At 39.1% G+C, this 125,319-nt stretch overlaps 1 protein-coding gene across 3 annotated transcripts; it reads right to left on the bottom strand.

The window, feature by feature from the left end:
• Positions 1 to 19,547: 19,547 nt before the first annotated feature.
• ANO5 (anoctamin 5) lies at positions 19,548 to 93,053 on the bottom strand. 3 transcript variants are annotated; one of them, XM_037040390.1, is made up of 23 exons: positions 92,609 to 93,053; positions 80,863 to 80,909; positions 72,668 to 72,718; positions 68,611 to 68,652; positions 65,963 to 66,076; positions 62,959 to 63,027; positions 61,307 to 61,591; positions 55,652 to 55,765; positions 53,145 to 53,260; positions 48,589 to 48,723; positions 48,110 to 48,215; positions 47,960 to 48,020; positions 44,581 to 44,732; positions 42,558 to 42,632; positions 40,726 to 40,948; positions 38,667 to 38,836; positions 37,904 to 38,001; positions 31,682 to 31,812; positions 29,003 to 29,208; positions 27,212 to 27,390; positions 25,866 to 25,971; positions 22,257 to 22,490; positions 19,548 to 19,572 (listed from the first exon to the last, which is right to left on the bottom strand). In XM_037040390.1, exons 1-22 carry the CDS (start codon positions 92,646 to 92,648, stop codon positions 22,269 to 22,271), a joined length of 2,742 nt encoding a protein of 913 aa, XP_036896285.1. In that variant the 5' UTR covers positions 92,649 to 93,053; the 3' UTR covers positions 19,548 to 19,572; positions 22,257 to 22,268. The 3 variants fall into 3 exon arrangements, 1 of the variants encoding a protein (XP_036896285.1); XR_005065651.1 differs by lacking the exon at positions 19,548 to 19,572 and adding an exon at positions 20,337 to 21,954 and having other exon boundaries at positions 22,017 to 22,490; XR_005065652.1 differs by lacking the exon at positions 19,548 to 19,572 and adding an exon at positions 20,337 to 21,954 and having other exon boundaries at positions 22,017 to 22,490; positions 72,668 to 72,715.
• Between the last annotated feature and the right edge of the window lie 32,266 nt (positions 93,054 to 125,319).

The following is a 125,319-nucleotide window of genomic DNA, read 5'->3' as shown; positions in this document are numbered from 1 at the left end:
GTGCGCGTCAATAAGTAAACGCTGATGATATTCTCAAGATTTATTTTAAATTACTTATATTTCTTTAAAATATAATTTTTGTAACATTTTCTTCTAAAACATAATTATAGACATTCAGGTAAGACACTTGTTTTCACATGTATAGGTATAGCATCAATAAATTTATTTCATTAAGTAAAGCAAGAAAAATATGTTAGCTTTATGTTAATTATTAATGCATTTGACACGAATCACAGTCCTTTTATGTGCAATCCAGGCAAATGATTACAAAACAGTTTGCCCTTGAACCACATTCTCAAGGTCGAAATATTTGGATTTTATTTAAACCAACAGGGGGAGTAGATTTTTTTCTTAAGAATCCGGGGACCAAATCTCAGAAGTATAGCTTTAAATACAGAATCACATAAGAATGTTCCCTGAATAGGATAAATAACACAATGGATATGGATATAGAGACTAAATAGCTGAAAATTATCAAAAGTAGCTAATGCTATCTACCATTGTTGAATTTGATGGTTGTCATATAAATATGTACTGAATATGTATCTCCTATAAAACAATAAACCCATATTTTTCCAAGGCTCTGGAATGCCTCAGAATGATATTTTTCCCCCAAAGTGATCCAGCATAAGTAGAAAAAAAGGCACAAAACTACCTCCATCCAAACAAAGGATTCAAGGTAGTCAGGACGAGACTTATCTGGGTGCTTTGCAGAACATCTGTTTTTCATGTCTTTAGTAACCAAAACTCATTAAATGTTCTTTGTTTAGGGATACCTATGATTTTAAAACTCTGGAAAGGTATGCAAAAAAAAGAAGTTAAATAAATATCTGTGAAGCTTGGGTGGTGATGTAAAAACGATTCTCCTAAGCAGTCTTGCTTAAGTTTCACCCCAAATGCCTACAGATGTAACCTATGTAATTGCTAAGTCTGCATTTTATATATATAATCTGAGGGAGCACCAAGCAATATGAACCTAGCATGAAAGCATTTTTTCTATAGTAAAATAATTACATTCACCTTAACTGAAATACAGGTCAACTGGATTTCTCCTCCATTCTCTTAGTAACAAAATGAGTGCTTGAATAAAAATTACTTCTAGATTGATTTATTCAGTCTAATAATATTCATTTGTGCCTAGAATTGCATCAGATTCTGGGAATGTGCCCTGAAAATTCTCACAAGCTCCATGGGAAACAGACACATAAATAAAATTACAAATAATTATGGGTGAAATTGGATAAGTAACCCAGGCTAGGAGTGAAAGTATAGAGAAAAGAGTTTAGGAGGTAATGGTCCTTGCCTGTCTTAATATTTTAAGAGAAACTTAGCCCCCTGAAAATGATGGTAGCCTAGTGGAACTGAGTTGGTGTGGGTGGTGGTACTAGGAAAACACCAGGGGTACATATTGAGCAAAATCATAAATAAATGGAAAATGCTATATGTGGAAAATTACAAGAATTGTTACTAGGCCACCTGAGACCAAAGAATGCTATTTGGGCTATTCTTAAATTAATAACTACTCCCAATATAAAAGTTACACATTCAGACATTACTTACTAGTCCAACAAATTGTCTTCCTGTGTGGTTCCAAAACCCAAACACTGACCATGTACTTTTGTGACTTCAAGTTTACCAGATTCATCTTTATGCAAGGAAATATTAGCAGCTATACACATGGTATTAATTTAGTAATATTTAAAAAGTCTTTCCTTCTCCAGATACCCTCCATTACCCCCATATCTTCCATCCAATTTTAACAACGACTAAGATCGAATTATCTAAGATCGACAGCTCTCCCTATAGGACAATTACCCCCTCTTTCCAAGCACTGGCAAAAACAAAAGGAGGAGGTTTCACTGACTCTAACTACTGTGTGTAGTGTATTACAAGTTACATGTGACTTTCACTGACATGATTTTATCCATTTATTACAACTATTCTTTGAAATAAACTTGTCTTATTCCAATTTTATTGAGGAGAAAAATGAGATTTGATGAGTTGCCTGACACCATGTAACCAGTGATGAAGAAGCAGCGTGTGTTTCTCACCATTTAATATTTTGTCAAAGTACAGATCCTGATTCGTCAGGTCTACAGCGAAGCCCAAGATCCAGCAATTCTAATAAGTTTTCAGGATCACCTGCCCATGGACCACACTTAGACTGTCAGTGGTGTTGACTGAGTACGAAATGGGAAATCAGCTGACCTGGGTTGGGGTCCTGAATTTGCTGATTATTATCCCTATAACTTTGAATCCATCACTAAACTTGAATAAACTTCAGTTTCCTAATTTGTACTAATTAATGCTTGTAGTAAGTGATCTCTATCACCCTTTCTACTTATAAAATTCTATTACTTTTTCATTAATTTATTCATTGAGGTAAAGTCCTCAGGGTAGTTTTCTCCTGCCCTAAAATTTTCCTATTGCATATGAACTAAATGGCTAATAATGAACTGAGACAAATGCCAGTGAAATAGAGAAACACTCTCCTTTCTCAAAGGTCTGTCTTCTTATGTATTTAAAGTAGAGTACATTTGTTTCTTTTCCTATTATGAGTAGATGTTAAGTTTCACATGCAATTATTTAAACAGTTGCATCATAGTACTTTGAAATTCACATAAGATAACACGGAATAGCACTGTGATAGGCTTTCATTTGTTTATACCCTTGTGTGAGGAAACACTTCTGAAAAATCATTTAAATGTCTTCAAATGTTGCCCTCTGGTGGAAGGATATGTTATTATTCTAGGAGCAGTGTAATCCTTAATGGTGTATTTAAAACTGTTTTATTGTTTTCTTTTTTTTTTTTTCTTTCTTCTCCTTATCCACCTCCCCTTCTCCCAGTCCTGGGCCCCTTTCCTTTTTTTCTACTCCCTTCCTCTACCTACTTTTTGATACTTGTTAAATTAAAATCTATAGCTAAACATAAATGTCTTTTAGAAATCACTTCTTTTTATGAGAATCCCTCAGTTAGCTAAAGTTCTTATAAGAAACTTCACTCCATTAAAATTTAGCAAGGTAATCATATGGGGAAGTGGCTTGAAGGTTCTAATTGTAATAAAAAGAATTGTGATAATTTTATGAATATTTCAAAATAGTAATGTTTGATAAGTTTCCTTTTCTGTTACTGTGTGTTTATGTGTATATATATATATATATATATATATATATATATATATGGCATCATATTTAATGCTATTTATAACTTATTGCTAAGGCATTCTTAATGAAAATTTATTTCAAAAAATGTTGCAAGGTGTCTAATTCTGAGGATATTTTGAATGCAACAATATTAATTATCATTATTTTTATCATATTTCCCATTACCATTTAGCCCCTTATACCCCCTCCCCCTCTGCAATCCCCACACCGTGGTCCATGCCCATGAGTCTTTTTTCCTTTTTGCTCAATCCCTCCACCCCCTCACCTCTCACCCTCATAGCTGTCAGCCTGCTCTCTGCCTATGAGTCTGTCTCTATTCTGCTTGTTAGTTCAGTTTGTTCATTAGATTCCACACAGAAGTGAAATCATATGGTATTTGTCTTTCTCTCACAGGCTTATTTCACTCAGCATAATGTTCTCCAGGTCCATCCATGCTGTTGCAAAGGGTAAAAATTTCTCCTTTTTAATAGCCAAGTAGTGTTTCATTGTGTGAATGTCCCACAGTTGTTTTATCCCCTCTTCTGCTGAGGGACACTTGGGATGCTTCCATATCTTGGTGATTGTAAGTAACGCTGCAATGAACATAGGGGTGCTTGTGTTCTTTCGGATTAGTGTTTGGGTTTCTTCGAATATATTCCCAGAAGTGGGATTGCTGGGTCAAAAGGCAGATCCATTTTTAATTTTTTGAGGAAATTCCATACTGCGTTCTACAGTGTCTTTGCCAATATGCATTTCTATCAACAGTGCACAGGAGTTCTTTTTTCTCTGCATCCTCACCCCAGCACTTGTTTGTTGATTTGTTGATGGCCATCCTGACAGGTGTGAGGTGAGATCTCATTGGGGTTTAATTTGCACTTCTCTGATAATCAGCAATGATGGTGAGCATCTTTTTATATGTTTATTGGCCATCTGCATGTGCTCTTTGAAGATGTGTTTATTCATGTCCTTCACCCATTTTTTGACTGGATTGTTTGTGGGGTTTTTTTTTTTTTGGTGTGGAGTTTTGTAAGCTCTTTGTACATTTCAGATACTAACCCCTTATCAGATATATTGGTGAACATGTTCTCTCATTTCATGGGTTGTTTTTTTATTTTGTTGATGGTTTCCTTTGCTGTGCAAAACCTTTTTAGTTTGATGTAGTCACATTTGTTTATCTTTTCCTCTACCTGGGGAGACATATCAGATAAAATGTTGCTACATGCAATGTCCGAGATTTTACTACCTATGTTTCCTTCTAGGATTTTTATGGTTTCCGGTTTAACATTAAGTCTTTAATCCATTTTGAGTTTTTTCTTGTGTGTAGTATAACAAGGTGGTCTAGTTTCATTTTTCTGCACATATCTGTTCAATTTTCACAACACCATTTATTGAATAAACTATCTTTAGCCCATTGTATGTGCTTGCTCCCTCTGTTGAACATTAACTTACTATAAAGGTGTGGATTTATTTCTGGGCTCTCTATTCTGTTCCATTGATCTATGTGTCTTTTTTAATGCCAGTACCACGCTGTTTTGATTACTATACACTTAGAGTATAGTTTAATATTAGGTAGCGTGATTCCTCCAACTTTGTTCTTCATTCTCAGGATTGCAGCTGCTATGCGTGGCCTTTTGCAGTTCCCCATAAATGCTTTGAAATATTTGTTCTAGTTCTGTGAAATATTTCATTGGAATCTTGATAGGAGTTACATTGAATGTACAGATTGCTTTGCGTAGTATGGACATTTTAATGATATTATTTCCTCCTATCCATGAATATGTTATGTGCTTCTACTTATTTATACCTTCTTCTATTTCTTTCTCCAGTGTCTTATAATTTTCTGAGTACAGGTCTTTTACCTCCTTGGTTAGATTTATTACTATATATTTTATTCTTTTTAAAGCTATTGTGAATGGGATTGTTTTCTTAATTTCCCTTTCTGTTAGTTTATTATCAGCATAGAAAAATGCAACTGATTTTTAGATATTAATTTTGTATGTTGCACTTTGCCAAATTAATTCATTTATCAGTTCTAGTAATTTCTTGGTGGAATCTTAGATCTTTATTTACAGTATCATGTCATCGGCAAATAAAGAAAGTTTTACTTTTTCTTTTCCAACTTGGAGACTTTTTACATCTTCTTCTTGTCTGATTGTTGTGGCTATTTTAACTATGCAAATATTTACTCAAGAGATATTTGCATCTATTGTGGGTTTGGTCCTTTTCTGGGGTTGGTAAACTAATTAATTCAGCAGAGTTTTATAACTTTTATAATAAACATAGACACTTTTCTTAAAGAGAAAACTGCTTTGAAAAAGCTTTTTTACAATATGGCTTTATTTGACTTTGAATTTCTAAATCAATATACATGCTACTGATCATACATTTTTTCCAGGTTGAGGCATCTGTCTCTTTTTTTCTTACCAATGGTTTTGAAGGGGACAGTTCTTAGTTCAGCTTCTTTTGACTTGACTTTGTAGTGATAGCCTCAGAGATATTTCCAAAAAATTATAGCAATACAATCTCTAGAGAGCCAGAGATGGGAGAAATAATTTAGTTTGTCTTACCCATATCTGTGTACATAACATCTAATCCTCTCCACTGCTATATTTAGTGACCTAGTATAAAATATCTTCTGCCCTGGCTTATGTAGCTCAGTGGATTGAGTGCGAGCTGTGAACCAGAGGGTCCTGGGTTCGATTCCTGGTCAGGGCACATGCCTGGGTTGCAGGCCAGGTCCCCCAGTGGGGGCCATATAAGAGGCAACCACACACTGAAGTTTCTCTCCCTCTCTTTCTCCCTCCCTTCCCCTCTCTCTAAAAGTAAATAAATAAAAATTTAAAAAAATATCCTCTACTTTCTCTGTGATCTGTTTGATTTAAAAAACTGGAAGCAGGAAGTTTTAAATGGATGTACATTGCTGAAGAATATATATCTACTTAGCAAAAACATATGTGCACAATCACTGATGCAAAGTGTCCTGTTTGTGCACATCTTATACTGTATAATTCACCGCTACAAAGATTTATACATTTAATTCCAGTTCTTTAGTTTCATACTCAAGGACAAAAAAGAAAAAAGAAAAAACCTATTCACTACATGCCATTGTACCTTGGAAAAAAATCCAAGGTTTGAAGTGAGTGAAGATCAAACACTGTTTTTCATTGTCAGAGCAGTTTTTCTGTTTTTGAACTCCACACTATATACATAGAGTAATGAAATAAACTGCAGAAGAACTTTGAAAGCATGAGGTCTCAAAAAATATTTTGTAAAATAAAATGATCATTTAAAGAAATATTGGAGAAAATTAAGAATAGAAAAAATGCAACTTGTTAAGTGAATAAAAAGAATATTATATTCTTCAATACGAAAAAGGCCAAGGCAGAAATTACCACAACTAAAAATATTGTAGAGAAAAATAAATAGATTAAATGACAAATAATATGTCATAGTTTGGAGGTCTGATGACATCATGCTTGACTGAAATGTATGTTTATTTCTGGGTCCTAGAAAATCCCAGTTTGCTTTCACCATCCTGGGTTACTGACTGTCTCTCCCTTTGCGTACCACATGTTCGTCATTCCAGGATGTAAAATACCATCTTCCTTGAAGGAAAGCATCTAACATTATTGAAATCCCCCACTTGGCTGAAAACACCTAGAGAATACAAAATATTTTGCTGCTGAAAGCGTACTTTAACTATAATTTTGGAAAAGTAAAAACAGTAACACCACAAAGTAATGAAATACACTGGAGACTATAAATATTTTCTAACCGCTGCCCTCTAGTGGTCATAAAAGGAAAAAAAATTTGTCTTGAAAAGACCAACCTAAGGCAGGTTGGTTTAAATTGTTTAGAAGGTAACCGATAAACGTGTTTGAAATGATTTTCATATTATATGTGCGGTTTCTTTACGTGCATAAAAAATAAAGTGGCAGATAAAATGGTAGTTAAAAGTTGTGTCACAAATTACACAATTTTTCATGCCTGCCGATGGGATTATGATAATGGTAAAGACATCATTACGCTGTGGTGAGAACCACAGTGGGCAGGTGTTACTGTGTAAAATAGGCCGTGGTCATTCACCCAGACTCTTTGGATATTCAGTGCCAATCCTTTCAGTCATATATCGTGGAGAAAGAACATCAGAGAGCTCTCATACCACACATAAAACCTGCTCTGTAACCGAACTGAGTTACCAAATTATTGAGTCGACCAATCCTTTTAAATTAACATTTAAGCCAGTTTGAGCTGGCATTTCCATTACTTGCAACTGAGAGAATCTTGATCTATCACCTTAAGAGCATTTGGATGGATAAATGTATGAGCAAAAGAAAAATGGAGAAACAGAGCCAAGTTTTAGAACATAAATTAAAAACACTGGAAAGGGGGTAGGGTCACATAAGAGGAATTACAGAACAACATATTAGAAAGATGAAAATATTAGCTTCTTTAAAGCCTTCAAAATATTTGCTTATAATATTTAATTTTATAGGCAATTTCCCCCATTCTTCCTGACATCTGTTCATTGGCCAACAACTGTTCTGATGCTACCATTCCAAGTTGATTCCCGCTTCCCCTTACACACACTCCATGAACCAGAACGCGCTGTTACTCACAGAAACCCCATTCCTGGCTCTTCTGCTATTATCTGCAACGTCACTCTCCACCTAATACCATTTCTCTTTCCTTCCATCCACCAGTGCCCACATCGCTCATCATTCAAAACCCAGAGCAGCCCCAGCTGGTGTGGCTCAGTGGATTGAGTGTAGGCCAGCGAACCAAGGGGTCTCCAGTTCGATTCCCAGTCTGGGCACATGCCTGGGTTGTGGGCCAGGTCTTGAGTAGGGGGTGTGCAGGAGGCAACCACACATAGATGTTTCTCACCCTTTCTTTCTCCCTCCCTTCCTCGCTCTCTAAAAATAAATAAATAAGATATTCAAAGAAAAAAAAAAGGAGAGAAACCAAGTGTTAACAGTCCCTTGGCTTCTTAAGACATCAAAAGACCCAGATCAAATGCATTCTCTTTCATGAGGTTCTTTCTTTTATCCCCTCGCTGGAAATGGAGAGATCTAGCCATGTTGACGGAAGAAATGTACAACTGTGGATAATGCCATTAAAATTCATCATGTCTCAGATCCTCATCTGTTGAATAGAATAAGTTGTAGCTACCTTTAGCAGCTAAACTAAACAATGCATGTAAGCCACCTCTCACAGGGCCAGGCACATAAGTGCTTAATATGTGAGAGCAATCATTACACTGATGGTTGTTGTTATTTATCTAAGCTTCTTATAGGACACTTCTCTCTTTCTACCATTCAGTCTTTGAAAGTGGATCCCATATGGGCATCACATGCATTTTCCATAAGTCTTTCCATAATAGCTGACAAACTTTATAAACAGCAAACAGAGCTGAATAAACCAATCCTCCTAATCTTTCCTGACAGGTTCTTCTTGTGGTAAAGGGTATTGTATCAGTTTCCTAGGACCATCAAAACAAATGACAACATTGAAATAACAGAAATTTGTTCTTTTGCAGCTTAGGAAGCTAGAAGTTCAAACCCAAGAAGTGAGCAGGATTGGTTCCTTCTCTGAGGGAGAAATCACCCATGTTTCCCTCCTAGGGTCTAGTGGTGTGTGGCAACCCCGATAGGTCCCTAGTTTAGAGATGAGACACTCAGATCTCTGGCTCTGTGGTCACACTGCTTTCTTCTCTGGGTCTCTGTGTCCTTTCTTCTTACAAGGCCAGTGGTCACTGGACTTGGGGCTCACCCTCACTCAGGAATGATTTTATCTCAAGGCCCAAATTGCAGCTCATGGCCTTTGTAAAGCCACATTCTGAGGTCTAGGTTCACATGAATTTTGGGGAGACACTAATTCAGCCCACAACAAAATGAATAAGGCTCCTTCTCACTTATAACAATATTATGAAGAATGTATGTTTTACAGCTAGATCGCATAGATCCAGGACCTGCCCTCCTCTTATTGGATCTGTGGCATTGGTCATATTACTAATTACACCCAGTTTCAGTTTCTGCATGAGTGATTATAGTAATATTTATCTTAACGAGTTTCTGTGTGAGTTAAAAGAGATCATTCTCGTAAAGGGCTTAGTATAATCTGATTGTTATTAATCAACCACTAAATGTTGGCTTTTGCTTTAATTTTTTTCTTTGAGTAGGGCAGGTGTATCAGTCTGGAAAGCTCAAGATCATCCCACTTTTTACGTAACTCCTTTGAAACATCTTCATCTTGGTTTAGGCGTTGCTTCCTCGGGGAGGCATTCTCCAACGTCCTCAAGGAAAGCTAAAAGTCCTTGACCTCTCATTTCAGTCCTTAACACAATTGTATGAGGTCTGTCCAGAAGGTATCCAGCCATGTAATAAGAAAAAGAGATATTTATTGAAGACGATACAAGGTACAAGAAACATTGTACATAGGACAATGATGGCTCAGTCCCCTTTAAAGTAGGCACCTAGGGACCTCACACAGTTTTCCTAATCACCATCAGCTACCCTGTCATAATTTCCTGAATCTCATTAATGGTCTGAACTCTCTTCCCTTTCAAAGGTGATTTCAATTTTGGGAAATGCCAGAAGTCACAGGGCACCAAATCCGGCCTGTAGTGGGGGCTGAGACATCCGGGTGATTTGATGTTTTCCCAAAACAACCTGTACAAGATGTGATGCATGAGTGGGTGTGTTGTTATCATGAAGCTGCCAATCACGGGTTGCCCATAGCTGAGGCCTCCTAAATTAGCCAAATAGTTTCTGCAGGGAACATTCAAATTTAATGAAAAATTTGATGCAGATTTTGCATTAGAGTGGATACTCTACTCGCTCAGTCATTTTGAACGTGACGGCAACACCTGCTCCCTGAACAGCATCTACCACCCACCATTGACTAGAGCAGTGACGTCATCACCGTTCACACATGCACATTCCAGTCCACTCTCCACGGCTTACATCGATGTCTCTCAAGCCATTCTCATTATATTAACAATAGCTGGACTTTTTCTGGACAGACCTCATATAATGATTATTTCCATCAAATAATAAGTGAATGCATTTTAGGTCATTAATATTTAATATCTGGCTCCCCATGTTGCTGTACATGCCATAGGGATAAGAACTGTCTTTAGTAAGATAAAACGACTCAGATTGCCTGGGACTGAATCCTCCTTGGGTGAGTTTCTTAATCTGCTGAAGGCTCAAGTGTTCTCATACAAAATGGCTGTAAGAACATTACTTACCTCCAGCAAATGCTGTGAGGATTAAATGAGATCCTGTATATAAAATATATAGCTCACAGTACCCGGCACATCCTAGGTGTTTAAACCTCGCTAATTAATATTAGCACATTTTTCAGTCTCTGGCATCTGGTTGGGTAAGTGAAGGAATGAGCCAGGTTATTGGCCAAACCTAGGAATGCAGTCTCTGCCACGGATCAGCGTAACCATCCAACAGGCTCCAGTGACCTTGTTCTCATTGGAGATTTTCTTGAACCAAAGGAGCCACAAAACCCAAGGAAAGAGCTGCCACACCCTGCCCCCAAATAATTTCCTCTATTGTGACCTTCACATCCCCATTTAGAACCAGAATTCAAATAAAACAGTTCAGAGATTTTAGTTTGGTTCTAGCCCGAGGGGGGCCTTTTGGAGCTAGAGAAAGGGCTTCTGGGAAGGCAGGGACAAAGATCATCAGAATAAGCAAGTCTGGCTCCTTCACAGTGAAGTGTGACTTCTGGCATCAGCGCCTTTATGCGAGGAAGGCTCGAAGCTCATCAGGACTTTGTGGCTTTTACAGTGGTTTTCTACAGTCCAGGGCAAAAACCAGCCAAACAAACAAACAATAAAGGCAGCTTTAAAGTTTAAAAAAATGTCATTGACTACCCTAAGAATAGATTGGTGTTCTGGAACAAATATGCCCATGGAAGAACATGCAATATTTATGTCTGCCTCGCCTCTACAGCATAGTGACAATTCAGGGGCACAGCTCCACCACAGACTGACCTGGTTTAAAACTCTGGTGGAAATATCACTTTCTTGTTAAAGGGAGTCATGAATCACACAGCTTTTTAATCTACTTTTGCAGGGACCTGGTGGGAGGGCTGACAGATTCCCCTCAGGCCTCGTCTCCCAGGGAGTATGACTTATATTTCCAGGGTGGGTCAAGGCTTCTAAATTTAAACTGTCAGGAATTCAAATAAAAAAATCAAAGCATTTCTGATGCTGATGCTCCACAGACTTTATCTTGAAGGAAAAAAAAAACCGCAAGAAAATGACTGCTGCAGACAGCACTTAATGTCCACACATAGAAAAGGTGCAGATTTACTTGTGTCCCGTGGTCGACATGGCTGGTTGGCTCCCCCACTGACATTTGTGGTTAACCACAGCCCCTCGGCCTGTGAGGTAGACACTGACTGTACGACTGCCCACCATCTTTCAAACTGCCTGATACAGAAGTGAGAATCTTGTTAACTGGACCGATTGCCTGAGTCCATCTGCCCACCAGCCTCATAAGGACAACTGGAAGTGCCGCACTGTTGAGTTTCCGTTTGGTATGGTAGGTGATGGATGGTTGAGGTGCCCAGATTTGGACATCCTCGGTGGCAATGGTGGCCGTTTCCAAGTGGTAGTTTGCCCAAGGCTTTCACAGTTTGCCACAAAAAGTCTTGTGTCTCCAGGACCCTGCTTAGTACCGGGCAAACCTGGGTTATTTGTGACCCTATGGGCTAGGGTGACATTGTCAATGCAGGCTTGGTGGTTAACTCAAGTTCCAGTAAACCAAGTCTCTGGAATACAGTGCTAAGCAGTGGCAGTGGCTGAAGGTGCAGGGGTATTTTGCAGTTGGATTTTGACATTTTCTCCTAGAAGCTGAACTGAGGGTATTTCTCCCCACCCTTCCAATGGTTCCCTGGGCTGCTGAGTTCACTGCGAATTACTTCTAAGCTTAAACCAGCCCAAGTGAATTTATTGTTTTCAGCTAAGGTTCCTGTCTAATACACCCTCCTGCTGCTTCAAATACCACCATGACAATTAGAGATACAGTAGTGAGGTAATGTGAAATGGTGAAAATGAGGGTAAAAACTAACAGTAAAGGATGACAGAGTGGAAGGAAAAAGGAGTTGGTGGTTTTGCTGGTATAATTAAAACAAGGAGCAAGCCCTGGAACTGCCTACCTGTAAGACTTCTTCTACCTGAGATGGCAAATGTCTAGTGTTAGACCATGATAGCCCAGTTAAGCAGCCATCCTAACTGAAATGGGCTCGTGTTAATCATGCTATTTATGGAACCTGCTTTTCCTCTCTCCATAGTATGTGGCTTCATTTCTCTGCCAATAGAGTGGACTGACATGTCTACGATGAATTAGCCTAAATTTCCTTGGATGTCCTTCCTGTCTCCTTTTCCCACAAAGTTTTATTCTTCTGTTTTCAACTGTTTTCTAATATTTTTGATTCTATCTCATGCTAATTGCTTGTTAAAATTTCAATAAATATGAGCATACATATATTGTTATATTTGAATATATTGATAAACTCTAGGTATAAACTGGTTGGAAATGACTAAAAATCACCTTGTAAAGGCTGGTGGATAATGGCTGCTGCAGCACAGGTTTCTGTACAACAAAGGAATTACGTCATCTTTTTTGTTCCTTCAAAACCTTACATCCTGACTCTGCAGAACTGGCCCTAGAAGAAATACGTCAGAACATCATATGTCTCCTCCGAACAAGGAATGAGACAGTTATCCGTGGTGGGACGTTTCCCTGGTGCTCAGAGCAGATGATTAAAAGAGGAAAAAGAAAGAAAAGGGGGTAGGGAGTTAAAGGAAGGTAAGGAAGAAGGATAGAGTAAGAGAAAAAATGAAGGAACAAAACTAATGTAGGATGTAAGGAAGAAAAGATTAATCTAAAGTGCATGTCCAGTATGAAAAGCGAGTGATTAAGAACACACATTACCTGATTTGTTTTTAAGCAAAATCCCATTTGTCATCTTATTTAAAAACTCTTTCGGCTAACCCTTGCATTTTTTTTCCCCTTCAATATGTTAATGATTCCTCTCTTCCCAAAAAGAACATTTTGCCAGGACAGGAAACTACCAGCAAAGCCACGGTGCTTCCAGCCCACTTCTCCCTTACCCTGCAGTCTCCCTGCTGCAGGGACACGGGGTGAGCCCTGCTCTCTCCGGATCCACGACGCATCAGACTCACGCAAGCCGTTTGCTGCTGACATGCTGCAGGTGGGTCTCATGGTGTGTGGAACCTGCAGACACCTGTACCACAGTCCCTGTTAGCATCTTTGCTTCCCTTTAACCTGCTTTCTCTAGCATCCTGCCTCCTATTTTCACACTGTTTGTGAGAATAAAAATCAATCACTTCTGACCCAGTATGTCAACCCAGTATATCATGAATCTTCCAGGACAGACTTGGTGTTGGAACTGAATCTGCAGCTATGTAAACTATTTTTTTAAAGCAGGCAATTCATTTCACTTCTGAGCAGGTTTAAAAGAAAAAAAAAAAACATTGGCTTTACTGTTACAGATTGGAGAAGTTACTTCATCCCTCTGAGCCCCCATTTCTTTACATATGATATAAAGACAGCAATCCCTATTTAGCAAAATTGTGTTGACAGATAAAAGAAATAGCACATGACATGTGAAGTGCTTAATTTAGCATAGTGCTCAGCACATAAGCAAAGCAGTTTTCTCCCTTCTGATCCCCACAACTTTAGCAATGAAGTTTCTTTTAAAAGAAAATATTTATTTTTTAGAGAAAGGGCAAGGGATGGAGAGAGGCAAACATGGAAACTGACCTTTGGCTTTGTGGGCTGACGTTCCGATCAACTGAGCCACCTCAGCCACGGCCTGAAGTTTCTAAGAAAGGCTGGGTTTTGCCAGACCACTGGAGTGGGTGTGGAAGAGTATTCTTAGAACACGTTGTGACAAATAGAGTAGCAATGAAAGACTCAAAGCGTCTCAGCCTGGAGACAAAGAAAGTGTTCAGGGATGGGAAGTGCCATCAGTTAAAACAACCTGCTCTACCAGAAGAGAATGTTGGAACTTTATCACTGCATTTTGTTTTTCAGAAATTCCTCCAATATGAATACATGAAGTGGGCACACAGTGGAAAGTGTAGCATGGTAATTAGGAACCAGTTTTATTTAGCCCCAAGTCTAAATCCTCTTATACCGAGTGCTGACTGTATGCTTATTGAGAACCATCTATGTAGAAGCAGACCCACACCGTTTCACCCTGTGTTGCTCAAGGGTCAGCTGTAGATTGATTTCCAAGTACTTGTGAGGTTAAGTCGACGATGAAAACACGGTGAACCCACTGTCCATGGTTAAAGATATGAAAATAATGCAGATAACAGAGTGGTTGGCATGATGATAAGTGGCACTGTCACTGTCATCATTAACATTTTGATTTGGGGTTGAATAAAATGTATTTTCATAAAATTAAAAAATCCTCTCTTTGGCATTTATTAGCAATACCCAGATAGGTTAGTTTAATTGACTAAATGTCTTCCCTAGTTCAATGGGATACTAATATTTCAAATACAGGAATAATGTAAGAACGAAACGTGGTGTTTAAGGGTAAGCACACAATATGTAAATGGTCATTCCATCCCATTCATTCGACACGTGTTGATGCATGGAGCTACTGGGTGCAGCCCCATGATTACCTCCTGAACCGCGAGCATCCTGGTTGCCTCAGCGTCACGTGTGGAAGAGCAGACATTGGTCTTTGCAGCGCCAACTGTGTGGCATTGTCATCATCATATTGCTGTTTTATGAGAACCACAGCTTCTACTATAGGGACCCAGACAGATTTAGATACTTTCTGAGCCCACAGAACTTTTCATCCATCTACATTATCCTTAATATTGGTTATTGTTTTGGTTAGGAGTACCAATTTAAGGATCGGAAATACAGATCTGAACCCCAGCTTGGCCAAATACTAGGAGGAGACTTATGACTATACATTTAATGCTCCATGATATCTACTTCAGGATTTTAAAAATTTTTAGTTAGTGCCACTGACATAATTATAGATGCTACTCAATTGAAGTATTGAGATGGATGAGTGTTGACAAATGAATGCCCATGTAACAACTGTGATCGAGAGTAGAACATTCCCTTCATCCTCAATCTTTCCTGGTGCCTTTTGCCGGTCTCTACATCCAGCCCTGTGTCCTGGATCCATTCTGTTTGTTCTAGAACTTCCTATTATTGGTGTATGACTCTGGCATATGACTTCTTTCACTCAGAATAATAGTTTTTATATTTACCCATGTTGTTACAAGTAGAAGTAACTAATTCCCTTTTATTCTACTCCTCTGCATGCATATACCAGTTTGCTTACCCATTTATTGTTGCTGGACCTTGAGGTTTCGTTTTTGGCCATTATGAATAATACTATAAATATTTGAGTCTTGTCAGGTATATGTTCTTACTTTCTTGGGATTGCTAGGTCACATGGCAAGTACCTATTTAACTTTCTAAACAAACTGCCAATCTGTTTCCAAAACAATGGCAATTATATCACTTTATATTCCCACCAACCACATAGGAGTTTCAGTAGCTCCGTCCTTGCCAACTGCGGGTACAGAGCTTTACTTTCCTTTAGCCATTTTAGAAAGTCAGCAAAGGTATCTCATTGTGAATTTAATTTGTATTTCCCTAATTACTAATGATTCTGAGTATTTTTCAAGGGTTTATTTTACAGCCACAAATGCAGGCTTACCTCTATTTTTTCTCTTTTCCTAGATGTTAGTTCTATTGGGTTGACCGAAAAGTCCATTTTTTCCCATAAAATGAAAGGCACATCAATTCATTTTTACCAACAACTATATTGATTTGGATATTTTGAGTATGTCGCCTATGCCCCATGTGTTATGATGTTGACTGTTCTCAGTTAATATCTCAATGTGATCGCTATCAGCTTCAACTAGTCTACCCAAACGTGGAGCACCATCCAGTAAGAAATCTCCAGTACAAACTTCAAAAACCACTTTTGACATGTTTGATCAGTCACAGCACCTTCTCTGTACACTGCACAAGTCCTTTTTTTTTGCATTCAGTGGCATTTTTACCTTTCTTGAAAAAATAAAACATAATATGCTGAAAATGTGTATTTTCCTCCATCTTCAACATTAAAATGGCTACATAAAAACTCACCAATTTTGATGTTTTTTTAATGCACAGATATGACAGCTGTCACAATACACTCTAAGAAAATTGTTTTGAATGAAGTTTAAGACAATTAACCACTATTACAGCGATCTTATAGAAAAAACCAAATGAACTTTTTGGCTAACCCAATATATGGCCACAAGTCTGCCTGTGCCTCTTAATTTTCTGATACTTTCAGTCAATTTTTAAAAAACATTCTAGCCAATTTTCTAGTTTTTTCCCAGGGCTTCAATGGTCTTAACAAAGCTCAGGGTATTATTCCTGAAAGTGTAATTTCTTATTTGTAGTTATGAATGGAGTGAATCTAACATGTTACATTGAGAACAATGTTTTCTGATGCTTTCCATGAATTTCTCCTCCTAAAATTGATTTTCCTCCCTTTTTTATAATTTACATTGCTGTTCTCTAACTTCTTTTGATGTTTGTCCTGTTTCTCTCTTTAAAAACTTAAAGGCCATACATTTCCCCTAAAAACAACCCTCAAGAGGTACTCAGTGCACCCACAAAATTTGAGCTATACAGTATATTTGATACCACGTAATCAACATTTTTGAAATTCCATGTTGATTAACTTTTTGACATGTTATTGCAAAATTTCTTTCCTAGCTATCTTCTTGGTTTTCTAGTTTCATTTGATTGTGGTCAGAGAAAATGATCTGATTTAGTCGTTTGAAATTTGCTGAGGTTTTTTTTTTTTAATGGCCTGGTGTTTGGTCAGATTTTTGTCAATGTTTAGAATATGCCTAAAAAGAAATGTTATTTTTCAGTTATTTAGTAGAACACTCTATGAAAGCAAACCAAGTTGATTTTTAATCATGCTGTTCCAATAGTCAAACATGTTATTTGTGTATCTACATGGTAGGTTGTACTGTGCAACGTGGTTAAGCTGGAGTCACATGACCAGTGGTCTTTTTCTCATATGGTGTCAGGTTAGATGAGCAAGAGGAAGACAGAGTGAAGCTGCAGCTACTTCTCTCTGAAGGTCTTTGAGGCCGGACATGGTGCAGGACACACAGAAAGGGAACCTTCCAGGGGGCTCCAGCTTGTTGTCAGTTTTTCCCACTCAACGTCCAGCTTCTCCTGACCAGCCGTGGCCCCAAGCCCGTAAGTGGAGTGTGGCTGCAGGAGTACTAGCTACGCAGAAGCAACAGCTTTCCATAGACCTCTTCACCAGCTTTCCTCCCGACTCACCAGACTCACGTCCGCACTTGATACCTGTGTCAGCTCAATCTGTCCACGTACGGCAGCGTTTCTCGAAAACTGCGGGGTCTTTTCACTGACTCTTCAAGTCTTACTTCCCAGTTCCTGCCACAGCTTCAAAAGGCCTCATTTCTACGCCAAATCCTTTATTCTACAATATTCATAGTAGCTTTGTTGCCCTGAATAAATCCTAAGCATCTATCTGTTCTTTTTATAAAAGATTTTATTTATTTATTTATTAGACAGGGGAAAGGAGGGAGAAAGAGAGGGAGAGAAACATCAATGTATGGCTGCCTCTCACGTGCCCCCAACTGGGGACCTGGCCCACAACCCAGGCATGTTGCCCTGACTGGAAATCGAACCAGTAACCCTCTGGTTCTCAGGCCTGTGCTCCATCTACTGAACGACACCAGCCAAGGCTATTTGTTCTTTTAAATACTTAGATTGTGATGTATTCACCTTATTTCTGGCCTGTATGCACTTCTCTTTTTGGAACACATTTTACCTTATCCTCTTTCTCTTTGACTAAGTAGAAACTACAGGTGTAGGGTCTTAAGGTGTAAGATTTCCACTACTCTGCACACTGCGGGACTGGCCGACTTCCACAGATGCAGAAGTCTGAGTCTACATGAGTTGGCATACTAACGGGTTGGAATGGCAAATGAATACTTGATTTTACCACAGAAAAGGATTGAGGCTAGGGAACTTGGCATTTTTATGAAATTCTTGCCAGTCTCAAACCCCCCAAAAGGTAATCCTGCAGGTTTTTTAAGGCTCCTCTCCCAGAATGTCGGTCTGTTCCTAGAGACCTGGGATAGGGCCCGGGGACACTTGCTTCTCACAAGCAGACCAGACAAGTCCAATGAAGGCAGCTGTGTATTTCTCACTGGGTAAGACGAGACCAGAAAAAATTCAGAAAACATCTCAACATATTATTTATGTCCTTGGGCCTTTCTATTCACCTCTATTGCCTCACAAAATAGAAAAAGAGGTAAAACAAAACTACCATCTCCAGTTTTTCTGGGCCATCCAACCTCTATTTCAAGGAATTTGCATCTTTAAGTATAACAAACATGTAATTCTGTGAATTAAACGTATTACATAGAATGCATTTTTAATGTCCCTAAATAAAAAAATGATGTAAAAACTCTTAGAACACTGAAATTCAGAAAAAATTTATATTAACATTTTACTATAAGAACAAACTGAGCTCATGTCAAGATGCAGTGAATGTGAATCTCCTAAGATTTATTACTTTGGAGCAACTTTCCGTGTATACCGACTTCTTCGGGCACACACACACACACACACACACACACACACACACACACTGGAAGAAACAAAAAGCAAAACTTTCCTGGTTAATAGCACGGCATATAATCACTTACAGGAAAGACATACCTAGTCAAATATTTTTGGGGGATGAAAGTAGGTATCTCACACACATTAAGCCATGTTATTTTTAATGCATTATCATAAATTTTTACATAATGGTAGAATAACTGACATACTTAACTGATATTACATATAAAGGAGAAGAGTAATAACTGTCTAGAAAAAGTAATATAAAACTTATACTAAACCATGGTAGCAGAACTGTAAGCCCGGTCAATGGTACTTCTTTCAATGCTATTTTCCTTAATAACTTTATTTGATACAATAACAACTACTGCTAATTAAAAACAACTAGTAGAGAGGTCCTTTCAAAAACAGCGGATTCCCCTTCTGCATGAGCAGTACAAACTCCCTTCCCTCAGCTGGAGTCAGAGATCCAGGGCCACACGTCGCCTCTGATGCTACAAAAATCACTTGGAAGCAGTTCTTCCTCTGACACATAATAGTTTCCGACTTGAACTTGGTTGGCCTTTCTTTCCCCCTCAGACACAGCTTAGGAAAGAGACCTCCTTCTTCCCCCCGCAACAGGTGCACTGTGACAACCCCTGTCTCCCCACAGAAACACACACAAGGTCATAAGAACTCTCTCATCTCCTTCTTCCTCTTCTTTATCATCTTCTTTCCTTCTTCACCTTGATTACTGCTTAATGGTTTAGATAAAAAGAGAAAGTTAAGTCCAGTAGTCATGAGATGCAGCAAAACAAAACAGCATTCAATTTAATTAAAATATTCCCTTTTTGATGGATGATTCTAAAACAAGTGTTTTGGAGTGGGTTCTGCTTCTTGTATTCAAAGAGAAACTGATGAAGACAAGGCAAAGAGATGACATTTGAAAAGAGTTATGTATTTTTCAGCTTTTTCACATAAAATTTCAAATAAAATCTCAAATGTTTCCTGGAACATTTCTGACAAAGTAACTATGGGTTTGATTGGATGATAAAAACACCTGCCATGCAGATAAATATCAACTTACACTTAATAGTCAGATGCTCTTAATTCAGTCCTCCCATAATAACGAATGGGTCTAATCAGGTAGGACAAATAATCTGAATCAATCTGGCTTTGGACTTGGGCTAGCGAACTTTTAGAATAGTGAAGGATACTTGTATTTCATTTTAAAATCTCTGAAACTCGGAGAAACTTCTTGGTAGAAAAAACATGAATACAAATATTTATAAATAACATTTTTAAAGAAAAATATCTACCAGTCATAAGTACTATTAATTTATTTTAAAACTGCTACTTCCTCTCTTGTCCTCCATACATCCTAAAAACCCAACACCTGAGTTGGTTTAAGATTGCAATGAACAGACAACTTTGTGAGATAAATGTCTTCATTTTCTTATAATTAAGCTCTATAAATACTGACAGGCCATAACAATTAAAAGCTATAGGAAGCCAACGTCCACATTCTTATTTTTATTAGCACCCAAGAAGGAAGCAGTGCACAATATACAACGTCGGGGCAATGCAGAGGTTCATTTAACAGCCAAACACACTACATATCTACGGCTTCTTCAATAGTAACACCGACTGGTTTTCTCAAGCAAGAAAAGTACCTTCCCCACAAGGGAAATCATGCTTCAAGAATGAGATCATGTCAAATTACACAAAAATGTTCACAAGGTGTGTGAAAATGATGGATACCAAGTCATTACTGCCAATACTGGGATCGCTGTCTCATAGTCTTATAAAATTCCTAATCCTCAGATCTAAACACTTAATATAGATTATTAGGTCATACTGCCTGCCATACACTTAATAAGGACAATTTCATAAAAATATATTGGCATCAAATGATGAAACACTACTTTTAAAAAACCACGATGAAGTTTCTTCTTTCATATACAATTAAAAAACACTATTTTTTGGAACTGAATTGTAATTTAGAACTAGAGATTCAAATAACATATAATTGAAATGTATCTCTCATTCTATAACCTTAAAAATATATACAATACATATAAAGAATTTTCAAGGGAAAGAAGAATAGGAACTAGCATATGTGTGCCATTGGCCTGAGAGAAATAATTCAACAATTTTTTTAAACTTAGCTATCAAATCTATCACCTCATTCTTAATTAGTTCATCCATTTTGGGTGTTAAACTCTGTAATTGATGTTAAGCTGACAACTTCTCTAAAGCAGGCTCACATTTGAGATGTTGCATCCCATCCAATCATCAGTTGCTTGCATGTCAAAGGCACAGGGACAAGGCACAGAGCATTGTACAAAGGGGAGAATCAATACAAAAGACTGTAAACGCATTAAGAGATTTGAGATTGCTTTAAACAAAGAAATACAATTTCATAAACAACTTGCACCTAACTTATACAAATAGCTGATGCTCAAACAAGCTTCATGATGCAAAAAGTCATTGTAGAAGACAAACGATTTTTAAAATAATTCAATAAGTAGTTAGATTAAGGTCGATAAATTATCAGTGTGCCTTGTCTTACATTCCTTAACTACTCAGAAGAGACATTTACTGCTATATAATAGCTTTCATACACTCGAAGACCTGAAGCAATCTAATAACTTCTTAATGCTTTTTTTCCAGATAAGACAATCCGGTCTTGAAATTATTTTTTCCCCAAAATGTTATCTTTAAAGAACTGAGTTGTTAGTCTTTTGTTGAAACCCAATGTTCAGTCTCTTGAAAATCAATTTTGCATTTACCTGGAAGGGCTCTCTGGGATTCTGATGGAAGCTTAACTTACCCAGGACAATTTCAGAAACAAACCCTCACCATGATATTCGCCCAGTGTATTTAATATGTGAGTTTTCTTATGTCATCTGATTTTGTTTTTTCATTTGCATAGTCTAAAACTGCAGGATAAATATGGCTCATTAGGCCCCTTCACTTCTTTTCTTTTTGTCCCAACATTTTTCTTGATGGGAAAGAGGTATAAAACCACCCAGAAGAAGACCATGAAAATGTGCAGATTCTCTGGAAGGTGACGGGACAGCCCAGATCCAGTGTTTAACACAAACTGCAACATTCCATGATTTTCCATATTCTGCTTCACAGGACTGCGCTCAATCCACTGAGCTACACCAGCCAGGGCTGATTTTCCATATTCTGATTCCACATGCACTTTTAACAATCATTTATGGAATCCCAGAAAACACCACCTAGGAAGGGCCCAGCCAACGGAGCAGACAAGTGGGACTCTTCTGACCTCACAAAGTTAGCCTCTATAAAAATGTACCAAACAGATTTTAAAAAAAGAACAAGGAGAAGGGGTAGAGTCAACACATGGCTTCTGGCCTGGGGCCCTAACCCAGGGAAAATGTGACACTAGACAGGCAACCAGCTGCTTACTCATTCTGGTGACTAGATTGTTGACTTAGCCAGCTGTACTTTGTTTTCCTGAATCATGACTTCCTTGGCAAGTTCATTAGAACCATCTCTCAAGTTCTCTTTTAATTTCTTAAGCTCAAAGTCATGGAGGATCTTGATAGTCATTAGCTTTTCTCGTTTGATTCTCTCCAGAACATCTTTTGGAACATCGGGGATCATCCAGGCCAACAAAAACTTAACTAAAAACACAACATGCTAGAGAAAACATAAAAAAATCAAAAACACTGTTAGAATTGTCAAGTGTTCAGCAGGAAGTTCCTACAAATCATTTCATTCATTCAAAAAACTGTGCTTGACACACAAGGTACAAAGAAAATAAAAAAGATATCCCTGTCCTGGAACTTTCCTCTAAAAGCCGATAGTAAACAAATAAATACATTCCTTTTTTAAAGATTTTATTTATTTATCTTTGGAGGGGAAGGGAAGGAGAGAGAAAAAAAGATATCAATGTATGGTTGCCTCTTGTGCATCCCCTGCTGGGAACTGGCCTGCAACCCAGGCATGTGCCCTGACTGGGAATCGAACCACAATACTCTGGTTCACAGGCCCGCGCTCAACCCACGGAGCCACACCAGACAGGGCCAAATAAATATATTCTAAAGTATGTAACACAGAAACTGAAGTTTAACAAGGTTATTGAATGTACTCTTTATGCTCCCTTCTGAAAACTAATAAAACATTTGAAAATGAATTTTTAAAAATGACATAACTCACAAAGACAAAAAGAAAAGGGACGGGACGGTGATAACAGATTCCAGAAAGAAAGCTGGCACTTCCTAAACTTGCACCTGGTGATGTGGTGATGGCAGAAACCAGTAAGACAAAAGCCAGTTTTGTTCTAGATCATGGGAAAAGCTCAGGAAAGAAAGTACTGAGGACTTTGAAGGTATATGTGTGGGTGGAGCTGAAAACAAGAGGATTAGTTAAAAATTTGTATATGGGTGTCCCTGGCTGGAGTGGCTCAGTGGACTGAGCGCAGGCCTGCGAACAAAAGGGTCCTGGGATGGATTCCCAGTCGGGGCACTTGCCTGGGTTGTGGGCCAGGTCCCAGTAAAGGGCACAGGAGAGGCAACCACAACCACACATTGATGTTTCCCCCTCTCTTTCTCCCTCCCCTCCCCTCCCTCTAAAAATAACAAATAAAATCTTTTTAAAAATTTGTATAAGGAGTAGTTGAATTTCCAGAACCTCTCCACCATCTTTAGATGTAGCAACATTCCTTGGGTATGAATATAAAGCTTATAACTGTTTCTCACTGATTCGGTCCCAAATATGAACAGATTGCCAAGAACCACCAAATAAAAATGTAAGCAGGTATCTCACATGAAAGAAAACAACTGAAACACAAAAACAGGAACTAAGAGGAATGACAGTAATGAACAGAGCAAAAGAATAGTAAAATAAAAGACAAAGATATGAATCCATCTATTTATAGGAAAGAAAAAATGATAATTAAAAATTCAAAATAGGAAGTATAATATCTGAATAACAGAAATCCTAGAAAGATAAAATTGGCAAACAAATAAGCCAAGAAATTTTTCTTAACTTCAAGGGTAATTATGTTTTCAGACCTACAGGGTTTGGTCAATATCCACAACAATGAATATGGTCCAATATAAAGAAACTGTCTTGTGAAATGTCATAAGATAAGGACTGCTGAGAGAATTCCTAAAGATTACTGACATATAAAAACATCACAGAGACTGGGGAATCAGAAAGGCATTACATTTTACAACACTGGAAGCTGACAGAAAACAGAGCAATGTCTTAAGACATTTCAGGAATACCTAAATAAAGTTGGCTGAAATTTTTTTAGGAAAAAATGACTTTTAATCCTGAACTGTATGCCAATTAACCATCTATAAGAAAAGAAGTTTTTTTTTAAAATTTTATTTATCTTTAGAGGGGAAGGAGAGAGGGAGAGAGACATCAATGTATGGTTGCCTTTCATGCGTCCCCTGCTGGGAGTTGGCCTGCAGGGAACTGGCCTGCAACCCAGGCATGTGCCCTGACTGGGAATCGAACCGCGATCCTCTGGTTCGCAGGCCTGTGCTCAATCCACTGAGCTACGCCAGCCAGGGCAGAAAAGAAGTTTTTAATATATAAGTTTTCAAAAATTGATGGCCCAGAATTTTCCTCAACAGATTACAGGATGATGTGCTTCATTAAAATAAGTTAGCAATCCAAAAATGGGAGAAACATAGATTGCAGAAAATATAATATAAAGTATTTAACACAAGAGAAGGTGAAGAGAAGTCCCAGAAAGATGCTCAGTCAGAGCCCGGGATGGTTAAAAATTAGTGAGAATAATGAACAAACAAAACAAACAAACAAAAAGATTCCTAGTGCAATTTATCAGACTGAAAGGTAATGAAAAATGTGGGAATGAAAGAGTGATATACAAAGACCTGAGAGAGAGAGGAAGAGAGAGAGGAAGAGGGTGGGAGAGAGAGGAAGAAAGGAAGAGAAAAACATGCAGAGGAATATTACAGAAGACTGATGTCTTCTTTATCATGTAAAATCATATGAATTTTAAAGTTACTTTTATGTATAAAGATGAAGAAAAACCGATAAGACTCTGTGCGCACGCATCAGACTTTTCCATGGTTGGGATTTACTGCAGAGTGACAAAGTGCCACCTACTGATCTACCCTTCCCTTACTGGCTTTCAGGGTTTATGACTTACAACAATTTGTACCTTAGTCAAATATCACCGCTGTATTTGTTCTTTTTTATTGCATGTCTTATGTCTATAATTATACTAGAAATCCCATGAGGCAGAAACATAATATATAGTGGACAGAGCAGACACTTGGGAGTGAGATATCTGTCATTAAAACCCAGGTTTAATATGAGCTGATTATCTCTAAACCAAATACCTAATTTTACCAAGTCTGAGATTTATTTTTCAAGGATTAATAATAAAGTCTACATCATGAGGTTACTATCATAGTCTCTGGAGCCATCATATAATAGGTATTCAGGAAAATCAGTGGGTTCTCTGCCCATTTTCTGGCCCTCAGGGATGTGGCCATATTTCTTTTTTCCTGTCACTTTGATATCGTAACAATAGTAAGTGACTAGTAGGCAACCATTATACTGAAAACATCCCTAGGATGCTTTTTATGACAACAAATATGGGTTAACAATTGACTGAGATAATGCTAATTTTCTGCTGAGCAGATACCTTTAGAAACATACGACCAAAGGGAGCAAAGAACTAAGGGGAATGAACAGTAAGAAGGGCTACTAGAACCTAAACAACAAAACAAACAAACAAGCAAAATATAACCAAAGACACTGAAATAAAGAACCAGGCCGACCAGAGGGGAGAGGGGAGAATTTCAGGGGAAAGGGGTTTACAGGAACAAGTACAAAGGACACATGGACAAAAACTAGGTGGGGTCTAGTGGGGTCTATCATAGTCTCTGGATAGACTATGATAGAAATGGGAGGGAGGTGGGGAGGGCTGGGGGGTTGGCTGGGATGGGAGTAAAAGACAAAAAACTGTACTTGAACAACAATTAAATTTAAAAAAGACAAAATAGTAAAAAAAGGGGGGGGGCTTACCTCCATAACTATGATGAAGGTCATCTTGGCAGCAAGGACGTGCCAGAATTGCATATTATGAAAGTACTTCAGATCATGATCGGGAGGATATCTGTAATCTCTATACCTGAAAAATAGAAATACAAAAATTAGCTAGAGCTTCAGAGAGACCTTAGCATAAATTCCTATTCCTTTTAGTTAACCTCCACAGTCCAATCACAGTAAGGTAACTGCTACCTTAAAACATTTCTGTGTTATAATACACAGAGAAAGTAGAAATGATGGCCAAATGTTGCTGATGTAGAGTATAGAGGCAGCAGGAAACGCAAGTGCAACTTCTCTCTCGCCCTTCAAAGACAAATTTTGCTATCTCCATTTCCTCTCTTCCCACCCTCCTTAACACAGTTAATTGTATCCATCACCACAGTGAAACCAACTGTCTCCTCTATTTAAATGGAAGAAACATTTTAATCCTCATCTTATTTGATCTTTTGAGAATAAAACTTGACATTCTATTTCCTTGAAATTCTATTTTTTCTTGGCTTATCTGACACTGCATTTTTTCTTACTATCCTTCTGCTGGTATCCTTACTATCCTAAGTGTTCTTAGCGCTCAAGAAATATGATACAAGTGACCATACTCTTAAAGACTACGCTATGATTATTCTAGACGCAAACATGAACTACGGCAATGCTTCTGTCTGTCTGCGTTGCACCGTTCTGCGGTTTCTTTGTTGGCATCCGCGATGAAACCATTGGTTCAAGATTTAAGTTAAGGGGCCTTGATGTTCTTTCTTTCTTCATATCTATCTATCTGTCTAAAAATCTAAATATATACATGTTATATACAAATTTTACATGAATATAATTATCTTTAAATCCTAGAATAAAACACTCCTCACAGACATGAGACACCAAGTGGGGAAAGAATACGTTTACAAATTCAATTTCACACTCACTGCATGAAACCCTTTAAGTGGGATGATATTTTTATTTTTTTTTCATTCTTTTTTTCAGGATATACAATTAAGTTCAAGTAGATTAAATGTATATATAATACAATTATGCTGTATGATATATAGATATCACAGTTTGGGGGCATTTGATGCTGAGAAATATTTCCAATAAATAGAAAATAAGAGACAACTCAAAACTGATGTTATCTTTACCCATAATACTCTCTTACTTTGGGACATTCTATGTTTCCAAATCAGAACCTTACAATGTATGAATTCCAGAATCGATTTACTTTATTTATCCAGCATTTGTACTGCCCAAAATAAATCCTTTACATTGTAAGGAATGAAGAAAATAAAGAACAAAAGAAATATACCCAAAGGGCAAAATTAAAGAAAACCAGAGGAAACCTGCAAGTGGTGAAGTCTCCTCTTTCCGAAGGCGCAGTGTGGTTTGGTAAGTCATCTATCAGGAATATCGACAGGCTGTTATTGACATAGCCTTTCAAAGGCTCACTGGAGTTTTTTGAATAGGCATAATAATAAACTAAACGAGGAATGATGTCCGATGTAAATGCCACAATAAAAGCCTAAAAAGGATAAAATAAGAGGCAGATCATTAGCTAATAATGTAGTGTGAAAAATGCCTGATTTGTATTGCTCAGTTCCTTGTGCTACAAGGATGCAAAATGATTAAAATGCTATTATTAATCATGTTAATATATGAGTCTTCAGCTTAAAACATGAAATACCTCATTTACAGTATGTGACTAGTGGTCCAAGATTTCACAGCTAGAAAGTGACTAAGTTGAAATTGGAACCTGAGTGTATCTGTTGCCAAAAACCAAGATCGTCCTACCACACCTCTCTATTTCCACACTTCTCACTGTTTCATTCACAGTTCCACTGTCCTGAACCAGATTTGTTTGCCTGAACCAACTCCATATGCTAGAATGGAGGGTGCAGGCCTGTGTGTGTGTGTATGAGGCTGGTGGGGAGGGAATGGAGAGATAAAAGACCCTGAGCTAGTCAATTTCACACAGGTCAGTGCAATTAATTTCAGTATTTGGTTTCATAAGAAGGGTATTTTCCCATCCTTTCCAAAGCTCCAAATAGTATGAACAATGTGTTTCCTTTAGGTTATTAGGTAAGTCAATTTAAAACCACCTGGCTCTGATACCTACAGGTTAGTGGTAGATTTAAAAAAAAACTTTTAATATTACTTTATAGTTACTGGTCTATTCAGTTTTTCTATCACTGAATAAATTTTGGCAGTTCTTATTTTCTAAAAAAGGAGTCATTTCAAATAGATTTTAGAACTTATTGACCTATATACCAGTCTCTCGATTTTCTCACCTATACCTTGTCACTCTTTTCCTTGTTTGAGATTTTTGGAGTTTTGGTTATTTTATTTCTTTTCAATGAGCCAATCCTTGATTTACTTAGCAATTACATTGTTTTTTGTTTGTTTTCTAATTTGATTATTCCTGTTTATGTCTTTATTAATTCTTACTACTTTCTATTGATTAGCTTATATTTTCCTTAGTTACTTAAGTTAGTTTCTTCTTTTTTAATAATAAAAGCATTTATTGCTATAACTTTTCTGTACCAGTGATTTTAGCTGACCTACAGGTTTTCCTTTTAATAATTTCCTCTTTATATAATGAAACTGACTTAGAAGTGTGAATGTTAAATGTTTATTTATTCTTTTGGGGTACTTTATTATCACCTTTAATTTTCATAATATTACTTTAGGTAAATATGGATTGAAAAATTTATGCTTTGAGGAATCTATTTTTATTTCTATTTTTAGTGGTCCATAGACATAACAAGTAATTGTTGTGTATTGTTGTATATTATGTATACAACTCTATGTATAATCAAGATTTAATTGTACTATTCAAATCTTTACACCATTACTTGTTTCCTTGTCATATGCTATGAAACGGTACTGTGGTATTTTAATGAGAGTGATCCTACAGCTTTCCTTGTGGATGATCTTAAAATTTTCCTTGTTTTTCTGAGTTTCCATGTCAGAAAGTTCTCCATGTTGTTTAGTGCATAAAAGTTTAGGAATGTTTTATCTTATTGACTGCCCACGTGATGAAGTCAACATAAATAAAGATTGAGTTAAGCATCATTCACATCTCCTGATCCCCAGGAAAACAAAATACAGTCACCCACCGAAACAGGTCCACTTACATTACTTGCAACAGAAATCACAGTCATTCCATAGAGAATGTCTTGCCAAACACCTATGCTGTGCGCTTTAGCCGCCACAGGTCTCCTGTACTGAGTAGTGAGTTTCCAGGCATCCACTCGGATCTCTATAACATTATTCAAGAGAGCAAGAAGAGGAGCCAAAGGAAAAGAGGCCACAAATAATGTAACAAATCCGAACTGGATTACTGCAGGGAGAAAAGAAAAATTTGCAACTCATTATCATGGAGGGGAAAAGAGGGAACACTGTGCCCAACCCCCGCCACTTCCTGCATTTTGGGAGGATCTGTACCAGCCAAACACTCCAGGTCTCTTTCCAACTGCCCACTTCTCCCCATAAGCAGTGACTAAAACCTGTTTGCTAAAACAGGAAGGAAAGACAGGCCATGCAGGGCTCAGTTCCATACCTGCTGCTTCTTTTGAGACCTGCTTATCTAAAGAAGCATCTACTCTTGTTAGATAAGATATTCTTCTTAAAACATAGTCTTTTATTTTTTAAATATATTTTATTGATTATGTTATTATAGCTGTCTCATTTTTTCTCCCCTTTATCCCCCTCCAACCTGTATCCTCCCTCCCACCATCATTTCCCCACCTTAGTTCAAGTCCATGGGTCACACGTATAAGTTATTTGGCTTCTCCATTTCAGCGGTAACATGCAGAGTTATCAGCAGGGAGGGGGAAGGAGGAGAATGGGGGAAATGGTACAGGGAACAAGAAGCATAAATGGTAGGTATAAAATAGACAGGTGGAGGTTAAGCATAGTCTTTTATTATAGTGTATGTTTAGGTCTATGATGGTCTAGCCTTGACACTGGCCCTGCCACAGCAGTGGGGTAATCAAGTTTTTCTGTCTTGCTGATCTGTGTACTTCCTGAGATCAGGGATAATGACTGATTTGTTTGTATGCTTCCAACAGCCAGCATGTGCTGGGTATATAAAAGTATTCAACTATAAGCCTTATGAATGAATGCATTACTGAAGATTTGTAGAAGCTAACAGACAAAAAGGCATTGAAAAACAAGATACAGTTGAGAATAAACCAGAAAATGAGTTACTGAAACATCAGAAATATATGTAAATTATACGTGGGCAGAGGAAATACACATTTCCTGGAATAAAGTATTCATTAAGGTCCCAATCCTTTGGGACATCTTGACATCTGTCTAAATTAGTTTTACTCTCCTCATTAAGAAGACCTGTGTCAGCTGTCTTCTGTCACCTTTTTTGTTTTTTTGTCTCCAACAATGTTTGGAATAAAAAAACCCACACACCTGGCAGTCTGGGCTTCCCACACGAGTCCAAAATAATCATGAGAAGCACAGAAAGGAGTTCCCACTGGAGGAGGGAAGGATCTTCCACTTGCCCTCTATTTTTAGGTGGATCATGAGTATTTCTGGATTTTAGCTTTTCTTTTAAAATGTTCTCATAAAAAATCAGCCTTGTCATCTACTAAACCAAGTGAACAAATAGCCTCATTTCCTGTCTTCTCTACTGACTCAAGAAGTAAGAAATTAAGAGGGAGTAGTCTATATAAACAGTTTAAATTTTCCATGTACAAATTCTAGATCTTTACCTAAAATCTCTGTGACCCATGGGAAATAAATGAACCCATCCACATTTCAGAATCCTCTCAAACAAAATGCAGTGAATAATGACTACTCTGTTAAATGTTTCAAGATTAGAGATGATGTATGTGAAATATCCAGAATAAATTAATTTAGTTGTGTCTCAATAAATGGTAGTCAATCTTATGAAGCCTTGTATTTCATCTTTTTAATTTCAGAGATCATTTCTCTGATGCATTTATATACAAATCCACTTAAAACTTATATAATTAAAAATTAGCCTTAACACCCCATAAAGTAAGGACTACCTAATTTTACCGCGAGCTGTATATCAGTAAAACAGATTTCTTACTGTGTGTCCTAAACTTACCTATTTCAACCCCGGCATCACAAGTCTGTACTACAGTGGAGAATCAGTAGCAATTTCAGGCCAGCTCTTTCATTCCACCATAATTTTATGGGCCTTAAGAAAAAGTTAAAAAAGCTGTCCTTAAGTTTACCAGAGAAGCAGAGAAGGGTCACTCAAAGGAGACACTCTGAGGAGACTACACAGGCAGTCTCTGTCATTCTCGCTCCTAAAATTTCACCTCAAGATCTCTTCTCTGTTCAACCCTTGGAATATTTTGTGGATGTACTGTGTTCAATCTGGGTTTCCTTGGAATAACTGCTGTTAGTCTTCTTCCTTTTAGCATTAGATAAAGGAAACACTAAAATGTTTGTGCTGAAATGTTTTTCAACTCCTTCTCTCTCTGAGTAATCACTGAGGCAAACAAAAGGAGAAAGCTATTTAAGCTAATTTCAGCCATTATTAAAAAGTGGTCCTTATTTTGTTTTGTTCAAATTAATACTCAATTGATAGGAAAAAATATATGTGAGATTAGTGTTTTGAAATTAAACTTCATTCTATGTTCTGTTTGGTAAGTAAAGTCAATATTGAACCAATCTTTTATATATTAACCCATTTATCTTCTCATCTCAGTCCAGTGATTTACTGAACACTTGCTAGTTGACGGCAAAAAGAAATATCAAGAGCTGAAAAACACTTATTTTAGTCAGCCTCATTCTATGTTTCAAGACAAGGGGTTAAAAATTACCTGTTTCTAAGTATTCATAGAACAGCCCGAGAGATCCAAAAGTTTCAAGGTCATGGTCCTGCTCCCATCGACTGTACAGCTTCTCAGAGTTGGTCCGAGCTTTTCGGCGTCTCCACCAATTTAGAACCAACCTGTTGGAAGTTATCAAAGTAAACACATAAAATAGTTTTCAAAAAGGGTTACAGAATCAGAGTGGTAAATCTGGAAATTGACAGTAAGAGAGGTAAAGAAACAAGATCACAGAACAAGTAGAGCTAAAGTCCACATCAAAACATAGTGTTCTTCTCACAGTACAAGACAAGGTCAAAGTTCTTTATTGGACTGATTAAGAAAACATAACAACACTGATTCTCCCAATGGAAATATATTTACTCAGAGATGGTTCTGTTAAAGAACAAGTGGAGGCGAGCTTCTATAGAGGATGGTTTTTTTCCTATTTTATTCACTAACCTTTCCGTTGTTAAGATACTAAGAAGGACACTCAAGGAAGTGAAAAATTGGTTACAACAGAAAATGCATGACAACGGAAATGCAGAGGCTTAGCTAACATGAAAATAAATGCAGTAATCCTAAACAAAACATTACCTATTTTATAGTTCCTCCATATCATATGAAAAATAAAACATTATGATAATGTTGGATTACTTTAAGGACCAAAGGGATTTTTTTTCATTGTATTAGAAAACCAAACAATGTGATAAACTATATAAACAGATTTAAGTAGAAAATACAAAATCATGTCAATTACTGCAAAAAAACATACTTACTCAAGTATTTCAAGTACTTATTTATAATAGAAAGATAGAGAAGGAAGGAAATTATCTAAATCTAATCAAAGGCATCTAGCATAATTTGGAGGAAAACATCATTTTTAATGGGGAAAAGTTACAAGCATTCTCTTTAGAACCAAGAACAAAGAAAGGGTGTATAAGATCACATTCAAGACTCTACTAGAGATCTTAACCAGCACAATAAGATGAAAAAGTAAAACAATGGAAGTGAAGGTGTAATCTATAATTATTAACAATAATGTGATTCAACTGTCTGCACAGAAATTCTAGATGGAGTTAAACAAAAAATATTAGAATTAACTAGTAGAGTATATCAATATATTTCATTCCTTTATACTCATAGAACAAAAGTATAGAAACGTAATATTTATTAATTTTAAGTACTTATTTATTTATTTTTAGAGAGAGGGGAGGAAAGGAGAGGGGAAGGGTAACATCGGTGTGAAGAAACATTGCCTCCAGCACGCCCACAACTAGGGGCCTGGCTGGGAAGCCAGGCTGGTGTCCTGAAAGGAACTGAAGCAGAGACCTCTTGCTTTGCAGGTCAGCTCTCAATCCATTAAACCAACCAGCCAGGGCTAAAAACCTAATTTTTTAAAAAGATAACATTTATAACAGCAACTAAAATGAAAAGTACTTAGAATTGCAATTAGATTGATATGACCTATATGTAGAAACTTAAATCTCAAAGTCATTAAAGTCCAAGATAAATCTTCATGAACTAAAAGACTTGGCATTATAAAAATGGTAGCTGTTTTTATTAAAACTATTGTTAATCAATATTTTTGAAACAAATATAATTTTATTCAAAATACAAACTATTTTCATCCCCAGTCTGACAAGATGTTTCTAAAATTTACACAGAAGGACAAGAAACATGGATAACCAAGATATTTCTACAGAGTAACACAGTAAATCTTACCCCACCAGACACCAAGACTTATTACAATGCTGTACTAAGAGAGAGCAGGACTGGTGCTGGGCCTGCCCAGTCATGGGCCAGAGTGAAGACTGAGCGATAGGGCTTGGTGTCCTTGTTATATGGCGTAACTAGTGTATAGATACCAGAAAAGTGGGGCAGAGGAACTTCTCAATAAATGCTAACAATGTTCTTTGTTTTTAAATACCAGTTTTATTTTTTCCTCATTGACGCAGGAAATAGCTCACTATAATATTAAGTCTTGAAAACAAACGAAATAAAGTCAGAGAGTAAAATGAGCCCCCCCAAAATAAAACATGCATGTGAAAATTTTGTCAACAATCTAGGTTCAAAAATGTAAGAAGCTTGCAAGAGGAATAAAATATTCCACTTTTGTTAGTCAATATTTGAACTTCAATCTGCTAGAAAAACTTTTGTTTTAGATTTTTATTTATTTATCTTTAGAGGGGAAGGGAAGGAGAGAAGGAGAGAAATATCAATNATAATATTAAGTCTTGAAAACAAACGAAATAAAGTCAGAGAGTAAAATGAGCCCCCCCAAAATAAAACATGCATGTGAAAATTTTGTCAACAATCTAGGTTCAAAAATGTAAGAAGCTTGCAAGAGGAATAAAATATTCCACTTTTGTTAGTCAAGATTTGAACTTCAATCTGCTAGAAAAACTTTTGTTTTAGATTTTTATTTATTTATCTTTAGAGGGGAAGGGAAGGAGAGAAGGAGAGAAACATCAATGTATGGTTGCCTCTCATGAGTCCCCTGCTGGGGACTGGCCTGCAACCCAAGCACGTGCCCTGACTGGGAATCGAACCTCAATTGTGTGGTTTGCAGGCCCTCGCTCAATCCACTGAGCTACATCAGCCAGGGCAGAAAAACTTTTGTTGTAAGCTGGTGGTAGCATCATTTGAAGGTACAGGGAGACACAGAGAGGAGCCTAGCTCATTAGAGAGGGCGTGTTACTCAAAAAGTGGGGAGATGTGTGTGTGTGTGTGTCAGAAATTAAATTTGAACTTCATAGCAATCACAGACTCTTTTTCATATGCAATAAGAATTTAAAAGAGAAAGATAATGATGCTAAAAATTAAGAAATAAGTATATTAGAACATCTTTCTGACCTTGCAGTAGGGAAGGACTTATTAAACAAGACAAGAATATGCTAACCTATAAGAGAAAGATCAATACACTTTATTATATTAAAAGTATGTATTTTTGTCTTCCTATAGCGGTGGTTCCCAACTGGGAGTGACTTAACCACAAGAGTGCACTGGCAATATCTGGAAAATTTCTTGATTGTCACAACTGGGAAGAAAGTAATCTATGGGCATCTAAGGGGTAGAGACCATTTTGCTAAACATCTTACAATGCAAAAGGTAGCCCCCCCCCAACAACAAGTTATCTGGCCCAAAGTGAGTGCTGAGTTTGAGGAATTGTGATCTAATGATGCTATTAAAACAATAAAAAAGACAAAACTTCTGATGGTATAAAATATTTGCAACACATATAACCAATAAGACAAAAACACAGTAACCACAAATTATAAAGCATTCCTACAAATGAGTTAGAAAGATAAACAAGTGAAAAATGGTTAAAAATGAACAGGCATTTCATTGAAGAGAAAATACACATGGCCATAAAATGCTCATTCATGTTCTTAATCAAGGAAATGCAAAATAAGACTAAAATGAAATACCACATATACCCTCCAAATTGGTAAAAATGAACAAAAGGGACACTTGTATCCCTTTTAAATATACTGCTTATATTGAAACTAAAACACAAAGAGATGCAACTGTTGAAAAGGTAACAGAATACCTGAGAATTCTGATGCACTGCCAAACACATGGGCATGTACAGAATGAGAGTCACCGGGAAAAGGAGACTGCCCCATTCAGGACAGAGAGCTTGGCTGGGACCCCGGAAGGGCTTCTACGTGCTCATTTCCAACTACAAACTCTTTATTTTTATTTTTTTTTATTTTTATTTAATTCTTGCTCAAGTACAGTTTTCTGTCTTATATTCCCAGCCCTGCCCCACCCCCCTCCCACTGTTCCAACTACAAACTCTTAAATCCCCACACAGAGACTGTTATCTTCAATTTCATAATAATCTCTTAGTTGCTTTCTTAAAAAAAGGCTTATCATCATGATTTATTTTGAGTTAACTTTGGAATGAGGTATATAGATTTACTTCAAATTTCAGTATTTTGCATATGGACATCCAGTTGTTACAACCCAGTTAAAAACTGTTCTTCGTTCAACAAATTGTTTTTGCAGCTCTATCCAAATACAATGGCCCTATTTGTGTAGATTTATGTCTGCAGCCTCTACCATGTTCCACTGAGCTATACATCTGTCCATTTGCCAATTCCACTGTCTTGATTAATATGGTCTCATATTCAGTTTTAAAATTGAGTAGTGTAATTTCTCCAATTTTATTCTTCTTTATGTTTTGGCTATTTAGTTCCTTTGACTTCTACATGCATTTTAGAATCTGCTTATCTATATCTACAAAATCTTGCTATTTTGATTGGAATAACAAATCTATATATCAATTTGGGAGATAACTGGCATCTTTATTATGTTGAGTCTTCCAATGTAACTCTTTTCACCAAGCTTTGTAGTTTTCAGCATATCAGTCCTACATATTTTTTACATTTATACCAAAGTACTTCATTTTTCTGGAACTAGCAACTTTACTACTAATGTTTCTTGCATCCCACACTCTAATTTTGTATTCTCTTCTTGCTCAAGTACATCTTTCAGTATTCTCCCAGTGAAGTTCAGGGCTAGGAACATAAACTCTTGGTTCTTTTATCTTTGAAAAATGCCTTACTTTCACTAGTACTTTTTATCATGGTAAACTGGTTCTAGAAATTGAAGGGGAACATTCTTTTCATTAAGAATCTTCAAAATGCTCTACTGTCATTTGTATCTAACACTACTTGGTGAGAAATGTGTCGACAGTAGATACTTCTTCCTCTTCAGAAAGATACTCATGTGGCCTCCTCTCGCTCGGGGTAGTCCTGCCGTCTCCCTGCCACACTGCACAGCGTGGGGATTTCTCGGTGCCACTTTCCAGGTCACCGATTCGCTCTTCAGAGAATTCTGTTCAGTGTGTAACTAATCCCATCTATTGTACTCTTTATTGGAAGTACCCTTTTTCATTTACATGTAATTGATTATTCTTTATATTCATTGTTCTTATGTCGTTTACATCTGCATTCAAATGATTTCCTGATCCTTTTTAATGACATATCACCTCCTTCTATGTTTTCAGGCTTTGCCAGAATCTTCTAGCTAGAGTAAGTTCACTGTCTAAAAATTGATTTTGTTAGCAGCCTTGGTAGCATTAAATCTCAACATAAGTTTCAGAATTTTGCTTGTAGGCTTAATTTTACTCATTTTTTCTTTGATTTCCTTGTCTGTCTCTTTCCCTCTCTGCATATTTATTCTCCCTCTTGTGTTTGGTTTAGGGGATACCTCTATTCTGCCCTCAGGGTCTCAATCTAGAGCCAGGACTTAACATTGAACGGTTTGGAGTTATCTCCCTGTGGCGATATTAGGGATGCGGTGATCAACTGCTATTTGAAAGGATGTCTGTGTTCCTCCGTCGTTACTACATGAGCTAGAACCGCAGGGACACTATGAAACTGCGGGGCGCAGGTGGGAGCGGAGGGGAGGGAAACTTCTTTCATGAACAAGAGAGAATGAACACATGTGCTGGTTTAAAATAGACAGGGCTGGGCAAAAGTAGGGTTACAGCTGTGAGTATGCAAATCAGTTTATTGTGTATTATTACTTATTAATTATTGTATTATTTTCTATATAAACAATTGTAAACCTACTTTTGCCCACACTGCAGTTAAACTGGCCAGTCACCTGTTTAAACGGAGGACTGTTAGCACACTTTATACAGCACGTGCTAAATAAACTCGACACTATCATTTCCTAACTAGGAGTCTCGCACGAGTACAGGCTTATGATTCTTTGTCTTTTTATCCAGGGGAATTTTCATCTTATATTTGACATCAACTGTTATCTTGTTTTTCTCTTTTTATGTCTTCATTATTGCTGTGCTTTTTGAACAGACAGCAAACCTCTCATGTATCAGTATCTCATCCCTGTCCAATTTTTGTGTCTACGTGTGTCCATGAAAAATGGATACTTTTAGAGTTTGATTTTTGTTATCTTGAGAATATGCAACATGCAGAATAATCTACAGAAGATAAAATATTTATATATCCCAGCAAAATCTTCCCAGGACAGGGGGACAATTACCTTTCCCTTAACATCACTCAAGCAGCAGAGATGCATACTTAAAAGCCTGTATGTCCTTAATGCATTCGACTGTTGATTAAATGTGAAGGTGTTTTTTTTTAACTGATTTAAATATGGGCTAACAAAGGCACCGTGATAATCAAAGATTTTATTTTCTTCCAGAGGAAATCTCTCATGGTTACTTAAATCAAGCAAAAACTTCGAAGTCATACATACGGGTAGATGGCTTCTTTGATGTTTCCAAAGATCTGTTTCCCAGTCATTATTATGGTCAGCTGCGTTGTCAATTCTATTAGACAGCCTCCAGGGTCACACTAGTCAGAAGAAGAGAAAAAAAGAAGTGAATGATGGAAGATGGGACTTCTGCAACCAAGGAAATCCCCAACCAGAAGAGCAGAGTCTGCCGATTTGGGCTGAAATGGATACTGACACGACACCCAGGGGTAGTTCGTTCAATAGGCCAAGTGTGATCACAGACCAGTGCCAGGCTAGACACATTAGATTCCAGTGTGGAATGTGTTAAGGAGAGATTTCTAGACCTCATTCTTAGACAATTCTGCATCCTTGTGTCTGGGTGAGGGCTGGAAGTTGTTATTTTCTCCATGTGATTTGGAGGCACAGCCAGGGTTGGGAACCCCTGATCTGGACTTTCACCCACGGTGGAGCCCTTTCTGCTATACTTAGAGAAAGTTACCGTTCTTCCTCTGCCGGAAGCCTTCTGGAACACAGAACTCATGTGTTATATTTCATGGCTCCTAGTTTGCTACGAACAATAAGCACAAAATGACTTCCTGCCCAAAAGGAACTGGAATGTCTCTCGGATGGCAGGGTTCTAAGACCAATATTCTCTGTGGACAGCGTCAGTGTCTTACACACTTGTCTTGCAGTTTGAGTAAATGTGAGTTAGTGCTGGGCACAAAGAAGGTATTAACACCGAGTTACTGAGACCACAAAGCTCACCTCTCAAGAGAGCTCTTACCTCTTCGCTTCTCCACACATTAAACAAATACGTGTACTTTCCAGGATAGCCCACAAACTTCCCTTTGAAGAAAGCCACGTAGAAGCAGGACGAGTAAAAATTTACAAACTGGAACAGGAACATTTTCAAGGTCAGACTGCTCTCATACTCCTGGTAAGTTCGAGGAATTTCTGGTAAGTAAAAAACACCCAGGTTTAATAATGCGCTTTCCTGTTTCTCCTTAAATTGCTTTACTCCCTGGGACAAACGGGTATCTAGTTACATTATTCTGGGAGCCTGTATAAATGCTTCCCACTCTGCTTATAATAGACCAATATTAAATTAACTATGGCTCTGCGCTAGCCTTTCCACTGGAGACTTCATGTTAATCCAATCACTGGAGAAGCCCAGGAAGCAGCATTATCACAGGGCGAAGTGCTTGCCTGGAGTCACACAGTCAGAATATGGAATTCACACCCCTATCAGACTGAAGAGCCCTATGTTCACCCCTACACCCCACTGTACCTGACATCCTGTAAACATATCCGATCTCTCATCTATTTTCAATGAGGTTTAAACAAAGTAAACATATCAAGGGCAGAGGATAACTTCCAAACCAAACTGTTTTTCTCTGGTGAATTCCATGCTTATGTAAATTTTTAAAGCCATGTCACACAAATGGTGGTAGCAACAGTCCACACTTCCCTTCTCCTATCATGATCTACCACCATTTAATGACTTCCAAAGATAAGAAAACATTAGGTATTTTTCACAGCACAGTAAAGCACCATGAGGCATAAGAGAGTAAAAGAGCATGTCTTGCTGACCTGATGACCTCCAATCCAACCGAATCCACAGCAGTTTCAGTGACACAAATACTAACACACATTATTCTAGAGACTCCAGTAACACCTCCATTTTAGTGAAATTTAGTTTCATTATTATAAAATCTCAAAAGTGAATGGTCATACTTCAGTACTTGGCTTCAAACTTATCAAAGCCTATACTTGTTGCATTTTGACCAGAAAAAAATTGTTTCAGCACTCGGCACTTGCTCGGGACTTGTCACGCTCGCTAGAACTTGTATGAGACACGATGCCACCCCACAAGCGAAAATGCTTCATCGTCTGGTACTGGGTATTCATCGCTCCTGGCACTCGTCATGAGTCCTGGAACAATTAACGATGATACTGAGGTACCACCGTACAAGTGATCTTTCTCACCGAAGAAAGCTGCCATTTTGAAAGTATTTCACCCTTGGGTGTTTTCTGCTATGATGTTTTTGTCCTTGCTAGCAGAAAAACAGAAGTAAAGTTGAGAGAAGAACTCCAAATTAGAGGATGACAGTTAAGGAAAGTTGCTTCTGAATGCTCGCTGCTGGGTGGAAAACGTGCTCTTCTGGTCCCAGGGAGCATGCGCAGATTGTTGTAGGCGGGGCTCCCGGAGAGAGAGCTCCCAGAGAAGCTGAGGCCCTGAGCCAAGTTTCTGATCTGTTTCCAACTCGCTGGGGCAAGACTTGAAGCGACTCCACTCTGTGCTGCTCTCCCCAGTTCTTCCTCCCACTCCACCTTGACCTCTTTACCCTCCTTCCTGACTTTAGGACACCTTTTACCCTCTTAAAACGAAATGAATCTAGATTCAAAGACATTGCAACTGAAAAGAAAGGCACTAAATTTTACCTTTATTAAGGAGCTGATCTATTGTTCTCATGATGGTTTTCAAAACCAAATACCTTCTAAACACCACACACATGAAATAAAAATGATCTATGCTGGAGAAAAGTAAGAATTTTACTTCGGATTCAACTAATCCCATCAAGGGATGATTAAGATAAGAATGCTCAAAAAGATCTATAGTGTCCTACTTCTTCTTTTTAGTTCTTTCTCCTGCTTTCACTGTATTGGCCTGAATGTAGTTGTGAGGGCGTTCTGAAGCACCGGGCTATTGGGTCTACCCAGACAGCAAAACTGCCTGGAGATGGACCTTGAAAAAATCGACTCCCTGGCGATGATCCAAAAATGGCTGTGAGCACCGGTAGGAACCTTGTTTCGGAGTCATACTAATAATTGGGCCAGCTTACCCATTTTTGTAATCCAGGCAGATATCTTTTCATAAAAGAAATTCAAGATCAGGATGACAATGAAGTTCAAGCAGGATCCAGTGAGTGATGTGGTTATCTGAGGAGTGAGGAAACTTTTGACATGTTTTAAGGATGCGTCACTCTCCATGAAGCTAGAGAAGGTAGCGAAGACTGACAGGCGGTACACAATCACAGCTACCATGCACGCAATGACAAGAGACATCTGTGGAAGAAGAAGAAGACGGGACTGGTCACTCTGGTCCCTGCAGCTCTGCACTGCGTACACTTCTGAAACATTCTGCTCTCTTCATCTTCATTTATTACGCTTAGCAGCTCTGACATGGCAAGGGAACCGAGCCTGTCTCCCTCACGGCCGACATCGGGAAACAGACATCGGGAAACAGACATCGGGAAACAGACATCGGGAAACAGACGCGCCTAAGGCCCGAGTTAGAGACCAGGGACATGAAGCGTCTGGGTAAGTCTGAACTAGAAGAGCATTCGTGGCCTGTGCTCTCACGAGAGTTTAAAAAACTAGTGATAAGGCCAAATCCTGCCTGTGGTCTTACCAGTTTGGGAATGGCCTTGGAGTTAAGAATGTGTTTTACATTTTTCAAGGTTGTAAAGAAAAATAAAGACAATTACGTGCCAGAGACTGTTTGTGGCCCCCAACGCCTAAAATACATCTGGCCTCTTTATAAAAAAATGTTTGCCAACCTCCGCCCTGATTGTAGTTACACACGAAGTGTGTGAAGATGACTTACTTTCCCAAGAAAAATATATTTAAAGATTGTATTTCCCCTCAGAATATTGCTATTTGGTGGCCCGATAGTTTAGATATTTGTATAGATTTGGTATAAGTTTTATATATTTCCCATAGGCAAAAACACAAAAATCTAGGGACGGCTTTATATCAATGCCTAGAGAATTTTACTCTGAAAGTTGAGGCACTGAATCAAATAGAATAAATACTAGAAATAAAAGATAGAAAAACGTTCTGGGATGACACTCCAGAATATTTCTCAAGGAGAAACTGATTGTTACACCATTTATTCTATCCCCTTTCCTTAATGGTTTTTATATCATTTACGAAGGCACATATTTAAAATAGTAAAATCAATACATTTAACAAGTAATGGTAAAATAAGAAATTACAGGACAGTACAGACTGGTAAGGCTAAGCTGTAGTCTATAATTGCTGATTTTTTATACTTCAACATGTTACACTCTCAGAGGTTAACATACTTCTTTTCCTAAAATTAACGTCCAACTGTAAGAGGCACACGTGTGGACGAGAGAGGGCAGGAAACAGATTACGGCAACCGAGGAATCTATTATCTAAAAGGCACAGAGAAAACCTGCCTCCCCCACATGGGATATGATAATTAAATGCTTCAAGTAGATATTTTCTGTCTATCCACCTCAGCAAGATAATGAAAGTTTAATGGTATTAGGTTTTTTTCCTCTTTGTGAAGATATTTTTAATGGTGATAAAGACAAATAAATTATTTTTAAAAACTAACCAAAGAATGTGCAATGGAAGTGTTTAAGCGGGTCTGGTTTCGAGCTATCCCCTAATCCATGAAGAGCTGGGAGCGGGAGAGGGACAGGCTCTCAGAGAAGGCACCGCCCTCTCACCCCAGCTGTCTTTCCAAGGTTTAATTATGGTCCATTATGGAGAGTACAGTGTCTTTTATCTAAGAGTTCTACTCAAGAGAAACAGAGTGGGGAGGAAAAGGAAGGAGGGGCTCACAAGTCGTTCAGGGGAAGACCGTTGGGATAATGCTCCTGTGACCGCTCGGTGAAGAGAGGGGTTTTTGGAAGATGCTCACCCACAATGTCACTGTGGCTCCTGACAAAAAGTACCACGGCATCCGACTGTACAGAGGCATGTAAGGTTCCAACTCCTATAGTTTTGAAGAAATCACAGCAAATTTCAAAATCTACCCTCAAAGGTGGGACTCCAAGCAGTAGTCAAAATCACGACACCCAGTTAAAGCAGAAACCTCCCAGAGTCCACTACAGCTCAGGGAAAGCTGCCTTCTAGGAGGTTCGTTCCCTTTAGGTAGAAAGCGTCAAGGCTCTCAGATGAGCTATTTTACATGTGATATGAGACATCACAGGTACACGCTATTTCTTGAAAGCTGAATTAGAGTGGTATTTAGGGTCTCGTAGACAGGAGGGCAGCTGCTTAAGTAGATACGCTTCAGTGATGTTATAATTTCATTTTAATTCAACTGAACTGAGTAGAATTGTGCTGCTCTGTAACTGCTCTGCATGATATGAAATAGGATACCTTCTTACATTGATGGGATTGTGTTCTTCCACATAGGTCAGGGGCCCAGGCTTTTCCTTTTTTATGCTTTTTAAGTCATTAATGGAAGATAGTTATTATACCAGCTGACATACTGCAAAATATCTATGAACATAATTCTAAATCATATAATTTTATCTGACATACAAGGTTTTACATCTTGTAAATTGTCAGGGCAGACTGAGTGGACACAGAAGTCAACAGGTCCTACAGCTCCATCGAACTGGGGATGTGCACATGTATGTGATTATGTCCACGTGGACGTGCTTGTAGAATGTGTGTATGTGCACATGGTGTGAGAACACATGTGGGTGTCCACATATGGATGGGTGTGTCCCCAATATGGGCTCAAATGTGAAAGTTCTGGTAATTTTTAAGCACTAATGAAGCACTGCAAATAAGTCAAAAAACTCAAGTCTTGATTTCAAAAGCATTACAGCTAAGTGGGTGATTCACAGTGAATCAATACATAATGTTTCATTAGCTAGTTTCAAAAGTAATCACTCAGTACATGTGGTTTTTATGTCAGTTATTTTTGGCAAAGACAAAAGGCCTGCTTTTATTTTTTATCCCATGAAATATGAATAGATACACATAATGTCATTAGTATGACAACATCTCTTTCAAACAATTTCATAATTTCAAACTGTTAATTCCCCCAAGTTGCTAATGTATTTTCTCAGGTGTTTTCCCCCCTTTATGCATTTACTCAATTTTTAATGTTTCAGTGCAATTTAATAAATGCTGCATGAATGCCTGAACCGTGTGAAGCATTTTGAGCATTACACTGCAAGACCAGTGCCCTGAACACAGCAGGAAATTCTACTGAAGAGACTGAGTTAGAGACATAGTCTACTCCCCCTTTAGTAGCATCCATTAACACGGCGATTACAGATTGTGGAAATGTAGGAACTCTAAGAATATACGATCAAGACTCTGGTGTTTGATGGCAAAGAGTTTACCTTCTGCTTTCACATAAAAAACCCTGAGGCACGAAGAAGTCCAATTACTCAGCCAACATACGGCTGGTTTGCCAGTTCAAGATTCCAAAATAGAGACTTTCACCCCAGATGGTTCAGTGAACTTCCCATTATAATCAATTAAAAAGGGACAAGTGGAATAAATTTGATCTAATAAAACAAACATTCATAAACCCAGTATCTTAATATAAATATAATACTAATTTAATTTTGTATATTAACTTTCCTTTCATGTCTACATATTTACACACTACATTTTGAAGCCCACAGCCTTGGGGTTATTTCAAAACAACCCAGGGGCACAGAGGACTGTGTGTGTATAAATAAACGAAGATCACCCACGAGTTAACATTAACTGAAGCTGGGCGACGGGTCCACCCTGAGGTTCATTATAGTCTTCTATACAGTTTGTATGTGGCTGAAATATATCATAAAAGTAAGTAAAGACATTTACAGGATTTATATGCTAGAGAATATTGTAAAGGCAAATTAAAAGGCACATCATCGTTTGAGAGACAACCCCTATGGAGACATGCTGCCCACTGCTGTGTTCTGATCTACCTTGGTCACCGGGTTCATTTTCTTGTGTTTACACATAGCTTCAAATTCAGGTCTCAACTGAAGTTGCTGCTGTTCCTCTTCAAAGTCCACCAGGTCCCACTCATATTCCAGCCTGGCTTGACGCTGTTTCCAAAACTCCAAAAATAGTGTGACTATAGAGAAATAAACAGATAGAAAGAAATATAATTAAGAGATGGCAAAACAAAGTGAATAAGAAACTAACTGGGTTCTCCTCTAGTTTTATTTATTTATTTATTTTTACCGAACTTATTGGGGTGGCATTGGTTAATAAAGTTAGATAGGGTCCAGGTCTACAATTCTGTAATAATTCTGTTCAGGTGTACAGTCATCATCTGTCTATCTCATTGTGTGTTCACTGACCCAAATCAAGTAAGTTCCCCCTATTTTTAGGTAATTTTTAAAATCCTCACCTGAAGGTATGTTTATTGATTTTAAAGAGAGAGAGAGAAACATGGATGTGAAACAACATCAATCGGCTGCCTCCCACAGGTGCCTGGGGACCGAACCCGTCAGCTGGATATTTGCCCTGACCAGGAATCAACCTGCAAACCTCTGGTGTACGGGATGGCTCTCCACTCAGCTGAGCCATCTGGCCAATATCAGTTTGGTTACATGATGGTTCTTCTGTCATTAGTTTGAGGACAAAATTATAAAATTATTAATATTGGCATAACTATGTAGTCACATTGAAATAACTAATATAAAATTCCAAGTTAATTTCTCAGATAGCAGCCATGCAAGAAAAAAATCAGGTTTATTACTCTCTCTCTTCATTAAGATAATTTGAAGGAATATTTAAACTTAGCTTTTTACTAACACCTAGATTTTGTTTGCAAAATCAGTCTTTTACCGAAATCATTCTCTTAGTGAAATCACGTGAGCATTATACCTTAACAAAATTTAAGAAAGATGTAAGAGCCATTCCAGAGAACAGTCTCTCTCTCTCAAATATATATTCTTTGTTCACAACAACATTATTTACAATAGTCGAGCCATGAAAACAACCTAAGTGTCCGTCTGTGGATGAACAGATAAAGAAAAGGTGGTTTATACACACCATGGAATACTACTCAGACATTAAAAAAGGAAAATCCTGCCATTTGTGACAACACGCACGGACCTTGAGGGTATTGCGCTAATTGAAATAAGTCATGCAGAGCAAGAGAAACACTGTAGAGTCTCAATTACATGTATAATCTTAAAAAAGAAAACTCATAGAAACAGAAACAGAGGACAGTTCTGTGGCTGATGGGGGTGGGGTGGGGTAGGGAATGTCCCCTTGTAAAATTAGTAAGTTCTGGGGATGTAATGTACAGGATGGTGACTACAGTTAAAAATACTGTGTTGTGTATTTGACAGTTATTAAGAATGGATCTTAAATATTCTCATCACAAGAAAAAATTGTAACTATGTTAGGTAATAATGATAACTAAACTCACTGTAATAATCATTTCACAATATATACATATGATAAAATCATTATATTTACACTTCAATAAAATATTATATGACAATTATACCTCAATAAAACTGGGGAGAGGGAGTGGAGGTGACCTAAGTATCTAACAATAAAGAACTGGTTAGATAAAGGGTGACAATACAAGGCAATTCTATTCATTCATAAATACATACACAAACAAATCAAACATATACATATTCACTACTACACAAGGAGTCCCATCAGTCACTGTTTGTTTTATAAAGTAGCTTAAATTATATATAATGTTATACTATTTATGGAAAGTTATATGAACACACAAGCTGACAGAGAAAGAGTAAAAGGTTCTAAAAATCATGGCTGAAACAATAATTCTATTTCTGGTAATTTTAACATTTTTTTCCTGTTTCAATCTTCTGCTTGAACTTCCTAAGATGGGTATGTATTTTCATTACAAACAAGAAATTTTTTAAAAAAAGCATTTTCACCCTTTGGTACAAAGCACAACACACATTATTTCAAGGTCTTAATCCCTTGGACAAGTGTTGTTTCTTCCACCTGCACTGCCAACTCATCCTTTAATTCAACTTAACTATTAGTTGTATTTGTACTAAAACAAACATCCTGGAAGTTCTGTGTTCATGGAATTTGGCCACATTCCTCAAAAACCAAAACTATACCAACTCACTGCTACACTCAGCTTTTCTGAAAGAACCAACTGAGGACAGCACGTCCGCAAAACGGCTGCCCCTCTGCCCGTGAGGGACACAGGCTGGTGCTGGGGAACGGTCTCTGCCAGTGGAAACAAATGGGAAGGACTACCTGTAGTTTAATGTGTGCGCCTGTCAGTCACTTCTGGGTCCACTTAATGACAGAGGCAGGATACGGCCGCCACATCACAAAGAGAGTCCACACATCAACTCACCAAACTTAGGGTTGCTGGGGAATTGTTAGTAAGATTTCTCTATCCACTGTTCTCTTTGAATCGGGGCTGCTTTCTCTTTTTTTAAATTTACTGTTGTCCAGTTAGAGTTGTCCCGCCTCTGCCCCCCTGGCTCACCCAAACCCTGACTCCGACCCTCCCACAGTCGGTGTCCCCAGCGGCTGTTCTCTGTGGACCACGGCAGCCAGGCGGAAGTGACGGAAACCCTGACATGCCTCTGCCTCACACACACCCCAAGTGATTTTGTTGTCTCTTTGCCTGGATCAAGCTACCCTTGTATTTTGCCCAGTTTTTAAATGCACATATTTGTGTTTCCTAAAGATTCTTTCTTAACTGTAAGGAAAAAAAAACTACTTTTTTCCCCTGAATTTTGAGACACATTTTAGAAGTCTGTAGGCCTCTTCTCTCTGTTATTCTTACAGAAAATATTGTCCTCTCTGATAGTGGGAGCAACTTCATAACATTTCTACTTCCTGTGTGAAATGAAAAACATGAGATCCTGGAACATTCCCAAAATTAAGGGCCCTTCCACTTAATGTGGAACATTTTTCTCAAATGGAACTGGAAGCTGGCGCTAGAGTCAGCCACAGGGAACTTAGACTATACACCAACTTACTAGCCTTCTGTAACTTTTTTATTCTTATTCCACTTTGTATCCATGACTCAATATCCTCTAGTCCCCAAATATTTATGTTATTTTGTCCTGAATTAACCACTTATTGACCCTCCATTTTACCACAGCTGGGAGATAGTGTGAGCCAAATACTCATGACATTTCCGAAATTAGGTTTTCTCTTAGAGAAATGTGCAGAGGATTCACAGAGGCATTTTGTGTACCAAGAACTGAGGACCACTGATGTGGACTCTGGCAGCGTACTGATGCTAGCCGCAGGATCCAGTCACTGCTGCTGTTACACAGATGGGCCACATAACCTGGAACATGGAGAAAGTCATTTTTTACATCACTACATACTCACCCCAAATTCCCATGAATATTGCAAAGAACACTGTTGACTCATTATCGAACAAATGGGAGAACTGTAAAAACAAAAAGAACATCACAAAGAGTAGATGGAAATGCAATGTAAAAGGAGAGAAACTCCAAGAAATCCCCAATACATACACACCTTTGAAGCCAAACATGTGGAATTTAGTCTCCAATAATCACATGTCGAATCACAGAGTGGGCACATGATAATCTGGCCTCCAATCTTAGGGTCACAGATCTCCAAGCTGCAGAGGGAACGGCAAAGTGACTTTCAAAGCAATGTGTGTCTGGGTGAGAGCACAAAGCTGTTCTTATCAGAAGAGCTGTTCATACAGCTTCGCTCATGGCAGAAGGGGGAACACAGCAGCAATTTCTGTGCTAGGTCAAGTCCTGCTTTGAGGAACCGAATTTTTGAAACTAATCATTAAAAACAGATTTCCCATAAAGCACCAGGTGAGGGGCAGCTGCTTTTTTGATATTTCTTTTTCAGAAATATCAATGATCTGTGCTGCCATAAAGAGACATTCTGAAACGAATGTCAGGAAAAATAACAACACCAGTTACAAGCAGCATGAGATGGCAACATGTTCTCTAGCTGAACAAGTCAGCGGCACTTACCTGCTTGTGGTGCTATGCATCGATAATAAGCCATAAATAAAACAAGCTAAGCCAACTACAGCTGCAAGGAATAGCATTTCTGTGTAAAATCCGAGAAAGACAAAATACATGCCAATTTTTTCTCCATAATAATTCCTATAAAAGAGAATAAAGATAGAATCAGAGGCTAGAAAACTGATCCAGTCCAGATCACCTTGTTTTGCATTCAGACAACCCCGTATTCTAATTTTGGCTCCACTGCTTTCTAGATGTGTAATTTTGGTAACGTTACTAAACTCTCTACACTCTAATTTCCACACCGTAACATGCTTATGAGCGTAAAAGAGATGACACGCCTAAGTAGGAAGCCAACTGAGTGAAAGTTAACTTCGAATTTTGAAATAAGAGAGTAATTTAAAATGTTTCTAAATCTCAAGAGTTTACATGTTTAAAATAAACTGGAGAGCATTCTGCAGTGTAACTTCTAGCAATCAATCTAACAGATCAAAACGACCCGCACAATCTGCACAGACTCACGCTTTGTCCCTCTTTCTGCAACTGAAGAAGGTACTCTGACCACATTAGACAAGAATGGTTATACGTATCAAGTGCCATCTCCCTGCAAGTCTGGATCTCTGATAAACGCTTCCGGAACTGGGAGGTAGGCAGCACACCAAGGAATTTAAAAAGGGGCTGCTGCCCAGGCTGGTGTGGCTCAGTGGATTGAGTGCCGGCCTGCAAATAAGAGAGCTGCCAGTTCGATTCCCAGTCAGGGCACATGCCTGGGTTGCAGGCCAGGTCCCCAGTTGGAGGCACGTGAGAGGCAACCACACACTGATGTTTCTCTCCCTCTCTTTCCCCCTCCCTTCCCCTCTCTCTAAAAATAAATAAATAAAGTCTTTTTTAAAAAAAGTGACTGCTTAGTAAAAGTTCCACAAAATCCACGGTTCAACTCTTGTTTACAAAAAGGTAAAAAGTAACATCATTAATTGGCATAACAGTTCAAGTCTTAAGCTGTTTACCCCCAGGACCCCTTAAGGAATCCCTCGGGAAACCAGAGAATGTAGATCAGTTCACCAAACCCATAAATTCTTTTCAGTTTCCTAATGGCATGCTATATATAAATCTATTACAGCATACAATACTAAATTGTAATTTCCACAAAGCAACTCTGAACATGAAGGGAATAAGCTTAATTCCACAATAAGATTTAAGAATGTTTTTCATATTCAACATTAATTTTATTTAACCTTCCTTTCTCCAGTTTTCAAAATTTCTGACCATTTCCAATTAAACAGACATCTTACTGCTGCATCTTCCATTCATTTTGTTTTATCATTGAGTTGTAAAAATTCCTTAAATATTTTAGATAAGAGTCCTTTATTGATACGTATGTTGCAAGTATGTTCTTCAGTCTGTGGCTCGTCTTTTTATTTTTGTAACAGTGTCTTTTAAAGTATACATATTTTTAATTTCAATGAAGTCAAACGCATCCATTCCTTAAATTGTGCTTTTTGTGTCTTATTTGAAAAGTCGATACCTAACTCCAGGTGACATATATTTTTGTTCTATATATTTTTCTTTTATAGTTTTAGCCCTTATACTTACTTCTCTGATCCATTTCATGTTAGTTTAAATTTTTGTACAGCAAAAGATCAAAATCCATGTTTTTCATATAGATTTCCATTTGTCGTAGCATTTTTTTAAAAAGACTATCCTTTTCCTAAACAATAACCAGGCACCTTTGTTGAAAACCAACAGGCTACAAATGAATCTGTTTCTGGACTCTCCTTCCATAAAGGTCTTATTTGGAAATACTTTTAAGTACATAAAAATGTTGTAAGAATAATTCAAATAATATCCACACACCGTCTAATTATTTTATTGCAAAAGTACTGTTCTGTTTGCACTTTCTCTTCATATGTGTATTTCTTTATGTAATAAATATGTATATTTCTTTTAAGATATATATATATATACCTTTTTCTCAACCATTTGAAAATACATTGGTTGAACGCATCATGGTCCTTTATCCCTAACTACTTCATTGTCTCTTCCTAAAAATAAGGGACAGATGGCCACCGGAAAGAAACCCTAGAGATAGTGACTATTTTATGCAAAAACTGCCTCTGTGATAACACAGTGTTTTCTTTTTGCTTTTACAGTTCCTTAGTTTAAAACGTTACATTATCAATTTTTACATTAAATGTTGTTAAAAACTTACGTTTATTTAAAAATTATCGCACTACTGAAAGAGAAAAGGAGTATAAACTTGCTATAAATAACAAGTTACTTTACTAGGATTAAAAAACCCTTAAAAAGTCATTAAATTTAAGCTTGACACTATCATCTGATGAAACATCTAAACTACCTTGTTGTAAAAGTAGCAAGTTGGTAAAACATTACCGACACACCTGCAATGACCTGAGATGTACGTGTTTGTGTGTATCTAGGGTTGTGAACACAAACCTTAGAGGAATACCTTAGCAGCGACACCTGCAGACGATTTAAAAATGTTAGACGACTAAATAGTCTCAATACGTTTTGAACAACGTATAACATGAAAACCTTCATTCTCACAACTTCGCTTCTTTGAAAATATACTATGAAAATATTCTCCAAAGAAACAATGTCTGGAGATGTTCTTAGCAGCCTTGATCTTACAGTAAAAAAAAAAATTAAGACAGCCTCATGGTTTTCAGTAGAAAAATAGATAAATTAATTATGCAAAATGTTTAATATGGCCCTCTAAAAAGCATGAAGTGCATCAGCATCTAGTCACAGGGGTGGGTACCAATACTATATTAGTTAGCGAAAAAATGAAATGTCGACAGAAAGCAAATAATGATATTATTACTCTAGGTGAACAAAATGTGTGTGCTTTATTACACATGCACATAAAAATGAGACTGAATGGATATTACCAAATTAAGAGTAGTTAGCTCCACAGAGTTCAGCTGAAGTGAAATTTAATTTAAAACTTTGCACACATCATTGTTAGTTAAACTTTTTTATAAAAATATTTTTATTTATTTACTTTTAAACAGAGGGGAAGGGAAGGAGAGAGGGAGAGAAACATCAATGTGTGTTTACCTCTCATGTGCCCTGCACTGGAGACCTAGCCCGAAACCCAGGAATGTAGCCTGCATGGGAATCTAACTGATGACCCTTCGGTTCCCCAGATGACACTCAAGCCACTGAGCCACACCAGCCAGGGCAATTAGCTAAACTTTTTGATAAATATGCTATTTTATAATTAAGAAAATTAAATGATCACTACTCAAAACAATTAAAATATCCATCCAACAAAGAGTTCATAAGATGATTTAGAGAAAGCATCAGGTTATACACCCAGCTGCCTTTTATTCTTAAAAGTTTCTCCTTACTTGCCTTCAACAAAACTGTTGAGATAACATTTCAAATGATTTGCATTTATGCATCAAAATCAGTCTCCTACAAAGGATGCTGTGATGCTGTGCAACCGTCGCAGTAGAAGCATGAATCACCAAGGGAATTGTTCTAATTGATTGTTACTTTACTGAAATCATAGCAGGAGTCTCCTAACAACCTGTATGTATGTGGTATTATAATGGTTCAAAGCAGAAGCCTATAGCCAGTCTTCTTGCTTAGCTAATAAAACTGTCTAAGAAATTGTCTGACGGCATGGAACTCAGATAGGCTCAGACATCGAGACTGTCAATGTCCTGAGACCAAAGATAAAAGAAAATATAATTAAGGTTACAGAACAGTTGTCTCCATACTTCTCTGAGATCAATACACACACACATGCACACCCACACACAGACTTTCTGCTATCTTCTAAACTCCTGGACTGAGAGGAAAACAAAAGTATTATTATATATTAAGCAGTACATGCTGGCTCCTATGCCAAAAAATGTATATCTCATTTAATAATCAAATAATCCCATAAGTGTTATTGTTATTCCCACTTTAGATGAGCCTCATAAAGGTTAAGTAACTTGAACAAGTGTAGAGAGCTCCTAGGAGGAAGAACTTGGATTTGAATCCAGCCTACCACAGGACCGAAGCCCATCCTTTGAACCACTGAACTATCCGTGCAAGGTGGTTAAGAGCATTCTGAACAGCACTGTGTTCACGAATTAATGACTAAATGATGGTGCAGATATAAAACTGGGAAGGCATAAAATGTAGAGGCTAAGAATAGTTGTAAAAAAAATGGAGAACACTGTGCTAAGTGAAATGAGCCAGTCAGGGAAAGACTAACACCATATCATTTCACTCACATGTAGAATTTAATGAACTAACAAGCAAAACAGTTACAGAGTCACTGTTGGAGATGGATGGAGGGCAGATGACAGCTATGTGGTGGGTGGAGGGGGAGGTGAGGGGGTGGAGGGGTGGAGCAAAAAGGAAAAGGACTCATGGACGTGGACAGCAGTGTGGTGATTGCTAGCAAAAGGGGAGTATAAAGGGACTAAATGGTAATGGAAACAAATACTATAAAGATTAAATTTAAAAAGTGGAATATGATGCCATTGTAAATAAAAATCACATGAAATTTTAATCATTGGTAGGATCCTGTGTAAGAAACTTACCTAATCAAATCCAAAGGTTGCTCCTTGTAAAAATAGGAAAACCGAGCCCAGTTCTGGAACAGTATGTACCTTTCATTGACAGGATTAGGAGGTTCTGATGGCTTCCAATACTGACCCTGCAGATATTCAAGAAGAAAGTATGTGAATGACACAGCAAAAGACAGGAGTGCAAAGTAAACCAACACTGCTTTTACGAGGTTAGTGAACGGGGTGAATGTTCTCTTTCACCCTAGGCTTGGACTTTCATATTCCACTGATGTGAAATTATTTACTGAAATCCATTAATAAACTATAGCAATAACGATTTATTTTTTAACTTCTTAAGCCCAATTATTTTAATATTCACAGCCCAGGGATTCATAAAACTATATAAGTGGCTGAGATTTTAGAAATAACCCAACATTGTTATTGTAGAGATTGAAACATAAGCCCCAGGAGAAGGTGAAGGAGTGACCCAAAGTCCTGTTGCTCTGGCAGGAATCTCCCCCAGGGAACCTATCTTCACTGACATGCATTTCTCAAAGAACTTAAAATATACACAAAAACTTCAGTGCTCAGACGGCTCAGTACTGTTTCTCACACAGGTCCTTTCCCCACTGTCAGGGACTGTTGTTAACACCTCTTCAGGGCCTAGCAGAGCACGGACTATACATCGCTGCTCAATATATTCTTTCCAACTGTTCGCCTAGACAACACTAAATACACATCCGGTGTGAAATGAAGCACGTGCGAAAATCCCTGTGATAAGGTGTAAGATTTGAATCTTCCAGATTCCAAAAGTTTTCTTCTCCTGTGGCTAACCCTCTAAATCTTGAGAATCGAAATAGAAAAAAGAAATGCAGCCTATTTATGTATCAGGAACAATGATTCTTTAAAGTATATTGGTGAAAACCCAGTACCTAAACTTGAATTCAGAGGAAAAGAAAGAAAAAAAAGTAAAATCAACACTAGATTAAAGCTCTCTAACAACATCTCAGTAACACTGACTTTCTAATAAGCATGAAGGATTCTACTGGAACGCGACATGTATGGGTTAAAATTTCTGGTAACTGAGGATATCTGGTCCTTTTAGTTGGGCTTTATGGCCTGGTAATAGGAAAACAAGAATTAATCTCCTAAAAACGAACAATCCTCAAACTCTTCAAAAACTGAATGAGCCCATCTATGGAAAAAGATTGACAAAGAATGTATTGCCAATGTTTATTCACACCATAGAGATCTCTCCTTTAGGCCCATGACATTTTTTAGAATCCATAATGTTTTAGAAATTCTTTTGCCCCAGAGGAAAAAGTATAGGGGATGAGGAAGGAGCAGGGACTGGAGGGGTGGGGAGGATGTTTTCACCTGCACTGATACTCCTGTTGAAAACTGCTATTCACTTTGGAAAATTCTGCTGTGCCCCTATAGGAAACATGTCAAAGACAAGCAACTACCCAGTGTGGAACGGACCACAGTCAATCACCACACTGTTGAACAGGCATTGGCAGAGGAAAGCTGGCACAAAAGTTCAACCCCTGGAAAAGAGAGAATTTGCCTTTGGGCTTTTGGAAACTACTAGAGCAACATTACCTTAAAAAAAAAAACGAGCAATGATTTACAGGCCACTTGTTTAAATGGACATACTTGGTTCTACATTCCTAAGGAATGGGTTTCTCATAAAAGAGAGTATGTCATCAAAAAGTCTAGTATAGGTATGGAAAAATAAAACAGGAATAAAATAAACGAAAGTTCCAAGCAATGACAGATCTCAAAATAGTTCCTACATGTTTAGCCATAGATATCTACTGCCAATGGCTGGTGGTATTTAGACATGTAATATCCAAAAGAAAAAGTTTCCCTAGAAACTAGGCCACCACGCTGTCAGGTCTGACCGAATGGGTGCATCATATAGAATGCCCCTTCTTTGTTACACTGATGAAGCTCAATGATTTTGTACAATGATCTGACAGCCTCCGAGAATCATTCTTCTGAGCCGCAGTTACTGGTCTGACCCTTTCTTACGGACTGACGTAAGGCTCAGACAGGGGCCTGTTTTGACGTGCACATCCTCTAATTTCCCGGAAATCCCTAGTCGGAGAGCGATTCACAGATGTGTTCCAGCAATACCTAACGGAATGCTTCAATATAATCAAAACAAATTATGCCTTTGGTGAATGATACATGAATGCATTTAATTCATGCATGTAATTTAAGTCCTTTACAGCTTTAAAACTTTATCCATGAGAAAAGATCTGAAGAACTCAGAAGTTCCAAATATTATGTCCTAAAATGTCCTTTTACTAAAACCACTATTTTCAATATGGGTCCTAAAGAAAAATCACATGCAAATGTAATAAGTTTCCCAAAATGAACTTCCATGACAACCTCAGTGTAAAGAGGTATTAATTTTGTGTATCAGTATTGCTGATAAAGCTCTCAGATTGCAACTGGGGAGCCTTTGGGGACTTTCCCAACATGTGAGAGGACTAAGCAACCTGTCAAAAAAGGGAAACCAAGCTAATACTCACATCGTGGAGTGGATAGGCAGAGGAGTAAGTGTTAGAATTCAGGAGTCTTTCAATCCCAAACCTTTTCTTCCCATCTTCTGTGCCAAAAGGGCATCGTGACAGAATATAATAAACCTACAAGGTAAGAATAAAGAGACGAGCATTTCATAAATGCATGTTTTCTACATTTTTTTCAATCACAATTTAACGATGCCTGCTTTGAATGTAGGTAGGGACTCTGATTACAGAAGAAATCTTCCCTTTGTTGTTTGGGGGAAGATGTAGAGGGTGGGCTACATGGGGTTGCAGGTATTCTGGCCCCTGGGTATTAGAGCCCATTGTTCCCTTGCAGGGAGTGGAGAATGAATCGAAACTTGTTTTGCTTCTCTGCCAAGTTCCTCTGGGAGTCTCTTGGGCCCAAATTCCTATTACAGTTAGGACTTCAAGATGGAGTCAAATATCACTACAACTAACAATTCAATTAGGGGACTGTGGGACAGATTTGATACCTGGGCAAGCTGTCTGAATAATTCTGTGAATTACTCTGATATTTACACAAGGCATTTTCTTGATATCTACATTTATTAAGTCAGGATTATCATACCTGTGTGACTATTTTGCAATCACTTGTATCTTTACATGAGTTTTCTCCTCCATATAATTTGGGCTTTGGTGTCCTCAGGTCTTATATTTTGGTCAATTCAATCTTACCTGCTTTTTGTGTTCCAGCAACTTTTCAGAATGTCTGCTTTCTTGATTGCTGAATTTGGTCCTTTTAGTACTATTTCAGATGTATTTTCTCCCCCCCCCCACCTGTTTTTATATTTCAGCATTAAAGAAACTGTGATTGGAATGATTATTGCCCTTGAATTACCATTTTCTAATCTGGTTAATTCACATTAAAAGTGAGCATAAGATTCCACCTTGGTCAATCTTAATTTATGTAAGGTAGCTTTAATTTTTATAAACCATATGATAAATATTAAATATTGCACATACTGTGAATTATGTTCTTAGGGAAGATTCACCAAAAGAACTCTGTCTTTTTGGAGTTAACAAAATGAGAAATTTTGTTAACTGCCCCCTGTCTAGCGGAGATAACAAAATGAAAAATTTTACTCTACCAGATATTAAAACTTATTATAAAACAATGATAATACATGTAATATGGTATTGTCAAATAAAAACCAATCCAGATTTAGGAAAGATTTTATTGAAAAAGATTATTGTAAGAGGATGAGGTGGATCATGGCAATGGGGACATCTGTGAGCATTTGCAAAGTTAGGCAGAAAAGTGCTTTTCTTTTACAAGGAGAAGCAAGCCAGGTTCAGGGGGCATCTTTCACTGTGCTAAGGAAACGCTATTCTAGATGCTGGTGTTGGCTCAGCTCGAGGGCGAGTCAAAGTTTAGGGTCCTGAGGGGTAGAAAGAATTTTCATTAAAGTTTGGTCAACGGGGATAAATAATTCAGCTGAACTTACATGAAACAGAATGGGAATGCAGAGGGCTCCAGTCTGACTGACTCTTATTACTACAAATAACAAAGGGAGGTATCTAAGGGTAACTACAGGTGTAGACGACCTGAAATTTCCCTGGTGCCAAAAGGAATTAAGACTTCCTCCAGCTTCCCTTTCTTAGAGCATTTCCAACAGAGTGCTGGTAATTATAAATTCTTTCTCTAGCCTTTGGATTTATGTAAGTCTTTTTAAAAGCTAATTAAGCCTCTTGCCGGTTTTACAACCTAAGAGTGTTTTTTTTTAAATTCCCTAGGAACTGTCCCTTTTAAGTCATTGAGAAAGAAGGCATCCCTATCTTCCTGTTTCTACGGGAGTGTGGCCTGGGCTCCTGGCTCCCGACTGTAACTACCTGCTTGACATAAAGATACGAGAAGTTTATTTTTTGGATCAAGACAACTAACCCAGGTGAACAGTTCAATGACCAGGTGAATTTAGGTTGAACACTGTGGCAAATGGTTCTGCCAAGTCAGACTGGGAATGGGAAGGTTAGCTACGGATATTCTTCAAGTCGCGTGGGGACAGGTGGTTCTCTGTAGCAAGCAGTTTCCCAGAACGAGAAGAGTGGGAGATTCCTTTAAATGTCCCAGTTTTCTAGGACTAGAGAACTCAGATAAAGTTCAACACCATTAGTTTTTTTTTAATCTTCACCCGAGTACTTGCCTACCGATTTTAGAAAGAGGGGAAGGAAGGGAAAAACTGAGAAAGAGAAACATCGAAGTGAGAGATAAGCACAGACTGTTTGCCTCCCCAGGGTTCCCTGCACCCTGCCCAGGGGTTAACCACCCACAACTTAAGCACATGCTCTGACTGGGAATCCTGGGAATTGAGGCTGCCACCTTTGGTTTACAGGGAGCATGGTCCAACCAACTGAGTCACACTGGCCAGGGTCAACATTGTCAGTATTGATACAAAAATAAGAGCTCAGCCCTGGCTGATTAGCTCAGTGGATTGAGCACAGGCCTGCGAACCAGAGGATCTCGGTTCGATTCCCAGTCAGGGCACATGCCTGGGTTGCAGGCAGGTTCCCTGCAGGCCAACTCCCAGCAGGGGACGCACGAAAGGCAACCATACATTGATGTTTCTCTCCCTCTCTCCTTCTCCCCTAAAAATAAATAAATAAAATTAAAAAAAGAAAAAGAGCTCAAAGCCACAAAATCAAGCCCAGCAGGAGACTCAAACTATATAGATACTTGAGTCATAACAAAGGTAGAATTGTAAAATAGTGTAAGAAATATCGAATGTTTCAGTAGTTGGTGCAAGTTAAATTACTACACATATGGGGGAAAATGGACCCCATCTCCCACCGTGCACAGAAGTTCCTTCCAGGGGGACAGTCCTCAATGTGAAAAGCAAAATAACAACTCCTAGAAGGTAGTACAGGAAATTAACTTCATGATTTTGGGAGGAAAGTTTAAGAGCATAATTTTTAAACTAAAAGCCTGAGAAAGTGGGCTGAGTGAAAATTAAAAACATCTGTTTAACAGAAGAAACCATAAAAAGAAAGAAGGGAAGGGCAAAGTAAGAAAAGATCAGTAAAACATATAACAAATAAAGGGCTCATATAAAAATATATACCCGAGTCTTACAAATCAACAAGGGAAGACCTACCTGAAAAACAGACAGGAGACTTTAGCAGGGATTTCGTAAAAGTGCCTATCTAAATGCCCAATAAATATATACGAGGAGATCAGCCTCATTTCTATCAGAGAAACGAAAATTAAGAGAATAATAACACAAGCACAAATAAATTTCCCTAAGAAGCAACACAAATGAACAGAGCTCATACAAAGCTGCATTAGTCATCCAAATAAATGCTGAGCCAAGTGCTGTATGAGTCAATTCTTCTTTAAAATATTTAGTAACAGGCCAACCCGATCTCTGCTGTGAGCGGTTAGAGTTGCCCTTTGCTGAAGAGGAAGCCAATGGCGACTGAGAGAAGGCTCTTGAGCTTCTGGGGCGCCAGAATGGTTTTCTCTTTTGACGTGGGTGGTGGTTACACAGCTGCATAGTTTGCGACAATTCAGTGAGGTACACACGACTTGTGGATCTGTCTGTATTTATGTTACTAGGACTCTAAATTAATACATATTTTTATAAAGTGTGATAGGGCAATACATATAAAATTTTGAATGTGCATGCCTTTATTTTTTATTTTTTAAAGATTTTTAAAAATTTATTTATCTTTAGAGGGGAAGGGAAGAAGAGAGGAAGAGAAATATCAGTGTATGGTTGCCTCTCATACATCCCCTGCTGGGACCTGGCCTGCAACCCAGGCATGTGCCCTGACTGGGAATCAAACTGCGATCCTTTGGTTTGCAGGCCTGCGCTCAATCCACTGAGCTACACCAGCCAGGGCTGTGCATGCCTTTAGATTCAGAAATTTTACAGGTGGTATCGATTTCACAAAAACATTTACATATATGCTGAAATATGCAAATACTAGGTTGTAAACTGTAGAATTGTTAGTAATATCGGAAAAGTTGGAAACTCAATGGCTGCCAGAAGTGGAAATGTTTAATGAAATTGTTACATTTATGTAAGATGTTACAAAATACACATTGAAAGGGATATATGTCATGATGATTGTCAACGTGTTTTGAAAAGTACAAAATTCCACACCAATGTAAAACGTTCTTATAACACTGTTCAATTTGTATACACATAAACTAGAATATAGTTTATGTATAAACTATATAAACTCCATTACAGGAGAGGACAGAAAGGAAGGGACTTTTCTACATTAGCCTCCCAAATAACTTCCTCAGTAGAGCAAGGACAGAACTGGTGTAGGAAGGGAAATTGTTGATCTTTAATGCTAAATGAACCTAAGGTATTCACACTCTTTACAAAGAACAAGAATGATTAATGAAGACTGACATTTCTATTCCTGATCAAGTTCCTAATTTGTTTCTACAGCTTCACTGGCCTTTTGTTACTTTTTAATGTAACATGGGTATCTGAAGTAATTTACAGTGTGCAGAGGGTCTCCTACACAATGCATTCTTTCATGTAGTTCTCCCAATAACCCCAGAGTTATCATTATCTTTATTTCACGAGAGGCCATCTTGTTTAGAAGGTAGCAGAGCTAGGACTTGAAACCAGGTTTTCTGATTCCATGTCGTGCGCTCTTTATTCCTTTACAGGTTGCCTCAATAGGGCTGTTGCTTTTTAATCCTGGTAAGAAAAGGGAGGCGATTTTTAGTTTGTAGATTCACATTTTTATATGTGAATTGTAGGCACTGCATTCTATTTACTATGCCTGTCAGTAAACTTAAAAAACAGATGAAAGAACTAGAGAAAATGATTATTTCAAAATTCCTCTAAGACAGGTAAGAGTACTGAACCTAAAAGGAATGACGTGTCCCACTGCGCCGGGATACGGAGGAAACAAACCAAGGGGAAGGGTCTGTGACTGGTAGAACCCTGGCAGCTCCATTACCAGGTAACGGATAGAAGGGGTGAGAGCAAAACAGAACCTGAATTTTTCCCTCTAAAATCACAGCAACAATAATATCTAACATTTATCGAGCATTTACTTAGTATGTTCCAGAAGCTGTTCAAAGCCTTTCCTATCTCACCTCAATGACCTCTCAGACATCACTCCCACCTCAACACAAAGCAACCGTGGCACAGAAACAACCGTGATTCTTCAGGGGAGAGGTTTTCAACGGTGAACTTAAGATTTAGAACGAAGAGGAAATATTACTCAAAAGACTGAAAATGGTTTTAAATGAAAACAAAAAGTTCTAAGGCTTCTCAAATCTTTTCTGCAATAGAGAAATTAAAACATTCCATTTCCATTTGGAATGACCAATATGCCTCCTACTATACACTGAATTTACAAAACCAAATTCTAAGGTCGTAAAACCATTGCCAGAGTGCTGTCTCCGAAGTAAATTCTTTCCCCAGCAACACATGATGCTTCGTTCTTTACTATGTCCGCAAGAGCAATCATTCATTTTTAAGCGGCTAGGGAGGTTAACACATTTAGGTGGCCCAATCAGACTTTCAAACCCGCCCAGTATCACTAAATAAATGACCGAAGTCAGGCAGAAACACCTTGTAGACGTATATAGGTTTGCGGATGCACGTGTAGTAAAGAAAACGCAGATGCACATCCCTTCTGTGAAGGGAAACACACAGAGGTTTCTCTACCTACAATTCTGTTTCTTGCTGAGGACGGAAAGAAGCTTGACTGGTCGTCAATGAGGAAGAGTTCCTGGCGATGTCGGCTGAACTGGGCAGTGAAATATTCAGGATGAGGATGCTTCACATTCCTTGCCAGCTTCAGAGGCCCGAGCAAAAAGCTAAAGGGGATTTTCTCAGGTCGGGGAATATCACTCTCCTTAATGGGCATTTTGATCCCCAACACTTCCGCATAGGTAACTAACACCTCCCAAGGGGCGTGGATCTTGACAAAGTAAGTTCTTCCGTCTTCGGAGTTCTGTACACAGAGGAGGCAAAATAAAAGAAAGCTTACGTTCTTTGTTACTGACCTACGGAAAAGAAACAAAATTGTATAAAGTTATGAACAAATTAAAGATATCACAGCACAGTCAATTTATTAAATTTTTAGCACAATATTTAGAACAGCAGTTGCTCAAAACAGTTATATTCTGTATATATAATTACATATACATGTATGTACATGTTATGTGTGTGGGTGAGAAAAAGAGAGAGACAAAGAGAATATTTTTAAAAATATATTTCAGGGTCGGTGTATACTGGCCTAAAATAAACAGATACATATGTGTTCTGGGCAATCCCTTAGGTGTTTAGCAACTAGCCATGAGCTCAGTGCTTAGGGTATTCATGAGATACTTGCAAAGTGTAAGGTGCACTCACTCTTTGTACCTAGCTTCTCTGTACAGCCTCCACCTAGAGGAAGAACTTCAGATAATAACAGTTCATTAAACAGGAGAAGAATCTCACTACAGATTGTGTGGTATAATATACATTTATTAGTTCAGTAAAATATGATCAAAGACACTGAAATACAGAACAGGCTGACAGGGACCAGAGTGGGGAGGGGAGGGAATTTCAGGGGAAAAGGGGAAGGATTCACAGGAACGAGTATAAAGGACACATGGACAAAAACTAAGGCGGGGGGGGGGGGGGGGAAATGGGAGGGAGGTGGGGAACACTGGGGGGAGGGTAGGCTGAGATGGGAGTAAAAGACAGAAAACTGTACTTGAAAAAAAAAGATGTACATTTGAAAATAAAAAAATAACAAAAAAAAAATAAAACAAACCACAAAATTTTAAAAAACAGGGATAAATAAGGAGTAAGGACTCTTAATTTAAAACTAGAGAACATTAGAGTTTCATGTGGAGAGTAGAATCTTAAATATATCTTTAAAAACAACTTTGAAGAAAATTCTAGGACACTAGTCAGTGGTATGGGATTTCAAAAAAAGAACCGTCATATTCATGAGTAGATAAAGTTCCTTGGCCTAAAGGTCGGCTGTGCTCCAAGATGGCTGGGGAGCTCCACTGGGTGGCAGACTACAGGCAGCCTTCCAGAGGAGACGGCTCCAAAACGGAGAGCACAGCTGCGCTTTCCCTGTCTCCTCGAACGTGTTCGACTCATGGCCTCGTAGCACAAAGACCGGTTTACCTGAACCACCACAGACACTACCATTCACAGTACACACACGGGGAGCCAAAACTAAAAAATAAAACTAGAAAGTCATTTTATAAAACCCTGCTGAATTACTCCCAAGCACAAAGTGTATCTTATTCAAAGACCAGAGTAGAAGACAATAACACTTAAAATGCCAAGACTCTGGTATAAATTATCAACTATTTTTACCGTTTTGTCTTCAATTTCCAACTCAAGACCTGTTTTTCTGAGATTTTCTTCAAACTCCTTTCTCCTCTCCTATGGAAACACAAGCCAACAGGATTATGTACAACACTTCCATTTACACAGTAACAGACTTGTTCCACAGCAACTAGGCCTCCGATGCTCCAGTCCCCCACATGGTCCCCCATAAAAGTGCTCCAGGTATTACCCCATCTTGCTGCCACGTACTGCTTTTCACCTCGACTGTAATTTCACAGTGTAACTACAAAAATTCAGTGTATGTAGGAATAATCTCCAGGAAATGTACAGGATCACTATCTGAAAAAATGTACAAAACTTGATTGATTATATAACATTTAAAAAACCTGAATATATGGGAATACAGATCATGCTCCCATTTGGGAAGACATGGCATTACAAAGCTCTCAGTACCCTTCAAATAACTGCGAGACTTAGTGCGATTTTAAGCCAAAATATTATCAGGCCTTATTGATCCTGAAGAATAGAATAGCTTCACTTAGTAATGCAAATAATCATTACCTGTGGACTTCCAAAACCCTGTGCTGACTGCTGAAAAAAATATTGGCTCCCCAGAAAGGAAACTGCTATCCTCAGAAAGGCCTGCCTGCAGGGTGGCGCGGGTATCTGGGGGCTTGGTTTTCCGGAGGGTTCCCACAATTCCCGGAAGTGACAGAAGTTGCTCACTTTACCTTAACCGTTTGTACAAACAAGACAGTTTATGCTAAACATCTGCTTCCCTTCTGGGACTGTGACGTGTTGGCACACACACACTCTGCCTGGTATGTGCCAGGCAGAAGGTGAGAAGGCGAGCGATCAGCCCCCAGTAAAATCTCAGGGCACTGAGTCTTTAATGATCTTCCCTAGCAGATGACACTTCACGTGACCAGAGGAATTAAGTGCATTCTGTATGACTTCACTGAAAGAGAAGTCTGGTGAGCCTGTTCTGGTTTTCTCTGAACTTCGCCCCACGCGTCTTTCCCTTTTGCTGATTACTGGGTAGGACTCTATGCAGTGCCCTGTGAGGCCTTCCAGTGCATGGCCAAACCTGGGGGGGGTCTGGGTGTGGGCAAGAAGAAAAGGCATCCAGAGCACAAGCGGAGGTGTTGGCTTCAGGCAGAAGAACAGTTTTTCTACGGGCAGAATGGTGGACTATGCAGGTGAAGATGGTGGCAAATGGATGGAGGTGGTGATGGAAATTTAGACTTTCTCTTCCACTTGTTTTCCCAGTGAAGTGGAAAAGTATGGTCAGCTAAGCCTGAAAATGGGGAGGAGGTATTGAGGGTGTGAGGAGAGAGAAAAACTAATAAAACGGTCGTCCAAAAGAGTGGGAGCAGAGTAATACAAGGAAGGAAAGTAGGTTGCCAGACAGTATTAAGGGCCTGGCTGAGGTCCATGGGTACAAACACAGGGTACAATCAGTAGGTGAACTGTATGCCTTTCTTTCTGCATGCTGCTGGCACAGAATAGGTGGACAGTTAGGTTTAACTAAAGTTGTTGATTTGCCAAGTAAATAGAATTAAGGCAAGGAATTTGATGGCCTAAATAATGATGTAATTACACTTTCTGACATAAGACTTACACCGGATAAGCAAAGGAAAGGGGTGAATATGGAACAGCAGTAGAAAGATGGTTCAGATAACTGTATATTATCTGGTGTAGTTGAAAAACAGAATGGTATTAGTCAGAAAGATCTGAGGGGCTGATCAGACCAGCGAATGTCTGGAATGAGATTATAAAGAGTTGCGGTTATCGCTAGTGAGGTATTCTAGGGGAGTGAATGGCTGAGTTAGAGACTAAGGTCATTAGAAAAGGGAGTTCAAGGAACAGAGAGGTTAGGATGCCCAACTAATCATCTACATATGCATCAAGATTACCAATGATTAAAACAAGAAACCCTGGTGGAGAGTGCCATGGTGAACTGGGGGCTGAAAGCGTTGAGAAATAAAGGGAAGACCCAGGAGGGACAGATAAATGACAGCAACAGTGCATGGTAGTGCCAACTCGGATAAAATTTAAAGCTCGGGAATTCTGGGGAGAATGGATTGTAATCAACAATATCCTACAAGCAGGTAAACATTTACCCACCTCTGGGAAAAGGCTCTGTGAGGACAACACAACCACCACGTAAGAGAGCTGTTGGGGGAGGCAAGCAACCTCAGTGAAGAGGCAGGTGTGGAGGGGACATTGAGAGAAGGGACAAAAACGCTGACAGTGCACCCATGCAGAGGATGGTAGAGAAGTTTCCAGGGAAAGAGCAAAAGAAACGGACAGGAATCGGTATGTACAAGGTCTTATGGGGATGATATCTGTCATTTTCTGTTTTTATTTTATAGAACATTTATTTCTTGTGTATGTTAGTAAATGTGTATATATACTTACACATAAGAAACAATCTATTAATTCATTTTTTGAAATATCTAACCTGTATTGAACATTCATTATGCTCCAATCTCTGTTCTAAGCATTTTGGTATACGGCAACGGACAAGACAAAGTCCTTAGTGTTATAACCTTAATGTATGGTGTTTGATTCAATAAATAAGTAAAAAATAAATAAGTAAGTTCACTAAGGGAAACGGTATAATGGAAATAAGGAGCAGAGCATAACCTAAAGGCTCCTTCATATACAGTGTATTAGTGAACATTTAAATAAAAATCATATACAAAAGAGATATATTTAGACATCCAACTCAAATTTTAGAGATTACATTCAACATTTTAGGTAAACTATATGAAAGCATATCAGAAATTTGGAAGATAAAAAAGAAGTTAGTGTCCAAAATGTCCAAAAAATAGAACTGACTGTACACGTCCACTTTTAGTCTGCCTATTTTGTTGTCTTCTTAATCAGTTTCAGCCTTTGGTAATACCTCAGAGGGCCCTGTCTTTTACGATTAAATTCATTCATTAAATTCAATGGGAACCTGCCTGTCGAATTACAGACTGTGTTTCTTATTCATTATTCCCATTTCTTTCACATGAGTACTTACCGCCTTCAACTCTGCTTCTTTCTTTATGTCATCAACATAAGAGAGCACAAAATCAATTTGCCTAATCCCGTCTCGGAAGAAGATAGAGTCTTTGCTTTGTTTGTCTTTTTGAAACTGTAGGAGACATGAATGACAAACTTAACATTATATTTTTATTTTCAAATGGCAAAAATACGATAGCCTTATTAGCTGAAACCTAATCATCATCTCATTTTTTTTAGTCCTAAATTGGCAGGTGAAGACAACCAGAGTTTTCCACAACAGAAATCTATGCTTGTTTTAGAAAATGAAGCTCCATAAAGGAGATTTATATTAAACAATAAAGACTCAAAATGAAACTAAGTATATTAACAACATGCACACAACAAAATGATAAAATTATACCCAAATATAAAATTAATATATGTATATATTGATCCTGAAATACACATTCAGAAAGAGACCTGTTATCTTCGTTAAACAATATGCCAATTAGTTCAACAGAGAAATAATGGTCACACACTACTGTAGGAGTATTTAATTATAGACCAGTTAATGAAACTCAGTATCAAAAATAAACTTATGATTAATGCTTATACTATGATTTCATAAAATTGCCACTTTCTAATTCAGCTTTTTAAGGGTTAAGAATAAAATCAAGGTGCAGTTAAAAATTAGGAAGCAGGCAGCTTGCCGCTGGTCTCAGTACAAGTAAAGTCTCATGCAAATCTCCTTTCAACATCAATTTTTTAGGCAAGCCAAAAGCAATCCTTGTCTAAATTTGTGTTATCAATTCTCTGTTTGGTAATCAAAGTTTCAAATTTATCTTTCACATTTTGTACAGTTCAATGGTGTCTTCCCTTTCAAAACTGTGAAACACTAGAGAGACTCAGAAAGAAGGGATTTCATGTTTGACTAATTTGGTCTTCTTCACAGTGTATACATATGGTATATAATACTTAATACTTGGAATAGCCCCCATATATCACTTAGAATGATGCACATAGATAACATAGTGGATGTTGGTGATCTCTCCATCCCTGTGATGTGAATGTATAGTACAGACAACTTTCTGATTGCTGTATCTAACCATTGAGTGGAGAATTAAATTTAAAATTTTTCATAACTGGTATTCATATCAGTTTATGAGTTTCTTTTATGGTGTTCTATGCTGTTTTGCACCCAAGTCAGGCCAGACATTAAAAAGTCCTCCCATTAAAAAGAATAACTGCAGATCAGTCACAGACAAACAAGACAAAAATCTCACGTATGACCTGTTGTCTATGAACAGAGTAACTGCATTTTATCTCTATGAAGACAAAGCTGCTGTGTCTGAGAAAGAAGTAGCTTCCAATGTACAGAAGGAAATGGGTGGAAAAACAGAATAAGAAACAAAAAATATTTAGGGTCTGAAGATTAAATATCAAAATACCATTAACCAAATGGTATATCTGAGTTATCTGTACCTCAAAGGATTACATAATCATCTCCCTTCTCCTAAAAGAAAATAAAGGAACCTGAGAAAGCTCAAACTGTCATCTTATACATTGATTACACATCACTGAAAAATGTAAAATTGAACAAAAGGAATTATTTAAGCTCTCTTGTAAATCGTCATAGTATTAACAGGGAATTCACTAAAACTTGTGGAAGCCAACTGGGACAGAAAATAACAATAATAAGACTAAATGTAATCAAAGCAAGTAATAGATGGGGGGGAACAAATATCCTTTTGCTCTAAATATGGGACAGCTATATTTTTCATGGTATTTTATTAAAAAGCAACATATATTTACAAGTGCTCTTACTGTTTGGACAAGCTAAATCTAGGTCCACAGAGAGGTCTGGTAACAGAAGATGCGCACATAGAAGCCAGCAAAAGTCACACGCAGTTTACTCGACTATTAAGGAATAAGCAAAGTAGCTAGAAGAATAGTGATCTCAATTATATTTTCCTGAGGGTTCAGTCAAAATGGGTATACCTATATACTTCCCTTCTGAAAGCCAACAAACTTTTGTTGTTATGTTGTACCCCAACTAAAAACTGTAACTTTTAAAATGCAAACAAAATCACTGGTGGCCTTATAAATCACCATGAGGTACACATCAAGACTGTTAACAAAAACTGGTTGAAGCCACTGGAGCAGAAAAACCTGATAATTTTGTTACATATAACCAAATACTATTAAAACCCATCATTCCTAACTTTTGCCTAAGACATGACATGAGATCATATTTTGCATTGTGTGTAGGAGTCTCTGTTTGTGTTTAAATTTATTTGTTATTAGAAATGCCTATATATGAGCCAAATATTAAGGTACCTTTTTTGAATGAGGTATTTATTCTGAAGTTCATAAACTTAGATTCCTGTTGGAGGTTCATAAACCTCTGAAATTGTATATAAATTGTATCGGTTTATATGTGTGTATATGTATATATGTATGTATAACACACACACATATACCCATTTTTAGGAGAAGGTTCCATAGCTTTAATCAGGTCAAAAAAGTATATCACCATTCTAAAACCTCAATATCTGGGAAACAGCAACCAGTAACAAAGCCCCCCCTTACCCCAATCGATACTAGTCATCAGGTTAAAAATGCCACAGACTATCTATCAGTGCGGCCATCCAGAGCATAAGCAGCATCATTCAGCATTGCTTTTACCATAAGACGTCGCCTCAGGAACAAATTGTATCTCTTTGCAGGCTGTGAAGCAATCAATAGAAAGTTAACAAATCCTGCCCAGAATTACAGAGAAGATTTCTGAAAGCATGAATGAACCTGGAGAGTATTTTATGCTAAGTGAAATAAAACAGTCAGAGAAAGACAAGTACCACATGATCTCACTTACATGTAGAATCTAATGAACAAAATAAACAAACAAAACTGAAACAGACTCATAGTTACAGAGAATGAACTAAAGCTGTCAGAGAGGAGCAGAGAGCAGAGGGAGAGAAGAGGCTAGGTGAAAAAACGGAGGGATTAACCCAAAACAAACACACAAATAAACAACCTCACAGACACAGACAACAGTCCGGTAATCACCGGAGAGAAAGGCGTAGTGAGGGAGGTAGAAGGAATTCTGACTTTGGGTGGTGAACACACAATACAATACGCAGATGATATGTTGCAGAATTATACACTTGAAGCCTATATAATGTTATTAACCAAAGCCACTCCAATAAATCCAATAAATTTTTTAAAAGAAATAAAAAATCTAATAGCGTATTAACACTTTTTCACCCATCTGCCAAACTGACAATACTAATACAAATTTGATCTACAGGACAGACTCTCAAGTAACAACATACAGCCTTTTTTCATACTACACGCTAAGAGATTTAACAGTTTAGGATCAAAGAATATTTTTTAAAAAGAAAGGAAATTTGCAACAAACAGACACACAAATTCAGTATTATCACTCAGGTGAATGTGTACATTGGTGTGATATTTAAATTAGAAGGGTGGGAGAAGTTAGAAACAAGAAAATAACAAAAATAGGAAGAAAAGAGGAAAGAACAAAGAAAAAATACGACTTCAAAGTAAATTTCCCTAAGTCCTTTATACAGTAACGTTAAATAATACGTATTTGTGGAACTGAGTTAAAGAAAGGGGGAGAGACAAAACAGTGAGAAAGGGAGACATTGAAATACTAGCAAAGTAAAATAGGCATTCTGTTAAGCAGCATGCCATATATCAAGCGAAGAAAGTAAAATCACTACAATTATACCTGGACTGTACATGGGATTGAAAGTCTACCCAATAGTGTAAAATATTTCATAGCCTCTCAAAATGCTGAAGGGAGAAAAAAGAAAGTCATTCAACTATTTATTTTATAAAAATATTTTTTAATTTATTTTTAGACAGAGAGGGAGAGAGGGAGAGAAACACCTGCGTGTGGTTGCTTCTTGCGTACCACTTACTGGGGACCTGGTCTGCAACCCAGGCGTGTGCCCTGACTGGGAATCAAACCCAGGACCTTTTGGTTCGCAGGCTGGCGCTCAGTCCACTGAGCCACACCAGCCAGGGCTCAGCTTATTTTTAAAAGGACAGGAAATGAGAAATTGACTGAAGGAAGTGACTGAAAGTGAAGCAAGAACCCAGCAAGTGGCATTGTTCCCTCTCTGACCTGTCCCCCACATATGATGCCACAACAAAGCAAAGCGGCTTGCCCCACCCTAGTAAATACCTAAGGCTTACAATATAGCAGGTGTGCTGAGACAAAGAACTACGACCCAAATGAAAGAACAGATCAAAACTCCAGAAAAATAAATAAGTGACAACAAGATAGCCAACCAATCAGATGCAGAGTTCAAAACACTGGTAATGAGGATGCTCACAGAAACTATTGAGTACAGTCACAAAGTAGAGGAAAAAGTGAAGGTTATGCAAAGTGAAATAAAGAAAAATATACAGGGAATCAACAGTGAAGAAAAGAAAACTAGGGTTCAAATCAATGATTTGGAACCAAAGAAAAAAATAAACATTCAACCAGAGCAGAATGAAGAAACAGGATTCAAAAAAATGAGGAGAGGCTTAGGAACCTCTGGGACAACTTTAAACGTTCCAACACCCAAATCATAGGGGTGCCAGAAGAAGAAGAAGAGCAAGAAATGTAAAACTTACTTGGAAAACTAATGAAGGAGGACTTCCCAGTCTGGCAAAGGAAATAGACACACAAGTCCAGGAAGCTCAGAGAGTCCCAGAGAAGTTGTACCCAAGAAAGCACACACCAAGGCACATCATAATTATATTAGCCAAGATTAAAGATAAGGACCGAATCTTAAAGGCAGCAAGAGAAAAAGATACAGTTACCTACAAAGGAGTTCCCATAGGATTGTCAGTTGATTTCTCAAAAGAAACCTTACAGGTAAGAAGGAGCTGGAAAGAAGTATTCAAAGTGATGAAAAGCAAGAACCTATATCTAAGATTACTTTACCCAGGAAAGCTGTCATTTAGAATGGAAGGGCAGGTAATGTTAAAGGAGTTCATCAACACTAAGCCCTTATTATATGAAGTGGTAAAGGGACTTAACTAAGGAAAACAAGAAGATCCAAACTATGAACAGTAAAGTGACAACAAACTCGCAGCTATCAATAAATGAACCAAAAAGAACAAAAACAAACTAAGTAAGAAAGTAGAACAGCAACAGAATCACAGAAATGAAGACCACATGGAAGGTTATCAGTGGGGAGGGGGTCAGAGGAGAATGGGAGAAAAGGTACAGGTAGTAAGAAGAGTAACTGGCAGGTACAAAATAGAAAGGGGAAAGTTAAGAATAGTATAGGAAACGAAGAAACCAAAGAACTTAATGTACGACCCATGGACATGAATGAAGGGAGGGAATGCTGGAGGAAAAGGGGGTACAGGGCAGGGGGAGATAAAGGGGAGAAAAATTGGACAACTGTAATAGCATAATCAATAAAAAATACTTCAAAAAGAGAAAGCGTGAAGGTAAATTTTAAATGTAAAAAGAAAAAAGAAAAAGAAAACGCTGAGGACCATATGATTTCACNATAGGGGTGCCAGAAGAAGAAGAAGAGCAAGAAATTTAAAACTTACTTGGAAAACTAATGAAGGCGGACTTCCGAGTCTGGCAAAGGAAATAGACACACAAGTCCAGGAAGCTCAGAGAGTCCCAGAGAAGTTGTACCCAAGAAAGCACACACCAAGGCACATCATAATTATATTAGCCAAGATTAAAGATAAGGACCGAATCTTAAAGGCAGCAAGAGAAAAAGATACAGTTACCTACAAAGGAGTTCCCATAGGATTGTCAGTTGATTTCTCAAAAGAAACCTTACAGGTAAGAAGGAGCTGGAAAGAAGTATTCAAAGTGATGAAAAGCAAGAACCTATATCTAAGATTACTTTACCCAGGAAAGCTGTCATTTAGAATGGAAGGGCAGGTAATGTTAAAGGAGATCATCAACACTAAGCCCTTATTATATAAAGTGGTAAAGGGACTTAACTAAGGAAAACAAGAAGATCCAAACTATGAACAGTAAAGTGACAACAAACTCTCAGCTATCAATAAATGAACTAAAAAGAACAAAAACAAACTAAATAAGAAAGTAGAACAGCAACAGAATCACAGAAATGAAGACCACACGGAAGGTTATCAGTGGGGAGGGGGTCAGAGGAGAATGGGAGAAAAGGTACAGGGAGTAAGAAGAGTAATTGGCAGGTACAAAATAGAAAGGGGAAGGTTAAGAACAGTATAGGAAACGAAGAAACCAAAGAACTTAATGTACGACCCATGGACATGAAGGAAGGGAGGGAATGCTGGAGGGAAAGGGGGTACAGGGCAGGGGGAGATAAAGGGGAGAAAAAATGGGACAACTGTAATAGCATAATCAATAAAAAATACTTCAAAAAGAGAAAGCATGAAGGTAAATTTTAAACATAAAGAGAAAAAAGAAAAGAAAAAGAAAATGCTGAGGACCATATTATTTCACTATAACGTGGGACATAAAACTGAAAGTGTCAGACACAGACAACAGTATGGTGGTTACCAGAGGGAAAGGGAGGGGTAGTCAAGGGTAAATGGGCCAAATATATGATGACAGAAGATGATCTAACTTCGGGTGGTGGGCACACAATGCAATATACAAACCATGCATCACAGAAATCTACATTTAAAATATAGGATCTTATTAACCAATGTTACCCCAACAAATCTGATTTAAAAAGAGAAAAAAGTTGTACTAATTGCTGCTCACCGTTGGTTCTTCCTTGATGAGAAAGCTGGTCTCTCGGCTGCTCAGGCTCTGCTAATAGCACCAGGGGAAATACAATGCTGTTAATAATCATAATGCAAGTGGAGAGGATATAACTTTCAACACCAAAGCTCTAGCTTCTCTACACAGAAATACTAATCCAGCAATTCAGGGGAGCTACGAAACACCTGAAACAAAGTGTAAAACTGTGTACGTGTGTGTATACGTGTGCATGTGTATTCATGCAAGTGTAGGAGGGGGAGGTGTGTGTGTGAAGACAGCTTGAGAGAGAATGAGAATTTTAGAAGCAGCTTTTTAAAATATATTTTATTGATTATACCATTACAGTTGTTCTATTCCCCCCCTTCATTCCCCTCCACCCGCACACTCCCTCCCCCACCATTCTCCCCCCTAGTTTATAACCACGTGTCTCATGTTCTTTAGATTCTATATTTCCCCCAATATTCTATATATTGGGGAATATACTTCTAGAATATATTTCTATATTCTCACCCTCCCCCCTATCTATTTTCTACCTACCATCTATGCTATTTTCTGTACCTTCTCCCCACTTCTCCCCCTCCCACTCCCCTGTTGCTAACCCTCCATGTGGTCTTCATTTCTATGGTTCCACTCCTGATCTAGCTGTCCTCTTGGTTTGCTTTTGTTTTAGGTGTGGTTGTTAATAACTGTGTGTTTGCTGTCCTTTCACTGTTAATATTTTTCATCTTCTTTTTCTTAGATAAGTCCCTTTAGCATTTCATATAATAAGGGCTTGGTGATGATGAACTCCTTGAACTTGACCTTATCTGAGAAGCACTTTATCTGTCCTACCATTCTAAATGAAAATTTTGCTGGATAAAGCAATCTTGGCTGTAGGTCTTTGGATTTCATGGCTTGGAATACTTCTTTCCAGCCCCTTCTTGCCTGTAAGGTCTCTTTGGAGAAAACAGCTGACAGTCTGATGGGTAGTCCTTTGTAGGTGACTGTCCCCTTATCCCTTGCTGCTTCTAGGATTCTCTCCTTCATTTTGGTCTATGCTAATGTAATTATGATGTGCCTTGGTGTGTTCCTTCTTGGGTCCAACTTCTTTGGGACTCTCTGAGCTTCCTGGATTTCCTGGAAGTCCATTTCCTTTGCCAGACTGGGGAAGTTCTCCTTTATTATTTGTTCAAATACGTTTTCGACTCGTAGCTGTTTCTTTCCCCCTTCTGGTACCCCTATAATCCGGATGTTGGAACGTTTAAAGATGTCCTGGAGGTTCCTAAGCCTCTCCTCATTTTTTTGAATTCTCATTAGCTTTATTGAACCTTAAGAAAACCCTGAGACACAATAAATGGTTAAGAACTACTATATTACAGAGGAACAGCGAGGATCCCCATTCTTTTAACGATGCTGAATCCTCAACAGGACCACAACAAAGGGCAGAATTAATTGATGATTTAAAGCCTTTTAAACATTTGACGACATTAAAGTTATACTGAAACAGCGGGAAGAGCCGTGGGAAAACTGAGTCTGAGTTATTACACGCTAAAAGTCCCATTTCACTGATCCTGGACTCCAGCTGCCTGTGGACCTTAAAAGAATTCCATTAACTCACCTAAAAAAGTCAGATATCAAATAAAGCTAATGAATATCTTGCTCATTTAATTCTGAAATAGCAGCCTCTGATAATAAATTGTGCATCTGCATTTCTGCATTTAAGACAATGTATGAATTTATTATAGCTTCGTATTACATTGAATCCTTATAATGTAATGTTTTCAATTATGCTAGAAATCAATTAGGCAGTTGACTTATAGAAGGGTACAAAAAACATATACTACACATTTCAAAAGCAATTAGGCTAGGCACTTTACAATTTCTCACTTTAGGAAAAATGAGTTTGTTGTGACTTTCTACTCAAAAGCTGTGGTGTTCTGTTTGCAAAATGTAAGATAAAATAATACAGGTTCCTTCATACCTTTTGCTGAGTATTTCATTGTCTCATTTCTCACTGACCTTAGTCTCGGGAAAAGAAATATCTATGCTGTTCTCAATCCTACATTCCCCTCTTCAGTGGCCTTGTCTCAGGGTCCTCCAACCCTTAAGGAATTGAATGAAATGGTATAAAATGTAATGAAGTGAGTACATGGATGAATGACACAAAGTTCCACTAGCAACAGAACGTGGAAACACAGAAAATCTATGAATCCTCATAGAAACTGAGTGGTCATTGTGAATATTGTAAACATAAGAAGCAATGATTTGGCGATGGGTATTCAGAAAAAAATACTTCTAGACGGGGCTCCTAAAACAGCGTCTCAAAGAAGTACCACTGCGGAGTGACTAAGGGGAGAGCTCTAGACTCGGACCACCTGCGTTCAGAACCCTGCACCAACCCCCGCACCAACCCCCGCACCAACCCCAATGTATAGCCAACACTTGTGGATATAACGATAAGCCAATTAACAGTCTCAGTTTATAGACTCTTCATAACCTGGTTTCTGAGAATTTGTGTAGTTACAGGCATTGAATTTGTTTTTTTCCCTGAAAAAATACATAAAACCATGTGTTTTATTTTTTAGTCTTTTAATATGATTAAGTATCTCAATTGATTTTTGCATAATAAATGAGCATTCCATCACTGAAATGATCTCCACTTGGTTATGGGACTAAATTCTTTTCATATTTTATTAGTTAATATTTAACTCAGGATGTGTGTGTCTAGGACCATGAAGGACCCTGGTTTCCCTTTTTTGTGCCGTCTTTGTTCGGTTTAGTGTCAGGGTAATGGAAGGCTCTAAAATAAATTGCGCTAGTGCTTATTCCTACTGTATTTTCTGGAAGAAACTGTATAAAGCTGGTATTAATTATCCTTTAAATAAACACTTGGTAGAATTCTCCAGTGAAATGATTTGGACCTAAAGATTTCTTTGGGGAGAATTTTAAAATTATACATTTGATTTCCTAATAATTATAGGAATTTCAAATTATTTATCTCATATCGAATGGGTTGTGTATCCTTAGTGTTCCTTTATTAACTTTTTTGTATCTACAGTCTATAGCGACATACCTTGTTTTGTTTCTGGTTATGTCTCCTCCCCTCCCCTCCCCTCCCCTCCCCTCCCCTCCTCTCCCTGTCTTCTCCCTCCTCTACCCTCCCCTCCAGCCCCTCCTTGTCATTCTAGCTAGAAGTTTGTCAATTTTATTACCTTTTCATAGAACCAACTTGCTGTTTCAATAATTTTCTCTAGTGTTTTTCTGTTTTAAATTAATTGATTTCTGTTCTTATCTTGATTTTTCTGTTATTTCCTGAGATGGAAGCTTATCATTGATTTCGACTTTTCCTCTTTACCGCCATAAACATTTATCGGAGTAAATTTCTCTCAGCATTGTTTTGGCTACAACCCCCAAATGTCAGTATGTTGCATTTTCACTTTTACTCAGTTCAACATTTTGCTTTGCTTTTTTCCTTGAGACTTTACTTCACAGACTGTTTAGAAGTATGCTGTTTAGTTTCCAATTGTTGATGTTCCTGTTACCATTCTATTACTGATTAGTTTGATTCCATTGGGATCCAAGAATGCTCTATGATTTCAATTTGTTGAGGTTTGTTCTATGGCCCAGGATATAGTCTGTCTTGGCAGATGTTCCATGTGTACTTGAAATAAATGTGTGCTCTCTTATCATCAGGCTGATTAGTTTATAAGTATCAATTATATCCTGTTGGTTGATGTATATCCTTGCTGGTTTTCTCTTTAGCTGTGTCACCTACCATTGAGAAAGAAGTGAAGTCTATTATCGATTTCTGTATTAGTCCTTTCCATCCTATTATTTTTTCTTCACATGTTATGATGCTATTATTTGTTACAGACAACTCTAGCATTGCTGTATCTTAATGTTAAATGAACACTTTTAATCTTTACATAATGTCCGGCTCTGTCCATGGTAATTTTCTTTGCTACATAGTGTACTTCATATATTAATTTAGTACTCCAGCTTTCTATTAATGTTTGTATATATTTTCAGCCATAATATATATTTTAATCCTTTTACTTTAATGTTTTAACCCACTTTGCAAAACTGTCTTTCAACTAGACTATTTACATTTCACATAATTATTGATACATTAAGAGTTAACTCTGCCATTTTATTTTTGTTTTGATTTGTTTATTCTACTATGTTCCTCTAGCTTATTTTTCATGATTTCCTGTAGGTTATTGGAACTATTATTATGATTCAATTCTGATTTATCAAAATAGTTTCTGAGTGTATCTCTATGCAGATTTTGATATTACATTATATATATACACACATTATTTATCACAACATACAAAGTGTATGTTTCATCTGTCAAGTGAAGTATATAACCCTCCCACTTAAAACCTCAAACCTCTTTGTTTACAATTTTCTTAAATATTTATCTGCACACATTGAGAATATCAAAAATTATTGAATATTTTTACTTCAATTGTCAAATATAACTGAAAACTCAAAAGAGAAAGTCTATTGTATATTCATATTTTTACACTTTTTGTTTTTTCTCTTCCTTCCCCATATTAAAAAATTTCTTGTTTTATCATTTTCTTTCTGTCAAACAACTTCTTTTGGCTAATCTTTCAGTGCAAATGTGCTGTTGAAATTTTTCTCTAATCTTCCTTCATTTGAGAACAGTTTGAGTTTCTGTTTATTCCTGAAGGATATTTTCACTGGTTGTAACATTCTCAATTGGCATTTTTTTTTTGTGAGCACCTGAAACAACTGGACTACTTCCCCTCATTTGTGAGAGAAAACTACTACCATCTAATTATTGTATTTTTCCCCTAGAGTTAAGGCATTGTTCCTCTCACTGCTTTCAGGATATTTTTTTTTGCCTTTAGTTTTCTGAACTAGTTTTAGTTCAATTGATGTGAATTTCTTTGGGTTTATCCTGTCTGTGATTCCTTCAGCTTCTTGAATCTGTAGGCTTGTGTATTGTTGGCCAATTGAGATATTCACCTATTTTTCTTCAAATATTTTTTAGCCCACTCTCTCCCATTCTAGGACTTCAGTAACACAAGCAAGATCTTCAGTAACACAAGCAAGATCTTCAGTAACACAAGGACAAGATCTTCAGTCGCAGAAGGATAAAATCTTCAGTAGCACAAGGACAAGATCTTCAGTAACACAAGGACAAGATCTTCAGTAACACAAGACAAGATCTTCAGTCGCACAAGGATAAGATCTTCAGTAACACAAGGACAAGGTCTCCTCTAGCCCCAGAGGAACCTGAAGCTCTGTTCACTTTTTTTTCTTTTTTCTTCTGTTTAGACTAGGTAATTTCTACTCTATTTCCAAATTCAGTGATTCCTTCCTCTGTTCATCCCACCTTCTGCTGAGTTGTTTTTTTTAAATTGCAGTTAATCTGTTTTTCAATTCTAAAATTTCTAGTATGTTATTCTTTAAAATTTGTTGCCTTTTTTCTGAGACTTCCTATTGTTTTTATGTTTCAAGCATGATCACAATTGCTCACTGAAGCATTTGTATAATAGATGTTTTAAAATCCTAATCAGATATTTTAACATCTGTACCTCAGCACTGGTATGTGCTATCTTTTCTCATTCAAGTTGCTATCCTTCTGGTTCTTGGTATTATGGGTGATTTTCTATAAAAATCTAAACTTGTAAGCTATTGTGTTATAAGACTCTAGATTTTATTTAAATCTTCTGCTTCACTAAAGCAGAAGATTTACTAAGTCTTCTCTGATACCACTCTGGTGGGATAAGTGGAGTGATGCCTCATAACCCGGTGGGGTCAGAATTCCAGACTTCTAGCTCAGCGTCTGTGCAGGTGCAGGGGTGGTGGGGCGTTGGAAGGGTTTCTCCTCACTGCTGGGTGGGGCAGAAGTTCAAGCTTACTGTTAGGCCTTCACTGACCCCAACCTGGCGGGGAAGTGCACAGGCGCCTCCTTTCTGCTCCCTACATGGCCTCCACTGTCACCACGGCAGGGAGTGGAGTTGGGGTGGTTTCTCTATTTCTAGACAGCGGTGAAACCCTGGCTTTCCACCGGGCTACCTCTGACAACGGCCAGCAGAAAAGAATTGAGCGCCTTGTTACTACTGACGAGAGTGAAAAGCCCAGGCTCCCACATGTTCTCTGCGGACTCCATGCAGATGAGTGTGTGGGAGAGACACATTCTCACAGGGCCTACCTTTTCCAGTGCTGAATACATTGCACATCAGCTGAAGAATGATTATTTCAAATCAGAATATTTTTACCATGTCAACCAGTCAACAGTTTAATTTCGGCACAACTAAAAACAAAAACCCCCCAAACTATGACACATGTAGCCCTGGCTGGTGTAGCTCAGTGGATTGAGTGCGGGCCTGCGACTCAGACGATCGCGGTTCGATGCTCAGTCAGGGCACATGCCTGGGTTGCAGACCAGTTCCCTGCAGGCCAGTTCCCAACAGGGGACGCATGAAAGGCAACCATACATTGTTGTTTCTCTCCCTCTCTCCTTCCCTTCCCCTCTAAAGATAAATAAATAAAATCTTTTTTAAAAATAAATAAATAAATAAAAACTATGACACATGATATTACTAAAATACTATGTCTGAATTTCTCTGAGTTTGATGAGCCAAATGTAAAGCCTCAGAAATCTGAACAAAAATGTTCAACCTGAAGGCAAGGAAGTAATATGCACTATTTTTGAAATGTGCAAAGGGATAAGGAACAGCATAAATATGACATGAAAAGATTTTCCTGTTATAGAAGCATAAGTCTAGATCATATATAAATATGACAGATACACACAGAAGCAGAGAATGTGAACTGTAATTGAAGTTAACTTGAGAAAGACATATAAAGATCTGTGAGCCATGTATTACTATGACATCAATGTGGACAAAGTGAAAATGACAGTATGTTATCATTGAAGTTGGTTCAATCTCGTAAGATATATCTTTCCTCAGTCTGCCCTATAGACATGAAAACTTTAACTTTTCATGTTCTTTACTTTCTAGATAATATTCTTGATACATTTACTGTAGTTACATTGCTTTATTTGTTTATGACAGCTGTCATAAACATAAACTGTCTAGTTTATGACAGTGGTTTTCAAACTTTAATGAATGGCAGTTAAGAGTCACTTGGGTGCTTTTTTAAAATCAGGACTTCTTGCCCTTACCCTAAATAGTAATTAGTCATTTCAACAGTAATAGTGATTAATAATCTGAGGTTGGGCCCAAGAGTCTGCATTTTAAAGAAATTTTTCATATAATTCTTATTCAGGCGGTTTACAAATTACACTGTAAAAATCACTGGACTATACAATTTTCATAGTCCCTTCAGTTCTCATAGTCCATTTCTCTCAGCATTGTGGCCATTGAGCTTTTAAAGGAAACCCAGGACTTCTGGGACTCTCAGTCAACCAGCTTATCCAACCAGTTTATCCAGCTAACTAGCACACAGACAATCTACTCGGACAGGCTTTCTTTCCCAAGGTGGGAATTTCAGTCATTCCTAAAAAGCTATTTGTAAAGGATCCTCTGTTTTTTAAATCTTGCTGAATAGCCCTAATCCTATTCAAGGACATGCACCTCTGTAAGTACTGCTTTCAGTCAATTCGAACCTACTGCAAAGATTAATTTACCTGAAATACCTTCAGATGCTTATATTCTGTATATAAAAATCCTATTTGTATATTTTTGCAAGTTTATGTAAATAAAATAAAGCCTTTGGCTAAGAAAATTCTGTGTTTTTATAAGTAGTGTGTTTAGTATTTAGTATTTCATTTAATACGTTTACTCAACTCGGGTGGAATCGCGTGAGCCCCGGCACAGGTACCAATAAGCACTAACCACATCCCAACACCTGTGACATAAAGAGCTGTCACATAGTACACCTGCCTTGTACTTCAGCACAGGGTGAAGGGAAATACTATTATCTTGCATATAAAGTCGTAGCATTCTGAGTTTATTTCACAGGAAGCCTGAAAAGAAATCCAAGCTTATGTTTGCTCCCCTAAAACATCTAGAAAGTCCCAATATTAAATCTGCATGGAACATGGAATTTGCTTTACTTACTAAAAAGTGAATAGGTTAGGAGATGAAATAGAATGTAGTAAGAGTAAATAACTGAAGTACAAAGATCTAAGTAGTCATACGAAGTACATCTCTAACCTAGTCTCAATTTTTTGTTCTGACTCACAGGAAGCTAGTATATATTTAACTTACCTCATTCATTTCAAAAACGTAGTCTGCTTCCCTATTGGTTCTTCTTTCTAAAATTGATAAGAAAAAAATGTTAAAATGTCCAATTGATCAGAATATGTTAAAAGTCTGCATATAGAGAAAATAGCAATTCAACAATCAAACAAAAAAGTTCAAAGAAAAAAAATACTGGAAGAAAATGCCCAAGATCTTCCCAGAGCTAAGTTGTTCAAAGCAGCCTAACAAAAGAAGTTAGTACCAAAAGCTGTCTATAAGCTAGGAGAAAAATGTCATGATGTTCTTCTCACATGTAGGATCTAATTGCACCAACTAAGAAATAAACTTAACTGGGATAAATGCAGTAGACATGAAACTGCTGAGAGGAAAACATCCAGTCAGGATGTTCACTGTTACCTCTTTTCTTACTCTGTGAGATTTAATATTCTATCGGCATTGTTTTCCTAAAGTTGACCCAAAGTGTTTGCTAGTAAAGCAACTTCAGCACACAACATAATTTAAAAGTCATTAATGTGTGACTCCTAAGGTTTGTGCAAGCATTTTATTAGATAACGCAGGCAAAGTGCTTCACGTGGTCGTGAGGTCACTGAACGTTTGTTGTTCTTCTTGACATTGTTATTATCAGAATGTGCTCTGTTCTTTTGTTGATTTTCAAAACTTTTAAATTCTTTGGGATACATTTTAGAGTGTCAGAATAAAGATAAAACAATTTCTTTCATATTCAAATCTTTCTGTTACAGGATGTTATTTTAAAAGTTAACAGGAAAGCAGGAAAACAGACTGTGACTTTAGCTGTATCACTTAACTTTTTTTAGTGCAGGTTTTCTCATCTTTAAGATTTATTATATAAGTAAAAATTATTTGAAAATATAAAACATTATATGGTATCATCATAGTACTCTTTAAATGTACAGTTCAAAACTCCATAATGCCTTAACCATCTCTCACTAGACTTTTTATTTTATTTTTTTTAAAAAATAGATTTCATTTATTTATCTTTAGAGGAGAAGGGAAGGAGAGAGGAAGAGAAATATCAATGTAGGGTTGCCTCTGGTGTGTCCCCCGCCGGGAACTGGCCCGCAACCCAGGCATGTGCCCTGACTGGGAATCAAACCGCGATCGTGTGGTTCGCAGGCCCACGCTCAATCCACTGAGCTACACCAGCCAGGGCTTTCTCACTAGACTTTTTAATGAAAAAGACATCAATCTAGTAAATAACTGGATTCTAAAATATACATACTTTGTCTCTCAATGTATGGTACTTGAGAACTGACTTAGGAAGCCTTTCATTATTTTCCAAGATAAAAACAGTCACTATTACACAGAATAACTGAATAGAGTTCCAAATACAGAGCAAACAAGTTCAAGCCTTAAGCTAGGGGTTACAGATGCTGATATTGAGAAAATGATACCTACAAAGAAAGGCTCCTGGAAGATTAAACAATCAACAAAACTCCCAGCCATTTCCATACTGGAGTCTCGCATGCAATCACACTTCAGGAGAACACTGCACTAAGGTGCCCGCCTTCTGCACCAAACTACCTTCCTGGGCTGTGTTACTGCCATCAGAGCCAGCCCTTATAAAGGAGTTTGGAAATTTATTTCAACCAATAGGACTGAAGTTTCCCCCTCCAAGTGCAACTGTGCAGTTATATACCCATCAGCATCTTCACCACCCAATCAGAGTGCCTCCCTTCTGACCAATTAGAAACAGTGCCTTTTGCACCAAACTGCAAGGATTTGCAGACCTCTTTTGCATGAGGATGGACCAATCAGGGGTCAGGGGCGGGGACTTCTGTCTCTACAAGCCAGCTCCCCTGTGGCTGAGAGAGTGCACTTTCCCTTTCCACTAAAGACTGCATTCCCTGGCTGAAGCTGAATCTCAGTCACCAAAGATGACTCCTGGAGCAGAGCGGAACAGAGTGGAGTGAATGAGATGGGAGCAGATGGAGTAGACCCGAGCAGAGCCAGCTAGCAGGAGAGGGGCCTGGCCCCAGGGTCTCCTGGAGATGGGCCACCCTCCAGCCCTGCTGGTCTACAGCTGTGCTGCTTCATCATTGAGCTGTAACACTACTGAGCTATTCCACAGCCACGCTGTATCACTGAATAAAGTTTCCTCTTCACCGCACTTCAAACTGGATCCTGTTGGCAACGACGGGGCACCAACCACCATCAGCTGACACACAGTATTTTACACCTCCAGCTTTTTAGAAGAGAAAGTGTCTCCAGAACCTCCTTCATCTATTTACTTATTTTGCTGCATTTAACATATAGTTAAAAAGTATTTTCAAACTGCTATTGGAACTTCATACAAGGCATTTATTTGAGAATGTTGAAAAGGGGCATTATTTCTCCAGATTATCTCCTACTCCTACTACCTCTCTTATGTTTTGCTGCTCCCTTTCCCTGGAACTGTTTTTTTCCTAGGCCAACTCTTTCTAATTTTCCATTGTATCAGTTTGACATCCTCCTTCCAAGCCTTGCCTGAAACCCCTTCATCTGCCCCCTGGATTAGCTTCCTACCTGCCCCCAGGGTGCGATGAACCAAGCCCTCTCCCAGCACCTAGCCCAGTTATGACCCCTCCACAAGACTGCAAGCTCCCTGAGAGCCAGGCGGAGTATACTGTGTAAACTGCATCCTTTTTTGGAAAAGCAGAAGACTAAAGAGGAAAGACGTATTACCTCCAACGCTATGTTCCCTCTTACACACAGTGTTCACTGACTATCCTTTTCTCCCAGACACACAAAATCAGATGTTCACGCATGTCACGGATCCAGACACACTTTCACACTCACTTTCAAAGTATAAGGCTGTAATAATTGCATATAGCAACAAACCCGTCAAAATAAAGGATTATCTGAAGAGGCAAGGATTTGAACCCCACAACTCTCAATGAGCTTTTTATTATTCTTCCAACTTCCTCTAACTTCACTGGAAATGACTACACTCTTCCTAATGCGATAGAAACCTGCGGTATGAAGGGCTTAATACCAATCACTGTAGCCAATCGTAAAATATGAACTGAAAGTCAACTCAGCCCGAAGACTGAGCTTTAAGTTTTCACTGAAAGCACATTACTAAGAATACACTCCAGCAAACCCAGAGCCCAAAAATAGCCCCCACATTTACCAAATGATCTTCTCAGTTTACACCCCTCCCAGGAGCATAAAATGAAAGTACACTTGACCCTTTAACAATGCAGGGGTTAAGGGCACTGACACCCATTCACCCAACTCGATCAAAAGTCTTCATATAACTTTTGACTGTCTAAAATCTCCTAATAGCCTATTAACACATATGAACACAGGAAGCCTGTCAACACATTAACATATACTTTGTATGTTATATGTAGTACATACTGTATTCTTATAATAAAGCTAGATATCAAAAATATTAGAAAATTCAGAAGGAAAATACATTGACAGTATTTACTGGAAAAAATCCACATATAAGTAGACCCACACAGTTCAAACCCATGTGCTTCAAGGATCAACTGTATATGTAATCAAATATTCACACTACCAAAGGGGAAGTGGTTTGATTAAATACAATGTTTAACATAGTTGTAAAGATGCAAACAACTTTATATCCCACTTTAAAACTGCCTTTTCCCATTGTTAAGCCCTTAAGCTGTCTTTTCCAATGCTGGATGTACAGTAAATCAGCTAAAGAATAAATATTTCAAATCAGAACATCCTTTCTACGTCAGCCACTCAACAGCTCAGCTTCCGCAACACTGACATTTTAACAGCAGCATTTGTTTACATAACCATTAAAGTGTTCTATTACATTTTGCCCTTGAAATTACATTAAAAATTACTAGATAGTGGGAACACTAACTGGATATCGCTGATTGCTTAATGTGTTCAACTATCAAGAAAATAAACAGAGAATGTAACATATTCAAGAAATGTGAACTAGTATGACAAAAGGCAAAATGTTAATCTCTCTGGGAAGAAAGCTCATCACACATAAATCAATTGGTTACCTTTCTCATATTTACTTTTTGAATGTGATTTAGGAAATACATAATATATAAGACCCAGGCTTTCAGCAAAGCTATGTACAAATATATATAGGATAAATATATAAGATCCTGTTTCAGTAAACTTATTCTAAGAAATGTGTTTATTTTTTAAAACACAGAAATAGAAGTAGCTTCTAAAATCTGATACTACGTAACCCAGTATTTTCCCGCCTTCTTCAACCACTTTTTTGTTTTTCATCCTCATCCTAGGATTTTTTTTCATTGCTGTTAGAAAGGAGGGGAGAGAAACACTGATGAGAGAGAAGCATCCACTGGTTGCCTCCTATGGCCCCTGACCAGGAATCAAACCCCACAACTCAGGTATGTGCCCTGAAAGACTATGAAACCCACAACCTTTCAGTTATCAGACAACTCTCCAACTAACTGAGCCACACTGGCCAGGGCCAGACAATACTCTGGTTTTCTTTCTTATTTTTAAATTATATTTTACTGATTATGCTATTAACAGTTGTCCCAATTGTTCCCCCTTTACCCTCCTCCACTCCTTCCTGTAATCCCCACACCATTGTTCATGTCCATGGGCCACACAGATGAGTTCTTTGGCAACTATATTTCCTATACTGTACTTTACATCCCCAAGGCTATTCTGTAACTACCTATTTGTACTTCTTAATCCCTTTACCGCTTCACCCAGTCCTCCACACTCCCCTCCCATCTGGCAACCATCAACATGATCTTTGTATCCATGATTCTGTCTCTGTTCATCTTGTTTGCTTAGTTTTTTAGTTTCAATTGTTGACAGATATATATATTTATTGCCATTATATTGTTCATAGTTATCTTCTTGTTTTTCTTAAGTAAGTCCCTTCAACATTTCATATAATAATGGTTTGGTGATGATGAACTCCTTCAGTTTTTTCATTTCTGGGAAGCTCTTTATCTACCCTTAAATTTTAAATGAAAATTTTGCTGGGTAGAGCAATCTTGGCTGTAGGTCCCTGCTTTTCAGGTCTTTGAATATTTTTCTTGCCAATCCCATTTAGTCTCCAGTTTCTTTTGAGAAATCAGCTGACAGTCTTATGGGGACTCTCCTGGAGGTAACTAACTTCTTTTCTCTTGCTGCTTTTAGATTCTCTCATTATCATTAGCCTCTGGCATTTTAATTATGTGTCCTCTTGGAGTGGACCTCTTTGTACCCATCTTATTTGGGACACTCTGTGCTTCTTGCACTTGCATGTCTATTTCCTTTATCAAATTAGGGACGTTTTCTTTCATTATTTTTTCAAACAGATTTCCAATTTCTTGCTCTTTCTCTTCTCCTTCTGGTACCCCTATGATTCGAATGTTGGACTTCTTGAAGTTGTCCCAGGAGCTGCTTATACTATCCTCATTTTTTGGATTCTTTTTTCTTCCTGTTGATCTGATTAGTTGCTTTTTTAGTCCTTATGTTCCACATCATTGATTTGATTCTCAGCTTCATCCATTCTACTGCTGTTTCCTTGTAAATTGTTCTTTATTTCAATTAGTGTATCATTTGTTTCTGACTGGATCTTTTTTATGCTGTTAAGGTCCTCACTAAGCTCCTTGAGTATCCTTATAACCAGTGTTTTGAACTCTGCATTTGATAGATTGCATATTGTCATTTTATCTAGCTCTTTATTTGGAGTTTTGATCTGTTCTTTTATTTGGACCATGTTTGTCTCTTCCTTTTGGCAGCCTCCCTCTGTTTGTTCTTATGTATTAGGTAGAACTGCTTTGACTCCATGTCTTGGTAGCATGGCCTAATGTGGTAAGTGTCCTGTAGGGTCCAGTGGCACAGCCTCCCCTTTCACCCAAGCTGGGTACTCAAGGTAGGCCCTTTGTGTGGGCTGAGTACACCCTATTCTTGTAGTTGAGCCTTGGTTGCTCTTGGCAGATCAATGAGAGGAATCTACCCAGGCCAGTCATCCGCAAGGATTGGCTATGACCACTGACCACCAACCTCCACCCTCTGCGGAGGATCAGCTATGCAGGGGCAGGGTGATGGTGCTCCAACGTGGTCTATAGGTGTACTGGGTGTGTTGGCCCTGGGGTTTCCAGGATGGTGTAGGCCAAAGTCAGCCACAATCACCTGTGTTTTTCCCAGGGCCACCCTGCCTGAGTTATAAAGCAATATGAGATGGCTGCTACTTTTGCTGGGTTTGGAGATTCCCAGGAGAATCCGAGCTGTGAATCTAGGAAGTTGTGTAGCATGATCTAAGACCAGCCATTCACATGGAAAAACAGACTGGGTGGGTCCTTATGTTGGGTGGGGCAGAGTCTAGGGATCTCCAAGGTTGGTCAAACAGTGTTAGTCAGCTTGATGGAGTCTCAGATATGGCACCAGCTTGCCAGCTCTGCGAGAGCAAGGGTTCAGAAACGGGACAATGGCTTCTGCTTGGCTTGATGCCAGACACTTCAGTTCCTCCTTTCAAGCTGCTACCTGGTGCTGGAGCTCAGAGGGAGTGAGTCTCAGTAGGAGAGTCCACGTGTGAATTTTTTAAGAGAACTGCCTGGGGCCCAGAAGTTTCCTCCAACCTAATCCCTGATGATTTTTGCAGCCAGCAGTGTGTGAGGACCTATCTCTCTGGCACCGAAATCCTGGGCTGGGAGGCCTAGCGTGGGGCTGCAACTCCTCACTCCCAAGATATCCTTCCCAAACTTTTATCTGCCACATATGGGTGAGGGACCATTCCAGTCCGCCTCTGTGCCCCTCCTACCAGTCTGGATGGAAGTCGTTTCTTTTATTCCGCAGTTGTCAGACTTCCATTCAACTTGATTTCTACAAGTTCTGAGTGATGGCTGTTCTATATTTTAGTTGTGATTTCGATGTGGTTGTGGGAGGAGGTGAGCTACGTCTGCCTATGCCACCATCTTGATCAGGAGTCTCAATACTTTTGTTTTCATAACTGTGTCATTAAGCTCCAGGAACAAACTATGTGTTTAAAACCAGTCTTCCTAAAATTTACTAAATTGTTCATGTTAAAAACGAATCCTCCTATGTTAAATTTATTCCTAGGTTTTTTTTTTTTTGATGCAATTGTAAATGGGATTGTTTTATTAGTTTCCCTTTCTGATAGTTCATTATTGGTGTATAAAATGCAACTGATTTCTAGTTACTTATTTTGTATGCTGCTACTTTACTGAATTTATTTATCAGTTCTAGTAACTTTTGGGGAATAAATTCAAAATGGATTAGACTTACATGTAAGACTTGAAACCATAAAATGCCTAGAAGAAAACATAGGCAGTAAAATCTCAAATAGTGCTTGAAGGAATAATTTTTTCTGATATATCTCCTTAGGAAAGGCAAATAAAAGAAAAAATAAGCAAATGGGACTACATCAAACTAAAAAGTTTTTGCCCAACAAACAAAATGAAAAGGGAACCCACTGAATGGGACAGCATATTTGCCAATGGTACATCTGATAAGAAGGTAACATCCAAAATGTATAAAGAACTCATAGAATTCAACATCAAAAAAATCAAACAATCCAATTTAAAATGGGCAAAGTCCCTGAATAGACACTTTTCCCAAAAGGGCAAACAGTGGCCAATAGACATTGAAAAGATACTCAATGTCTCTAATCATCAGAGAAAAAATTTAAAACCACAATGAGATACTGCTTCACACCTGTCAGAATGGCTATCATCAATAAGTCAGCAAACAACAAGTGTGGCAAGGACGGGGAGAAAGGAAACCCTTGTGCACTGTTGGTGAGAGTGCAGATGGGCGCAGCCACTGTGAAAAACAGTATGAAGTTTCCTCAAAAAATTAAACATGGAACTGCCTTACGATCCAGTGATTCTACTTTTGGGTAAATATCCAAAGAAACCCGAAGCACTAATTCAAAAGAATATATGCAACCCTGTGTTCATTCCAGCATTATTTACAATGGCCATGACACGGAAGAAGCCCAAATGCCCATCAATAGATGAATGCATAAAAACCTGGTGGTGCGTACATACAACAGAACATTACTCGGTCATAAAAAGAATGAAATCTTTCCCTTTGTGAGAGCATGGATGGACTTAGAGGGCATTATACTAAGAGAAATACACAGAGAAAGACAAATATAATATGATTTCACTTATATGTGTAATCTAAAGAAAAACTAAATGAACAAACAAGACAGAAAGAGACTCACAGATACAGAGACAGACTTACGGTTGCCAATGGGGACGGAGGTTAGGGGACCGGGTGAAAAAGGTGAAGGGATTGAGAAGTGCAGATTGCTAGGCACAAAACAGTTATGGGGATATAAAGTACACATAGAAAATATAGACAATAATATTGTAATAATTATGTATGGCACAGGTGGATACAGGAATATATTAGGGGAGACATTTCAGTTAAGCATATGATTAGCTAACCACTATGCTCTACTCCTGAAACTAATACAAAATAAGATTGAATGTAAACTATAATTTAAAACAAAATTACAAAAATACATTCTCATTGCAATGCACTTTTCATACACCCCTAGTGATAGCAAAGGTCTTAATAATGGATAGTAAAATCAACCTGGCAAAATAACTCACACATTGAAAAACATGTAGAAACCTAAGTGTCATCTGCGGGGCCCGGGCCACCCTGCTCTTCAGACCCACTCTCACTAATCCAGACTACCACGCCGTCCTGGATTCTGGGTCTATGCACAGAACGTCGGCGGGAATCTGGGCAGGAGCAGTCATCAGAACCAACCACCAAATATATGTGGTATTCCACACCAATATTCTTTTCTCCTACTTCCACCCAAATTGGAGGCAAAACTTCAAACACAATGAGAGAAAATATAAACAAATTACAGAGGCCTTTCCCAAGAAAAGAAAAACTGAAATTCCTGTGGGAAAACTTCTAAAACCTTCCTGGGACAGATTCAAGCTGCGATATAACTTACGCTGGGGTGATACTGATTTAAGTACACATTCTAGTAAGTAAAATTATCCTGAGGCTAAATTAGATCACACTTCTGACACCTGAAAGAGAATAATGGTCAGTTTCTGCACTGTCATGTTGGTATCTTTTTTCATTATATATAGATACTTACATACTTCACATTTTTCCTCCACTCTTCCTTCAGGGAAGGATCTATTTCTGTACCCTTCAATGGCTTTACTTCAGCAGGACTGATAACAAGGAATTATCAAATTCTTTATATTAAAAAATATCTATTAATGCCTTCAAATTACTGAAATTACAACAAAAAGTAATTCTCAGCAAAGAAGAAAACCACTAAGTAAGTATAGAAAGGGACTTCTAATACATTCAAAAGTCATTTCATTCTTTTGCATCAGTGAATACCAATCATTTCCCTAATAAATAAATTTATTGTGTCATTTACCAAAGCCATTAGTCAAAGCTGAAAGTTTTCAACAGTTTTCCCTCTATCCTTAAATTATTGTTTTATTTGAAAATGGGGCAGTTGCTTCACACAGAATTGGAGAATATACTTGCAAATCATAGATATGGAATATATAAAGAACTTTTACAAAGCAATAATAAAATGACAAATGACTCAATTTTTATATGGGCAAAGGATTTGAACAAACATTTCTCCAAAGAAGATATATGAATGGCTAATAATCATTGGAAAAGATATTTGACATATTAGTTACTGGGCAAATGCAAATCAAATCACAGTGAGGCCCTGGCTGGTGTGGCTCAGTGGATTGAGCACCAGGCTGTGGACCAAAGGGTTGCTGGTTTGATTCCCAGTCAGGGCACATTCCTGGGTTATACGCCAGGTCCTCAGTAGGGGGCATGTGAGAGGCAACCACACATTGATGTTTCTCTCCCTCTCTTTCTCCCTCCCTTTCCCTTTGTCTAAAAATAAGTAAGTAACAGGCTGACAGGGTCCAGAGGGGTGAGGGGAGAGAATCATAGGGGAAAAGGGGATGGACTCACATGAACAAGTATAAAGGACACATGGACAATAACTAAGGTGGGGGGCGGAAATGGGAGGGAGGTGGGGAGCACTGGGGGGGCAGGGCTGGGAATATAAGACAGAAAACTGCACTTGAACAAGAATTAAATAAAAATAAAATTTTTTAAAAAATAAATAAAAGTAAGTAAGTAAAATCTTAAAAAAAAACCCACATTGAACACTTCATAACCACTTCGAAGGTGATAACTAAAACAGATAATAAAAAATGTTAGTAAGGATGTAGAAAAATTAAAACTCTTATGGAGTAGAACTATAAAATGATGCAGATACTTGGAAAACAGCTTGGTAGTTTCTTTCCTTACAGAGTTACTAACTGATCCAGCAATCCCACTCCTAGGCATACACCCAAGAAACAATTTCATCCAAAAGCCCGTACATGAATATTCATAGCATGATAGGAAAAAAAGCAGAAGCAACCTAAATGTCCACCAACTGATGAATGGACAAAGTGTGATGTGTGTATACATATATAATGGGATAATATTCCATTATATATATACATGTTTATATTTATATATGTGTATATATACACATAAATATGTGTGTGTATATAATGGAATATTATTTGGCACTAAAAAGGAATAATGCACTGATACAAATTATAACATGGGTGAACTTCAAAATCATCATGCTAAGCGAAAGCAGCCAGTTAGAAAAGACCACATATTATATGAGTCTGTTTAGAGTACGTGTCCGGAACAGGTCATTTTCCAGAGTAAATAAATGAGTGGCTGCCCGCAGCTGGGAGTAGGACTAGGAGAAAGGGGGATGGGAAGTGACTATTAAGAGGTTTCTATTTGGGGTGATGAAAATGTTCTAAAATTAGATTGTGGTGATGAGTGCAGAACTCTAAATATACCAAAAACCACTGAATTGTACACTTTAAATGGCTGACTTTTATAGCATGTGAATCATAGCAATAAAACTGTTAAGAAAGTGGAGGAAGAGAATGCAATAATGTGTTGCATTTCTTGGTGCCTTTAAAGACTGACTAGTCAGACTACCTAGAACTTTTATCAATTTTTTCCAGTAAAAATGTAATACTAAACAAGCTAAAAAAAACACAAAACGGTGTTATTAAGGGGAACTGAGTCATTGAGGGTCCTGAAGACGGCCCGAGTAAAACAGGTGCATTAAAAAAAAAATGTGTGTACTAAATAAATCCACAGATTATAGGTCTGTGAAAAGGCCTTAACAAAGAATGAGCAAATATTCCTCAACTTAAGATTCAATTAAAACAGGTAGTACCGCAGCGTTCGTTCCCAAGTGCACAAGAATCTGAACCCTTAGGGTCCGGTAATTAACCAGGATCTCAAAGCTTGAGCAGTAATCGGCGAATAAAGCAAGGCAAAAGCACTCAAGGGCCGGCTTCCACACGAGGGTCGACTGCCGTGCACCCTAAGCTGTGGCCCTCAGTCGGAGACTGTTCGAGTGTCTGGGCACTTAAAATTCACACGCCCAGCGCGCTCACCTACAGCCTCCTAGCATTTTTCCTTAGATCCGCCGCGTACCCAGAAGCAAAGGAGGATGGTCTCGGAAGCGCAGGGGATCACTGGACCAAGGCTAGGGGCTGGCCGGAGCAGCAGAGGGCAGCAGAGGACATCAAAGGGGCGCCTACCCCCACCCACTTGGGGAGGGTCTGCTCGTCTTGCAGTCCCAGTGTCCAGCAGGGCACGCCTCCCAGGGAACGTCCCCGGGGTCCAGGCCGCAGGGCCGCCAACGTCCCCCTCGATCCCCGCGCCTGCGGTGCCCGGGTGTGCGCGCGGAGTCCAGCGGCGCCACTCCTCCGGTTCCTACCTTCCTCCTGCACCATTTCCAGGACATTCGGATCACCCATCTTCGCCAGCTCGTTAATGACACTAAATGAGGCGACAGAACCCTGCGACCGGCGGTCAGTTCTCGGACGGAGACTGATTGTGATCGTGGGCCGACGGTCTACGTGCTCTGAAGAGGAGGTGGCTTTCTTCCTCTCCTCTCGGAGGATCTCGTTCCCCTGCCTCTCCGCCCTCCCCGGGATCTCCAGCCAGTTGGGCTTCTTTTCCAAAGGATACTGCCACTTGACCTGCCCCGTGCCCTCAGCCTGCCGCTTCGTCGCCCTCTCACGGAGGCGCTCCTGGGACCCCTCCCAGTACCTCTCCCAAAACCAGGCGGGACGCCGGTCTCCCGGCTTCCTCGCCTCGCCCTGGAGCTCCCCCAGGGCCTCCCCACTCCGGTTCTCCTGCTGCCCTTCTCTCCCGCCCGCTCCGTCCCTCTTTCCCCGCCCTTCTCTCCACCCCTGGACCTCAAGACTCGCCGTCGCCCCGCCCTCCGGGACCGCCATCTCCCTACCCCCCGGCCGCGCCGGTAGGGGGCCGGCCCACTCCTCTTCACTCTGTGGGTCCGTGCTCCTGGGCTCCGCCACTGCTGTCTCCTCGGGGCTGGTCTCTTCCCCTCCCTCGTCGGTGCCCGCCGCCCCCCGGCCTCCCTCCGGGCCCACCGCCTCTTGGCCCGTCAGGTCCAGTCTCAACAGGCGTTGCTCGTCCCATTCCACCGAGTCGGCCCACGTCCAGGACTCCGGGTTCTCTGGAGTTGCCGTCTCCCCTCTCTCCCAGCCGTCCTCCTCGGGTCCCCGCCGACCAGCCAGCGGCTCCCTCAGCCAGTTGTCCTGGTCCGCTTCCATTCGCTTGGCCCTCCGCCTTCAGCAGTGGCCCTCGGAGGGAACCCCCACCCAGCTGGGGAATTCTTTTTGTCGGATGAGAAAAAGCCCCCCTTTCTTAAGGGTACCCTTCCCCTTAAGGCCAACACCCTCCAAGATTCTAGCAGCCCCTCCTTTCTGCGTCCCAAGCGTGACTACTAACTTTACTTCTAGCAGGTGTGACTTTCAGAACAGGGAACCTCCCAGATCTCTTCCGAATAAGGTTGAGGGGGAGGTCAAACATTTTTGTCCTGAATTCGAATTCAGCCTCCGCCCCTAGAAGTTGAGTGGTGTTGACCTGGTTTCTGGCAGCTTCAGTTTCCCCATCTTTAAAATGAGAACGATAACAGTACCCGCCTCTAGGAATGTTGTGAGTACAGTGCAGAGTGTGGGCGTAATGTGTTAAAACTAGCCTCCATCAAAACTAACCCCTATTACTTTGGGACAGCAGTTCAGCTCAAGCAGCGTGAGCCCACTGTTCTCAGGCTCCTGAGTTCATTCTGTTACTGGGACCCCCAACAGCTGCCAGGTACCCAATGATTGGGAGATACGGAGAATTACTGTCTAGTGGGTGAAAAAGACACGAGCACTCAGGGTAAAGCAGAGGTATGAGCTGGAAGGCCTTGAGAGTACTGAGGACTGCATGACTTTGCCTTTGGGGCGGGGATGGGTGGTTTAAGAAAAAGGAGGAGCTAACCAAGGAAGATTTGCCTTTTCTTTTTTTCTTAGGCTATTCTGTTTTTTCCCCTTTCTATGGACTGTTTAGAACTAAGAATTACCATTTATAGATGAGGAAAAAGGCCTAGACATAAGTGTTTTGGTGAAGGTCATGGTTAACTGTGGAACCGGAAATTACCTTCCCCCCCCTCTGTTTTGCTGTCTGTGCTCTTATTAAACCTCTAGGAATACATTAGTTCCTGTCAAATGATTTGAGACAAGCAATTCCCTACTTGATGCATTTTGGAATTGTGTTTGAAATGTGAATCAAGCAATGGACTTACATGTAATTAAAATAAATCTGAAGTTATGATGCAAGTGTTTGGTTTTTACTTCTTGATTACTAACCATTGTTTGATTCTAATGTTTACAACATGATTTGTTTCATGTTCGTCCTGTATCTTGGGTACTCTGGTAGGTGCTGTGCGTATTGTGATTCAACAGATGAGTGCAATCTTTGCTTTATGTAGATTAAAAATAAGCACAACAAAATTATCTCTATGGTTTTATATGAGTATCAGTTTTCTAGTTCTTGATTCTGCACTGTATTTGAAGTGATATATGTGAAGAGACATTTAATGCCCTTGATTCTGCACAGAATTAAATGGACTATTTTGATGCTGAACTGGCTGATATGTTAGCAATTTTCTGTAAACTTTGTTAAAAAGGTGAACGCCCCCTGTGTGCTTTAGTTCTGAATCTTACCCACAACTCTTTAGATCTTGAGAAATTTTCTCAGCAGTCTTTTCTCACTATACTATTTTTTTGATGCTTATCCATTTATAATTTTAGAATCTCTTCATGTTCTTTATCTCTACACCCTGGCTCTTTAGACCCAGTCTTCAACTATACAATTGTGTTCTAAGTAATGCACGCACGCTCTCTTACAGGAATTGAACACACGATTAAGTGCGGCAGTCCCCCTTACCTGCAGTTTTGCTTTCCCCAGTTACTGGGGATCAACCAAGGTTCAAAAATATTAAACAAAAATTTCCCCAAATAAACAATTACTAAGTTTTAAATTACAAGCTGTTCTGAGGAGCATCAAGAAATCTCGCATCTTCCTGTGCCGTGTGAGCTGCCTGCTGCCTGTTACTGGCGTAGCAGCCATCTTCGTTTTCAGGTGGACTCATGGCACGGCAGCGCCTGTGTTGCAGGCACCCTTACTTTACTTAAGAATGTCCCCAAAGCTCAAGATTAGTGGTGCTGGCGAGTTGAATGTGCTAAGCAGAAGTCAGAACATGTGTTCTTTAAGCGTAAAGGTGTAAGTTCTGGGCGCAGTAATAAAGGAAAAAAAGCATATGCTGAGATTAACTAAGACCTGTGGTAAGAACAAATCTTCTATCTGTGAAAGTGTGAAGAAGGAAAAAGAAATTAATGCTGGCTTTACTGTGGTACCTCAAACTGCATACATAGTGCATGACAAGTGCCTCAGTTCAAATGGAAAAGACATTACATTTGTGGGTGGAAGCCACAAACATGAAACGTGTTCTGATTGATGGCAACATGTTGCATTAGGAAGCATTGAGCCTATAGGGACCTCAGCCAGGGACCCCTGGACACAAGCGACACCCAGCCATTTACTCCAAGTAGGGGATGGTCAAAATAAGATATTTTGAGAAAGACGCCACATGCGCATAACTTTATTACAGTATATTATTGTAATTGTTCTATCTTTTAGTTATTGTTAATCTCTTAATGTTCCTAATGTATGCATTAAACTTTATCATAGTTATGTATGTGAAAAAAATCATTTAGGAAACTAAGGTCATATTGGTTAAGTGCCCACATTTGCATAGCTATTTTAAAATTTTTTCAATTTATTTTTAGAGAGAGGGGAAGGGAGGGAGAAAGAGAGGGAAACATCAATGTGTGGTTGCCTGTCACACACCCCCTACCGGGGACCTGGCCCACAACCCAAGCATGTGCCCCAACTGGGAATCGAACTGGAGACCCTTTGCTTCACAGTCCAGTGCTCAATCCACTGAGCCACACCAGTTAGGGCTGCATAGCTATTAAAAGACAGAGCAAGAGCTTGGATTCAGAAGAGCCTGACTCTTCAGTTTATGATCTTAATCACCACACAGGTTTGCAAGATGCAAACTAAAATCAGCTTTGATTTTGTTCAATATTTTTATAAATAGATCTAGATTTCCAGTTTTCTGCCATTCCATCTTTTGAAATGTCTCACTCATCAGCTACTGAATGTGATTTCGTGTCGCTGGAAGCCATAATGGTAATTTCCCACAATTGTCATTTTACCCCCTCCCTCTTCAGTTCCTATAATAGCTGATGAGTGAGGCTGTTCAATATTCAATACTTCAAGGTGGGAGGACTTTCTTCCTTCCCATCAGGCAATACCGTTTTTAGAGAAGTGTGTTGGTTTGGGGTACGATGACACTGACTCCAAATTTGAGCTCTCTCTGTTCTTAACTGTGTGCTATGGTGAGACTCTTACCCTTTCTGAGCCTCGGTTTCCTTACTTACAAAATAAAGAAAATAATTTCTACCTCACAGGGTTGTTTGGTTCCATAAATGTGAGAACCATGTTTTTACTTCTTCAAGGATTAAAGTATGGAATGCCACTTTAATTTTATTGAATTTGTTATTGTTGGTGAATTGAATTTAAGTGGTAGAGTTTCAGAGAGCTTTAGAGAAGCCTGTTGTGGTCAACTATATCCATTCCTTTAATTTTCGTGACAATTTATTTTTATTAGTGTGTAATAATTCAGGGAATCTATAAAGCAAACCCATAGATTTCTGGACTTTGAAATCAAGTATGTGATGCATAAAAACACCAATACAAATATTGCTGGAAGCAATGGGAGGAACTCTTAAGTCCCAGGGGACTCACGTATGGATTAAAGAGCTCCATTAGGTAGCATTCAGATGAGTTTTAGGGCTGTGGCCATGAAATAAAAGCTTCTGAGAAATAGTACGTTCCTGTCCAAAGATGACTTAATGTTTCGATTGAAATATGCTGTCGGCCTACTTGTGTTCCTTAAAATACACCCACTACTGAAATTCTAAAGGAGATCTTAAAACTTGGGTTAAATACAAAACCAAAAGATTGAAATACAGAAGCTTCAAGTTAGTGAAAGCATACAATTATGAACACTAAAATTGGTCAGGCCTTGCATAAAATGTTTATGAAAATACGGTCTATTTTCAAAGTATCTAATTTGGTTATAATTTCAACTGTGAGCACAAAGAAAATGCAATTAGGGAGTTCCATTGCCTCAGTAGTTACATTTGGGGTTTTATCCACCTAATTAAACCCTCTTTCCTCTGCTCCACCCAGTGGCTCCATGGTTTCCACCACAAGCATAAGAAACATGAAGACTATACTTGAATCCCCCAAAATTGTGAGCATTCTTATATCTGAGCCTGCTGTGGTCTGTAATGTCATGTTTGAAGGAGAAAATTGTTAATCACATTCTTTCTTTAGTTCTTCCAAGCTAGAAACTTATTTGTAGTTGCAAACTGTCAGGAAAAGAGAAAAAAGCTCACCCTGTTTTATTTCGTAGTTGCTTTACATTCAGGGATGGCTTTAATCTTGAATTGCCAGAAAAGTCATCTTTAAAGACAAAGAAATGGGAGTCTGTAAAGTAAAAACGGGCTGTTTCAAAAAGGAACTGATCAACAACCACTTCACTGAAGTCAGAGAAGGTCAGAGGGGCCCCAGGGCAGGGTCGGCGAACAAGGACTGTCCCAGTAGGGTGTTTAGCCAGAAGAGAAAGTAGCTGACAGCCACGCAGAATATTTTACTGGGTTGGCCAAAAAGTTCGTTTGTTTTTTTCTGCAAGATGGCTCTAGTACAGCTTAGTTGTCTTTAACTTCATTGGAAACACTTGTGTTAGAGTGTATTGTGACAGCTGTCACATCAGCGTGCATTAAAGAAACCAAAATTGGTGAGTTTTTGTGTAGCCATTTTAATATTGAAGATGGAAGAAAAATAAACATTTTCAGCACATTATGTTTTAATTATTTCCAGAAAGGTAAAAGCGAAACTGAAACACACACACACACACACACACACAGATTTGTACAGTGTATGGAGAAGGTGCTGTGATCACTCAAATGTGTCAAAAGTGGTTTGTGAAGTTTTATGCTGGTGGTTTCTCACTGATGATGCTCCACGGTCCGGTAGAGCCAGTTGAAGTTGACAGTGATCCAATCGAGACATTAACTGAGAAAAGTCATTGTTATACTACAGAGGAGAGAGCCAACATACTCAAAATACCCAAATCAACAAAGTTATCAGTGAAAATGAAAAATGTGTCTTTTATGAAAAAAAAACAAAAACACAGGGACTTTTTTGCCAGCCCAGTACAGCTGTGATTATTTAACTATTTGTTCATCGGTCTCCCTTTGCTGCTCCACGAGGATGTGAACCGTGTCTCATATCGTGTTTCTTACTCATCACTGTATCAGCCAGAAGCAAGCACAGGGCTTGATGTGAATACTCATTGACCGAAGGCCAGGTGAATTTCTCCTTCACTATTTTTGCTTTCGCAGAGCTTCTTTTGTGATTGTCTTATTTTGCCAACCAGATCACAGTCATCTGATAGCACAGACCGTATCTTATATTCCTCCAAAGTCTTTGCCAGCGATGTTCCACTCAAATCAGGGTCAATAGCTGTAGGATAGTTATGGATGAATTTGAGAAAGTAAAGGGAAACATAGGGAAGCAAGAGTGCTCGCAGGGGGTTGTGGTGACTTCTGCAGAACACATCTTTAAGTACACATTGGACTGTATGAGATTTCCAAATTTGACCATATTTGTCTTACAAATTTCACATTAAGTTTATGCAGTTACATCTAACTATTGGAGAGTAATAAAGGTGGAGAAACCAAGAAAAATCCTTGGCATGTTGTGTGGGAGAATCAGTTTAAATCATAGCTCACCTACTCACTAACTTAGTAACTCGCACAAGCTTCTAATTCTTGTTGGATCTCAGTTTCCTCAGTTGTGAAATGGACATCTGCCCATTTTGGAGGGTTGTTGTAGAGACTTGGTGGGCCGAGAATGGAGTCTGTAGCCCGTTACAAATAAAAGTAGCTCCCTATCATCTTGTGCTAGTATATTAACATCTCCTTGTCTCCATCTGCCTATCTGCAAAACAGATAAAGAAGTCAAGTATGGCTCAGAGTTCACGTTCATCATTACTGTACTACACTGTAGTTTTTAAGTGTAGGCTTTAAACTCAACTTGTATAAAAAAATTAATAGGCCTTCAGACACCAAGATGTGGAGTTGGTGGAAGAGACAGAAAAGAATTGTGTGTACACATGTGTGTGTGCGTGTGTGCGTGTGTGTGTGTGTAAAGGGGGTGACTGAAGATGTCAGTGTCTGCTTGGGTTATCTGTTTTTCTTCTTCATGGGTGAGTGAGTGACCAGTATGTGTCACACGTCATAAACCTTTGTGTGCCTAGCCTTCATCTGGTGGAAGCCCGAGGTGTTTATTTCTGAGTCAGAGTTTGCAAGGCTACTCATACTACAAGTTTAGCTGTTTGAATAAAAGATTGTTTACACCACAGAATATGTATCATTTTCTTTATATTTAGGGATCTTCCTTTTAATTATGTTAATCAACTGAATTCAGTTATAACACTGGCACTGGTCTAAGGACTTTACATATATTAATCCATTTGATTACTGTAACAACCTCATACAAGAGATGTTCTTCTTCTTCTTTTTTTTTGATGAGGAAACTGAGGCACAGGGGCAGAGGGTTTTAGTAACGTGCCTGAGCCCGCACAGCAGGTGAGTGGTGGAGCCAGGGTTTTTAAGGAGACAAGTTCTAGAGGTCATGTTCTTACTCTCCATAATATTCTAAATCCTATCAGTGTATGAATTTTATACATTACAGCTGAAAACCTACGATCTAGCAGATGCATTGCAGGCCAGAGCGATTACCGGTTATTGTTATGGAATGCCCCTGGGGGATGCCTTGACCTTGATAACTCTGTAACGCTCTCTAAGTGCACCATTAAACTTTATTTATATCACAGGTTCCCTTCTCTAAGATTCTCTTAGTGGGTGAGCGCATAAGGCTGGGCGTGGGGAAGGGAGGAGGAGAGAAACGCGTCCTGGAGCAGGGAGAAGTGCTGGGGGTGTGGCCAGGATTCGGTGCCTCTGAGAGAGGAAGGTGTTGGGGGGAGAAAGAAGTGTTTCTGTGAAACGGTCACAGCAGTGAGGTTGCTACCAGGAGTCCCAGTTTGTGAGTCAGGAAACTGAACACCAGAGGTTGAGGATTTGCTTGTGGTCACATAGCTGGCAAACAGTAGAGCATGGATCAGAAACTGTGTTTAAATTATCCCAGATTTAAGTGCTATTTCTTCCATTAACTTGGATCCCTTTTAGGGACTGGGAGAAGAACAGAAGGATGTGTACCCCTGGTCCTGAAAAGGGAAATAGGAGAGGATGGAGAAAAAAAAAGTGTCCTCTTTCTAATTTTGCAAGTTTGCCCCGCTACTTGACTTTTTATTTCTATTCGTGTATTATGAATTCACATTAATTTGTTATCCCCTATATTCTGCTTTACTTGAAAAAGAAAATGACTGGTTGTGATGTACAAAGCGCTGTGCTTGCTGCTGTGTAGGTCTGTAGTTGGCTGTGTGCAGTAGGGGTGGGGAGCAAAGATACATGCTTTATCCTTTAAACCTTCAAGGAGCTTGTGACCTAGTTAAAAAAATAATACGCACATTTCTTCTGGATAAAGCTCAAATTTCTGAGCCTGGCACGCTGGACCATAGCCTTTCTTACTGTGCTCACAACTCCATCCTCCTTATCTTGAAAACACACAGCTACTCACCACGTAGGCTCCTGCCTTGGTGTTCTTGCTAAGTACAGTTTTCTGGAATGAGTCTCTCATTTGGGGTATTCCCTTACCTCCTAATACAGCAGCTGACAGAGTAGCAGCTGAGGAGCAGTCACATGACCTAGACTTTGCCAACGGGATACTCATGTTTAATTCTTTGAAATGACAAAAAGGAAGGTCCAAATTCATTTGCTAGGGTGGTAGGGGGACTATAACAGGGACCGTGCTCAGGCTTGCCACCATAGCAGGGACACTACTTGGACGGGCACAGTGTCCTGGCTGTACCATCCCTGCCGTGAGATGATCATTGTCCTTCCTGTCCCTGGGCCCTTGGAGTTACTTTGATTTCTGTCTCTCTCCTAAGCCTGGCCCTCCTGTGAAAGGCTGAATCTCAGAGCCCTGACAGTCGTTCCTGAAGCCCCCACTGTTGCTGCAACCGGAGACAGTTGATGGTCCAGTCTGCCCTCAGACTGTGAGACCTTCTCAGGCATCTTTCTGGTGTCCTTGATGTGAATTAAAACTTCTCTTGTGAAATGTGTCAGTTACTACATGAGATACATTAAAAAATACAAATAAGTAATTCCAAAGAGTGTTAGTCTGTAAGAATATAGTTCAGTACAGTGCAGTGTACTATATATTAGGTCCTTTACTAAAACAAAGAAGAGATGTACTAAGGATGTAGGAAAGTTTATTTTAAGTATACGAGTGATTTTCTTGGGTATTCTACCATTTCTCTCTTTTTCTCCTTTTTCTCCCTCTTTTCTCTCCTCATTCATTCATTTATTCACCACATATCACTAAACATCCTTAGTGTTCATTGGCAGGCATTGTTGAAAGGTCTGGAGATGAAATAGTGACCAAGAAAAACCCAGAGTTTTTTCTTATATTATTATTAACTACTGTATCATTTTCTATACAAAGAACTGTAAATCTACTTTCACCCACCCCATATATCTGCTATTGGCTAACTTGTTTTTGCTTCCAAAGTCAAGTTGGTTCTGCCCCCAGATTTAAGTATGTCACGATGTGACTGTATTTGGAGAGAGGGCCTTTAAAGAAATTAAGTTTAAATGAAGCTGTCAAGTGGTTCCTAATCCAATATGAAGAAAAAATTTGGATACACAAAGAAACACCAGGGGCATGCACATCCAAAGAGAGGACCGTATGAGGACAGAGACGGAAAATGGCCATCTGCAAGCCAAGGAGAGAGCCCTCAGGAGAAACTGAGCTGAGTCGAACTGAAATTGCTGACACCTTGATCTTGGACTTCTAGCCTCCAGAACTGTGAAAAATGAAATCTCTGTTAAGCCACCCAGTCAGTGATGTTTTGTTCCAGAAGCCCTAGCCAACAAGTACACTATCACCTACGTATTAGACACATCACACAGTTTCCCATACCTTCTTGTCCTCTGTTTCTAACCTTGAACTTCTCTCTCCAACCTGATTCACTCTTTATTTCCTCTGTTATTATTCTTGGCTTCTTTCCTCAGCTGTAAATGGCCTCTTTCCTTTTGCATTAGGTCTGCTTTTAGTCTCCACATGTAGGAAACAAACAGATGATGTAAATGGATGCTGGTACTTTTCCCTGAGACCTCTTTTACAGGGCGGATGCAACCACCAAATCCCATTCTTTTCATTCTCAACCGAAATCCTGTGGTCGAATTGAGCCAAATCCCAACAGCTATACCTTTTAAAGTTCTCATTAACTAATATCCCACCAAGACATGGGGACATGAACTTCCTTCCCTATGGCTTGGAAATAAGTAGCAAGTGATGCAAGGGCTGGAATACAGGTTCCAAGTCTTCGATGGCTCGTCAGCACGACAGGATCAGCCTCATCCTCAGGAGAAGGGCTGTTAGTCTGTGACAACTTCACGCTTGCCCCACAACAAAAACCGCTCCTTTACTTTTATTTTTTATTTTTCTTATGCAATTGTTGTGTTACCTGGAGCAAAGCTGTGTGTGGTTAGGAGACATGCCACCTGTGGCCGAGAGTTGTCTTTACATAAATTGTCATACATAGGGCTTTGCTTTAACTAGAGGAACAAAGATTCTCTCTCTCTCTCTCTCTCTCTCCCCTTCCTCTCCCTCCCTCCCTCCCTTCCTTCCTTTCTCTTTTTTTCCTTTTGAAAGAGGTGCCAAGGCCATGGAAAGAGTAGAGGCAATTGATGAGGTTTGCTGCCCACCAAACCCCTTGGTCACATGGGAACCTCTGAACAGGAGGGGAGTTAGGACCTGAGCGTGGTGAAGCCCAGGCAGGAGGGACCTAGTGAGAGTCTAGAAACAGGCATGGCCACTCTAAGTCTCGGTTGCCCTGAAGTTGAGGAGGGGGTCATGCCCATCTCTTTCTAAAAATACCCTGCTTTGACCTCCTGGGGCACCAGTAGCTTCATGGCCACTGGCTGTGTGTATTACCACAGACACGCTGAGGTTCCTCGCTGAGGTTCCACCAAGCAGCTGGAGCAGTTTGGTGGCTGCAGCTGAGCTGAGACACTACATTTTGAGTATGTGTTACAGGTGCTCTTTAACGATCCCTAGAAATGATACAGGGAGATAGTTTGCTGGGTAAGAGAGTGTAGGACACTTTGGAAGTACTTCCTGGGACAATATTAAGGTGGGAATCTAAGTTTCTTCTTGCCTCATACTTCCACGTAGAGGGAACTCTACAGAGACCCTATTTTCAAATAAGGTCACATTCACAGGTCCAGGCTTAGCACTTGGACATGTCTTTGGCAGGTGAAAAGTAGTAGTTAGTAGTTCAACCCACTAACTACCCTACAGAAGTGTTCCTTCACTTGAAAATCTCTATATTTTCTCCTCATCTCAATCAGGCAAGAAGATTGTGTCCAGCTTTATTTTCTGAAGTTGTATTATCAAAACTTTAGTGGTTTTCACTTTTGAAATAAAAATCATATTTTCTTTTTTTAAGAGTTTTTGAATTTTTTTAAAAAATTTATTTAATTATCTTTAGAGGGGAAGGAAAGGAGAAAATATCAATGTGTGGTTGCCTCTCATGGGTACCCCGCTGGGAACTGGCCTGCAACCCAGGCATGTGCCCTGACTGGGAATCGAACTGCGATCCTTTGATTCTTAGGCCCGCACTCAATCTACTGAGCTACACCAGCCAGGGCAAAATTATATTTTCTTGAGTTTTTAAAAATACACTCTTTACTCACTTCCATCCTATTGGGTAGACGGCTCCCAAATGCCTGCCCATTACACTGTGTTCCACTGATGCTGACCAAGAAACTTACCAAGTCATGCAGCCTCGGCAATTCGCTGTACAGGCCGAGAGTGGCTGAACTACACCTCTTTATTCCTGGGCACCAGTAAGACTACATTTTTTCACCCCCCTTCGCAGTTTGGCGAGGTCATACTGCTAAATTCTGCCCAGAGAGATGCGACAGATGTGCTGCTCATCGCTTGCTGTTGTGCCATCAAACCCCCTCATGAGATCACACACCCACTGCTCTTGTCCCACTGCCCAGCCCACCCTGGGGTGCACATCCACGTCCAGGGCAAGCTCGAAAGCCGTGTTTCAATCACGGTGAATCGTCCATCAGTTTGGGCCCCTTAATGACTAAAACAGAGCTCTCCACCACTCACTGGGAACACTATTTTGGAATCTGCTGGAGTAAAAAATAGGCTTCTCTTCCACCCAGAATTAAGTCACTGAGATTCTGAGGACTGAGATTCAGAGGAGTGAACATTCTATTAATCAATACAGGCAACTAAGGTGATATGTAATCTATTCAATTAGATTCTTTCTGATTAGGAAGGTAGACAGACATCCAGAGACACAGAAAGGAGTGGGGGGGGGTGCCTATTTCATGAGAAGCAAAAGAGAAAATTCGAACATTTCCAAGTGACACACTAGACACTAACAAAAGAGCCCCTACTTCCCCCTTACTTCCTGTCCTGTTATTCACACCGTTGTCACTTTGTTCCCTTCCCACGGGTCTCCTTCCTGGACTTGAATGCATCATCACTTCTTTATAGGTAGCTTGTCCTTATCAGTCAGGCCTCAGCTGCAACATCATCTTCCCACAGAAGCCTTCCTAGATGTCTCTATGTAAACCACATGTCAAGTAACCTCTCTCATGTCTCCAACCCAATAATTCTGATCACGACACTCTGTCATTGTTCCTGTAACCCCTTAACATGATCATTTAAATTATTTGACCTGTTTTTTTTAGCTCTTTCCCATACACTAGAAAGTTTATTAGAATAGGGACTTCATTACTACCTGTTTGCTAGCTGATGTTTCTGGCTTCTAGAGGTAAAGAGAGAAGAAAAGAAGTAGAAGTAAGGAAAAGCACTGTCTTAGCTTCGGCTGCTATTAAAAAATACCATAGACAGGTGGCTTAAAAACAGACATTAATTTCTCATAGCTTGGGGACTGGGAAGTCCAGGACTAAGGCACTAGCCACTTCAGTTCCTGGTGAGGGCTCTCCTCCCGAGTGCAGGTACTGTCTCCTCACTGCCCCTCATACAGCCTTTCGTCAATGTGCACAGTGCAGAGAGACGGGGATAAAGGGAGGGAGAGACAGAGAGATCCTCCTCTTCATATAAGGGCACTAATCCCATCTTGAGGGTTCTACCCTCACGACCTAACTAAAACTAATGACCTCCCAAAGGCCTCACCTTCCCATACTGTCATGCTGGGGGTTAGGGCTTCCATACATGAATTTTGGAGGACACGACCAGACCCATAATAGGCTCAGAGGCATTTGATGAGCATTTCTCTACTGAAACTCCCCTGCCATGGGTAGATGCATTCTTATCGCAACCGGTTACTTGTAGTTCATTTCTTTAGCCCCCGGGAATCTATTGGCCAGATCCAGCTTTTTGCATCTAGGGCTCCTCTGCCCTTGTAGACACTTTTGTTAGCCAGAAACTGGTTAACCCGATACTGCCCGTTGAACCTGAATGGTTTACTTTTGATTCATGGGAAATCCTCATCATTTCCCTTGCTTCAGCAAAGTCTGAGAGTCCAAACCTAGCTCAATTTGCTTTGCTTCCAGGCTACAATGGCATTCTCAGATACACAAATCAGTTATTGCTCCTCAAGTCTTATTGCAGAAATGTATTTTAAGTCTTGTTTCTGGTCTTATGAGAGCTCCCTGGCCCTGATAGGCTTCAAGGAAAGGTTTATCTGGGGTGAAGTGAAATGAAAGCTCACATTGCAGGAATAACTTTGTACGTATTCTTCCACGTATCCTCCAATCCTTCTGTATTCTCGATTTGATGGAAACATTTGAGAGTCAGTTAAAATTTCACATCTATTTTATTTTAGAATCCTGGTCAAATCACAAATATACTTACCCAAAGAGAGTTAGTGAATGTGAGAGAGAAAAAAAAGTATGCTAAAAAAAATGGAAGAGATCAAAATGGAAATAGAGGGATAACTAAGGAGGGAGAATAGACAGGAGAGAGGAAAGAGAGGGAGAGAAAAAGACAGATAAAGACAGAGAGAGTGAGAGAGAAAGTAAGAGAGAAATATGCTAAAAATACTAAAGGTATTTTTGTACAAATGCTACAGAAGATTAACTTTTTCTCTTTATATGTCTTGCATTTTCCAACTATTTTATACCAATTTTTGAAATAAACTAAACTTTTTATTTTAGAATAGCTTTAGATTTACAGAAATATTATAAAGATATAGTAGGGAGAGTTCCATATACCCACAAAAACTTCACCTATTATTAATATCTTACATTAGTATATTACATTGTTACATTAATGAACATAAATTGATACATTGTCATTAACTAAAATTCATCCTGCCCTGGCTGGTGTAGCTCAGTGGATTGAGCACAGGCCTGCGAACCAGGGGATCGTGGTTCGATTCCCAGTCAGGGCACATGCCTGGGTTGCAGGCCGGTTCCCAGCAGGGGACTCACAAGAGGCAACCATACATTGATGTTTCTCTCCTTCTCTCCTTCCCTTCCTCTCTAAAGATAAATAAATAAAATCTTTAAAAAAAGAAGAAAAAGAATGTGTTTAAAATTCATCCTTGTTTAAATTTCCCTGCTTTTTACCTAATGTCCTGTTTCTGTTCCAAGATTGCACCCAGAATACCATATCACCTTTAGTAGGTCATGTTCATATAAGCTCTTTCTGGCTGTAGTAGTTTCTCATTCTTTCTTTACATCCAATGATCTTGAGAGTTTTGAGGGGTAGTGGGCAAGTGTTTATCAGAGTGCTACTCAACGGGGATGTGTCTGATGTTCTTCTTAGGATCAGACTGGGGTACTGTGCTTTGAGGAGGAAGACCAGAGAGGTAAAATGTCATTTGCACCCCATCATTTCAAGGGGAAGTACTATTAATATGATTTATCACTTTTGATGTTAACCTTGATAACCTAGATGAGAGTGTTTGATAGACTGATTTCCTGTAAAGTTACTCTTTTTGCTTCTTTTTCACACTGTACTTTTTAGAAAGAGGTCACCATGCACAGCCCACACTGGAAGAGTGGGGAGTCGTGCTCCACAACCTTGAGGACAGACTGCAAAAATTATTTAAAATCCTTCTGCACGGGGGGGTTGCCTCTTGTCCATGTTTATTTACTTAATTGTTACTTGTATCAGTGTGGACGCTGATATTTATTTTATATGTTTGGTTATATGATGTATTTCATTCTCAGAAAAAAGAAACATTGTAAAAAAATAAATAAATCAAAATATGTTGAATTTTGCATTGAATGGAAATGCATTAATAAGTCCAGAGGACTTAAAATTAGCTTATTCACATAACCTTAATTTAATTTAATTTGAAGTTAATTTTTCAAATAATATAACCACACTGAAGAGAATAAAAGAGATAACCAGATATCTCTTTAAAATATTTTTAAAACCAAATAATTCTTAAGCTATGCCCTTATTCTAAAGACAAAAAGAACCATGAACTAATTTTGAACTCTGCTTGGTAGGTTTGCATTTCACAGTAGCGTGCCTAGAGAAATTCCGAAACTCCTTTCTGTGTATCATAGGACTGAGTGAATGAGTAAAGACACCAGTAACATTCAGAGGCAGGATTTTCTCTATTAGAGAAGAGAGACACAAAAATGGAGTAGAGGAAGTCCAGAAAGAACCTCGTCGTGTTAGACTGAAATTTTCCAGAGTTGAGACAGGAAAAGTACAAGATGATCTTTGAACACGTTATGGTGCTACGAAGTAAGGAAGTGCTTAAAATACAACAGAGGCATGTCAGGAGGACCAAGGGGACAGCCCGAAGTGATTTCCCATAACCAAATCTAGTGGCACTGGACTGTCAAAATGAAAAAAATAATGGTGGTGGCTTATAATCCATGAAGTAAAAGACAAATCCTTGTGCCCATGCTGCTAACAAGTAAATTGGGAAGAAAAGAAAATTTAAAAAATAGAAGGCCAACCATTAAAAGTAGAGGGAATGATGGTTAGAGAGTCACCATCTTGTGCTTCAGGCATGAATAATCAAAGATGCCACCACTCTGTTTTAGACTTTGATGAGGTATAGGGTGTGTACATTATCTCAAGGCATGTTCTCAGAAATAACTCATTAGTCACCATCAGTGGGACATCTGATGGGATTTACTGAGTTTCTGACTTTACTTCATTAGTATTCTAGACAAAAATGTATAACCAGAACTGCGTTATAAGGAAAAGCTCCGCAAATTGTTGAGAGACATTCGCAAAATAATTGGCTCATCATTTTTTAAAAAGTGCTGGTAAATACACAGCACAATACATCACTCACATGTGTGTATGCTGATGAACGGATGGATGGATAGAAAAATTGCAATATGTATTTTAACTTGAAAAATATCAGTTCTTTAAACTTACCCTAATAAGAGATATTTTTACTATTCTTGTATATTTTTAGAAACTTTGATTTTTTTCAAAATAAAAGTTAAAAATGTCTTTTCCCTCTAACCATAAGATTGGAATGTTGCGCCCTGGCCAGTGTGGCTCAGTTGGTTGGAGCATCGTCCTGTACACCCAAAGGTTGCAGGTTCGATCCCTGTTTGGGGTGCGTATGGGAGGTGATCAATTGATGTTTCTCTCTTACATTGATGTTTCTCCCTCTCTCTAAAATCAATAAACATATTTTTTTAAAAGATGAATATGTTGTTCATTTAGAAAGTATGGAAAATTTAAAAAGAAAATTTAAAGGATCTGTAATCCTGCTATGTAATCTAACCACCACTGATAAATAAAAGAACTTTTAAAAATATTTTGGGAACATACTGTACATATAATTTTATTTTCTGCTTTCTTAAGACAATTATCAAAATAGCATGATGTTATCAAATGTTATTTAATAGCCTTGGCTGATGTGGCTCAGTGGATTGAGTGCTGGCTCCCAAACCAAAGGGTCGCCGGTTCAGTTCCCAGTCTAGGGCACATGCCTGGGCTGTGGGCCAGGTCCCCAGCTGGGGGCGCATGAGAGGCATCCACACACTGATGTTTCTCTCCCTCTCTTTCTCCCTCTCTTCCCCTCTCTCTAAAATTAATTAATTAATTAATTAATTTTTAACTAACTTAAATGTTATTTAATAATGTTTAAAGATTTAAATTTTAATGTAAGCATAATACTTTTGAAATTATATGAAAGCTATAGTTTACCTTTCCCTTTACATTAAATTTATTTATGCTTTTTTACCATCATATTGCTCTGGCAAATGTTTCTGTACATTTATATTTTATATACCTCTTATGATTTCCTTAAGGTAAATTAAAAGAACTTAAGAGACATCTACCTACTTACCTACCTATAAACATGCATTTCCACACTGCTTTCTGGAAGATATTTTTTAACCAGTTATTACTTCTATGGTGGTGTATGAGTGCCTATTTTGCTACATACGTACCAACATTGAACACTATAATTGGTTTTTGTTTTACATTGCATCGCTAAATTACTATTGTAGATGAATTTTTTCTACTTGACCTTTTCTGTCATGCTACTTTTGTGAATTTTATTTTTATGCTTTTCTGACTTTTCTATTGAAATGTTAGAGTTTTTATCATTTGCTTTATGTAATATATAGCCATATTTAGATTGATATAAAGATTATATGGGACTTCCGCCAAGATGGAGGCATAGGTGGAAACACTGTGCCTTCTCCCACAACCAAGTTTGAATAAAACAAAGGTTTGGAGAAACAAAGACACAACCAAAGGACAGAAAATTGAATTATACGGAAGTCCGACTACATCTAACCGTTCAACGGGGAGGGTAAGAGGGGCAGAGCCAGCAGCGAGCAGGGTCGGGCAGGACAGGGCCCCCGACCCAGGCGCGCAGGCAGACGGGAACCAGTTGGGGTGCGGGGCAGACTGACTGCGGGTGCCTATTCGCGCACAGTGAGATGGACCACACAGGCCCCAGGGGGCGAGGGCTGACGGCGGTGGCACACTCGAGAGCAGTGGGACGAAACGCGTGGGCCAGGTGACGGCAGCAACTGCGGCACCAGTGAGGGCCGTGGCGGCAGGCGGCGGACAGGACGCCATAGTCCCTCTTTGACCCCGCACCCACATACAGCGTCACAACCCAGCAACTTAGTTGCCCTGTTCTAGTGAACATTTTAGGACTCTGATCCTGCTATGGAACAGGCACGAACAACCCGAAAGATGGCACAAGAAGAACTCAAAGTCCAAGAGCCAATAACTCTCAGCGACCAAGAAATTGCCAGCCTCTCAGAAGCACAATTCAGGACACTATTTATCAGGATGCTCACAGAACTGGTAGATTATAGTCACAAATTAGAGGAACAAAGTCACAAATTAGAGGAATATATGAAGGCTAAACTAATTGAAATGAAGGGAGATGCACAGGAAACCAATAGTGATGGAAAGGAAACGGGGACTCAAATCAATGGAATGGACCAGAAGGAAGAACAAAACATCCCACCAGAAAGGAATGAAGAAATGAGAATTCAAAAAAATGAGGAGAGGCTTAGGAACCTCCAGGACATCTTTAAACGTTCCAACATCCGAATTATAGGGGTACCAGAAGGGGGAAAGAAACAGCCACGAGTGGAAAACTTATTTGAACAAATAATAAAGGAGAACTTCCCCAGTCTGGCAAAGGAAATAGACTTCCAGGAAATCCAGGAAGCTCAGAGAGTGCCAAAGAAGTTGGACCCAAGAAGGAACACACCAAGGCACATCATAATTACATTAGCCAAGACCAAAATGAAGGAGAGAATCCTAGAAGCATCAAGGGATAAGGGGACAGTCACCTACAAAGGAGTACCCATCAGACTGTCAGCGGATTTCTCAAAAGAGACCTTATAGGCAAGAAGGGGCTGGAAAGAAGTATTCCAAGTCATGAAATCCAAAGACCTACAGCCAAGATTGCTTTATCCAGCAAAGCTTTCATTTAGAATGGAAGGACAGATAAAGTGCTTCCAGATAAAGTGCTCAGATAAGGTCAAGTTCAAAGAGTTCATCATCACCAAGCCCTTATTATATGAAATGCTAAAGGGACTTATATAAGAAAAAGAAGATGAAAAATATTAACAGTGAAAGGACAGCAAACACACAGCTATTAACAACCACACCTAAAACAAAAGCAAACCAAGAGGAGAGCTAGATCAGGAGTGGAACTATAGAAATGAAGAACACATGGAGGGTTAGAAACAGGGGGGTGAGAGGGGGAGAAGGGGGGAGAAGGTACAGAAAATAGCATAGACAGTAGGTAGAAAATAGATAGGGGGGAGGGCGAGAATAGTGGGGGAAATATAGAATCTAAAGAACTTGAGACACGTGGTTATAAACTAAGAGGGGGAGAATGGTGGGGGAGGGAGGGTGCGGGTGGAGGGGAATGAAGGGAGGGAATAGAACAACTGTAATGGTATAATCAATAAAATATATTTAAAAAAAGATTATATGGCTAAAGGTATAAAGCTAGAGATGAAAATAGAAATAGATAAGCATAGAGGGATGGAAAAAAGGAAGGGAGGAGAAAGAAAGAGGGAAAGAGAAGGCAGCAATGATATATAACATATACAATATAGAAATTATATATATGTTATATGTATTATATAGATATGTGTTTCCCATCACTTTAAGATTCCTGAGAAAGAGATTGTCTTTTCTGGTTGACTTTTATTAAAATCATCCTGCCCTGGCTGGTGTAGCTCAGTGGATTGAGCGCGGGCCTGCAAACCACACGATCACAGTTCGATTCCCAGTCAGGGCACATGCCTGGGTTGCAGGCCAGTTTCCAGCAGGGGACACTTGAGAGGCAACCATACATTGATATTTCTCTCCTTCCCTTCCCCTCTAAAGATAAATAAATAAAATACTTTTTTAAATCGTCCTAATGGTAGTATATTTCTTTAGGTTAAAATAATGTGTTCCTTTCTCTTAAAAAAGTATATATATTTGATCAAGAGAGACTTTCTAGAATGCATGTAGTATGTTATTTCAACTTAACTTTCCCTTTGCTCCCTCTAGGGAGAAAATCTATTTCTGAACATGTAAAATTTCTGCCTTCTATAACAGTAGTTAGTGCCCCCTGGTGTTCGCACAGAAGGGTTGACTTGTGCTTATTAGAATTCCTCGGCACTGAATGAATTGTACCTATACAGACTGGGATAATGTTTGAATATATTCAAATTTCAGAATGTAAAAATAAGTGGCAGTCTTCAGAAATAAAAATAAGTGTATAGTGGCAGTCTTATAAAAATAGTGGCATGTGTAGTTATTTTGGCAGACTATAGTTGTTTTGGTAGTCTATAGTTATTTTATTTCTATAGAAATAAAAATAAGTGGCCATCTTCAGAAAAAAAATAAGTGGCAGTTTATAGTTATTTAGGGAGAGTTCTGACATTAAAAAATATCTGGTATTTCCACCTCACAAATGAAAATAAAAATTGCCTGAGAAACTTGGTTACCAGTGACCCTTCTTTCCAAAGTCACAAAGTGATATATTCACCTTCAACCTATAAAATCCATTTTTTGACAATGTAGCAAAAATGAGGGAATAACAGCAGCAAGAGGGAAAGGGGTCACTGAGGAAGAGAAAGGAGTGATTCCGCCTCGGTGTCAGAGCGCTACTGTATTCTTTCCAGGGGGTTGTTCTCCTCTTGAGAGATTTTCATTTTTTAATCTAACAGAGATTCTGCCCATAATCTAACAGAGATTATGCCATTTCTGCAGCTTGGGGTTATTTCACTCATTTAATATGGGCTTCAATTTTCTTAAATGTGCATTGATATTACTCAGTCCAGAAACTTTCAAACCATTTTGAGGGGGAAGAAGAAGAGGAGGCACTTATTCAAACAAAACACTCCGTGGAAGTCTAATGTAAAAATGCAGGGAAAACCAAAGTTAATCTGGTTCAAGTGGAGCCAAGAGCTTGGAAGGGGTGTCAGTGCCCCGCCTTTGACTTTCCCTCTTGTTGACCTCGCCATTCACATCTGGATCACCTCTGAGGCTTCCCAAATTCTTGAAGAAAACATTTTGATCAATAGGGACAATGAAAAGGAAATTTACAAAATGCCTCCTCCCTGCAAGTGGATAAATGTCACCCTCAAATGCAGAAAGTCTGCTTCTGTGATGTATTTCAGAACCCGGTAAAATCTCTTTCATTTATTTATGTACTTCACAAACACTTGGTGATAACCGGACAGTATGCTGGGTTCTAGGGGTATAAGAAAATGAATACACTCCCTGTCCTCCATAAACTTTATAGGGGAGAAAAAGGAAATGATTACATAAATAAATACCATATTGTGACAGTTATGCATGGAATGAGATGCCAATGGTAGCAGGGGAATGTATGATAGGAAGATTTGGGCTGCACAGAAGTATCAGGAAGGCTTTCTGGCGAGGTGATGAGAAAAGCAAGATCTGAAGATAAGTTAGACATTACCTGGGTCAAGGGTAGAAGTATGCCACGCAGAATATGGGGGAAGAAGCAGCATATCAGTCCAGTTATTTGAAAACGGTCGGTGGGGCCAAACCAAAGGAAGCAAGGGGCCGGGGAGGAGTGCAGTTAGCAGGAGTCAGGAGGAACAGCCTTGTACGCTACTCCAAGATTTTGAGCTATGCCTTAAGAGAAATAGAAAGCTATTACATTGTTTCAGGGCGAGGTGACATCAGACCACTCTGCCTATAGCAAGGTGAATGTATCCCAGTGGGGTGTGTGAGAAGTAGAGACACGGACAGGGATGCATGTGAGACTTGTTAATGTCTGGTAGAGAGATTATGGTGCATGGAACTTGGGTGTGGCTATGGAGATAGAAGTTCTTAAAAAATAAAATTGGCTGAACTTGGTGATTAATTTGACACACAGTATATTGGAGAGGAAGGAATAACCCCAGATTGGTATCTTACTTAATTGAAGGGACGAAATAGGGATTATTGTAGGATAACATTTTTTGGTAAAAAAAGGGGTATCATGGGTATGATTTGGATGTGTTATATCTGAAGAGTTTTTGAGACAATTTGTCAGGTTGACTATTACAAATTCATGCTTCAAGTGCAAAGAACTATGGAAGCAGGCGGTCTAGATGTGGGAATCATCTATGCTTAGGAGCAATGGAGACATGAACATTGATGCTGGTTCCAAGAAAGAAAGTAAAAGTGATAATATAATGGGGTCTTTGACAGAACGTTCAGGAACTTCAGCATTAAATGGCTAAATAAAGAAGGCAAAAGAATTTAAAGTGAGCAGCCATAGACATAACCAAATCAAGAGAGTATGATGCTTATGTCCTAGGATGATGGGGAAGAAAGTATTTCAAGAAGGAAGGAGAGGTCAGCATACTCAAACAATGCCAAGAAGTTAAATAAGTCCTATAAATATCACCTGGATTCAGCAACAGGAAGTTTTGAGTGCCCTGTTTCAGTAACACGATAAAGGACAAACTGTAGATTCCGTGTAGTGAGAGGAGTGAGTTCACGGTGAGTTAAAACATTTTTTAAAATATAAACTTGGCCTTAGAGATGGGTTGATAATTGGTGTAGGATGTAGCACTGAGGGGAATATTTTAAATTTTTAAACAGGCAAGACTTGAATGTATGTCAACACCAGTGGAATAATTCAGGAAAAAAGTTGCAATATGTGAGAAACTATTAGTTAGTAATTCCACTTTCCAGAGAAGAGTAAAGAAGATGAAATAGAGAACATACAGGGACGTGCTGTCCTTGGATAGGCAAAGGGCCTTGCATTCATTTTAGCCAAAGAGCAGCATTCTTAGCTTAGTTTGTTCTACAGAGCACATCTGAATATTTGGTGGTAAGTGAAGGAGGCATGTGTGTGTGTGTGTGTGTGTGTGTGTACATCTACAATTCTTGGACTTTATCTGTAAAGTAAATGGTGATATAATCTGCTTAATTTTAAGAATGAGAAGGGGTGAGTTAAGATTTAAGGTTAGATTAAGGTCAAAATAACAGAAGAAGAAGGAGTTACCCAGACAAATCTAGAAGGTAGATTAGCAGTGCTGAGTGTATGTCAAAGTTGGTTACCATGAATTTACGGTGGCCCATCTGCTTTTCCTGACTGATTTGACTTTATTTTGTTTTACCTTTTACCATATACAGTTTAGCTGGAACAAATGTAATAAGAAGGCAGCCATGGAAATAAAATTTTCTCTCTATTTCAAACAGTCTGCGTGGTATTCTGCCCATTCACGATATACAATAACCTTTCAAAATTCCTTGGAGCCACAGCTGGAATGGAATAAGTATAAATGTAAAACAGTGATCGAATCATTTAGCATATAAAGCCACTTAGAAAAAAAAGAGGAAAGAGAAAACCACAGGGCCACAGAATTTAACGGGCAGTGACATTTTGATGTTCATACTGACCCCCTGCTCCAAAGAGGTCTGGTCTTTATTCCAGATTCCTGGGAGGTAACCTCTCAACCCTTGGAATTTCCAGAGTGAAAGCAGTGTCTGTGTTAACCCTGGTAGGCCCCGCGACCATCACCCGATAGGTTATGCTACCTGCTACCCAGGTCGCTCAGGGCGGGCCCTTCTGGCCCATGTGATGTTACCCCAGTCTCCATGGAGGAAGTGGGTATTGGAGATATTTAGCCACATAAGCAATGACTCAATTAATCAGGCCTAGGTAATGAAGCTCAATAAAGTCTCTGGCTGCCAAACCGGTGTAAGCTGCCCTGTCGGCAACGCTGGTGCGTGCTGTGGAACATCACAGCCATAAGGCGAAGGGGAGAGGATGACTGGAAGCTCCGTGTTTGCCCCTCCTAGACTTTACCCTTTCTATTCCTTTGGCTGGTTCCACTTTGTATTGTTTTTCTGTAATAACTGTGACCTTAAGTATAATAGTGAGCTCTGTGAGTGTTTCTAGTGTATCATCAAACCCAGTGGCTGTTAGGGGAAACCCCAAACCTGCCGTCGCAGTCCAAAGTCTGGGGCAGATTTGGCCATTTGGAGGAGTGTGCCCTAACCTCACAGTGCGGCCACCTCCTGGCTGTGCAGGGCCAAAGCAAAGCTTTTGAATGTCCCTGCTTGATTATTCAGAGGATTTTGGACTCTAAGAGGCTGATTTCCTCTGCATCCTAAATGGAGGTTTATCTGTCCTTCAAGTATAGTTCTCTTCCCATTAAAAACCTTGTCTCACCCCACTGACAGCCAGTGCCACTGTGGGAGGGTTAGCAGCAAGTTAGAAGGCCCTGTACCCATTAACACCACCTCTGAAATCAGTACTTCTGAGTTTCAAAATCTTGCAGTTGTGTATCAGTCAATGCCCAATCAGAAGACAAAAACTAACAATATTTAACAGGGAAAATTTAGTTTAAAGAGTTATTAGCTGTAACAGAATTGCAGCAATGAGGGTTTGGTGAGTAAGAAGTAAAGAGAGGTCTGAAGTACAGAGAAAGCAGATTAAAGGAGTCGCCGGCACCTCTAGTGCTGAAACAGAGCAACAAGTTGTCTCCTCAAACCTCCGGCTGAGACCCAGACATTGGCCAAGGCTCTGCTGCGGCTCACTGGACGGGAGAAAGTGACTGTAGTGTCTCACTAGTGGATCTTGGGGAGAATTCATCCTCTAGGGGCTGGAGAATTCACAGAAAGTTATTTTACCCGAGGCACTTAAGTGCAAAATGCCTGGGTGAGAGGATTCTGGAGGAAGCAGCTGTCCACTGGGTACTACTATGCACTGTTCACTGCCAGAGCCAGAATCTGGGGGAGCCGCTCCGCTGCAGGAGCCAAATGCTGGTGATGCCTGTGTCCTGCAGAAATAGCAAGCGCAGCATAACCAGGAGGGAAAATTCCTTCCCTCAACCGTGTTTCTCCAGCGCCCTCTACTGGTACAGTTTCATATTGTGCCTCCTGGCAAAGAAAAGACGTTTAAAGAGCCCCGTTCCATTTTCACGTAGCAGGTGATAAATTATGCATTTAGATCTGAGAAGAAATTGATAAATGACAAAGGCTTAAAGCTATATAGTAGATTATTTTAGTATCTTGAGGGTTAAGGGGCTTGACCAAGGTTACACAATGAGCTGGAACCAGGTCCCTTCCAATACTCAACTTTGTGTGTGTGTGTGTGTGTGTGTGTGTGTGTGTATACACATATATACATACACATACACACACATACACAATTGGATGAACTCATATATTTTTACCATGGTTTAATCCAACTGAAAATTGTTGGGTGTGTTTTTCCCCCTACAAACTATTTTGTTCTGGAAGAATTTTCTTTTTTTTCAAGTTCAAACAAGAAAGCCAATGGCAATATTTATTGGGTAGAAACTATGTACTCACAAAAACCTAGTAAAGATATAATACTACCCTCATTTTACAAATAAAGAAAGAAGACTTAGGGAGGTTAAATGATGTACTTAATGTCAGACAGTAAGTGGCAGGGTAGTTTGATTCTAAAACCTGGCTCTTAACTGTTATGCTAGTTGAATCAAATACTTTAATAATTACAGCCAAGACATTCTTACCTGAGTAGAACTGGAGTATTACTAAGATTAGGGGAAGAGAGGTAATTATAGAGCAATTATGGAAGGGAGAGACAAAAATAAAGCAAAAGATACACCGGGGTGGGGGGGCTGCTTCCTTGCCTCTGCAGGGGTGGGAGTGAGTGGCGGAGGGGTTGTAGGCAGAGTCAGCTGAGAGCACACTGATTGGTGGCAGCTGGGCAGAAGGTGAAGGGCAGTGGTGGGCTGGGGCTGGAGTCGAACCTCAGGAAGCAGGCTGCCTTTGCAGTTCACTGATGCCTCTTCCACAGCTGGTTAAAAATACAGCTTTCTGCTTTCTCCCTTCCCCTGTGTCTGATCCAATGGGCTATGGTGAGCTGTGGGAATTTATGAGTGTGTGTTTACACACACACTCCTCCTTCCCAGCTGGGTTTAGGAACCACTGGGCTAGCACAACCCTCTCATTTTGCAAATGAGAAGCTGAGGTACCAGGGAGCAGATGTGACTTGCCCCCTGCCACAAAGGGAGGGACTCTGCAAAATGCATTCTCCTCTGCTCCAGGACTTCATAGACAAAGATCCCGCCCTGTGGGGGCTCGATTCAGCTGAGTGGCAGAGTTTGTTCTCTCCTTTCTGCCTTGCTTCTTTAGCTGCATATTATAAATTTTATTTTTATATTCGGAAGTAGTTTGCTTCATTTAAGTAAGAGCAGGGTATGAGTGTTGAGCAATCACTGTGGTGTTATAATGCCACCACAAATCACGTTTTCAGTGTTGAAGGGTCTGGAAATTTTGCCAAGTTCTTCTGGGTAAATGTAGAACAGGTACAACACATTTTATAGAGCATAATCACTTACGTGTGGTTTTATCTGTGTCCTGGGTTAGAAAATAAATTTCCAGTGATATGAATGAAATGCCATTTGAGGTTGGGAAGGAACACTTTAATATTCCTGAATCAGCTACATTTGAATCAGCCTGCCCAGTGATGGCAGATCTTCACAGTTAGTCGGTGGACTCAGAGGGGCTGCTTCTGAGCCTCCAAAGTGATCTGTGCATGTGTGCTTAGGGGATGCAAACAGACTTTCTTGTGAATTTACAGGTAAAAGTTGCACCAATATTAGTACGTGTACTTACAGTAGAGTGAGAAAAGTAAAAACTACAAAATTTGACAAAAAATACAGTTCTACAACACACTTTGTAGAATGATAGAAATGAAACTAAGACTGAGATATATTATTGTCCAGCCTCTTAATTTGCCAAAAGGGGAACGCGAGAGTTGAGTTTTTCCCAATGGGCAACTTTGCCTTCCGAAGGGCTTTTAATCATACACACATATCGCACGTCCTGTCACATACGGACACAGAACTGAAGTTGGAATGACAAAAACCACCAAAGCAAAACCATGCATTTAGAGCTAAAAGGAACCTAACCCTCAGTTAAACCCTCATCTCTAAATTGGGAAAGAGAGGGCTCTCCACATGGCCGTCTCTCCAAGCCAAGACCCAACACCATGTTTCCTGTTTTGCCGTTAGTGGCCCTGTCGGCTGCCAGGTGCTGGCCTTGGGGCTCTGTTTGCAGTGACGGTTAGTTATCTCCTTTGTAGAATGGAGGTAATAATTCTTTATAGGGTTGTCATAAGAAGGAATTAATAGCTAGAAAACTAATAACTAGAAAAGTAGTTTCAAAGTATGTAGTGCTACGTATTCATATAAACGAAAGTGAGTATAGTGTATACTAACATAGAGAAGCCATATAAATATTATTGTCTCTATTATTTCAGAAAAAAGCTCCTTGATAAACTTAAGCACCGAGTAGAGCTTCTAGTTTCATGGAAGAAACTCAGTGTTTCAAAGAGCTGGCTTCCAACGAAAACAGGCAGCATTTAAGGCAAATCCACAACGTGTCTGGTAAAAATCGATAGGAATCGGCACGACAGGAGTGAAAAGTCACTGTCTTTGTGTTTAAATTTGCCTAAGGCTTCATCGGTTGTAGTTCTAAACAGCAGACTATTGGTCACTTTTAAATTGTCTTCTCAATCTGTTGGGCTTAGTCCACCTTCTATTGTTATGGCAAAAAATTAGAGGAACGTGGGGTGTATTTGTTGTGAGGAAGGCAGTGTGGGGGGTCCAGCTTGGGCAAACTGTGGGAAAGGGGCCTAGTGGGGTGCCCCTCTGTCAATTTCACCTCTGTCCTTCTCTTTTGCCGTATCCTCCCCTAATTTAGCACTTACAACTATTTCTTTTTAATACTTCTTTTATTTTTAAAGGTTTTGTTTATCGGATTTTAGAGAGAGGAAAAGGGAGGGAGAGAGAGAGGGAGAGAAACATCAGTGTGTGGTTGCCTCTCATGTGGCCCCCACTGGCCCACAACCCAGGTGTGTGCCCTGACTAGGAATCGAACCAGCAACCCTTTGGTTCGCAGGCCCATGCTCAATCCACTGAGCTACACCAGCCAGGGCTACAACCATTCCATATATTCTCATATACTTGGTTTTTGTTTGTGTCTAACCAGACAATATAAGCATCTTGAGAAAATAAAGTTAGATAGGAAGAGAGCCTGGACATACTGGCTGCTCGGTAATCACTTGCTGGATGAATGCAACAAGTTGGACAGCGGGAGTAATTGCGGAGTCAGATATAAGCACTAAACACTTCAAATACTGTTTCAGGAATCCCAAGCATCGTCTTCACTCTCTGTGTCTTTGCTCATGCTGTGTGGTGGGACTGCAGCAATCCTGCTTCCCCCAGGAGCTGACGCCACCGCAGGCACGGCCTCGTAGTTCAGCGGCAGTTGAGAGTGGGTTTCACTTTATATCTCCATGTGCTTGGTGAGGACTTAGTTCTTTTAGGAGGGCAAGTGCAACTCTTGGCTTATAGTGAGTTTGAGTGCATGGAAACTCTTAAGTTTTATTCACCTGAAATGATGTTGGGTAGAATTTCTATATTCTTGAAATTTTTCAGTTCTACTGTATTTTCTGGACTATAAGATACACCTTTCCCTCCTCCAAATTTGGAAGGAATAATAGTTGTTAATGCTGCTGTTGAGTTCTGTTTACATTTACATTGGTGAAATATTATGTTATTTATGTTATTAAATATTTTACCACATTTTTTGCTTCAATTTTTTCCCCATTTTCCTCCTCTCTATACTCTGGTTTCTCTTCAGATCATATAAATCTTTTGCTGTTTACTATTTTCCTCCTCTAAAACCTAGGTGCATCTTATGATTTGAAAAATACGGGTAAGTACAGGACTTTTACCACGTTCCTATGGTAACTTGTCGAAAGCTTTTCCAATACATTAGCTGTCTTTCTGCAATGGACATATGTTGTTTCTGATTGGGATTTAGCCTTTGAGACGCTATGCTCCGTTTTCTCACATGCACTTTTCCTAAGTGCAAAAGAACGCCCCCCTCCCCCAAGAGTGCCCCTACAGGTCCTCAGCTTGACTCCGCATCAGACAGGCTTCTTCCTGGCTCCGCGTCCCTGACCTCCATTTGCTGAGAGTACTGACTTTAGAAAATGTGTAATCTCAACTTCATGCCACTTGGGGATGTAAATCTTTTTAAAAGCTTATTGCCAGTTTTATAACCCAACAGCGATTTTCTCAAGATCCTGAGAATCATCTCTTCCAAATGGACTTACAAGGAAGAAAAGACCCTTCCCTCCCCGTTTCCGTAGGAGGGTAGGAGACTGACTTCAGCGGGCCCCTTGCTCCAAATTAAAAACTGTCTTCTGTCACGAAGGTGCGAGAAAGTTTACTTTTCCTCTGGGCGTGGCCAGTTAGCAAAGACAGGTGGCCCATTCCCCAGATCTTTTTTTTTTAAGATTTTATTTATTTATCTTTAGAGGGGAAGGAGAGAGGGAGAGAAACATCAATGTATGGTTGCCTTTTGTGCGTCCCCTGCTGGGAGTTGGCCTGCAGGGAACCTGCTTGCAACCCAGGCATGTGCCCTGACTGGGAATCGAACCGTGATCCTCTGGTTCGAAGGCCCGTGCTCAATCCACTGAGCTACACCAGCCAGGGCCCATTCCCCAGATCTTAAAAACTCTGAAGCTGTCTTTCTCCTAGAAGTTGGGTGTCCAGAGTTGGCCTGTGGTTTCTCCCTTATTGCCAGTAATGGTATGGAATAACAACAACTTCTGTCTGCTTTTTTCTTTAAGATTCCTCTTTTCTATACTTGTTTTCAAAATGAGAACTCATTAGAATGCTCTGTGCAAACCCCTGTTGAGTCTTCTGGAAACCACCCTTGTTTCTTCATACATATTTATATACCAGGAGCTTCTCTTTGAATCTGTTTTCTTTTGGAGCTTCCCCTGTGGCACTGTAGCTATAGCTGAGTGTTTGAACACATATTTTATCCTTATCATTCTTATTTACATTGGTAATGACCATTAAATGAAATAGTTAAATTTTACGTAGTACTTTATATATTGCTTATACATATAAATCTCCTGAAGGATATTCATGTGCTCAGTGAAATTTAAGAAGTTTTGCTTGAACGGCCTTCTTAGTATAGTGACATTTTGAGGGGACAGCTAGCTGTCTGATTCAAGTTTTTGGTAAAAATACATTTTTCCGGAAGTGTTTAATGGTTCAGGAACCTTGTAGTTCAGGGCCATCCCATTCAGATGAGGGCACTGGGGAGACAGGAATGATATGAGTCACTGTTCAGTGATTATTTCTTGAATCATCGAAATGACAGGAAGTCACTTTCTTGGCAAAAGACACCAAAGAAATAAGGCTTATAAAAAGTGCTTTCCCTGGAATTTTGCTAAATACAAATATAAATAAAGGGGAAAAGTAAACTTCCATGAACTTCCCCTGTAAAAAACCCCCAGCATAAGTGTAATTAATTTTCTAGTGACACTGAAAATTCCTGATCTCAAGAATTTTGCTTACCTTGTCCTTTTGTTGGACCCAAGCAAAGGGATTCATTGATACATTGTTACATATTTTTCTTCTGATGATGCCAAATACATAGTGTCACCAGAAGGGATGTGTACTTTGGAGTTTAGCTTGTTTTGCTGGGAAGAACCATATATTTACTTTCTGGGGAAAATTCTGTTATAAAAATACAATGATGGTAAACAATTACTGGGTACTCTTCATATGAAATATCTCCTTTTAATCTTCATAGTGACACTAAACATTTAATCTAGTCTTACAGAAGAGAATGCTCCGGTCATTTTATTGCCCTAAAATTATATCATGGATGTTCCCCATTTCCCCATTTTTCCTACTGTAACCTCCCAAGAGTTGGAATTGATAAGTCTAAGAAGGAATACAAGAAACAAGAGAGTGAACATTAAACAAAGGGAAAGCGTTTACCAGTGAGAAAGCCTATCAAAGCTATCAGATATTAAGAGCAGAGAGCTACTTAGCTTTGGTAGGGTGAGAAATTTGGATTAAATTTGTGCCCCCCCACCTCTTCACATTTGCAATCAGAACAGACTATAAATATTCAGATAATCTTAAAATAGAAATTAACTGGTTTCCTTTTCTTGCCTTTCTTTGCTAACCTACAAGAATTGAATATAAATTTTCTCTTTGCCCTCTGGATGGATTGAAGATTGAATCATCTTTTCCCTCAAAGAAAGAGGAATAAATTAGGACCTGACCTTAATGAGCCCACAGTCAATTGAGAAAAATGAATAGAAAGGCTAGAATTGGATGAAAGAGGCTAAGAGAATGGGAGAAATGGAAGGCTGAAATAGGATTCCCTTAGCCCAGGGCTGAAAGAAAGAGTGATTGGTCTCTTGTGATTTCAAGTTCATTTGTTTATGACTTAAATGAAGTTCCTTTCATCCACATGCACACAACAAAGGAAAAAGTTGCTTTTAGAAGTAAAGTTGCTTTGCTGTAAGAATGGAGTGTGTCAGGGTGTGATCACCTCACCTGTTGTCATTGATCAGCACTTTGTAGCTCAGTGGCTCCGGGGCCCTGCGCTGGGCTTTTTTATAAAAACTGATGGAGAAGCAGATACAGCAAGAGGACATTTAGACTATCCATACTGAGAGTTTGTCAGGCCTATTGAAGAGTTTTGGTCTGGGCAAGGCACACTTTGCTGACCGGCGCTGCAAAGATCTTGAGATATTTACTCTCGCCCTGGCCAACGTGATTCTTTGGTGGGCAGTGGAGCAACCGTCCCTGGAGTGATGACCCCCAGAGCAGCCTCGGTCAGTGTGTCAGAACTGGCTCCTTCATCCCTAGCAATGGGCTCTAGCAACAAGGCTTTTTCATTTATTTATTGTTCTGCTCTGGTAGCTGGAAGTCAGCTCTCAGTTGGCCAAGCTTTCTATCCCCCGAGAAATCAAATTCATATAAAAAGGTAAACCTCTGTGAAACTTGAGCTTTAGTCCTTTCATGTTTCCCTTGCCTGGAATAGTAGTATGATTACTCTGTCATTTGTTTGAAGTATGCTTTTCCTTTATTTGGCTTATTAAGATATATCAGTTTATATGCTCTTGGCTTATAAAATTATTATTTAACACAGCAAACCTGTGTTAAATAAGTGGCTGGAAAAGAGAAAAATCAGTCTCCAAGTAAAATTTTGCTGCCTACAGCAAAAACAAAACACAACAGGAATGTGGGTGGGTCTTGGGGCTGTGGCATGATCTGCAGAGGCCGCAAGCCCTAAGGGGACGGGCTGTGTGATGAGGCCACCTGGGAGGGACTCACTGCTCTTTTCCTTCCTTTGACTACGTAGGTAAGGATTCCTCTGACTAAGTAGGTAAGGACTGTAAAAATTCCTGCCTATGTCTCCCTTGTGTTAAGTATGAGGGGGGCCCCCAAAAAACAAATTTATTTTTAAAATTGTGTATTTATTCTTATACGTTGAAGCTTCAGTCACCTTCAAAGTGCTCTCCATCTGATGCGATACACCTATCGAGATGCTTTTTCAGTCAGGACAGTTTTAGAACTCATCAATTTTGATGCCTTTTAGTACTTCTGCTGTTTTTTGTTTCACCTCTTTCATATCGGCAAAATGTTTCCCTTCGAGGGCTTTTTTTCATCCAGGGAAACCAAAAATAACCACTTGGGGCAAGGTCAGGTGAATGACGAGGGTGGGGCATGGGGATCATGACGTTTTTGATAAAAAACAGCTGAACATTTAGCCCGGTGTGGGCAGGTGTGCTTGTAAATCACCCATCATGCAATGGGCAAACTTGTTGAAAGAGTCCTCAAAAAAATTCACTGAAGCCAAAAGCAGCCTTTCACAACGCCAGCTGGTGCACTGATACAGATGGGTTCTAGAACACTCACCTAGTGGGGGAAGCCTGTGCTACAGGGGGCTTGCTCTCCAGAAGATAATTCCGGATTTTGGGTCCCTCCATATACTAAGGTATAGTTTTTGCCTTTTTTTTTTCAAAGCCAAAGTGTGCAACAGGAGGTGATGTAAGAGGTAAGCTTG

The sequence above is a fragment of the Sturnira hondurensis genome, unplaced genomic scaffold (genome assembly GCF_014824575.4).
Source record: "Sturnira hondurensis isolate 20B ecotype Veracruz unplaced genomic scaffold, ASM1482457v3 Scaffold0002638, whole genome shotgun sequence".
NCBI classification, from domain to species: domain Eukaryota; kingdom Metazoa; phylum Chordata; class Mammalia; order Chiroptera; family Phyllostomidae; genus Sturnira; species Sturnira hondurensis.
The sequence above is the reverse complement of the archived record's forward strand: the minus strand, read 5'-3'. Positions and strand labels throughout refer to the sequence as shown.

What these genes read in the sequence shown, in the direction of transcription:
- ANO5 (XM_037040390.1), bottom strand. Translation starts at nt 92,648, where the DNA reads ATGGGTGATCCGAATGTCCTGGAAATGGTGCAGGAGGAAG. An exon ending in GAGCCACAGTGACATTGTGG is followed by an intron (nt 40,949 to 42,557) that starts GTGAGCATCTTC and finishes CTTCTTCCACAG; the next exon opens with ATGTCTCTTGTCATTGCGTG. An exon ending in CTATGAATACTTAGAAACAG is followed by an intron (nt 29,209 to 31,681) that starts GTAATTTTTAAC and finishes TTCTCCCTGCAG; the next exon opens with TAATCCAGTTCGGATTTGTT.